The 144,179-nt window shown below is 43.1% G+C and overlaps 4 protein-coding genes and 1 long non-coding RNA gene across 10 annotated transcripts; 2 read left to right on the plus strand and 3 right to left on the minus strand.

The window, feature by feature from the left end:
• Positions 1-5,895: 5,895 nt before the first annotated feature.
• On the plus strand, positions 5,896-31,772 carry LOC101141562 (mannose-binding protein A). Of its 2 annotated transcripts, XM_004049661.5 has the most exons (4): positions 11,310-19,710; positions 20,154-20,270; positions 21,124-21,198; positions 21,872-31,772. In XM_004049661.5, exons 1-4 carry the CDS (start codon positions 19,473-19,475, stop codon positions 22,243-22,245), a joined length of 804 nt encoding a protein of 267 aa, XP_004049709.4. In that variant the 5' UTR covers positions 11,310-19,472; the 3' UTR covers positions 22,246-31,772. The 2 variants fall into 2 exon arrangements, with proteins under 2 accessions (XP_055208416.1, XP_004049709.4); XM_055352441.2 differs by lacking the exons at positions 11,310-19,710; positions 20,154-20,270 and adding exons at positions 5,896-6,017; positions 6,903-7,091 and having other exon boundaries at positions 21,124-21,940.
• A 921-nt stretch (positions 31,773-32,693) lies between these two features.
• On the minus strand, positions 32,694-111,083 carry SFTPD (surfactant protein D). Of its 4 annotated transcripts, XM_055352437.2 has the most exons (9): positions 110,962-111,082; positions 110,058-110,212; positions 45,588-45,789; positions 41,876-41,992; positions 41,501-41,617; positions 41,067-41,183; positions 40,507-40,623; positions 39,814-39,897; positions 32,694-37,317 (listed from the first exon to the last, which is right to left on the minus strand). In XM_055352437.2, exons 1-9 carry the CDS (start codon positions 110,984-110,986, stop codon positions 36,941-36,943), a joined length of 1,311 nt encoding a protein of 436 aa, XP_055208412.1. In that variant the 5' UTR covers positions 110,987-111,082; the 3' UTR covers positions 32,694-36,940. The 4 variants fall into 4 exon arrangements, with proteins under 4 accessions (XP_055208412.1, XP_055208413.1, XP_055208415.1 ...); XM_055352438.2 differs by lacking the exon at positions 41,501-41,617 and having other exon boundaries at positions 110,962-111,083; XM_055352440.2 differs by lacking the exons at positions 110,058-110,212; positions 110,962-111,082 and adding an exon at positions 78,152-78,230.
• On the plus strand, positions 78,100-78,569 carry LOC101144016 (E3 ubiquitin-protein ligase ZNRF2). Its single transcript, XM_019034421.3, is given in 2 exon segments — positions 78,100-78,436; positions 78,439-78,569. Coding segments are annotated over 2 exon segments (468 nt in total).
• Positions 111,084-117,088: 6,005 nt separating the features above from the next.
• Positions 117,089-117,511, minus strand: LOC101144382 (nuclear nucleic acid-binding protein C1D-like). The gene has a single exon (XM_055352442.1). The coding sequence runs from the start codon at positions 117,509-117,511 to the stop codon at positions 117,089-117,091; it is 423 nt and encodes a 140-aa protein (XP_055208417.1).
• A 5,109-nt stretch (positions 117,512-122,620) lies between these two features.
• On the minus strand, positions 122,621-137,424 carry LOC109028645 (uncharacterized). Of its 2 annotated transcripts, none has more exons than XR_008668923.2 (3): positions 137,193-137,424; positions 129,763-129,953; positions 122,621-125,554 (listed from the first exon to the last, which is right to left on the minus strand). It is a non-coding gene; the product is annotated as an uncharacterized lncRNA (long non-coding RNA). The 2 variants fall into 2 exon arrangements; XR_010135253.1 differs by lacking the exon at positions 137,193-137,424 and adding an exon at positions 132,296-133,269.
• Positions 137,425-144,179: the final 6,755 nt, after the last annotated feature.

Consider the following 144,179-nt stretch of genomic DNA (forward strand, 5'->3'; position numbering starts at 1 on the left):
AAATTTCCTCTGAGTTCCAATCCCATGTAATTTATAAAATTTTGGAAGAACACAGGTAGGTACTCAGAGTAATCAACTTAGCTTTGGAAGAAGAATTTAATTTTTTATTATCTGCCACAACCATAGCCTGGTGAATTGATTTAAATCATTGAGCTATAATTGCTTTTTGAAGATTTTTTATTTTTCCCCTTCTTGTGAAGTAGTAATTAACAAAATGTAAAAATCTAAATTCAATATATAATTTCATGTTGTAAAATAAAGGTTACACATGAAATATAGTTAATGGTCAAATAAATTCTTTGTTAAGATTGAGGACCTTTGCAATTTGTGAGAAACATTCACAGACACACAAAGTCTGTAAACAAAGATAAAATGTTTTTGCTGAATAATGTAATTGTCATTTCCTTCTCCCTTATTGAAAGAGAGGTGTCTGTTTACCTTGATTGTTGCTTAAATCTGCCACCAATTTGTTACTCAAAACCTTATTTATTATATTATAGCAAATAGGGTAATAATTACTGTCAGAGAAGGGGACATACTTTTTGTAACTCTTTACATTTTTCTTAAAATACAAATTCTGTTATATAAATTTTGATTTTGAATCTTTTAATTATCTTTTCACTACCTCCCACACATCCTGTAAGTTTTCTTTGTCTTTTTCAACTTCAGTATACAGATTTCAGCAATACTGTAATTTTTTACTGAGTACTTAACATATATAAGAAAAAGATACTTTACAATTTCCACATGCTGTAATGAAATATGTTGAGCTTAGTTTATGTTAACTGCATCTAGTTCTTGTTTGATTTCTTCTTTTTTCCTCTAAAGTTATATTTTATCTTGCAAGTTGTGTATGTGTATTAGTTATGTATTTGTTTAACAAATTATCCAAAATCTTAGTGGATAAAGCAGCAAACATTTATAATCTCACAGTTTCCATGAGTCAGAAATTCAGAGAATGCTTAGCTGCATTGTCTGTGTCTGAATATCTCACAAGGCTAAAATCAAGGTGTCAGTTGGGCTATCGTTATCCCAAGGTTCAACCAGTGATGAGTTCACTTTTATAGTGACTCAAGTAGCTGTTGGTGGGACTCAGTTCCTCTATGGCTATTCTTAATTGGTGGTTGGCAAGAGGCCTACTTCACTGTTTTACCACATGGATGTTACCCATAAAGCATCTCACAACATGGAAGCAGCTTCGACAGGGCTAATAAATAAAAAGGCAAAAAAGAATGTGCAAGAAAAAAGTCAAAGGCTTTTGTCATCTAGACTTGGAAGTGATTAAGCTCAAGTGTGATTAATCTCAAGCCAACTATCAAGCTGAAAGGACAGGATATGAATGTTAAGAAAAGGGGATCACTGAAAGCCATTTAGGAAACTGCCTACAAATTATGTGGATATGGATGTCTTATGAAAATAAAATTCCTTGTCTTAGAGTGGTGTCTTTTTACTTTCTTTTTCTTTTTTTCTACATCTAATATTTTAGAACCCAAAACATGGGGATAAAGACAAATTTTAGCATCTTATCCTTAATATTTAGGAGCACAGCATATGTCATGTTGAGGATGCTACTATGCCTTTACATTATGTTGGAACGTGTATATTCATCTCTGGCTCTCTTTTTTTCTCTCAAGTGATGGTGATTTATAATGTCTAGAATAAAGTATACTTAGAAACCAAATTAAAACTGTATTTTATCGTATTCGTGTAAGCTTACTAAAGTATTACTAAATACTCCTGTATGCATCTTCATCATCTCCAAACTTTTTTCTCCTACTATGGCATCTTTTCATATCTGCATGAACCAAATGTGGCTTTTGAAATAGGAAATTTTGGATGGAATGATAATCCACTATGAAGGAGTAATATAGTTACTGTAAGGAGAAGGGCTGACTTACAAGACCTAAATATATTTTGAAACTCTTCAACACTACTACACCTTCTCCTTAATGTACCCAGAACATATGTCTCAGATTTCAATAGTCCTTGGAGACACATTTTCCTCAAATACCTGAATAAAAAGACAAACCTACAATCTTACTTTATTATATATAAGAACTTAATAATTTACCAGGTATTCAAAGATACCCAGGAACATTTATCTTCTTCAAAATATTTCCTGATTTTCACTTGCCATTCCATTTCTCATCTGGATCCAGATCAGAACCTTTACCTACTTTTCTGCAGGTTACTCACTCCTGGCTTTCTTCGTGCTTGTGTGGCTCTCTTTTAAACACTTCACACTGAGTTGTGAACACCTATCCCTTCTTTTTTCAAAAGGTCTTTTTTCCCTTCTTTTTTCAGGAGGCAAGGAAGGGGGAGGCAGTAGGAAGGATTGAACAGAGAGGAAGACGTGCAAATTACTCATTTGGAACAATGGGAGATTGAATAGACCGGACAAAGAAGGATTAAAGTGAGGACTGCTGGCATGGCCCTGTTTTCCTCCAGCCATGTTTAGTTGCATCGTTGTGGCATGGAATAGATGGAGAGCTGGGTTTATCCAGGGCTCCCGTCTTACTAAGCAGATAGGAGGTGACAGGGAGGTGGGTGAGTTGAGGAGGTGTGCAAGGGACCAATGAGAATGGTTGGCCATGGAGTTTAAGCTGGCTCACTAGAGAGGGAAAAGTCATAAAGGAAGGAAGAAACAGTGAACAGGTAGTAAGATCTTGATTGGAGGTGCTGGTAAGGTTGCAGGAGTTTTGTTTCAGGGCAGTATAGGGAGTAACCTGGATAGCTAGGAGGTGGTGGTCAGAGTGGGCTACTGTGGGGTTTGCAGTCCTTGGACCTGGCAAGGTCTAAGGTCTGATCATGGAGGAAGGGGGAAGCTGAGGTAGGACAGAGGACAGGAGTGGGCTTCATGAGATCAAAAGGATGTTAGAAGGATTATCTACCCAGATACTGACATCTCCATGAAGTAAGAGGCCTAGTGTGAAGAAGTTACAACATCCTAAGCTCTTCACGGATAAGGGAATCATGTGCCACGTGGGTAGCCTCCCCAGTCTAGCACCCAGTATATAGCCTATGCAGAATGAATACCTGAGGGCTGCTGGGGGCGAAAACAAGGTCCCTGTGACAGGACCTGAAGCCTGGGGGTCTCGGTGACAGGAGAGGGCCTAGTTTTTAGGTGTAGAATTGAGCCTTGCGTGCACTGGTGGGATCTTATTGAAAGGAACCCCTCCAAGACTAGAGGAAGATGCATCCTGACAATGTAGGCTCTGTAGGCATCCCAAGTACCTGGGCTGGGGGTTAGATGGACTCCAAGGCATTTCCTTAGGTGGCAATGGGAGGATCCCTGGGAAGGCAAAGCTGTGCAGGAAGAAAATGGCAAGATGCTGCATTCCCTCAGGGAAAGCCCCTTTCCCGGGAGCAGGGAAGGCGAGGTAGTTTAGGCTGGGTCAGTTTGTCCCTGCCCTCAGAGTCTGTTGGTCCTGGAAAAAGAAGGCCTTATTTTATTTATTTATTTTTCTTTGAGACAGTGTCTTGCTCTGTCGCCCAGGCTGGAGTGCAGTGGCTCGATCTCAGCTCACTGCAACCTCCGCCTCCAAGGCTCAAGCGATCGTTCTGCCTTAGCCTCCAGAGTAGCTGGGACCACAGGGACCACAGGCGCCCGCCAGGACGCGGGCTTGCTTTTATTTATTTATTTATTTATTGAGAGAGAGCCGTAGCCTCCCTATGTTGCCCAGGCTGGTCTTGAACTCCTGGGCTCAAGCGATCCTCCCGCCTCGGCCTCCCAAAGGGATGGGATTACAGGCATGAGCCACCGCTTCCGGCCAAAAGAGGGCTTTAGGGCACCCCCAGAACGCGAGATCTCCCTCATCTGTCATCTTTAAAGAGGAGGAAGTGGACTCCCAGTCCAGCCATAGTCCATTCGTCCCAGGCACGGTCACTCCGGGGTGGCCAGGACCAAATGTGCCTCCTTCTGGCTTTTGCACCGCACCAACTAATCCGCGCCAGGCCGCACAGCTGCCCCGGCCTTTGGAGAGGACTCCTGGAGCGCGGTGTACACTGCTCCGGAGTCCCACCGCAGGAGTTGAGGCAGCGAGTTCCGAGGGCGGGGTGGGGCGGAATCCGGAGGCACGCGGACCCGGTGGAACGCACTGCGCAGACGGCTCCGGCGCCTGCACTCAGCTGTTGACGAGTCTTTCTTCCAGCTCTACCCTGAAAGTCCTCCAGGCACCCGTCTTTTTTTTCTGCCTTTTGTTTCCCTCCCGGCGAGTCGGCGCGGCAGTGAATTTCCGTTTCCCGCGGTGTCCAAGCGGACCTGAGCAGTTGCAGTTGTGAGCAGGTTCGGTGGTGCCGCGGGCTGGGGTAGGCGGCGGTGGGGTCCCTGGCTCTGGGGCACTGGGAAGATCGCGAGTCGTGCGCGTGGGAAGTTCCTCCGGCTCATCTTTGCTCCCCAGGAGCAGCATATTTCGCATCTGCCAGAGGTGTGCCCGGGGGTCGTTGGGAGAGGGACGGGGTGAATCTCTGCAGAGAGCCCGGACGGGGAGGGAAGGTGTCGGGGAGACGTGGTTTCTTGGCGACGTGGTCCCGGCAGGCGACTTAGACCTGAGCCGAATGTGTTGACCCCAAATTGTGCTTTTCCCACCAAGAAGAAAAGGGAGAGAAACATTAGTACAAGTTCGGAACTAAAATATAGTAGAGAAGCAACATAATCTCTGAAATCACAGAGCTATTCGGTTTCAAAGAGTTCCTAGTGCCCAGCTCTCCTAACTCCCGGCTGGTGTTCCTTGACATTATGGTGATATATAAAGACTTTCTGTTTCCGCTCGTGTGTGTGTCTGTGGGAAGCCTCTGACTCACCTCTGTGCCCCAGTAGCACCCTGTGCAGCCTTGCAATGTAGCCCTGATTGCATGGCACGAAAGATACTAGTTTGGATTCTCTGCAAGTCAGATCATAGGTATATCCATTTACTGGCACAGTGGCTAGCACATCATAGACAGACACAAACATTTATTAAAGGGAATTAATACAGGACCTTAATTGAATGAAGTGGCACCCTGCCCCGCTTTTTTTCAATCAAGCTGTCAGATTTTATGCAGCCCGATATTCTAAAAAAAAAACTCACTAATTCAGTGATTACCAATTTATTGGCCACAGATTCCCAGGTACCTCAGAAATCACTTGAAGGGTCTCTAAGTCCATGGGGTCTCCAGGCATCATTTAGAACCAGTCATATCTCACACATGCAGATATTGCTATTTTTCAAATGTATGTAGATGAGTTGTAATTTAGGAGTTTTACAGAGTCAACAGGTACTAAAAGTAATGCTGCGATCCTATTGGAAGTTCATAAAAACATTTTAAAGTTTTTATTAAAATTTAAGTTTTGGTTTAAGTTAGGAAACCACTTCATTAGTCCAGTCAATATCTAGGTCTGAGCTGTCTAGTATGGTAGCCACATGTGACTATTTAGAGTTGGAATGAAATTAATTAAAAATTCATTTTTTTCAGTTTCTCTAAGTACATTTTCAGTAATCACATGTGGCTAATGGCTAAATGGCGGAAAAGTACAGATACAGAATATTTCTATCCTTGCAGAAATAGATACTGATGATGTTGACACTTAAGACGAATAAAAAGTAACTTAATCATAAAGTGTAATCTTAGCAGAAGTAACTCATCTAATTTATAGCATAACAGAGATAAATGAAATTGGGGAGGGTTAAGCAGTTTCTACCCTTGTTCAGTGAACAAATACATCATGTCTTCATAAAGAAATAAATGAAATTTAATGTTTTTCCCTGGGTATTGCCTGGATTGTAAAATGCTTCTCCCACCTCCTTACCCCAACCTTCTTCCTTGTAGGTTAGAGTTACTTGTTATTGGTAAATAGCCACTATGGAGACTAAGAACCAGAAGAAACAAAGAAAGAAAAACAGTGGACCCAAAGATGAAAAGAAAAAGAAGCGGCATCTGCAGGATCTCCAGCTAGGAGACGAAGAAGATGCCCCGAAGAGAAATCCCAAAGCTTTTGCAGTTCAGTCTGCTGTGTGGATGGCTCGATCCTTTCACAGGTATGTTTAGCTACAGTCTGATGCTTCTTTCATCGATTCTTTTTAAATAGTAGGAGCCTCTCACAGGTGACATTTGGATTCACAAGTCTAGTCCAGCTCCAAAGGACGTGGAGATGCATGCTGTGTGGCTTTTACTAAAATGTGAGAAGACTTCCCATAGAAGCTGCCTTGCCTCCAGCATCTGCACACTGGTTGGTGTTTCTTGCCCAAGATACAAGAATTTATAGAATTTGATTCTTCCTAAACTTTAAACTGTTTCTGTGGTGATAAGTGTGCTTTTTCCCACTGAATATGTTTTACAAAGTTGTAATATAAAATACAAAAATTACAATATTTAATACTAACATAGCTTTATTGAGTGAGTCCTTATGATATTCTTAGCAGTGTACTTTAAACATTATTCAACTAAATCCTTCCAGCAGCCTTACCAGAGTAGGAATCATTCTTGCCCTCTTTTTATGGACAAGAAAACTGAGGTCAAGAAAACAAGTTACCTCCAATCGTATAACCAGTAAGTAGGAGAGCCAAATTTAACTCCAGAGCCTCTGCTCTTATCTGTTATGATGCACTGCCTCAGTACTTACCTTTTGGTTTTTAAAAAATTATTAAAATCACTCATAAAACAGTCAGATTTAAGGAGTGTTTAATTTTCAACTCTATACTATTGAGGTTATCTTGTTACATCTTTATTGAACAGCAGTTATTTGGATGGGGCTCAAAAGTTAACAAGTTAATTGACAAGTTAATTATATTTATATATTGTCTGTTATACTCTATAAAATATACGAAAGTACTCATATCTATAAGTATATTTTAAAAGTCTACTTTTACTCTATTTTGAAAGTGAGTTTACTTTTTTGTTTGGTTTTTTTTTTTAATGAATAGGACTCAGGATTTGAAGACAAAAAAGCATCGTATTCCAGTGGTTGATCGAACTCCACTAGAGCCCCCACCAATAGTGGTAGTGGTGACGGGGCCTCCAAAGTTGGAAAGAGCACTTTGATATAATGCCTCATTCAGAACTTCATTGGCAGAAGTTGACTGACATCAGAGGCCCTGTGATGATCGTGTCAGGTAGGGGATGCCACCACAGACATAGAGTTGGCATGGCTGTTGTCATCTGAGGGACATGCGTGTGTTTGTTGTTTTCTTGAGTGGAACATGTTAAATTTTGTCATATCATGTTACTTCTCTTATACTTTTACTAAGTTAGCTATAACTTCAGAAAAGGGTAAGTTCCCAGAGATAAGGATGTGATACATATCTTATCCTGACTGCTGTATGGCTTTGCCAAGCATGTTCCTTGGAAGGGCGTAGCAGGCCTAGTCACTGTGAACATATCATTTAACAAATAGCACGTACCTCCTATGTGCCAGGTGCACATGCTTGCCCTTACGAAGCCACATGCTGGTGGAAGTGCGCGTTTTCTCTTTTTCCTGTGAGAATTTGCCTGCTTTGGGAGATGGCGACCTTTCCAAGTGTGAGGGAAGATGAAACAAACTTCCAGTGGTAGAATGGCAATGTACACTCTGAAATCTCTTGTTATTGCAATAATATAGTTGGATTGAGGCTTTTCTTTATCTTTGGAGCATCCATATTTTCTTTTCCTTTTTTTTTTGAGGCAGAGGCTTACTTTTTATGAAAAAAAGTTCATAAATATGTATTGATTTTTGTACACATGGCATCTCTCTTCTTTTTTTTTTTTTGAGATGGAGTCTCACTCTGTCACCCAGGCTGGAGCGCAGTGGCATGATCTCGGCTCACTGCAAGCTCTGCCTTCCAGGTTGACACCATTCTCCTGCCTCAGCCTCCCAAGTAGCTGGGACTAGAGGCGCCTGCCACCACGCCTGGCTAATTTTTTATATTTTTAGTAAAGACGGGCTTTCACCATGTTAGCCAGGATGGTCTTGATCTCCTGACCTCGTGATCCACCAGCCTCAGCCTCCCAAAGTGCTGGGATTACAGGCGTGGGCCACCGCACCCGGCTGGATGTTGGTTTTTATCAAAAGCCTTTTCTGCATCTATTGAGATAATAATGTGGTTTTTGTCTTTAGTTCTCTTTATGTGACAAATCACATTTATTGATTTCTGTATGTTGAACCAACCTTGCATCCCAGGGATAAAGCCTACTTAACTGTGATGGATAAGCTTTTTGATGTGCTGCTGGATTCAGTTGCTGAGTTTTGTTGAGAATTTTTTCATCAATGTTCATCAAGGATATTTGCCTGAAGTTTCCTTTTTTTATTGTGTCTCTGCCAGGTTTTGGTATCAGAATGATTCTGGCCTCACATAATGAGGTATGAAGGAGAAGGAGTCCCTCCTCCTCAATTTTTTGGAATAGTTTCAGCAGGAATGGTACTAGCTCTTCTTTGTTCATCTGGTAGAATTCAGCTGTGAATCTGTCTGGTCTTGGGCTTTTATTTTTTTTAATTTTTTTTATTTTTTGGTAGGCTATTTGTTACTGATTCAGTTTCAGAGCTCATTCACTATTGGCCTCTTCAGGGATTCAAAATTTCTTCCTGTCTCAGTCTTGGGAGGGTGTATGTGTCCAGGAATTTATCCATTTCTTCTAGATTTTCTTGTGTGTGCATAGAGGTATTCATAATATTCTCTGATGGTTATTTGTATTTCTTTGGAGTCAGTGGTAATATCTCCTCCATTGTTTCTGATTGTGTTATATATGGATTTTCTCTCTTATTAGTCTAGCTGGCAGTGTTTCTATTTTATTGATTTTTTTGCAAAAAGCCAACTCCTGGATTCACTGATCTTTTGAATACTTTTGTGTTTCAATCTCCTTCAGTTCAGCTCTGATTTTGGTTATTTACTGTCTTCTGCTGGCTTTGGGGCTGGTTTTTTGTTGGTTCTTTTGTTATTTTAGTTGTGATGTTAGGTTGTTAAATTGAAATATTTCTAACTTTTTGTTGTGGGTATTTAGTGCTGTAAATTTCCATCTTAACACCGCCTTGATTGTGTCCCAGAGATTCTGGTATGTTGTATCTTTTTTCTCATTCGTTTCAAAGAACTTCTTAATTTTGGCCTTAAGTTCATTATTTACCTAAAAGTCATTTAGCAGCAGGTTATTCTATTTTGAATTGAACGTTTATGAAATGCTTAAACATTTTAACTAGCCTTTTTTAAAGTGCAATGAGAACTATTAACAAAGAGATAATAGATACATGAAATGATGCTTATCAATTTACCTAACTTTGCATTTTTCTGTCACTACTATTTTGTGGGAGTCTAAGTCTCTTTGAAGGTCTCTAAGAACTTGCTTTATGAATCTGGGTTCTCCTGTTTTGGATGCATAAATATTTATATTTAGAATAGTGAAGTTTTCTTGTTCAATTCAACACTTTATCATTATGTAATGCCCTTCTTTGTGGGCCAGTCCTAGAGAAAGCCTGTTATATTTCACTCAATTTTCTTGGAAACCTCTCTTGTTTAAAGTGTATTGGGACCCAGGTGCTATGAGGTATATTCTTATTCCCCACCTCCAAAATATGTAAATTATTGATACTGTTAAAAGAAAAACTTTAGACAAATTTAAGAGAGTTTACTTGAGAAAAGAAAAAAATGATTTGCAAATCAGCCCTTAGAATCAAAGAAATTTCAGAGAGACTTTGGCACTGTCACATGGTCAAATATCTACGGGAAAAAAATGTAATGTGCAGAAACCGAAACTGAGGTACAGAAATAGCTGGATTGGTTACAGCTCAGCATTTGCCTTATTTAAACAAGGTTTAACCAGTTGGCCGCCTATGAGTGGTTAAAGTGTAGCTACTGGGATTGGCTGAGACTAAGCTGTTGTTACGGGGACACATACTACTAAACTTAGACTTTTAGTTTGTTTACCTGCTAAGTATGTGAGTATGGAGATTTTTCAGGCTAGATTTTAGTTTTATTTAGTAATACATTATGGGATCTGAAGGACACTTTTGTAAAGGTTGAAACAAACATATTTTATGCACATTTCCATTTCTGACAAAAGAAAAATGCTCCTTTAGCTCTGCTAAGTGTGACAGTTTCTAAATTAAAAGAACATTATTTACATCTGAATTAATTCTAATATTAATTTCAAGTATTAATAATATAATCATTTTTCACTAAGCCTTCCCTTTTATGCCCGTTTACACTTTCAAATCTAATTATATTCCATTTTCATTTTAAAGGTCAAGCCCCAACTGTTTCATGGTGTGCCTTCTTTCTAATTAAGTATTTGAGACCAATGGGAGTCAGGCTGGAACTGTATCATGTCAATTTTCACAAGCTGACATTCACAGTAAAAGTAGTTCTTGATTATTTCCCTAACACCTTTGATGTTAAGGGAAAAAAAAGCAACAACAACACTGAGCTGTGTATATTCCCTCCTCATGCTCCTGGGTGAGAAATCATAGTTAGTAGCTGCTGATCTTGGAAATCAGAGTTTTGGCTACATTGCTAGCAATAAACTAAATCAATACAGAATAACAACACAAGCCAGTGTGTGGTAAGTCATGAAAAATAGATCGGTAGTGATATCAATTGAAAATGATACAGAAAAGCCATATTATCTAGAAAGAAAAATACAATTTTATAACACTTTTGGTCCTGAATAGTTTTAACTATGGTACACAAAGCAAGCAAGCAGCAAATTACAGATAAAGATGACTGTTACTTTCTTTCTACTGTTAACACCCTCCGGTAATAGATTGTAACAGAATGACTATTTGGAGGGTTAAGCATTGGGAGATGTCCCTAATTACATAGCATGTTTGGTAACATTATCACATTTTAATTTGCATAGTTTTGCTGTTTTTGAAACTGCATTTATGAGATTTTGGGGAACAGGGTTAAATGGTGACAGAATAGTGTCCTTTGTGAGTATGTGAAATGGAATAATTGGGATAAATAAATAGGGTTTATGTTTCATCTTCACTTCATCTCCAAGAAGTGAAGCATTATTTGTACCATTCCTTACATTTTATATATTTTAGGAATTTATAAGGTTCTTGTTTAAAGTAGGGTAGTAATTGGAACATGTTTAATATGAGCAATTTTGACCAACTCTCTTATTTTTACATATATTTTATATATATATATATAAAACGTGAGAATTATGTAGACATTTAAGACTTCTTTTTTCAGGCTTTGATACTGATTTCTGAAATAAATATGCTCCATAAAAATTCTTGCAATTTTTAATAGTTATGGACTTTCAAATCAGTTCCCAAATACTTAGTATTCTCACTATACTTTGTTAGAAAGTATGTATATATATATATATATATATATATATATATATATATATATATAAAGAGAAAATCATTACAACTGTGAAGTATTTAATTTCCCTCTGTTGAGATTTTGAGAGCTATTGTAGCCTTTCAGAGCTTAGATGAGCTACCTGAGGAATTATTTGCAAAGGGATTGCAATCCTAATTTCAGACAAAACAAACTTTACAAACCAACAAAGATCAAAAAACAAATAAGAAACCGTATACTCAAGTGATGGAAATGGAATATCTCAATTTATCAAATCTTGTAGAACTTTTCATAAGAAAAATATATTTTCTTTAGAAATACGTACTTGGGACCAAATTGTATCACTTAATATTATTTAATATTTTAACTATGAGATTTTTCTAGGACTTGACTTTAATCCTTAGTGTATCATTGATTACTAATTCTTGCTACAGTATGATGAGGGCAATAACATGTTTGAAAATTTAACCTTAAATTTTTGCTAATTCTAGTGGTAGCAAAATATTTATATACCCCTAAATAAATTTTGAGGAATCAAAGGATTGATACATAAGTGAATACATATAAAATGTTGATTGCAAACAAAAGAAAGATGATTGTCTGAGAGAATATAATTTGTCAGGGCATTTTATTTGCAGGACATAATAAAACTGGACAATAATATCTATCTCATACGGTCCTTGTGAGTATTAGATATATTAATCTTATAAAGCACATGAAAGAATGCTTAGCACATAGTATTTGCTATATGAGTGTTATTTATTATCAATAGTATTCTTAAGTATCTAGATTTAGAGCTACTCTGAGGCTCTACTGAATACAGTATGTAAGAAATTTCTCATTGTAACTTTCTCTTTTCTGTTTTGCACACATTTCTTGTGGGATTACTTGAAGAAATATTCTCAGTATTGTTCCACATCAAGATGGCCACTAGTAGCACTGAGCTTATATCTTACTAGCTAAGCTACTTTTTCAGAAAATGAACATTGTTTTCCTCAATAATTTCAACAAAATTTCTAGTTAAGTTTCTCAATACACTAGGTTGGATCATGAGCATATTACAAAATAAACCATATGGTTAATCTTTATTTTGGACAGGTTGAGACATATTATGACCACTGCCCATGATGATTAGGTCCATTGCTCTCACATGGTGTGAACTAGAAGTGAAAGAGAGGTAGAAATTCAAAAAAGATTGAAATGCTGCTACAGAAGAAAAAGAAAATACTGAGGTCTCTGTAATCACAGATATTTATGTTCTAAGAAATCAATACAGATTAAAAATTAGGTAAGAAAATTGATTTACTAATAATCTTGATCTTTAGCCACATTTCTCTGAAATAAATTTGCTCTAATGCTGTGATGGGGATCAGCAAGCTACGTTTTCCAAGTTCCTTCAAGTGGGATCCTGCTAGGTTCTGCTATTGGGAGGTACTAGAGAAACATAGGCAAGAGAATGGAAGAATAGGTCTCCTTTTCCTGTTTGTTTGCTGTCCTTGCCGATATTCTCCCAAGAACATCCCCTTGCCCTAGGAGCAGTAATTGTTTCAGTTTACCAATTTTTTCAGAGCCCCAGAAAGTGCCTCTTCAGAGGTAACAGCAGCAGTTGGAACATATCTCTCCCTCAGAGGTCTAGCCTCAGCTCAGGAAGGCTTTTACTCTGAGTTAACAAATTTTAATAACTCCAGTCTCTTCCCTTTATTCATCTAAGCTTCTGAGGAGGTCCATATGTGGCCAGGAGATGGTGGTGATAGCTGCATCTTGCAGTCATTTTCTTTGCTTTCCACAGTGTTGTTACTTTTTTCTCCGATTTCTTATGTGGTCAATTTTTTAATATTAACTCATAGTCATAGTATAGTATTCATACTTTATGTGAAATGAAATGTTTTTTATAATGTAGCCATGGCCTACCAATAGCATATTTTCTTTTAGATTTGGTGATATATATTTTGCTTCAGTGACTTTATATCCTTATTTGTTGCCCAAATTAGTTTTTTGTATACAAAACATCCAGTATTACCCTGGTCCCATCATTTCTTCCGTTATCCATTGTCCTGTGATTTCTCCTGGAAAGTGAATTGTTTATCCGTCCATTTCACTCTGTGAAGTCATACAGGTCTATCTATATAGAACTCCTGTGCTCCAATTTATTCCCTGTGTGAAACTGGGCAATGTATTAATCTGGGAATATGTTTCTTCATATGCAAATCAGAGATAACACTTACCTCACAACATTGTTTAGAGCATTAAAAGAAATATAATATGATATCATTCACACAGAATTTCCCTGGGTGTGAATTGAACAATGTCAATTTTTCTCCCATTTAATGTGAAAACTAACTATATAAATAAACAAAAAAAACAAAAAAGTATAAAAGAAGAAAAAATCAATAAAAATTATTATCAAATGTATACATATTAAAATATTATCGAGTCTTATACAAATTGAGTTTTTCAAAAATAATCATGATTGTAACTTTTATGTTGCAGTTAATGCAAGAATCATTATGAAGGAGAATCACATGTCTAGAGCAAAGTGATGTTAATAGTGTTTATGTTTGAGCCAGATGGAACTCCTCATAGGAGCACACAGTGCTCACCTCCTCCCAACTTTGCATTCAAAGAAATCATATTCGTAAGCCAAAATTGGTCATAGAGGAAATATTCAACACCACTAAATTAAGCAAACTAAAAATACAGCAGTTTTTCTCAGTGAACTGGTTGTTAAATACATACTAAATCACCACTAGGTGGTATAGGCCCTCATAAATCGCAAAATAAAAATGGGACTGCTTAGTTTCTATTTTGTTACTTTCTTTATTTCTGAAGAGAATGAGCTCAAATTTTAACAGCAGAGAAAAAAATATAGTTATGAGAGAATCAGACTTTCAAGTATGTGGGGCTATTTTAAGGAAGGACATAGATGTTCTAAATTTATCCTAGCCAAGAAAAAAAATGTGCTTGGTTGGCTACAAGTGAAAATCAATAAAATCCTCCCATAGGATTATTGATCAGTCTAAACCAAGTGTCAATTTTTTTTTGTAAAGGGACATATTGTAAAAATGTTGGTCTTTATTGGCCTGTTTCTGTCTCAACTAACAAACTCTGCTGCATTAGTGTAAAAGTAACCATAGGCAAAGAATGTAAATGTAAATGAATAAATATAATTGTGTTCTAATAAAATTTTATTTGTATATCAAAATTTAAATTTTAGCATGTCATGATAAGTTATTCTTTGGGTTTTTTTCAATGAGTAAAAAATGTATAATCTACATTTAGTTTGCTTGCTCTACTAAGTGAGGTGGGGGCCAGATTCAGCTTGAGGAGGGTGGCTAGCTAACTCTTAGTGTAAACAATATATATTATTTAGTATTCCTTTGAAGTGATCAACTTGGTTATAATCATGGTAAGCTGGCAAGTGAGTTGTAAGATAAGGACTATGTTACTTAAGTTCCCCAGAGAAACAGAACCATAAATGAGATAGATAACTAAGATAGATGTAGACATAGAGGTAGAGATGGAGATAGAGGTAGATGAGATAAAGATACAGATGATAGAGATAGATATAGATGACACAGAGATACATATACTGATACAGATGAGATAGATAGAGATAGAGACAGAGATAGCTAGAAGAAGATAATTCTTGGGAGGAATTGGCTCACAAGGATGTCGAGGCTGAGAAGTTCCACAATCTCCTGCCTGCACGATGGAGGCCCAGGAAAGTTAGTGATATAGTTCAACCTAAGCCCAAAAGTCTGAGAACCAGGTGTTCCAATATCGGAGGACAATAGAAGATGGATGTCCCAGCTCAAGAAGAGAGATTAAATTTCACCCTTCCTCTGCCTTTTTGGTTTATTTGGGCTCTGAATAGATCGAAGGATGCCCATAGATATTAGTGAGGATGATCTTCTTCACCCAGTCTACCTATTCAAATACTAATTTCTCTGGAAACACAGACACACTCAGAAATAATGTTTCATCAGCCATGTGGGCAACCCTTAGCCCAGTAAAACTGACACATGAAATTACTCATCACAGGGAGGTCTGGGACAATTCACGTCTTTGTTAATTTAAATAGACACATGAAGAAATTATTTTTCCTCTATCTTTTTTCCTTCTTCTTTCTCTTTCTTTCTTTCTCTCTTTCTCTTTCTTTTTGTTTTTAACTAAAGGACATTTTGTAAGCACATGAAACCAGGGAATTGCAGTAGCCATATGGCTACTATGAGGTGAGAAAAAGGAAAGTTTTTGCATCCTGCAGATCTGCCCCATCTATGGTCTTTGTGTTAACTGAGATGACAAATACGTTACTATCTAAGCTTCCTTTAGTAACGTCTTCCACTACCTTTACGTTAAAACATTTTAAAAGATAAAATTAAAAATATAAAATGTTGTCCTTTTAGAGTGGAATAAAGTTGGCTTCCGTAAGCTCCGATGTGAATTTTACACTGATTCTGGCCAAATTTTTCAGATAATTTTAGAAAATGGCCTAAAAATACTCTGTAAATCTAGTGTTAATTATTAGACATTATTTTTTTCAAATGTTATTAATATTATAGTGTTAGATGAAGAAAGTATAATCACTAGGGATGAGTTTAATTTCCTTAAGAAAGACAGATATCAGGATCCTCTAATAATACATTAAAGGCCCACTAAAGTCAGAGGTATGTATTTGGTAATGTACCTCACTATATTCTTGTGGACAAGAAGGAGCAATATGGATTAGGTAATGGAATAATTTGGTAAATTATTTAATGGTTAATAGTTACATATTACTAACAAATAAAATGGTTTTAACCTGAAAAATTCATTTTTGTTTATATTCTGGTAACATTTTCATCAGTGTTTTAGACATGTTCATCTGTCAAACATAAAAAGCGAAACAACTCTGAGGATTAGCTAATAGGTTGAATGATAAAATAAAAACCTATATGGATGTCTGTGTATTATAATTATGAAACAGCTTTTAGTCAATAAAACTAAATAGGAAAGACCCTTAAATATTACATATTTAACAATAAACCACACACACATAATGACAATGCTAGGATGAGAGACATATGTTTTAAAAAGCAAGATTTTACTACAACAAGCAGTGTTTAGCTAGCTAGGCTGTAAACCAAGGGTTGGCAAAGTATGGCCTGCAAGCCATATCCAGCCAATAGACTGGTTTTGTAAATAAAGTTTTATTGCAGCATGGACACACTCATTCATTTGTGTATTGTCTATAAATGCTTTCTCACTGCAACAGCAGAGTTGAATAGTTGTATAGAGATTATATGGCCCACAAAACCTAAAATCTTAGCCTCTTTCCCTTTACAGTAAAGGTTTATTAATCCTGCCTAAAAACAATTTAGCAGAGTAATTTGGCTACAAGGAAAATAATGATTTTCTCTTATACGTTTAATGTCTGGACAAGGTTAATGAGAGCTATATTTTTCTCCAGGTAGAGTATCCTGGACATGCAGTTTAAAAAAAAAAATGCATCACATTTTGAGAGTCTGTCATTTGAAGGCATGGTCTAGTCTAATCATGGTTTATCTCAAATGTAAGTTCAGAAATTGTGGATGTTACAGCAAGACATAATTTGACTCTAAATCAGCAAGTACTTTCAAATATTCAGAACTATCTGGAAGTGAAAACAGCTTCCTCTGTAGACAGACAGCAAGTTTCTTATCCCAGAGCCTTGTAGATAGACCATCTGTGCAGGTTATAATCAGGAGATTCACAAATGTGATAATGATGACGTAGTCACATTGACAATGAGGCTTTTAGTCATACAGATTAAATATATACTCTATTGTGCAAACCTCCTAGTAATTGAGAATAAACTTAATCTTGGGCTACAAGTAGATACAAAGTATTCCCAGTTAGATTTTACATGTATACATTTTGAAACTGTTAATTTTTTAAAAATAAAGCAACGACTTTAAAAAAATTTTTATTTATTTATTATTTATTTATTTATTTTTATGGAGTCTCACTCTGTCACCCAAGTTGGAGTGCAGTGGTGTGATCTTGGCTCACTGCAACCTCTGCCTCCCAGGTTCAAGTGATTCTCCTGCCTCAGCCTCCTGGGTAGCTGGGACCACAGGCATGTGCCACCATGCCCGGCTAATTTTTGTATTTTTAGTAGAGACAGGGTTTCACCATGTTGGCCAGGCAGGTCTTGAACTCCTGACCTCAGGTGATCTGCATGCCTCAGCCTCCCAAAGAGCTGGGATTACAGGCGTGAGCCACTGCACCCAGCCAATTTTCCCATTTTTGACACACTAATTCTAAAGTAAACTTTCCCCTTCATTACTTGAAGATTTATTTCAGGTGTTTTTCAGTTCCTCCTAATTTCAGCTCCTCAGTTCAAATTTGGCTCACATTAATGATGGTTATCTGTTCTTGACACATAGAAAATACAAATATAGGACTTTTACTGAATTCTATTTTTTAAAAAGTTCTAAGGAAAAAGCTATTACATCCACATATATGTGTAAAATGTAACATGGACCTAAGAACTACTGTGAATAAATAGCTTGACTTTTAATACAAGAGAGTATATTGAATTTAAAGCTAAGAATCTGGGAATTCTGGAGTACTGTCTGCTAGAAACATTATTATGTCAAAAATAACAAAAAGGGTTATTTGACATGATTTGCTGATCACTAAGCCCACTGAGGGAAGCCCTCCAAGGTTTATGTGAGAAGTAGTCAGTTTTTTACTGGTGCAGAAGAAATGCTTTTTATTGCTCCAAGGATGGCACTGAGCCCCACAAAGCAACCACTGGGGAATATCAGGTTAATAGCATGAATCTGTGGTTATAAAACAAGCACACTGTTTTAAAAACATATTTAAAGTAATTCATGAGTTGGATGTTTCCTGATAGGTATACTTTTCAGTTTAGGCATTTAAAAAAAAAAGTCTGCAGTGTACCTTTATTTTCACTTTTACTTTGGTGTTTTGATGTCTATAGAAATGAGCAGTTTCTCTACTTCTTTCCCAGAAATTAATCTCCAATGCTGACGTGAGCACAAAGACCTTGTGTACTGCGCTGGGAAATATGTTGTGTTTTAAGAATAAAAATTTTCATTAGAGTTAGTCCATGCATCACAGATATTATCCTTCCTGACAAGAGGAACACTGAAGCACAGACACTGTGTTGGGCTGTAGTTCTCAATGGAAAAATTAAGCTTTTCAAAATGTTAGTCACTGCCATGCTAGATGTTTCTTTAAGTCATTTTTACTACCTGTTTTGATAGATTCTAAGAATCAGTCTTACATTGTATTTTTCTATGGCTTACTGTTAAAATCTTATTCATAAAAATAACTATCACGCATGGAAATAGTATATACCAAAATCATAAACCAGAAAGTAATTTATATTTAACCCTCATAACAGTACTTCAAAGTAGAAATTATCTCATATTGTAGAGGAAACACAGGCTCAGATAGGATATAAATTGCCCATATCACAAAATTAGTAAGTGATGGAGCTAGAATACAAACAAGATCTGCCTATTTACACAAATCAATAATTTTTCCTCTATAACATGTTGTCATTACATGCCTTTGGTTTTCAAGTGAAATGCACTCAACTTCACATTTTAAAATATGCCACAAATGTACCCATAAAGTAAGTGAACATGACTATTGAGTGGGACCACAATTAAAAAGTTTGCCTTGGGACCTTTGAAACAAAGACAGTATACTGACCCTCGGGGAACTGAGTTACATGCCCAAGTCCAGCCAAGAGATGGAACTTGTGGGACCTCAGGTCTCCTGCTCCAGTTTAAGTCCAGCTCTTTCCTTCCATAGGAAAGGAAGAAGAAGGAAACCATGGCTCCTCTGGCACTTTAGAAAGAAATCCGAGCAATCCAGGGGCCAAAGCTCACACAGGCAATGAGTTCTCTTCACCATTGTCTGGACCACTGTACCCAGGGCTCATGGATAATCCTCAAGCCCTGTGGGCTGTCAAGTAGGACGTGCCTAACTGCTAAGACTTGTGCTAACAGGAGCTGTGGGACCTCAGGGAGAATGGGCTCACGTTCATCTTGCACCTGCCTTTGTTTTAGCACTGATCTAACTCTCACATTTTTTACCCACCCGTCTCGCTAGTAGCCTGAAAGTCATTCAGAGCCAGGGGTTGTGATGGTCCCCTCTGTGTCCACTGTCCCCAGCACAGGGTCCAGCACACCACAGTGGGTAGCAAATGCTATTTAAATGAGATGGGATGAAATTCCCTTCCTTCACTTTCTTCACCTCAAGGTAAGGACCATGTTCCTGTGTCCGTCATTCCCTGTCCTTCTCCTGTCTGTGGTTACAGCTTCCTGCTCCAAAACAAAAGCCTGTGCGGATACCCAGAAGACCTGCTCCATGATTACCTGTGGCATCCCCATCACCAATGGCCCCCCAGGCAGAGATGGGCGAGATAGACCCAAGGGGGAAAAGGGAGAGCCAGGTCTGGGACAGGTTTCTGTGGCTTCCTAAATCTCCACCTCCAGCAGGTATTCAAGCAAATCTGTGCTTGAGCCTGCCACACGAGGGTTAAAGCACAGACTTGGGGAGGCTCCCCTTTCATCAGGACCCACGCCACACTCAGAACAACCCCTGTAAAATGCCATTGCCTCCAAAACAAAGCTGTTTGCGGACTCTCTGGGATCCCATATTTCCACACAGGAACTGGGGGTGTGTGGTTGTCCCTTCAGAGGGGTGTCCTGCCTGGTTGGGGAGCTGGCCTTGGTGCAGGCCCTCCACTAGGTTGCAGGAGAGTCTTTCTTCTTTGGGTCAGATCACTGGCTCATTGGCTGTTCCGGGGGTGAACATGAATGGAGCATTGAGCTTTTGGGGGAAAAAAAAAAAGAGTGACAGCCACTGGGTCATCTTCCCTTTGTCTTGCAACAGGTCAAGGGCTCAGAGGTTTGCAGGGCCCTCCTGGGAAGATGGGGCCCCCAGGAAACACAGGGGCTTCTGGAATTCCAGGACCTAGGGGCCAAAAAGGAGATCATGGGGACAGTTTAGGTAAGGGGCACATGTCAGCATGTGTGGCCTGGGGGTCCCGGGCCTGGGGAGCTGAAGGGCCAGCTGGGAGGTCCCCTTTTCCTTCTTCTCCTGCTGCCTCATGGGAAGATGCCCAACTCTGCATCCAGGCCCAGTGCCCCCGGCCCTCTCAGCTTTACTTGGGGCCTGAGGAGACTCCCATAGGTGCCCAGGTGCAGATGTTCAAGCCATGTAGGGCCATTCCCTCATCAGACCCCTTAGCAGATGGGCGCTGGCTTTTCTTCAGTGGAAACAGTTCAGTGTGCACCTCCGGGGTGCCAGGGAAGAAATAAGGCCCTTTAGGGGGTTAGGTTTACGTCCATTGTCACAAGAGTGGCATGAAAATGTTCTGCCTCTTAGGACCCCTGGCTGATGGGGAACATCACAGCAACTTAGTTCAGAGTAAAATAGAGCAAAATTCAGTAAGAACAAAACAATAATGACAATCCACTTATTCATATTTGTCTACCAGCCTGTCAAAACAATAAAGGTATTTAAAAGTGTATCGGGAATGAGAAATGAGAAAGAATTACAAAGAAAAATTTTCAAAAAGGAGGGTAATGAGTTGAGTATTTTCTTATGAATTCTTAAAATATGACAATATGCAAGCCGTATGTGGAGACGGGGGTCCAGGACTGAAGTTCCAGGTTGTGAAGGGATGCGGAGGTATAGCTGGGAAGGAGGAATGTAGTCATTTTCCCCTTTTTATTTCTTCTGCATTCTTATTTTCCTGGAATAAGCATTCTTTTTAGTAAGCCACTTTGTTTTTTTCAAAATGCTCCGCTCTCCAACTTAAGGTCTTCTCCATAAATACCTTCTCCCTATTGCTTTGCAGTTGCTGAGGCTAAGCTGGCCAACTTAGAGAGAGAGCTACAGAGCCTGAGATCAGAACTGGACCACACGAAGAAGCGTGAGCTTTCTCTCTGCCCACAATGTGTTCTTGGCTCTCACTCTTTTCTTCAGCGCACTCTAGGTTTGGAGGAGGTGGGAGGGGAACTAATTCATGAGCACTCGTCCTACACCAGGGCCTGTGCTGGGTGGCATTTTCCCATAAGATGGTTTCATTCAATCCTCTCAGCAACCTCAGTTGTGGTTGTTGAACTTGCTTTATTGACAGGTGAGGAAACCGAGGTGCAGGAAGTGTTAGTGACTCATTTCAGGTCACACAGCCGGGAAGTGGCAGGGGAAGGGTTGGATGGAGATCTGTTGTCTCCAAAGTCTGTGCTCCTTCCTTGTCATCTACTGTGCTCTGATGTCTGTCCCTGCCTCTTCCTTATCCTGGTGCCCAAGCCTGCAGTGAGGCCCAAGACCGTCTCCCTATATGCACCTGTGCTGGGGCAGGTTTTAGCAGATGCTTTTTCAAGGTGGGATACCCAGGGGAGTCTGGGCTGTCTGCAGGAGTCTGGATGCCCCTTCCCAGGCTCTGCAGCTGAGGCTTACTTCCTGACCAGGCTCTGGCCTGAACTGCTGGGCATAGGGTGATTTTTCAGAGGTCTGGCTTCCCAGGGAACTCAGACTGCTTGCCTACTGTCCTGCGCTGGGCTCCAAACCCAGCCAGCCTCACTCACCATTTGTGGTTTCAGTGCAAGCCTTCTCCTTGGGGAAAATGTCTGGGAAGAAGCTTTTCGTGACCAATGGTGAGCGGATGCCTTTCTCCAAAGTGAAGGCTCTGTGTGCTGGGCTCCAGGCCACAGTGGCTGCCCCCAAGAATGCCGAGGAGAATAAGGCCATCCAGGATGTGGCCAAAGACACTGCCTTCCTGGGCATCACAGATGAGGCAACTGAAGGCCAGTTCATGTACTTGATGGGCGGGAGGCTGACCTACAGCAACTGGAAGAAGGATGAGCCAAATGACCACGGCTCAGGGGAGGACTGCGTTATTCTCCTGAACAACGGGCTCTGGAATGACATCTCCTGCGCCTCCTCCTTCATTGCCGTCTGTGAGTTTCCTGCCTGAAGAGGCACGTTCCTCAGCCCCCTCCTTGGCTCCCTGCTGAACTCTCTGCTGCTTTGGAAGAGAATTCAATGTTGGTTTTCTTCTGCCCTGTGTTGAGTCCTTCCTTCATGTGGATGGGAGGAAAATGAAGGGGATATATTTGATTGTGGGGTGAGAACAGAAGAAGAGGCTGGCTGTCAGGCACAAGGGTTCTGGTTCAGCACATGGCAAAGGACACCACCATCCCACTAGGAGCACAGCGCTGGGTCGGAGTCTACACTGGAAAGGGCCACGTCTGACCCTCTCATTTCATGGTGAAGACACTGAAGCCCACCAGAAGGAACCAGTGGGGCCACACCTGGGTCAGAGTAGGCTGTAGATCCCAGCCACTGAGAGATCTTATTCCTTTTCTCCATGAGTTGCAACTACTGAATGCCTAAACTCCTTCCATGGTGAGCCCAGACCTCTCTAGGACACAGGTATTGTTTCTAGTTGTTCATGAGCTGTGCCAGACAACCTCTCACTACCTGACTGTAACACTTGGCAATATCCTACGTGGGCAACAGTTGTTAGTCCTAGGAATCCTCTCATCCTGCCCATGTAGCTGTGGCCACCCTTTAGTCACTAGGGTGACCTTAAGGCCAAAGAACAGCTTTTCCTCCTGCATCATTTTAGGATGCTGACTCGATATTGAGGTGTGTCAGCTGCGTGTGAGGAGGCAAATTGTCATGCAGGGTGTACCCTTCTCTGCAGGCCTCGTGAGTCTCGTGAGTCTCAGCCCCAACCCCTACTCCAGTCCCCCACCTGCCCAGCAGCCCCTCCTTTCCCTGTAACACCCTCTTCCCATTATAGTTCAGTGGGCCCATTATCAGTACAGACAAGCGGAAAATTACCCCAAAGGTGAGCTTCATACCCTACGGGTTAAATTATGCGGGCCCAGCTGGCCAGGAAATGCCATCCACTTTCGGAGCAGGCTTCTGATGCCATTGGGACCCACAGTTCTGCTCATGACCATGGCTGTTTTTCAGCTGTCTCAGGGTGGATGGCTCTGAGATGACATAGAGCCCGTGCAGCAAACTAAGGGAAGGGAATGGATTCCAGCACCTGCCGTATGCCATTCACACAATGAGATGGGAAAATATTTCATAAAAAGGCTAAGGGCCACTTTAACTCTGTGAAAAGCTTTAGTTAATCTTGGTTTTCTATTTTACTTCTCTTTGTATCTGAACTACCAGGAAAATCACCATATGGTTGGTAAGTGCTTGATGAATATTTGTCAAATGGATGCATCAAAAAATTACTCAGGGACGCATGGGTGGGATCCCAGGGAGTGAATACCAAGCATGCTTTCTCTCAGTTGTCCTTCTTCTGTAGGACTATCCGGGCAGGGCTGGGACGTGCCAAGGGCATTGGGACCATCAGGGTGAGGGTGGCAGGACCTGTGTCCTTGGCCTCTGGCCTACATAAACAGCCATATCACTGAATTTTCAATTCCAAAAACCCCTTCTAAAGGTGCCAAAATTGGGGTCAATGAGAGGAGTATTTTCGTGATGCACAGCAAAATAATTAACTGCTTCCAATACAATCCACACTGCTTACCGAGGGAACAGGACACTGGTTAAGCTTTAGAAGCACATATGAAGCCATAGTGTATGGCAAATAGAGAAAGGAAGGACCAGAAACTTTTTAGAGGGAGAAAAGACACACATATACGGTGACCCAGAACAAAAGAATGACCAGAACCAAGCATGAATGTTACACCTGAATGTTCTCACAGCCTAGATGAAAATGAGAAAACTGGCCAGTGATGGTTACATCGTCCTTCCTATGTTATGCTAAGGAGGGTTGTCGTGGTCAGTGCTGAGATGAATGCCTCCTTTTCCACACTGTGCATAAAGGACAATATCTTCAGCCATGAAACTGTAGAACATGCAGTTACGTACTTCACATAGGGGTGAAGTACATAACTGGTTGTTATGGTTTTCCAGCATGCAATGATTGCCCCTCAGTCAGGGAAATGCAAAAAATCTTGCAGGGCAAGCTCCAATTCTTCCATCCCCCTTTCAGACTGCTTCTCTTAGTTCCTTCTACGGGACTCTTTTCCTCCTATCTCTCTCAATGACTACAGCCTCATGTTCCTGCTCTAAGAGCTTTTTATGCCACCAATGCCCTGTACTCCTTCTCCCCAGTTCATAAGCCTCCTTCCCTGCCCCCTGGCACTTTGAGGTTCCTTGCTAATTCTCTCTTCTCTCGGCTCACCTGGCAGGGCATGAAGACTCCTATTTCTATTTGATGGTAAGGAAGATTGCCATGGTCAGTGCTTCTGGATGGGTCAGGCTTTGTTCTCTCCCTGATCCAGCACCTAACCATCTCTTTTGAGCTCCTCTCTCTAAATGTATCTGCTGCCACACTGTTCTTCCTTTAGTCTGGAATTGAGACAGATTGCCTCTCTGTATTCATTTCTCAGTTCTTATCTGCAAGCAATGAGAGCCTGGTGTGTGTTAGCTGGGGAGAAGGTGGAGTTAATCTGAAGATATAGGATTCTCTTTCTGCAAGAAAGATGCCAAGAAAAACAGCTTTTAAAAAAGATACAGGATTCTCATGAAAGTCCAAAGATTGAAACTTCAGTTCATCTAGGCCTTCCAGGACCTGGGACAAGAGGAAAATTTTGGATTTAAGATGACCCTCCAAACAGTCTCCCTCCCTCCTACCCATCCTTCCTTCCTCCTTCCCTTTCTTCCTTCCTCCCTCCCTCCTTCCCTTCCTTCCTTTCTTCCTTTCTCCCTCCCTTCCTCCCTTCCTTTCTTACTCCCTTCCTCCCTTCCCGACTTCTCTCCTTCCCTTCTCTCTCCCTTTCTCTGTCTGAACGGCTGAGGACAGGCAGCTTCCTTTATTAAGGAACAGACAATGATTGACATCTCTTGCACAGGGAACCCAGTGAAGCCACACACTCCACGGACAGGCCTGAGGGGCCCCAGGCAGCTCATTCCCCTGAGACTGCAGGAGTGGGGATGACTGTGAGCAACCTCTTGAGCCCTGCCGTTTGTTCAAATGGCTGAGATGTCTCTGCCATTCATTTATCACGTTGGCTTTTGGACCACAGAGCTGAAAGACATCTCCTAGCTGCAGTCTTCCTTTGCTGCCTCTTGCATGGAGTAAGAACCTGAAGGCCATGCTCAGAGCATTCCTGGAAGGGAAGCTAGTGTTCAGAAGTCTGTGCAGCCTGGGCTCTGGCTCTGGGCCCTGCCCAGGGGAGAAGAAGGCCTCGGTCTCTGTGCACTATGTTAGGGCTGAAGGAGAGATGGCTTGGTGGGTGGGAAGTTCAGATTTTGGGAGCAGGAGACAGGGGTTTCAGGTTAGCTCCCTGAGTAATGTACTCAGTGGCATGTCGGTTTCCTGGGCCTCCATTTCCCTATCTATAAATAGGTCACTAAAGACATCTTTCTTCTAAAACTTAATGAATCAATTGTCACACACAAGTCCAGAGTGTAGGAGCCAATTCAGGAGCAAAGTGGCAGGATCTGAGTTTTTGTGTGTGTGTTATTTTGTAGAGATAAGGTTTCACCATGTTGTCCAGGCTGGTCTCGAACTCCTGAGCCCAGGAGATCCCCCCACCTAGGCCTCCCAAAGTGGTGAGATTACAGGTATGAGCTACTGTGCCTAGCCCTGTTTTCAGTTTTTGTTTCCTGGCAATTCTGTCCAAAGTAATTGTGGGCTAAATATTTATCAGCTGCTTCTGAATTCTACAGAAGACAGTCTGGGTAAATTAGAATGACAAATATACCTTGGCCTCAAGGTGGGAACTTCGGATTCAAATTATGTCTGCAGAAGTAGAGACACAGCAAGTATAATCACAATTTGCCTCCTGTGTCTGAATGAAAACAGCTACCAAAGCCTGTGACACTCGAGGCTCAGGCTCCTGCCTGGGTCTGAATCCTGGAATTGTAGGGCCTTGTGCCTGCAGGACACTGTTTCCTCGGAGTCCTACAGCTCTGCTGCTTCACTTTATCCATGTCCAAGCCAGAAGATGGGGAATGGGGTACCAGCTGAGGGCCCAGTGTTCATATCTTTCAAATCTTCTTCCTGCTGGTGCCAGCCAGCCTCCCTTCTCTGTGGCTGTCAGAGGGGGACCAGTGCCAGGGGTCACAGTCAGTCCCTGGACTTGCCCTCTGTGTCACAGCAGAGCCTCTGACCTGGAAGGCTGTTTGCTTGTCATTATGTAACTGGTCTGTGCTTTTGAGCCTGCCAAAGCTCAGGGTTTTTCCATTCTGAAAAGGGATTGGATGCTATCAGAGGGCCTGGGCTGGAGATGCCGGGAAGTAGATTTTATAAAACGATGTTGTCCTGGTAACCCTGAGTGGCTGATGGGCTGCTGGGAAGAGGGGGGGAGATCAGGGCAGTGGGCCATCTGGGAAAGGGTGCTCACAACCCTGGTGGCCACTGTGTGAGGAGTAGACAGTGTCCCCAACTATGAACCTGTGGTTTGTCCAGCAAACACAGGTGTATGTTTCAAAAAAGCTGGGGGCAAGCAGCCATTCATTAACCAAGCAAATGCCTTGGGTGAGGCTAGCCATTGCCAACCCACAGCCCAGCCTGCCCTGCCCTGGCTTATGCTTGTGCCACCTTGTACCTCTCTTCTGAGTAGTGACCAGCAGAATTGACTGGAATGCTTGACAAAATCATAGGCTCTTGGCCTCATTCTGGACCCAGTGAGTGAAAACCTCAGAAATCTGTCATCTTCACAGGTTCCTCAGGTGAACCGGATGTTTGGCCAGTTTTGAAACCACTGCCCCAAGAAATGCAGACAACACAGTGGCTTTCTGCCTGCCTCTCACCGTACAGGGCAGCCCTGGAGCCTGGAAGCCAGCATTTTCCCATTCCTTACAGGCCCCTCATGAGGTGAAGGGAGTGCTGCTTAACTGTATAGTGTCAGACCCCAAATAATCTCCCTCAATGGACCAGCGCCCCGCTAGTGAAAACCAACTGCAGACCTAAACCTTCCCTATTTCCAGGGTTTCACTGCTTCCTGTGACTTTAGGGAGGAGGTCTGCGGTTGAGACAGCTCTGAGGAGCTTCAGAGCACGTGAGGCACTGGATGCGTGAGACCTTGAGGGGGGAATTGTGTGCACATGGGCTTGGGGCTGTTTGTGTGTGTTGTTGTACATGTGTGAGTGTGTGTTGAGTGCTTGTATGGAAACCAGCAATCCAGTATGGAAACCAGAACCCAGTGCTTGATGTTCTCAGCATCCTGCCACTGGGGAGCTCAGCCCCTACCTCCCCAGCCTGTCTCCAGGTTTACCTCTGCATACTCCCCACTGAAGAACATTGGCTCGGGCTGACTCCGGAGACTGGGTGAGGAGTTGAGGTGCTTGGTCATGGACAAAAGGTCCTCCGTAAGGGGTCCTAAGCTGTGTTCTAGGACACCAGGGGGTCCACAGAGATTGAGCACTAATATGATCCTCTTCCCCTGCCAGGTCTTGGATTGTATGTCACCATTCCCCCCACCACCCGAGTCCCTACCTGACCACTGAAGCTAAGGTTGCTCCAACCCCAGTCACCATTACAACACTCCATTTTATTTTCTTCTAAGAATTATGGTTATCTGATATCATCTTGGCTATCTGCTTAAGTTATGTCAGTGTTGCAAAGTCATTAAGAATAAGGAATCTAGCCGGGGTCGGTGGCTCACGCCTGTAACCCCAGCACTTTGGGAGGCCGAAGCGGGCAGATCATCTGAGCTCAGGAGTTCGAGACCAGCCTGGGCAACACAGCCAAACCCCACCTCTAAAAATACAAAAAATTAGGCGGGCATGGTGGCGCATGACTGTAATCCCACCTACTCAGGAGGCTGAGGCAGGAGGATTATTTGAGCCCAGGAAGCGGAGGTTGCAGTGAGCAGAGATCGTGCCACTGTGCCCCAGTCAGGGCAATGGAGTGAGACTCTGTCTCAAAAAAAAAATAAAATAAAATAAAAATAAAAATAAAAAGAGTAAGGATTCTGGAGTCAGACTGCCTGGATTCAAATCCTGGTTCTACCAGTTTGCACCTGTGTGACCTGCGCAAGTCACATAATACACTCTCTGTGTGTTAGTTCCCTTCTTGGTAAAATTGGGATCATGACAGTGTCCACCTCAGAGGGTTGTTGAAGGAATAGATGAACTGATATAAGCAAGGCAATTAGGACAGCACTGGCCTGCAATAAATGCCATGCAAACATTAGTCCCTGCTGTTGTTATTAGTACAAGACCATATCACTCACTTCTGCAGTCCCACTGCCTTGAAAAGGGCTGGGAACCACATACACACTCAATCAATAACTGTTGAATGAATAAGTGAATGAATAATAAATGAATGAATCTGAGTCCTCCACCAAGATGTGTGACCCAATTCCCTTCTCTGGAGCTTAACTCAGCTCTAAGCTGGATCCAAGAGAGAAACAGCAAAACTCATTTTGGAATATGGTTACGGACACAGCCTCCTTTCTCTGATAATTGAGTATCCCAGGCCCCGGCAGCAGTGGCCATGTGCAGCTGGTGCTGTGGCCTCGTGCTGCCCCCTGCTGGTTGCCTCCAAGACAAGGCCAGCAAACCCACAGAGACTCAAGCCCAGCCAGGTGAGTGGTGGGATCACATGAGCACCTTGTCTGCAACTTCGGATGCTCCCGCTTTCCTCCTCTCGACGATTGTCCTGGTTGCTTTGCTCACTGGGGTTGTGCCCCCACCCTGCAGGGGCCAGGGCCAGACGCACGCTCCTACTGCGTGTCCGCAGGTCTTCAGCATGCTGGATTCCGACAGCCCTCAGTGCACAGCAAGCCCCGGGGACTGGCGGGATACTCTGCTCCTTGTCTATACATCTGTCTCCTTTCCAAGCCTAGAATGTGATCTCTTTAGGGCAGGACCCCCAGGCCACCCCCACACTCTCCTTGCCTGCCCCTCCACAGGTCTCTGTGTCCGAGGCAATTTCAGAATCCCCTCAAGACAGGACTTTGCTGCTGCTCTTACCCGAGCCCTGTCGGGGCTGGATTTGTGGGCTCCTCTCTGGGTTCCCTTTGCGGACTTTTTGGGTATCTCTCTCAAATGCAGTCACTTTTTTCTTTCCTCAGCATCAGCAGGGAAAGAATCTGGACTTTTCTCTGAATCAGGTTCTTTTGGAGAACACTACTAAGTATATGCTTGTGATTTTCGTGTGATGACCTCGCGTCATTTCAAAAGGACAAAGGGGTTCAGGCTGGGAACCTGTAACTCAGGACAGTTTAGGGACTCTGCCTGGGACCCATCAGGCCACCAGCAGAGGGTCCGGTGCACAGATGGATGGTGGGGATCTCCTAGGGGATCTCAAATGGAAATGACATTGTTGTTCCGCCAGCTTCAACACTGTCCTTGTTTCTTGTTCTTGGGCTTCCTGGGAAGCCAGCTGGTGGAAGCACAGGATTCTTGCAGAAGTCCCAGAAGGTGCCTTCACTGGGTGCATGATGAAGCTGGGGCAACCCCCTTGTTGGGTACCCTATGGACCTGCAGGGCAGTGCCCTCTTAAGCCAAGGATGACAAACATTAGCACACGTACTTACCCTCTCCTCCCCCATATCTGTGCCAGATGCAGCTAATCAACGATCTCCTACACAGCCTGGAAAAGATCCTGAAAGCCATTTAACCCCACAGTCATTACCAAGGGATGTGAGATGGTGTGGGGAAAAAGACTCATTGTCCAGCCCTCCAGCCCTGCCCAGAGCTCCTGATGTGTCCAGCTTCCTATCCCCATGAGAATCTATGACCTTGACAATTACAGAAATACCACCAGAAGCCATATGCCGAGTTGCATGTGAGACCCTTTTCCCCAGTGAGAGCATCCTCTGGAGACCTCACCTTGTCCAGCAGTGCTGACCCTTTCCTGTGCTGTCTGCAAGCAGTTCCTGGGTGGTCATCTCTCCTACACTGATGGGATCTGGTTCCCAAGCACCCCAAGGGCAGGAATCAGAAAAGGTCATGAACATTTTGGATTCACTATGTGAAAAGGGTCTGGGGAGTCCAGAGGTAGAAGCTCCCAACCATGGCTGAGATGGAGGGGAAGGTGATGAGACATGGTTTAACATCATACTCACTGTTATATGGTCGTGCTTGCCTAATGCACCAAGATTATGAGCTAAATTCCACATCAGATAAAAAGCAGTGCCGCTTTCCTCCTCAGCCAGGGAGCTATAAACCACCTGGAGCTTCAGGGCAAGGAGTGTAGAATCTGACCCCAGGCCACAAAGCAAAAGCAAGGGAAGGATGGGGAGGGATGCCAAATTCCCTGAGTTCTTGCTGCTTTCAATTCTGATCAATGCCTAAAAGGAAGTGAATATGTTATCTCAAAATTCTTTTTATCTTTTTCGTATCTCTGCTCCTTTCTTATCGCTACTACATATGTTGGCTTTTTTTTTTCTTATACAGATTTATCAACATGTATTTGTCTAATTCAACTCTTAAAAAGTCTAGTTTCTGAGATAATTTTTCATATCTATTATTGCTTTTTGTCGTTGTCAACACAGGGTCTTGCTCTGTCTTCCATGCTGAAGTGCGGTGTCACAATCATGGCTCACTGCAGCCTCGACTTCCTGGGCTCAAGTGATCCTCCTGCCTCAGCCTCACAAGTATCTGGGACTTCAGGTGCACGCCACCACACCTGGCTAATATTTATTTATTTATTATAGAGACAGGATCTCCGTATGTTGTCCAGGCTGGTCTTTAACTCCTGACCTCAAGTGATCCTCCCCAATCAGCCTCCCAAAGTGCTGGGATAACAGGTATGAGCCACCATGCCCAACTTATTTCTATTATTGTTATTTGTTTTATATTTCATTAATTTCACTTTTATATTTATTTGTTTTGTTCTTTTTTTGTTGTTTTAAAAATTTGTTTTAAAAAGATGAACACTTAGTTCAACTATTTTCAGCCCATTTTTTTTATTTTTAAATTTTTAATAATGAAAGCAAAGTTACTTATTTCCTCTGAGTATAGCTGTAACTCTATCTCATAGATTTTGGGATACATATTACTGTTTCATTAAGGTTTAAAAATTACTACTAAGATTATGCATTTTTCACGTATCAGTACTATTGGCCATTAGTATTTCTTCCGTTATGAATTTCCTCTTCTCATTCTTATGCCATTTTCCTATTTAGATACTCATTATTTTCTTATTGATTTATCTGTTGTGTACATTGCAAATACATAACCACTTTTCTTTTACATTGTGTTTTACTTTTCAGTAGAAAAGTTTTACGTATTTCTTATGTAGTCAGATATATCAATATTATCACTTTGGGTTCCCCTGTCTGATAACATTCTTAGATAGCTCTTTTTCCTTCCAAGACTACATAAATTGTTACTTATATTTTCTTCTAATTTTAATTTGTATAGGTAATAAAATAATCTGATTTTACACTTCCTCTAAATGTTTATTTAACCCAGAATGATTCATTGGTAAGTCATTGTTTTCCTATGATTTTGGCATTCTCTCTTTATCATGCATATAGAACACATACGTGTATATATACATACTTGAGCCCATTTTTAGCCTTTCTGTTCTTTTTCATTGTTCTGTCTATTTCTGTGTCATTAATATACAACTTCAATTATGCTAGTTTTATAAAACCCTCTAACATAGATGGGTCAAGTTCATTCTAATTATCCTATTTTAAGCAATTTTCCTAACCCTTGAGAGTCATTCTTTCATAAGAGCTTTAGAATCACTTCATGAAGTCCTCACACCTTCCTCCACTCCCTCTTTTCTTTCCTGTGAACATGGTATAGGGGTACAGTAAGTGTCTAGGTTCTCTGCGGGATCCCCATCCCTCTCATCCTCTCTCTGTTCTCTCAGGCCGTCTCTCTAGCTGGGGGCCAAGCATCCCCTTCCTGCCCTGATCCTTCCCTCTGGTCACAGAATGCGTTTGCTTGGCCTGAAGTTGCCATCAGAACTTTCAGCCCTGGCCTGGCCCCAGGCACTTATGCTTCAAATGAAGTATTAAGGGAATTAAAAAATAAATATGTACAAGGGCTGGCAATGAGGCCACTCTGCAATTTCCTCAGATCAAAGGGCCTAGAGACATCTTAAAAATACTTTATTCAACCCTACAAACAGGACTTACATAAGGACCATTCTGCTCAGGCAGGGTGCTGCTAAGTCCCTCTCTGTGGCTCAAAGGTGTTTCAGCCAGGTAGTCTGAGATTGCCTACAGATTCTTAAGTAAATAGAGGGCAAACGTGTTAATATTCAAATGTATCCAGGAAGGATGGGTGCTGCAGTAACAACCCCCAAATATCACTCAGAGTACAAGTCCATTGCCTAGATCCAGGCAGTTGCTTTCCATGCATTTGCTCAAGGGCAGTTGCTTTCCATGCATCTGCTCAGGTTCCAGAATGTTTGATTGTACAACAACTTTATTATTATTATTATTATTATTATTATCATTATTATTATTATTATTATTATTGAGACAGGGTCTCACTCTGTTGCCTAGGCTGGAGTGCAGTGGCGCAATCTCTGCCCACTGCAACCTCCACCTCACGGGTTCAAGTGATTCTCCCTTCTCAGCTTCCCAAGTAGCTGGGATTACAGGCACGTGCCAGCACTCCCAACTAATTTTTGTATTTTTAGGAGAGACAGGGTTTTGCCCATGTTGGTCAGGCTGGTCTTGAACTCCTGACCTCAAAGTCATCCACCCGCCTCGGCCTCCCAAAGTGCTGGGATTATAGACGTGAGCCACCGCACCTGGCCTTGTACAAGAACTTTATATCTACCAATCTGTCTATAATCACAGAAGACATGGCAGCAGACGAGAGGGCATTTTAGAAATGTATACCCACTCTTTTCTGCTTCTCCCCAGGAGTGACCCACATCACAGGTTCATGCCTGCCTTCAAAAGTCCTCTCAGTGAAAGATTGGCGAGAAACAGTAAAACCTACCATAAGATGCCAGGCCTGCTGTTAGCCATAGAGAGGCCTAATAGTCACAGGCAATTAGAGTGGACAGTAATGGAGACTGCTTTGATCTATGAGTGGCTTGGTAATTGCACAAAGAGAGGTCTCTTCTCTATTCTCTTAGTTAAAACTCTTATCATCCATCCATTCATTCTAAATCCACTTGTTGAGCACCGCTATTGTCCATTGCCAGAACAATCCTGCAGCTTACTCATCTTGTTATGTTAGGGAAGTGCAGGATCACGAGGGCATGACTAGCCATGTCAATCTTTGTATCCAATGCCTGGATAAATATTTGACATACAAATTAAGACTGCATTTCTCTAATAGATAACTAGTTTCTTTGCTCTAGGTAGGTAACTTGAAAAGGTCAAGCACATCATTAAACTTGAATTTTAAGGTGAACATCTGGAAAGGAAGAGTGGTTGAGAATGCCCTGAACTTACGCCACTCAAGTTTCAGTGATGTGTATCAAGGGGATTCAGAACATAGACAGGATCCTAGAAAAGCAAACGTCAGAGGGCTCCACATCAGCTGCTCATTATGGAATGTGGACTGGGTTGGTGACAGAAGGTTGAAAACCAGGATGAGACTTGAGAGTATACTTTTTAACTCAACAGGGGTTTCTCTATGAAACTGCTGTGAAAGTCCCCGCTTCAGACATGGATGGGTCCCAGCCTGCTCTCATGGTGTCCATGGTGAGAGTCACAACATCACCTGAGAATGCAAATCACTTGACACACAGGCTACTAAACAAGGGACCCTGACTGCTACAGTTAAGGTGGGGCAGACACTGAGATCTGTGTTGACCTTGGCCCATGTGTGTTAGTGCAGGGGAGACCTCTGTGCTCAGGAACTGGTTAGGACCTGAATTTCTGAAATAACTGCTTCAGTCCCCTACTCCAATCAGCCTGTGCCTACAGATCTCAAATGGCCCTCCCTGCTTGTTCTCTGTGCTGGAGAGCAAACCAGAACCCTGTGGCCCATGGCACTGATGGATCTGAAGCCTCTTCTTGGGGTTTGAAGTATCCACATTCCAGGCCTTCAACATCATAGGAGATTTTTTTCTCTCCACACACTTCAACTACGCTGACTTTTCCCTTAGCAAGAAGTAGGTTTGGCTTAAGTATTGGGGTAGGTAGTGGTCACTTTCAGGGGGTCTTCCCAGACCATCATGATCTTGCATCTATCCCAGTGGCCATATTGTACCACGCGGACCCACTCCCCAAGTTTAGTTGATTGGACCAGAGGCGGGCATCTGAGACAGAAAGACTCATTTCCACAGGAGTTTCCGATTGATCCCATTGGAGAGTTTCTGATTTCTGTGCAGCCGTCTTTAGGACACATGATTCTTAATGCTTGGGTAGTCAAGAGACCAGGAAGCAGAGGAAGCTGGTGTGCAAAAGAGGGAAAGATGCAAAGATGCATAGGGAGAAGCAGAAGCCAGGGAGAGAGCATGCCGTTACCTGAGTCCCCCTAGTCCTTTTTAAGCCCATTTGGAACCCTTTATTCAGAGAAAAAAACACTTCTCTTGGTTTATGCTACATCCAAGTGTTTTCTCTTACTTGTAATAAAAAAGCCATTCTGAGCTCCCTTGATGAATGTGTTTCGGTGTGGTCTCTGAGTAGTTTGCTCATTATTGTGTAACTGACTTATATTTCAGAAGCTGCCACAAATTTGGGGATTTTTTTTTTTTTCAGTAACTGGAGAACGATCTTAGCAGAGAACCTGGGCTGCATGCTGTCTTGAAGTGTGGCTTTTGTTTTATAGACATGATGTCCTATATATGAAATGTAGGAGTGTCGGGAAGAGGGATGGGACTGGGGGGTCCCATCCAGAAAGAGAAGTCCCCCTGGTTTGTGTAAACTAAGGAGAGAGTGGCTGATTTTCTATCAGGAAAGAGGTTGTTTGCCCCCCCCCTTTTTTTTTTTGAGATGGAGTCTCGTTCTTTTGCCCAGGCCAGAGTGCAGTGGCGCAGTCTCAGCTCACTGCAAGCTCCGCCTCCCAGGTTCACACCATTCTCCTGCCTCAGCCTCCCGAGTAGCTGGGATTACAGGCGCCCACCACCGCGCCCAGCTAATTTTTTGTATTTTTAGTAGAGACGGGGTTTCACCGTGTTAACCAGGATGGTCTCTATCTCCTGACCGCATGATCCGCCCACCTCAGCCTCCCAAAGTTCTGGGATTACAGGCATGAGCCACCACGCCCGGCCTTGTTTGCCCCTTTTATGGGGCCATGGTTCATCCAGGTGTCACTGACATCTTTTGAACACAGGTGTCATTTAAATCATTATGTGCAATAATATGTCAAATCAACTAAATATGCATGATCTTTGGCCTATATATTTACAGCCTAAATGTATAGGCTTTAGGGTCAAAATGACCTTGCTAATGACCCAGCTGTAACACTGACACCCCCTTTTGTCCCTGCACAGTTTCATCCCTCTCTGTGCCTTGGTTTTCATATTTGGAAAATGAGGAGGAGGATTTAACTAGATTATCTCTAAGGTTGAATGGGGAAAGAACATTCCTGGAATCACCAGGCAAGAAGAGGATTGGAGGTAAATCGGAGCTTGCCCAGAGACCCTTTGTTCCAAAGTTCCCTAAGATTTCAGACAGCTTTAGGATTGTGCAGCTGGTACTCCTCCCATGAGTCAAGAGGCAGTCATGTTGGCAGTGATGGAGAGAGATCCTGGGCGGTGCAGGGGTGAGGAAGGGCCTACTGAGTGCAGGGCCATGTGGCCTGGCTGGGGAGGCAGACATTCTCTGCCAGGTCACCCTGCCATGCTGTGCAGCTTCCTGGGCTCAGACCTTGAAATAAGAGGCAGCCATGGAGGCTGGGAGCCTCCTTTTATCCGTGGGCTCCAGCCTGAACTGGCTAGAGGAATCCGGGGTTCAGGAAGAGGTGCTGAATAGGGATACATCTGCAGGGGAGCCACCAGCCTCCAGAAGGAATTTGAATGAGGGGACGCGATGAGCTCATCTCTGGAGTGAGTGTAAGAAGAGAAGACAGCTGAGAGCTGAGACTTTGGCACTGCACCATTAAATGGTCAAGGAGAGAAAGAGGGACGAGCTAAAAAGACTAATAAGGGGCCAGGGGCGGTGGTCTACACCTGTAATCCCAGCACTTTGGGAGGCCAAGGCAGGCAGATCACTTGAGCCCAGGAGTTCGAGACCAGCCTGAGCAACATGGCAAAACATCATCTCTACCAAAAATACAAAAAATTAGCCGGACGTGGTGTCTCATGCCTGTGGTCTCAGCTACTTGGGAGGCAGAGGTTGCGGTGAGCCCAGATCGCACCACTGCACTCCAATATTGGTGACAGAGTGAGACCCAGTCTCAAAAAAAAAAAAAAAGAGACCAGGCAAGAGTGGTATCTGTGAAGCTGGGAGGAGGAAGTGCTTGAAAGAGGAGGGAGAGATCTGCAGGGTCAAATGCAGCTGATGGTTTGAGAAAAGGGGCTGAAAAGGAGTCTTTGGGTTTAGGGACAGGAAGGTCATTGGAGACCCACTTTTATCCCTTATAGGGAAAGTAGGCTGGCCCCTTCTTCCCCTGAAAGGATTTTTAGTGTGAAGGAAGCCTCACATTTCACTCTGTGGTGTCCTGCAGCAGCTGTAACTTTTGGCCACATTCTGTAGAGAAGTCCTTCCCAGCACAGATGGTCACCTTTTTATTAGGATATTGGCAGCATGAGGGTCTAAGCCTTGACTTCTGGCCAAACTCCTGGGCCAAGCGCTGCCCCACCCACCCCAGTTGGCTCAGAACTCACAGACCACAAGACGCTTTTCTCCACAAGCCTTGTCATTCCACTTGCCATTGGTGAAGATCTCCACACAGTCCTCTGACCCGCCATCATCGTTGGGCTCCCCTGGGGCCCAGTTGGAATAGACCAGGGACTCTCCTGTGGGGTAGGTGAACTTGCCCTCTGTCTTGGAGTCAGTCATGCTCAGGAAAGCAGCCTCGTTCTTAGCTACAACCAGCTGTTGCAAGGCGGCATTCTCAGCGGCAGAGCGTGGAGAGGCCAACTGCCCACCAGCCTGTGTGCACACCAGCTGTGCCTCCGTAAATGGTTTGACAAAGCCTGCTGTCTTGAAAATCTTCTCCCCGACACTTTGGCCATTTGGGAAGAGCTCAACTAGGAGAAGAAGAGAGTCAGGTTGGGGTTGTGGGATCACCTGGCCAAAGCTCAGGGGCTCTGAGACCTCTGTGCCCCAACCTGAGCCTCTCAGACCTCCCAAACAGGCACCACATCAGGATGCCAGAGAGAATGCAAGAGAGATTGTTCCAGAACAGCCCCCGTCCCATGACCTACCCTGTGAGGTGACACCATGATTCCCCACTTACAGATGAGAGCACTGGAGTTTAGAGAAGCTAAGAGGCTCAAAGTCACACAAGCAGCAAACATGCAGTTAGGAATTCAACCTCACTCAGTCTGACACCAAAGCTCAGACATGCTCTTTCTATTTTGGCACATGCTATATACTAGAATTGATTTCTCAGTTACTAGGTAGAAATGAACAATTTTTCCCAAGTTGATCACAGTGTAGACCAGGCCAGTTTCTGAGAGTACAGAAAACACCTGCAGTTAGCCCACTGTCACCCTGTACAACAGTAGGGGATGTGGGGTTGTCGGAGAGGGTCTGTGCTGTGTGATGGGTTGATGAAAGGGGAGAGACAGGAAGAGGAGAGGACATCTGAAAGCTGTCAGATGCTAATCTCTGCTCTGGGTCTGGCCTCATGTCGGCCTCTTAGTGTGCACATGGGTGATGTCCTAGCCAGTCAGCCTGCCTGGGAGGTGCTGAGGGAGTGGAGGAGAGCATCTGAAGGGCATGTGTGAGTGAGGCGCAGGGGAGTGGTGTTAGTGCTGGAGACAGCCCTGGGTGGGAACTGGAAGACCAGGCATTCAGATCCACGTTGCGTGGGCAAGGGAAAGTCACTTCCCTTTTCAGGGTTTCCATTTCCTCATCTCTAAAATGAGGGCTCACTTCACAAAAGCTGTTGCGTGGGCAAGGGAAAGTCACTTCCCTTTTCAGGGTTTCCATTTCCTCATCTCTAAAATGAGGGCTCACTTCACAAAAGCATTGCCTGTGTGACATGTCAAGTATCTCTTTTTAGTCTGTCTTTGTGGCTCTTGGGCCCATGCATGGAAATCTTCTGCAAAGGACACTGGAAGCTTCAGAGAAGGCTGTGCCCCTGGCTTTGTTGGGCTGCTCAGAATGCAGGCTGCACCCTGACTCATCGTCCTTAAGATTCTCCATGGGCTCAGGGTGGCACCCAGAGCAGCCCTGAACAAAGTCAGCATAAGAGTTCATGTACCATTACTAAGTTTATGTGCCATGCACATATGTGGGCATGCCTTTGAATATATGTGCATCTACCCAAAGGTACGTGGGAGTATGTAAGGTTCATCTGGATGTGTGTGCATATTTGTGTGTGCTATATAGACAACATATGAGCTCATGTATGTAGATGGAGGTGGAGTGAGTGATGGTGTTTAAGTGCACACACATGCGGTGGGTGCATATGGACATGTTCCCCTGTGTGTTTCTGTCACTGTGCCTCTGCGTGAATTAGAGCATAGGCAGAAAGAGATATATACCAAATGCTTGAAACTCTCATTTCAGAGCTTGGGTACTTAGAAGCCAAACCTGTGTTGCACCCAGTCAGCCCTTTTATGCTCTACTACTTCAGAAAACTTTAATCTTTTATTTTTTGGCTCAATGAGATGCGCCTGAACTCAAAGCTGATATCAGGAAAGGCGGAGGAGAGTAGGGGCAGTTGGGCACTGATGTGGAGATTCAAAAAGGCACCAGGCCCTCAGCTGTGTGTCCCTGGAGGCCTCTGACTCTTCAGGATTCCAGGGTTAGGGCAAAGTCTCTGCTTTAAAATACCTCCAGAGCTGCAGGTAGAGCCCAGCAGTGGCTGGAGCCCAGAAGCAGCCTGCCCCCTATTTGAACCAAGAGCACGTCTAAGGTGAGATATCTGATGGCCACATACCAAGGTCAGGCCCCCACCTGCCTTGTACCCCCAGAGCAGAACCCCAGTCCTAGTTCCCAGAACAGTATCTGGTTTCTGGGCTGCCTTGGGATGTGCAGCAGCATCACTGGGGACTCCCATACCTGGCCCCTCTGAGGTAAGAAATGCAGCCCGTGTTGGGTAGCCCCTTATCTATCAGAGGGACCAGCACAAAGTAGGCAGGAGAGAGGCTCTACTGAATTGCACTGGACTCAGGACAACAATTTGTCTCAGGGCACAGGTGGCATTGAGGTTGGTGGGTAGTTCAGGAGCCTGATGGCCTTAACTATGCTACTGCCAGCCTGGTGAGCTGGTGATAGGGGCCACATCTTCCTCCTTTGCCCCCTTGGATCTACTTTGAGCTCCAGGAGCAGGTGGCTGCCCTCTTCTAGCCCCATCCCAGCCTGAGCCCTACCCCCTGCCACAGTCCCAGGTCCAGCCCTACACAGGTCCCAGCTCATTCCCATCCTAGACCCAGGGCAGGCTCTGCCTCAGGCCCAGCCAAAGGTCTAGCCCCAGCCAAAGGTCTAGCCCCAGCCAAAGGCCAAACCAAGGTCGAGATCTAGTGTGGGGCCCAATGCCAGTGCTGGGTCCAGGTTCAGATCCAGGAACTCACCTTTCTTATACTGAGAGAAAGCAGCCTGGAGGTGCTGTACTTGTCCCTGTAAGGCCTCAACCTGCTGCCTCAGAGAAGCAACATCTGGAGGGGAGAAAATGGCCAAGTAAAGACTTGTCCAGAGAGCGAAGGAAGAGCTCAGAGTCTGGGCCCCAAAGGAAGGGTGTCTAGTTTCGGGCACATATTGTGGGGCTGACCCACAGCAAGCCCACATCTACTGACACAGCTGGCCTCTGCTGTGTAAGGATGTCTTATGGTTCTGCTATGAACAGATTGCTGCCTGTACTTCACTGACACTGAACCAGATGACATTGTGACTTTAAAGTCTTGGAATATAATGGCATCTCCATTGGGTGGGTGGGGGGCTTGCTGGGCAGGAATACACACTCATGTGTTTCCTATCCACTCGGTTTTTAATGCCCAAAACTGTCCTATGAATTGGGAAGGCAGTTGTAGTTTTCCCGATAGTCAGATGGAGAAGCTGCCCAGGTTGCTTTCCCATGAGTACTAAGTGGCTAAGACCAGAGCCCCGTGCTCCTGCCTTCCAGCCTGTCTGCCTTTCCTGAGTTCCACCCACCAGCTGCCATTAATGGGGCACACATCCCAGAGCCCCTCCTCTGGGATGAGGAGGGCTTCCTCTCTGCCAACCCATGCCCCAGCGGGGCTTCCCTGGGCCAGGAGCTGCTACCTTACCTGGAAGCCCACTTTCTCCCTTTGCTCCTTTGTCTCCAGGAATGCCTTTGTCCCCCTTCAGTCCCGGGGGTCCCCTGGCACCTGGACTTCCCTGGGGACCCATGGCTCCAGCAGACCCTGGGGTAAAAGAAGAACTGGGTGAGCTATGTACTCATTTTATTTTTTTTTTGTTTTTAGCATTTTTTACCTTCCCATACATGGACTAACTATCCTTATTGCCCAGAAATGGACAGATGGTCCCCAGTACCCAGCCATGCAGCTCCCTGTACACTGACTGTCCCTGTCACCCAGCAATCAACCCCTCTGTGGAAAACTGCCCCGCCACCCAACAACTAACCTTCCCTGTATACAGACTTCTCCATTGCTTGGCACCCCACTCTCCCTAGATAGGAACAGTCCCCAGAGCCCCCTCATGCACCCTTCTTGGATACAGATTCTCTCCATGTTCCAGCGATACCACCTATGCCTTTGTGGGTGGTGGAGGGGGTGTAGGCATTGACAGCTCCAAGCAGGCACAGGAGAACTGGACCCAGCCCAGCCCAGCTCTTTCCACTGCTCACCTGCTGCCCCTGCGTTTCCAGGGACTCCACGCTCACCAGGGACACCTCGCTCTCCCTTAGGGCCTGCAAGGCCTCTTGCCCCTGCCGAGCCCTGCATGCCTGGGGCACCTACTTCTCCTGAAGAAGGAACACACAGGAACAAACACAGCTAAGAGTGCGTTCAGCAGGTGTGGTTTTGTTAGCAATGGAGCTTTTTGCCCACAACTTTAGGGTCAGAGAGAGAAGTGGGGAGACTCTCCTTGCTTTCTGGGGCTCCTCTGTGGAGGGTGAGAGGAAAATATTGCAGTTGTGGGGATTGGGAGGGTGCATGGCAAGCTTTTGCAGCATCAAGGCTCTGGGCTCTCCCTGGCACTCTGAGCACGCCTCAGGTCATATCATGGACACTTGTCCTTCCTCCTTTCCCTTCTCAGACTGGCCACAGACCAGCCACCTACCTTTGGGCCCAGCTTCTCCTTTTGGGCCTGGCTTGCCCTGAGGTCCTATGTTCCCCTGCTTCCCCAGGGGACCTTCTCTTCCAGCTGGACCAGGCACACCGGGAGGTCCTGGAGGTCCTGAGCAAAAGCACCAGCCCGGTCAGTAACAATGAATCCTCTTGGCAGGAGGAATGTGTAGTAAGGTGAGGGTAATAACAGAGGTAAGGGAGGCAGCATTGTTGTCCTCCCAACAGCAGGTCCTATCTGTCCTGAAATGACCCAGTGCCACCTTCAGACAACCTTCTTCCTGGGATGGGCTCTGTGCGTGCCCACTGGCATATCCTTGCAGCTGCACCACCACCTGGAAACACCTGAAGTCGACACCCAGTTGCTCACCACTTGGCCCAGTGTCTCCCTTTGGTCCAGGTTCTCCAACAGAGCCATTGTCCCCTTTGGGCCCAACTGGGCCAGCTTGTCCAGGCATCCCTGCTTGCCCTGCAGCTCCTGGCAAACCTGTAGCAGCAGAAGAAATGGACAAAGACCTGGCCCTAGACCCAGAAAGGGCCAGCCTCCTGCAGGATCAGCCCCTAGCATTCCTTCAGGATTCTGCAGAGCATGAGACTTCCACCGTCACACACCCGGGCCCAGTGGTGATCCAGGAAATGGGTATCAACATCCCCATTTTATAGATGAGGAAGAAGCCTTCCAGAGCTGGAGGTGGATTAAAGCCAAGACCTGCCTGACCTTCTATGCGGTGCTCCTTCCCCTACCCCAAGGCCACTGTATTGATGGCAGGCAATTTGTCAGCTCTTACCTGTGATCATGGACTTCTTGCATTCCATATATATATATATATCAGGGAAGCCAACCAGAAATGGCACCAGACAGGTGGTACTAACTTGTTCATTCAGTTATTGGTCGATTTGCTCATTTATTTGTTCACTAAGAGCCATCTATGCAGCATCTACTTTATACCTAGCACTAGGCAAGATGCAAATCTGAGCTTAGCCTCAGGTCCTGCTCAGCAGGGGGTTCATAATACACTGTGAGACAAGGGAGAGGAAGGACAATGCATGAAGTGTCCCTCATCTCATCCGAGCGTCCCCACCCCAGCACTCACACACTCAGAGCTTTCTTCTTCAAAGAGAAAGTGGGATTTTAAGAGCAAGGAGAATCGAGGGAGATTTGCAGAGAGGAGGTGACATTTCAGGCTTGGAAGCCATGCTCCCATGGCAGAGGAGGCCAGGCCTCTGTGGGGGGCGAGCATGTGGTTGTGGGTAAATTTGCTGGATGGGTGGAAGAATCTGTGCTGGCGTATCCCAGCAGCACCACCACCTGGAAACATCTGAATTCCATGCCCAGTGGAATTCCGTGCCCTGGGTCCGGCCACTGGTTACCGTCCTTATTAGGGATGAAATGGAAGCACAGAGGGTTATAGGATAGGCCCCACCTCTGACACCCAACAGCACATTTTCCTCAAGGCAGGATGTCCTGACCCCAGGTGGAGCCTTGCTTGGGCTTCACCCAGGCCAAGTCAGCAGCAGGAAGATGGACCAAGAGAAAAATGTCACTCTCCAGAAGGGAGTGTTACAGCCCACTTGTTCTTGGTACACAAACTATGGAGGCCATGAGAGCACCAGGGTGGAGGAGGGGCACCTCCCCAAATGCTGCACCCATGCCTTTCAAAACACTCACTGTGTATCGTAGTGTACCCAGAGACCTAGACCTGCACCCGAGTGCCACCTGAAGTGGAGCTTTATGGCCCAGCCTTTTGCCTGTTTTGACTCCGAAAATTCCTCCACCCCTTCCATCTTCCATTCACTCATTCCATAAATATCCCTGGAGCCTCTAATACATGCCAGGCACTGTCCTAAATACTGGGGATAAACAGCCCTTCTCTGGGGAGCTTCAACTCTATCTCATAGAAACAGATAATAAAACATTAAAAATGTACAACATATGGTATGTTAGATATAATGCCACAGGGAAAAGTAAAGCATGGGGTGTGTTGGGGGTAGGGTCTGTTTTTGGTAGGGTGGTCGGGGAGTGCCTCACTGAGAAGGTGATCCAGGAGTAAAGTCCTGAAGGAGGTGAAGTGTGAGCTGCAGGGACAGCTATGAGAAGAGCAAATGGCAAGCCCCTAAAGAGGGAGGAGGCTGAGCGTGACCGGGGGCCAGAAAGAAGCTATGTGGTTGGAGCTGAGTAGGGGTGGCAGCACCAAATTCAGAGGAGCAGCAGGGGTACAGGGGTACAGGGTGGTCCTGCCAGGACTCATGGGCTGCTGTAAGGTGTGTGATTTGTCCAAGGGAGACGAGCATCCCTGGAGGGACTCCCCCACGGAATATTGCTGAGCAGGAATGCTGAAGGTGCTGAGGAATAAGGAATTGTTCCCCCCAAAGGCAGGATCTGGGTCATATTTACCCTCCATGATACGTCGGGGGTGTCACCAGAGTGACTCAAGCTTCACCCTCCACCCCTGCTCAAAGATCTCTTCTTTCAAGCCCCAATTTTCCTCGTAGCAGATTCTGGGAACCACATGCTTCCAACTCTGCAGGGGTGGTTGTCACGAGCACAGACTTTGGCCCACAGAGACCTATTCTGGGTAGATTCTGAGGATGCTGAGGATTCTGAGGGAACCCAGCCCTCAGACCTGTAACAGTGGAGTGACTGGAGAGACTGCGATTGAGAAGCCAGAGTGGAGCCTCATCCTGCAGCCCCACTGTGTTCTGTCCTCTGTCCAAGTACTGACCCAAAGCCAGGCCTGGAATGTGCATGGGTTGAGGCACATATGTGGGGAAGGGAGGCCTTGACCATGCTTCAGGCAGCAAGCTCCCAGGGCCATTGTGGGAAAGATCCCTGAGATTCAAATCCGGGGCCCCACTGGAGGCCAGACTGAGTTGGGAATCTCTGAGAAAGAGCTGCCAAGATGAACCCCACCCCCATTCTGGGATCCCCCCTGGACAGCCTTCCCCAAGCCCCATCCCATTCACGTTGGGAGCCACTTTCTGTCTGTAAGGGATAGGCAGATGCTTACTTGCCCCTTACCCCACAAAGCCTGGGGATGTTGCTTCGTCTTTCCGGAAAGTTAAAGACTGTATCTGATCCCTTTGAAGCCCTGCCCAATGTCATAGAGGTCCCTCAGTTCATGCTGCTGGCTGATGGAATTCTCCTTTCTTGCCAGTAAGACCTAGATCTTTCCCTACAAGCGGGGAGCAGTATTTCCAGGGACAATTCCCTTACTCATCAGTACCTCTGCTAAGCTCAAGATAATTCACCTATTAGGTACAGCAGAAAATGCAACTTTATCCCAAAGACTCAAGAAAAAATAAAGCCTTTGGCTCAATTATTCATCACTGGGTGGTAGATATCATTCCCATTACCAGATAAAAAAACAGACTCAGTGACACTGAGGGGCTCTCCCAGTGTGGAGATGGAGCCAGCAGTAAAGCCCAGGCCAGTCTGATGCAGAGCCTTCGTCCTTTCCACCTCCAGAATGGTTGTTACTTAGCCTCTCTGCATCATCATTTTCTTACCTGTCGAAGGAGATTAATATGTCCCCTGTAAGACTCTTGGGAGGATTAAATGACCTACTCAAGTGAATGCCCAAGCACAAGGGTGGACAAAGAAATGTGAGTGCCTTTTCTCTCCGTGTAATGTATTAGAGCAAATCCTCTTGATTAGGCTTGAGAATGGAGCCATGGAGCCCCATTTTTTCCCACCCTTCATGCAGTAGTGTTTCATTAAATATTTAAAATATTTAATGCCCTGCACAGGCATCATTTAATTGGAATGAACAACTGCTAACTGCTGGCACAGGGCTCTAGAAGGCCCCAGATATCAGTAATTTACCACTGTTTGCTTGCTCTTGGGATAGGAAGGATCCGGGGATCCTAGAGGAGGAGCTAGGGCAGTTGGGTGCTGGAGGAGGCACATGGGGGCTCAGCACAGCCACTTGTTTGCCAGCTGGTGGAGCGGTGTGGAACTCGCCTCCTTGGGAGGAAGAAACACGTCTCCAGACTTCCATAACAAAGTACCCAGAGTTGCTGGGCTAGTTACAGTTCCAATGACCATTCCTCCGCAGCAGGATAAGCCCAGGGCCCCACCCTACCTGGGTCCCCCTTCTCGCCCCGAGGGCCCTCTCTCCCATCCCGTCCATCACGACCAGGCAGGCCACTCTCCACTGAGCTACACATGACCAGGGTGCAAGCACTGGGCGTTGTTCTGTGGGAGTAGGTCTTCATTTCTGCTTCCAGGTAGCCCAGGGGCTGTGTGAGCAGGACCAGTGCAGAGAGGAGGAAGAGCAGCATGGCCTGGAGAGGTGAACAGAAAGACAAAAGACATGCTTATGCTTCATGGACATGGTTTAGGGCTTGGCTCAGCTTCTAGAGGTGACAAGAAGCCCCCATTCCCTCCTTCTGTCCTCTGCTATGGGGTCTAGAGCAGCAGGAATCCAAAAGCAGTTTAAGGACAAGGTGGGCACAAGGTCTGGATGGACAGCATGAGTTACCCAGCTGGAACTCTGACATAGGTTGACAGCAGCATCCCCCATTCCCAGGTGCTCATGTCTTCCCTTCTTGTGCCTTCCCTTGGGCACTAAGTTTGGCACAGTGGCTAGGATGTAGCATTCCTCACTGGGGCACATCAAGAAGGGTTCATTGAGTGCCTCTGGGCAGGACACCCCCCCCCCCCCCACTCCCTAGACCATCTCTCTGTCTGTACCACTGAGGCAACTGGCTTAGCTCAGACAAGGCAAGCCTGTTTCTTCTCGCTTGCTGCCTTGCATGGACTAGCACTGGTGCTGATAGTGCTGGTCTGAAAATGCAGCCAGAGTCCTGAGTGCTTAGTGATGTCCTTCCCAAGTGCAGGCTGGGAGTGTGGTTTACATTTGCCTGGCGATTTGCCATTCCTCAAGCAGGTGCTGCCTCTAGAGAAAAGTCCCAGAGGGAACCCAGGTGAAAGTTTTCAGAGACACAAAACTAGCAGTAGGAGAAATCCTGAGACACCTAGAGTTCTTCTAAGACCTGAGAGGGTTTGGAAAAGAAGTGTGTGGAGTCCGGGCACAGTCGCTCATGCCTGTAATCCCAGCAATTTGGGAGGCCGAGGTGGGCAGATCACTTGAAGTCAGGAGTTCGAGACCAGCCTGGCCAACATGGCAAAACCCCATCTCTACTAAAAGTATAAAAAATTAGCCGGATGTGGTGGTGTGTGCTGTAATCCCAGCTACTCGGGAGGCTGAGGCAGGAGAATCTCTTGAACCCGGGAGGTAGAGGGTGCAGTGAGCCGAGATCGTGCCACTGCACTCCAGCCTGGGCAAGAGAGTGAGACCCCATCTCAGAAAAAAAAAGAAGTCTTATATGGAAAGAGGACATGCCAGGTAGGCTCAGTCAGGCAGAAAGCTAGTGTTGTGGGTAAGCAAGAGCAACTACCCAACAGGGCACCCATTTACTATCTAAGATGGTCAGGAACTGAGATCAGGATAAGAGCAGGACCTGGGACATTCCCTGTTTTGGGTATCTTTTCTCTCAATAAGAAACCGTAAAGTTATGAGAGTGAAAAGAGCTGATCAGATTCGCAGAGGCTAGGAACCAAGCCAGAGGGACTTGTGCAAAGAAAGGGGTCACCAGGCCAACTGGGGTGGTGGCAAGTGGGGGGCTTCCTGCCCAGAGGAGTGCCTTCTTCTTTGACTGCTGGTGATTCTGGGCTGTGGATGACCCCTATTTCTCACTAGCCTCTTTCAATTTTGAAATCACCACTTCCTTAGGTATCCTGGTAGTCTCTAGAAACACCTGGGTGAGCTCACGGCCAGCAGCAGCTACCTTGTTACACCTGTTCTGGCAGAGGCTCAATCATGAGCAGCAAGGGCCAGACCCAGGCCAGAGCAAGGGCATTGTTCTGTGCCCTGCAGCTCCCTCACCCCTCAGGCCCTGTGTCTGATTCTGGGGAAGAATGAAAGGCAATAGGCATTCTGTCTACAGGCTCAAGATGGCACAGAAGGCACCAGCAGCCACTGTGGCTTGAAGGACCCTTGGAGAGGGCAGACCCGGGTTTTCAGGCCCAGGATTCAGATGAGGCATCTTAACTGGGGCAGCAGATGGAGTGGGCAGAGTTGTGGTCCCCCTCAACCCCTGCAGTGCCCAGTTGATGCTAAGCTTTCAGAGTACAATTTCATTGAAAAGGCCATCTCCTCTGAACATGGATTGGAAAATCAGAGACCTACTCCAGTAAGTATATTTTTTAAAGTAAAGACCTGAAGCTATGAGAAAAACAGGCTTGCCCTGCTTTTCCACAGGCTGTTGGCACCAGGATGGGTTTAGAACCCCAGCCTGTGAGTGCCTGGGTTTGTCTCTCTTCCACTGTCCTTTCTGAAGAAATCAGTGCAGAAAAGAGCCTAGAGATAAATTAGCATTGCGTTTTTCCACCTGAGGCTTCCACACTGTGGCATCCCAGGTCTAGATAGTGTCACACCCACTCTTCCACCCTGTGCACCCCCAGCTCAGAAAGCAAATCCTCCCCTGGGCTGAGGCCACTGAATAAGGGGCAGAAGAGCACCATAAGACCTCCTGTGCTCCCCACCTCCTGCGCGCATGCCTCCTAGACCAGAACAGCTACACAGACCCTCCACACCAATAGGTTGAATTGCCCAGGTCGGCAGAGGGATATTTACAGGATGTGGAGAAAATAAAAAGAAGGCAAGAACAGAGACACTTACAGGTTTCTTCTTGTTAGGCCCCAGGAGCTCCAAGCAAACTAGCCTTCGCTTGGCAGGCACTCACTATTTATGCCTGCCCTGTACCCTGAGCTGCCCAGCCCCAAAAACTCCCTTCAAGAAGTGGGGCAATTTTCTTCTTTATTGACTCACTCACTCTTATCCCCACCTGCGTTCTGGAAACCTGCCACTGATATTCACAATACTATGCACATCCATCACTGTAGTTTGCAGAACACTATCAGGCCTTGAACTCATCTGCACCTTTCTCACTACAGCTCTGTGAATTAAGTGGCATCATCAGTGTCTGTATTTTATAGATGTCTAGAAATCAGGAGTCCAGAGACCAGCAGGTTGCACAATGACCTACAGCGATTGCAAAAGGAACTCACAACTGCAGATCTTAAGAGCCAAGACCTGCTGTGTCCACTTCTCCTCTTCCTTTCTCTCTACAGCACTGCCCAGATATTGGGAAAGAGCTGAGAGCTGCTTGGAATACCTGGGCAGGGGTGGGGCAGGTAGAGTGGCTGCAGAGGCAGCAGCATGTGGGGGCAGCAGCTAGGGAGCTGCCACCTGGAAAGAGTTGCTCTTTTGCATGCTGCTTTAGGCCTCAGAGAGCCCCTGCCTCGCTTGTCTTTTGTGGGATGGATTTCCCTTAGCAGACCTCTGCCTTGCCTTGTTCAGGCTTGTTCTCCCTGCCATCTTAGCTGGTGTTTGTCTTGTGCACTGTTCTCGTAACTAGTTAGGACCCCTGAGCTGATGCTACTTTTATCCAATCCTTTAGTCTGTATGTATTTTTTTTTTTTTTGAGGCAGTCTCACTCTGTCACCCAGGCTAGAGTGCCATAATGCATTTATAGCTCACTGCAGCCTCAAACTCCTGGGCTCAAGTGATTGTCCTGCCTCAGCCTCTTTACAGGTGAGCATGATCACACCTGGCTAATTTTTCTTTTTAATTTTTTACAGAGATGGGGTCTCACTCTGTTGCCCATGCTGGTCTCAAACTCCTGGTCTCAAGCAATTCTCCTGCCTCAGCCTACCGAAGTTCTGAGATTACAAGTGTAAGCCATCATACCCAGCACCAATCTGTATCTTTTAAGTGGAACATTTACTCCATTTATTATCAAGGTTAATATTGATATGTGATGTTTTGTTCCTGTCATGATAATTGTTACCCAGTTGCTTTTTAGTCTCAATTATGTAATTGCTTTATATAATCTGTGAGTTTTTCACTTTAATGTGCTTTTATGATGAGGAGTATTGTCCATTCATTTCCATGTTTAGAACTTTAAGCATTTCTTGTAGTGCTGGTCTAGTGGTGACAAATTCCCTTTGCATTTGTTGTATGGGAAAAACTTTATTTCTCCTTCATTTATGCAGCTTAGTTTAGCAGGATACAAAATTCTTGGCTGGCAGGATTTTTGTTTAAGAAGATTAAACATAAGACCCCAATCTCTTCTGGCTTCTAAGGTTTCTGCTAAGAAGTCCATTGTTAGTCTGTTGGGTTTTCCTTTATAGATTAGACATTTCTCTCTTGCTGCTTTTAGGATGTTTTCCTTCACATTGACTTTGGATAGTCTGACGACGATATGCCTTTATGAGGTTTCTCTTGTAAAGCATCTTCCGGGTGTTCTCTGAGCATCTCCTATCTGGATGTCTAATTCTCTAGCAAGACCAGGGAAGTTTTCCTGAATTATTCCCTCAAATAGGTTTTCCAAGCTTTTAATTTTTTTTCTTCTCCCTCAGGAATGTCTATATATTGCATATTTGGTAACTTTATATAACTCTATATTTTTCAAAGTCTTTGTTCATTTTTAAAAATTTATTTTTTCTGTATTTCTGTCTGACTAGGTTAATTCAAATGACTGGCCTTCAGGCTCTGAAATTATTTCTTCTGCTTGGTCTAGTCTTTTGCGAAAAGTTTCAACTATATTTTATAGTTCCTTCAACAAATTTTTATTTCTAGAAGTTCTATTTGGTTTTTGTTTTTTAATCTCTATCTCTTTTGTAAATTTCTCATTAATATCCTGAATTATTTTTCTGATTTCCTTATGTTAGTTTTCAACTTTCTCTTGTATCTCATTGAGCTTCCTTACAACTCATATCTTAAATTCTTTATTTGTTATTTCAAAATTTTTATATTGGTTAGAATCCATTGCTAGGGAGCTGGTGTGATCCTTTGGGCATGTCAAAATACTGGTTTTTCATACTTCCAGAGTGCTTATGCTGATTTCTTCTCATCTAGAGAAGTCGTTACTTCTTACTTTTGAACTTACTCTCATTTGAATGGGATTTTTCCCCCCTTTGAAGGTGTGACTGTATGTTGTGTGTGATCATTTGGCTTCAATTTTGGGTGCCTTCCGTGGGTCACAGCTCTGTATGAGTTCCTTGGTCATAGATAGCTTTTGTGTGGTGGCTTTATTATGCTGTATAGATAGCTTTTGTGTGGTGGCTTTATTATGCTGATTGTAGTAGCAATGTATTGGGCATATGAGCAGGAATACTACCTTCTGAGGGGCTGGGAATGTGGAAGTCTCTGAAAGTTTATCTCATTCCCCAGCACTATACCCTCTGTCAGCTTGTTTTTTATTTGGTTGTGCAATTCAATCTGCATCCCAATAAAAGCTGGTTGTGGCAGAAGCTGATGGGTACTTGGTCTTTGTTTTCTGGGAGGGGATCTCTGTTGTCACAGGCAGTTGGCTGGTCTGTGGATGGCCAGATTCCCTGAAGGGAACACAAAGCTTTGGAGGGGGACACAAAACTGAGGGGCACTAAACGACCAAGCTCACCCTGGGAAACCCCAATTATGAGCAGAAGCAACTGCCTTGATGGGAGTGGAAATGGGAGCTCATGGTGAAATGCACTGATGTCTCCACCAGAGTGGGAAGGAGTATACCAGCTCCACATCCTGGGAAGGCAGGAAGGCAATCCACTTTCCTAAAACACCCTTGTCCCGGAGCTTGTGACCTTCAGTTCAGATAGACATTGTCCTTCATCTCCAGGCTGCAGTGTGATGGAGGTCTGCAGAAAACACCCGTCCTGTGGCTACCACCAAAATGGCCTTGGGATAGAACCTCTTCCCTCAGCAGCTCTGATACTCATCTGCATTCTGCTATGGGAACGCTGCTGCTCCATATGGGGAGGAGGATAAACTCTGCCCTTCGTGCAAGGCTTGGCCAGCAGGCACCCCATCAATGGGAGTGCAGCTGCCCCCAGGAACCCTCAAAAGCCATCCCCAGGTGCACTTGTGCCAGCTCCCAGTAGGGACAGCCAAGGGTCTATCTGGAGTATTGAGTGAGGGGGTAGGAGAAGACTCCCTTTCCATGTTTATTCCCAGGCACCAGTGTCACCTGCCTACTGGTGCAGAACCACACTCCTCCCCTTCAGACCCCAGAACCATGCCTGTGTCTCTGCTGGGAGGGGCACAGCCAGCCTCTTCTCACACGTGGGGAGCTCTCAGGCAGAGGAGAGCAAATGAACTGGTTTCTTTTATCCAAAGGAGTACGTTGGCACAGACACTCTCCCTTCTCCTAAGGGCTTGACTTGTAGGAATTCCATAGCTCCCCAGGGTCCCACCCATCCCCTGCGGTTGCTGCAGTCTAAGTGGGTTCTGGGGAATGTTTATGGAGGATCTAGTGATGCAGAAACACAAGGGCTGGGATTCCCTGGGAAGAATAGAGACCCACAATGGGTGCATAACCAGTATGACACCTGCCACTTCAACTCAGGTTTTGGGGGAGAGCGAGTGTGCCTGCATGAGCTGGCCACCCAATGCTCTGCCCTAAAGAAGTTCCCAAATTGCCACTGACAGCAGTGCCTGGGCTCACAGGTGCAGAGGGTTTCTCCAACAAGTTCAGCAGTCCATAGTCTGCCACAGGAGTGAGGGGAGCAACTTCCCCTCCTACCCTCTCCATGGGACTCTATGTTCCTTGGAGGTCAATCTCTGCAAAACTCTTGCTGTCTTCTTTTTCAGCACCACAGCTTTTTCCTGTGGGTTCCCCAATAGGTCGTGTCACTCATTCCTCAGTATTCCACTCAGACCATGATTATTCAACTGCAATTTTGGTTCTTTGTTCTGAGGAGAACTGGTGTCCAATGTCTCTAGACAGCCATCTTGGGGAAAGGAAAACTCTACTTGTCTTTATAATTACTTTTACCAGTGAAACTTACACTTTTGTGTGCATTTGTGCTTCTGTTTAACCTCTTTTTATTTCAACCTCGAGAACTTCCTTTAGCACTTCTTGCAAGGTGGACCTAGTGGTGACAAACTCCCTCAGTATATGTTTGTCTGGGATAGTTTTTATCTCTCCTTCACTAATAAAAGACACATTGCTGGGTACAGAATTCCTGATTGACGGGTGGGTTTTTCTTTTTTTCTTTCAGTACTTTGAATATATCATTTCATTCTCTCCTGGTCTGCAGGGTTTCCACTGAGAAATCTCGTGATAGTCTTTTGGAGGTTCTCTTTTATGTGACAGGTCAGTTTTCTCCTGCTGCTTTCAATTTTTTTTCTTTGTATTTGACTTTGGACAAACTAATTATAATGTGTTCAGTATAGACCCCTTTGGGTTTGTCCTATTTGGGAAATTTTGGGCTTCATGAATCTAGATATCTATTTCCTTCCCTAAATTTGGGAAGTTTAAAGTTACTATTTCTTTAAATTTTTTAAATTACTTTAAATTCTACCCCCTTTTCTCTCTCTTCTACTTCTGGGACACCCATAATACACAGAAAGGTTTGCTTCATCGTGTCCCATAAGTCCCATAGGCTTTCTTTACTCTTTTTTATTCTTTTTTTCTTTTTGTTCCTCTGATTGGATAATTTCAAATGACCTGTGTATGAATTTGCTAATTCTTTCTTCCACTTGATTGAATCTCCTGTTGAAGTGCTCTATTCAATTTTCAATTCAGTCCTTGAGGTCTTCAGTTCCAGGATTTTTGTGGTTTTTTTTTTTTTATAGTTTTTATTTCTTTGTTAAACTTCTAATTTTGTTTATGTATTGTTTTCCTGATATTTTTTCATTGCCTTTCTGTGTTCTCCTGTATCTTGTTGAGCTTCTTTAAGATGATTATCTGAAATTATCTGTTGAGCAGTTTGTGGATCTTCATTTCTTTTGGTTTGGTTACTGGAGCTTTATTAGATTTATTTCATGGTGTCATGTTTGCCTGATTCTTTATGATCCTTGTATGCTTGCATTGGTGAGTCTGCATTTGTACAAGCAGCCAGATCAGAGATTCTGGGTGGGTTGGCTGATAGGGTCAGCAGACAACCTGCTGTTGGTGACCACAGGTGGGCCTATTGCTGAAATCTGTGGGTAGGTTTGCTGCATGTGTGTGCTTGCTGCAGGTGTCCGCACATGGGAGGACCTGCTGCTGGGGTACACATTTGAGCAGGCCTATTGCCATTGTCTGCAGGTGGGGTCTGCCTGCTGTCAGTATCTGCAGGTATATTTGGCTAATTGTTGTAGTGGTGGGTGGGTGGTGGGTGCTGCAGTAGGGGTCTGCAGGTGGGCAGGTTGCCTTGGAGTTTGTGGGTGGAGAGGATCACCAACAGGTCTGCAGGTGGGCAGGTTGCCTTGGAGTTTGTGGGTGGAGAGGATCACCAACAGGTCTGCTAGTGTGCATGGTCACTGCTAGTTTGCAGGAGGTGGAGCTGCTTTGACTTCTGTTGACTAGCCTTCTATTGGGGCCCTGGATGGACAAGTCTGTTAATAAGGGAATAGGATTTCCTTCTCAATGAGGCTTTTTGCAGTCTTAAGTCCCCCAAGTGTTAGGAGAAAAGCTGAGTGTTGGGAGAGAAGCCAAGGCAGGGCTTGGAACAAGTCCACAGTCCAGAGTCTAAAACCCCTGGTGGCCTTGGGAATGTATCTAGACTTGCTGGCTGCTTGCTTCCAGCACTCGCATTATCTCAAGTAGCCATATGCTTCAAAGAAAATGCTAAACCATCACAGCTATAGCTCATTCACGTGATACACCGCTTCCTTTCAACCCCCACATCCTCACCACCTGTTTCTTTGTTTGATCACCAATAAATAGCTTGGGCCTCCAGAGCTTGGGGCCTTCGCAGCCTCCATACTAGCAGTGGTCCCCTGGTGCCAATTTCTCAACTTGTCTTTTCTCATTCCTTTGACTCCACCAGACTTTGTAGCCCCCACAGCCTGGTGTTGGGTCTGATCACCCCAACACCAAGGAGCTGGAACCTTTTACTTGGATCCCAAAGGTTTTATAAAGGCATTTTGTCCATGAATGGTTGTTAAATTGGTATTTCTGAGCAGGAAGGAAGGCTGGGGATCTTCTGTGCTGCTATCTTCTTGGTGTCATGAGACTATAATTATAATGTTTTGAAGAGTAAGGTTTTATCTTAAAATATTTACCACCTTGCTTTGCAACTAAGTTGCAAAGAAAGACAAATATAGGGATCCTGAAGTAAAACAAAACAAAACAAACAAACAAACAAAGAAAACCCTGCCATACCTCATGTTCTGCAAAATCTTGAAGCTTGAAAGTCTAAACCTGTAATCCTCCACCCCCTCTCTCCACCACAACCTCACAGAAAAGGTAAGATTGCTTATGCTCAGGTGCTATCTGTTGTTGCAATCTAATCTGTTCACTAGATTCTGCAACAATTGTCAATGGGCTGAATCCAATTCACATGCATATGCAGGTTCTATGAATGTCTAACCTAATAAAAATGACAAAGTGAGAGTGCTTGAAACTACCTTTTTGCATGAGAATTCTAGGCACTTTACCCTTTGTTTCTTTAAATATTAACACAATAAAGGAAAAACACTTCACTGTGTAGCTCTATTATTCACTAGAGAAAGGAGTGGTTAAAGAGAAACATCTCTACTGCATCCTGACTGGTATTACTTCTGTCTCCTGCATCATTTGAAACTACTGAGAAAGAGCATGTCTTTTAATCTTACTATTGATAACTGAGTCAAAGACAAAGAGGCAGAAAAAAATATGAAGCAAATGTTGGCAGGAAGTAAAGAGATACAACCATACTAATTTCAAAAAAACAGAATTTTCATCTAAAAGCATGACTTAAAAAATCGTTATAGAATCCATCTGATTTTATATGAAAATGATTTATATATTTATTGTGAAAATTTAACATTGTGAGAAAAAAGTTTAAAATCACCAAAACGGGGATGGAGCCAAGATGGCTGAATAGGAACAGCTCCAGTCTACAGCTCCCAGTGTGAGCGACACAGAAGACGGGTGATTTCTGCATTTCCATCTGAGGTACTGGGTTCATCTCACTAGGGAGTGCCAGAGAGTGGTTGCAGGACAGTGGGTGCAGCGCACCATGCACGAGCCAAAGCAGGGCGAGGCATTGCCTCACTCAAGAGCACAAGGGGTCAGGAAGTTCCCTTTCCTAGTCAAAGAAAGGGGTGACAGATGGCACCTGGAAAATCGGGTCACTCCCACCCTAATACTGTGCTTTTCCAACAGGCTTAAAAAATGGCACACCAGGAGATTATATCCCGCACCTCGCTTGGAGGGGCCTATACCCACGGAGTCTCGCTGATTGCTAGCACAGCAGTCTGAGATCAAATTGCAAGGTGGCAGCGAGGCTGGGGGAGGGGCATCTGCCATTGCCCAGGCTTGATTAGGTAAACAAAGCAGCCAGGAAGTTCGAACTGGGTGGAGCCCACCACAGCTCAAGGAGGCCTGCCTGCCTCTGTAGGCTCCACCTCTGGGGGCAGGGCATAGACAAACAAAAAGATAGCAGTAACCTCTGCAGACTTAAATGTCCCTGTCTGACAGCTTTGAAGAGAGTAGTGGTTCTCCCAGCATGCAGCTGGAGATCTGAGAACGGGCAGACTGCCTCCTCAAGTGGGTCCTTGACCCCAGAGCAGCCTAACTGGGAGGCACCCCCCAGTAGGGACAGACTGATACCTCACACGGCCGGATACTCCTCTGAGACAAAACTTCCAGATGAACAATCACGCAGCAGCATTTGCGGTTCACCAAGATCCGCTGTTCTACAGCCACCGCTGTTCTGCAGTCACTGCTGCTGATACCCAGGCAAACAGGGTCTGGAGTGGACCTCTAGCAAACTCCAACAGACCTGCAGCTGAGGGCCCTATCTGTTAGAAGGAAAACTAACAGAAAGGACATCCACACCAAAAACCCTTCTGTATGTCACCATCGTCAAAGACCAAAAGTAGATAAAACCACAAAGATGGGGAAAAAACAGAGCAGAAAAACTGGAAACTCTAAAAAGCAGAGTGCCTCTCCTCCTCCAAAGTAATGCAGCTCCTCACTAACAATGGAACAAAGCTGGACGGAGAATGACTTTGATGAGCTGAGAGAAGAAGGCTTCAGAAGATCAAACTACTCCAAGCCACAGGAGGAAATTCAAACCAATGGCAAAGAAGTTTAAAACTGTGAAAAAAATTAGATGAATGGATAACTAGAATAACCAATGCAGAGAAGTCCTTAAAGGAGCTGATGGAGCTGAAAGCCAAGGCTCAAGAACTACGTGAAGAATGCAGAAGCCTCAGGAGCTGATGTGATCAACTGGAAGAAAGGATATCAGTGGTGGAAGATGAAATGAATGAAGTGAAGCGAGAAGGGAAGTTTAGAGAAAAAAAGAATAAAAAGAAATGAACAAAGCCTCCAAGAAATATGGGACTATGTGAAAAGACCAAATCTATGTCTGATTGGTGTACCTGAAAGTGACATGGAGAATGGAACCAAGCTGGAAAACACTCCACAGGATATTATCCAGGAGAACTTCCCCAATGTAGCAAGGCAGGCCAACATTCAAATTCAGGAAACACAGAGAACACCACAAAGATACTCCTCGAGAAGAGCAACTCCAAGACACATAATTGTCAGATTCACCAAAGTTGAAATGAAGGAAAAAATGTTAAGGGCAGCCAGAGAGAAAGGTCAGGTTACTCACAAAGGGAAGCCCATCAGACCAACAGCGGATCTCTCAGCAGAAACTACAAGCCAGAAGAGAGTGGGGGCCAATATTCAACATTCTTAAAGAAAAGAATTTTCAACCCAGAATTTCATATCCAGTCAAACTCAGCTTCATAAGTGAAGGAGAAATAAAATACTTTACAGACAAGCAAATGCTGAGAGATTTTGTCACCACCAGGCCTGCCCTAAAAGAGCTCCTGAAGGAAGCACTAAACATGGAAAGGAACAACTGGTACCAGCCACTGCAAAAACATGCCAAAATGTAAAGACCGTCAAGGCTAGGAAGAAACTGCATCAACTAACGAGCAAAATAACCAGCTAACATCATAATGACAGGACCAAATACACACATAACAATATTAACTTTAAACATAAATGGGCTAAATGCTCCAATTAAAAGACACAGACTGGCAAATTGGATAAAGAGTCAAGACCCATCAGTGTGCTGTATTCAGGAAACCCATCTCACATGCAAAGACACACATAGGCTCCTTCGTAGAGGAAGATCTGCCAAGCAAATGGAAAACAAAAAAAGGCAGGGGTTGCAATCCTAGTCTCTGATAAAACAGACTTTAAACCAACAAAGATCAAAAGAGACAAAGAAGGCCATTACATAATGGTAAAGGGATCAATTCAACACGAAGAGCTAACTATCCTAAATATACACGCACCCAATACAGGAGCACCCAGATTCATAAAGCAAGTCCTTAGAGACCTACAAAGAGACTTAGACTCCCACACAATAATAATGGGAGACTTTAACACCCCACTGTCAACATTAGACAGATCAACAAGACAGAAAGTTAACAAGGATATCCAGGAATTGAACTCAGCTCTGCACCAAGCAGACCTAATAGACATCTACAGAACTCTCCACCCCAAATCAACAGAATATACATTTTTTTCAGCACCACACCACACCTATTCCAAAATTGACCACATACTTGGAAGTAAAGCACTCCTCAGCAAATGTAAAAGAACAGAAATTATAACAAACTGTCTCTCAGACCACAGTGCAATCAAACTAGAACTCAGGACTAAGAAACTCACTCAAAACTGCTCAACTACATGGAAATTGAAAAACCTGCTCCTGAATGACTACTGGGTACATAATGAAATGAACGCAGAAATAAAGATGTTCTTTGAAACCAACGAGAACAAAGACACAACATACCAGAATCTCTGGGACACATTCAAAGCAGTGTGTAGAGGGAAATTTATAGCACTAAATGCCCACAAGAGAAAGCAGGAAAGATCCAAAATTGACACCCTAACATCACAATTAAAAGAACTAGAAAAGCAAGAGCAAACACATTCAAAAGCTAGCAGAAGGCAAGAAATAACTAAAATCAGAGCAGAACTGAAGGGAATAGAGACACAAAAAACCCTTCAAAAAATTAATGAATCCAGGAGCTGGTTTTTTGAAAAGATCAACAAAATCGATAGACCGCTAGCAAGACTAATAAAGAAGAAAAGGGAGAAGAATCAAATAGACGCAATAAAAAATGATAAAGGGGATATCACCACCGATCCCACAGAAATACAAACTACCATCAGAGAATACTATAAACACCTCTACGCAAATAAACTAGAAAATCTGGAAGAAATGGATAAATTCCTCAACACATACACCCTCCCAAGACTAAACAAGGAAGAAGTTGAATCTCTGAATAGACCAATAACAGGCTCTGAAATTGTGGCAATAATCAATAGCTTACCAACCAAAAAAAGTCCAGGACCAGATGGATTCACAGCCGAATTCTACCAGAGGTACAAGGAAGAGCTGGTACCATTCCTTCTGAAACTATTCCAATCAATAGAAAAAGAGGGAATCCTCCCTAACTCATTTTATGAGGCCAGCATCATCCTGATACTAAAGCCTGGCAGAGACACAACCAAAAAAGAGAATTTTAGACCAATATCCTTGATGAACATTGATGCAAAAATCCTCAATAAAATACTGGCAAACCGAATCCAGCAGCACGTCAAAAAGCTTATCCACCATGATCAAGTGGGCTTCATCCCTGGGATTCAAGGCTGGTTCAGCATACACAAATCAATAAATGTAATCCAGCATATAAACAGAACCAAAGACAAAAACCACATGATGATTATCTCAATAGATGCAGAAAAGGCCTTTGACAAAATTCAACAACCTTCATGCTAAAAACTCTCAATAAATTAGGTATTGATGGGACATATCTCAAAATAATAAGAGCTATCTATGACAAACCCACGGCCAATATCATACTGAATGGGCAAAAACTGGAAGCATTCCCTTTGCAAACTGGCACAAGACAGGGATGCCCTCTCTCACCACTCCTATTCAACATAGTGTTGGAAGTTCTGGCCAGGGCAATTAGGCAGGAGAAGGAAATAAAGGGTATTCAATTAGGAAAAGAGGAAGTCAAATTGTCCCTGTTTGCAGATGGCATGATTGTATATCTAGAAAACCCCATCGTCTCAGCCCAAAATCTCCTTAAGCTGATAAGCCACTTCAGCAAAGTCTCAGGATACAAAATCAATGTACAAAAATCACAAGCATTCCTATACACCAATAACAGACAAAACAGAGAGCCAAATCATGAGTGAACTCCCATTCACAATTGCTTCAAAGAGAATAAAATACCTAGGAATCCAACTTACAAGGGATGTGAAGGACCTCTTCAAGGAGAACTACAAACCACTGCTCAATGAAATAAAAGAGGATACAAACAAATGGAAAAACATTCCATGCTCATGGGTAGGAAGAATCAATATCGTGAAAATGGCCATACTGCCCATGGTAATTTATAGATTCAAGGCCATCCCCATCAAGCTACCAATGACTTTCTTAACAGAATTGGAAAAAACTACTTTAAAGTTCATATGGAACCAAAAAAGAGGCTGCATTGCCAAGTCAACCCTAAGCCAAAAGAACAAAGCTGGAGGCATCATGCTACCTGACTTCAAACTATACTACAAGGCTACAGTAACCAAAACAGCATGGTACTGGCACCAAAACAGAGATATAGATCAATGGAACAGAACAGAGCCCTCAGAAATAATGCCACATATCTACAACCATCTGATCTTTGACAAACCTGACAAAAACAAGCAATGGGGAAAGGATTCCCTATTTAATAAATGGTGCTGGGAAAACTGGCTAGCCATATGTAGAAAGCTGAAACTGGATCCCTTCCTTACACCTTATACAAAAATTAATTCAAGATGGATTAAAGACTTGCATATTAGACCTAAAACCATAAAAACCCTAGAAGAAAACCTAGGCAATACCATTCAGGACATAGGCTTGGGCAAGGACTTCATGTCTAAAACACCAAAAGCAATGGCAACAAAAGCCAAAATTGACAAATGGGATCTAATTAAACTAAAGAGCTTCTGCACGGCAAAAGAAACTACCATCAGAGTGAACAGGTAACCTATAAAATGGGAGAAAATTTTTGCAACCTACTCATCTGACAAAGGGCTAATATGCAGAATCTACAATGAACTCAAACAAATTTACAAGAAAAAAAAAAACTCCATCAAAAAGTGGGTGAAGGATATGAACAGACACTTCTCAAAAGAAGACATTTATGCAGTCAACAAACACATGAAAAAATGTTCCTCATCACTGGCCATCAGAGAAATGCAAATCAAAACCACAGTGAGATACCATCTCACACCAGTTAGAATGGCGATCATTAAAAAGTCAGGAAACAACAGGTGCTGGAGAGGATGTGGAGAAATAGGAACACTTTTACACTGTTGGTGGGACTGTAAACTAGTTCAACCATTGTGGAAGTCAGTGTGGTGATTCCTCAGGGATCTAGAACTAGAAATACCATTTGACCCAGCCATCCCATTACTGGGTATATACCCAAAGGATTATAAATCATGCTGCTATAAAGACACATGCACATGTATGTTTATTGTGGCACTATTCACAATAGCAAAGACTTGGAACCAACCCAAATGTCCAACAATGATAGACTGGATTAAGAAAATGTGGCACATATACACCATGGAATACTATGCAGCCATAAAAAATGATGAGTTCATGTCCTTTGTAGGGACATGGATGAAACTGGAAACCATCATTCTCAGCAAACTATCGCAAGGACAAAAAACCAAACACCGCATGTTCTCACTCATAGGTGGGAATTGAACAATAAGAACACATGGACACAGGAAGGGGAACATCACACTGTGGGGACTGTTGTGGGGTGGGGGGAGGGGGGAGGGATAGCATTAGGAGATATACCTAATGCTAAATGATGAGTTAATGGGTGCAGCACACCAGCATGACACATGTATACATATGTAACAAACCTGCACATTGTGCACATGTACCCTAAAATTTAAAATTTAAAGTATAATAATAATTTTAAAAAATCACCAAAACTCCACCTTTCTTAGACAATCAATTTTAACATTTTGGTGATCATGTCTTTATTATTTTCTCTATGTATATGTGAATCTGTGCTCTGTGTATGTAAATATACACACAAGTGAATATTTTTATATATACTTACATACAAAAATATACATTATATGATGAAAATCATGTAATGCATCCTATTTTTTCCTTATTAATAGCTTTATAATTTTCTAAAGCTATTTTTTAGTTCTTCTCCTGTCTTCCTCTCCTCCATTCACCTGTCTTATGTTTTTTAACTCCACTGTCCTCCACAACCAAGTAACATTTTCCATGTGGACCTCTTTACATTCACTTGTCTATGCTTCTATAGTCATTTATCAGCATATATGCATATATTTATGCTTGTAAGTGTGTTGGGAGAGTTTCCATTTTTTAAGGATCATATTAAACTTGCTTCTATTTGTTAAATTTTTCTTTTTAACAATACGTTGTAAAAATGTATTCAACTCCGTGCATATAAATTTAACCCACTCTTTTTTAGAGCAGTATAATTTTGCCTGGTGTAAATTTATCAAAACCTTTTCAATGATATTTCTATTAAAGTTGACTCTTTCAGGTTTTATAACCATGAAAAGTATTACAATAAACTTCTTTGTCTCTATTCTATCTGTGTATATATCTATCTATCATTTATCTATCAGTCTACCCTCTGTCTACCTACCTTTCCTTATTCGTGGTGTCTTTGTTTCTATTAAAAAGATTTCCAGCTGGGCACAGTGGTTCACATCTGTAATCATAGCATTTTGGGAGGCTGAAGTGAGAAGATTGTTTGAGGCCAGGAGTTTGACACAAGCCTTGGCAACATAGAGAGACCTTGTCTCTGTAAAAAATTAAAAAGTTAGCTGGGCATGGTGGTACATTCCTGCAGTCCTAGCTACTTGGCAGGCTGAATCTGGGAGGCTGGAGGATCAGTTGAACCCAGGAGTTCAAGGCTGCAGTGAGCTATGACCACCACTGCATTCTAGCCTGAGTGAGAGTGAGACCGTGTCTCTTTAAAAAAAAAAAAAAAACACTAGGAGTGAGACTCCTGGATTGGAAGGTATATGCATTTTCATTTTAATAAATATTGCCAGAGGCTTTCAATAACCTAGTATGTTATCTATTTCAACCAAGAATGTCAGAGTACTTATCCTAGCATCAGTGCTAATTCTAAAGTAAAATGCTTTCTCATTTTTGTGAATATGATGAATGAGGATTAAAATCTGATTGCTATTTTAGTTTGCATTTCTATGATTATTAGTGAGGTTGAATATCCTGTCATGTATTTATGACCATTTGGATTTTCACTTCTCTAAAACAACATTTACATAATCTCCTTTGTCCCTGTTTCTATTTGATTATTTGCACATTTTAGAAGCTTATTATATAGAGTGAGCTTGTGTTTAACTCCCACTTATAAATGAGAACATGTGGTATTTATTTTTCCATTCCCATGTTAATTCACTCTAGGATAATGGCCTCCAGTTGCACCCATGTTGCTGCAAAGGACATGATTTCATTCTTTTTTATTGCTGTGTAGTATTCCATAGTGCATATGTATCCCATTTTCTTTTTTATCTGTATCTCTCTAATCCACCTGGCATTCACTCGATTTCCCCATATTTCCTTCTTTCCTGTTCCTCATCCTGATCATACTTGGTTTATTGATGGCAGTTCCACCAGGCCTAATCACCATTCACCAGCAAAGGCAGGCTATGCTATAGTATGTTCCACACCTATCATTGAAGCTACCAATCTGCCCCCCTCCACTACCTCTGAGCAAGTTGAACTCATTGCCTTAACTCGAGCCCTCACTCTTGCAAAAGGACTACTCATCAATATTTATACTGACTCTAAATATGCCTTCCATGTCCTGCACCACCATACTGTTATATAGGCAGAAAGAGGTTTCCTCACTACACAAGGGTCCTCTATCATTAATGCCTCTTTAATAAAAACTCTTCTAAAGGTTGCTTTACTTCCAAAGGAAACTGGAGTCATTCACTGCAAGGGCCATCAAAAGGCATCAGATCCCATTGCTCAGGGCAGCACTTATACTGATAAGGTAGCTAAAAAAGCAGCTAGCATTCCAACTTCTATCCCTCATGGCAGTTTTTCTCCTTCTCATCAGACACTCCCACCTACTCCCCCACCGAGTCTTCCCACACAAGGCAAATGGTTCTTGGACCAAGGAAAATATCTCCTTCCAGCCTCACAGGCCCATTCTATTCTGTTGTCATTTCATAACCTCTTCCTTGTAGGTTACAAGCCGCTAGCCCGCCTCTTAGAACCTCTTATTTCCTTTCCATCATGGAAATCTATCCTCAAAATATCACTTCTCAATGTTCCATCTGCTATTCTACTACTCCTCAGGAATTTGTCAGGCCCCCCTCCCTTCCCTACACATTAGGCTTGAGAATTTGCCCCTGCCCAGGACTGGCAAATTGACTTTACTCACATGCCTTGAGTCAGGAAACTAAAATACCTCTTGGTCTAGGGAGACAGTTTCACTGGATGGGTAGAGGCCTTTCCCACAGGGTCTGAGAAGGCCACCACAGTCATTTCTCCCCTTCTGATGGACATAATTCCTTGGTTTGGCCTTCCCACCTCTATACAGTCCAATAATGGACTGGCCTTTATTAGTCAAATCACCCAAACAGTTTCTCAGGCTTTTGGTATTCAGTGGAATCTTCATACGCTTTACTGTCCTCAATCTTCAGGAAAGGTATCATGGACTAATGGTCTTTTAAAAACACACCTCACCAACCTCAGCCTCCAACTTAAAAAGGAGGACTCTGTCAAGTATAGAGCCCAAAAACTCACCAACCAAGCTGAACCCCCTTGGGCACTCTCTAATTGGATGTCCTGGGTCCTCCCAATTCTTAGTCCTTTAATACCTGTTTTTCTCCTTCTCTTATTCGGACCTTGTGTCTTCCATTTAGTTTCTCAATTCATCCAAAACCATATCCAGGCCATCACCAATCATTCTATATGACAAATGTTTCTTCTAACAACCCCACAATATCACCCCTTACCACAAAATCTTCCTTCAGCTTAATCTCTCCCACTATAGGTTCCCACATCGCCCCTAATCCCGCTCGAAGCAGCCCTGAGAAACATCGCCATTATCTCTCCATACCACCCTCCAAAATTTTCACCACCCCAACACTTTACCACTATTTCATTTTATTTTTCTTATTAATATAAGAAGACAGGAATGTCAGGCCTGTGAGCCCAGGCCTGCACGTATACATCCAGATGGCCCGAAGTAACTGAAGAATCACAAAAGAAGTGAAAATGGCCTGTTCCTGCCTTAACTGATGATATTACATTGTGAAATTCCTTCTCCTGGCTCAGAAGCTCCCCCAATGAGCACCTTGTGACCCCCACCCCCACCTGCCAGAGAACAACCCCCTTTGACTGTAATTTTCCACTACCTACCCAAATCCTATAAAACAGCCCCACCCCTATCTCCCTTCGCTGACTCTCTTTTCGGACTCAGCCCGCCTGCACCCAGGTGAAATAAACAGCCTTATTGCTCAAAAAAAAAAAAAAAAGTTATTGATACATAATAGTTGTACATATTTATGGAGTATATGTGATATCTTGACTCATGCATACAATATATAATGGTCAAGTCAGGATAATCGGGATATCCATAACCTCAAATAGTTATGATTTCCCTTTGTTGGGAATTTTTTAAAATAATTTCAACTTTTATTTTAGATTTAGGGTGTACCTGTGCAGGTTTGTTACATGGGTATATTGTATGATGCTGAGGTTTACGGTACTATTATACCCACTGCCCAGGTAGTGAGCATGGTACCCAATAGTTTTTCTACATTTTCCCCCTCCCCAGTGTCTATTGCTGCCATCTTTATGTCCATGAGTATCCAATGTTTACTCCTATTTACCAGTGAGAACATGCAGTATTTGGTTTTCTTTTGCTACGTTAATTCTCTTAGGATAATGGCCTCCAGTTCTATCCATGTTGCTGCAAAGGACATGATTTTATTCTTTTTTATAGCTGTGTGGTATTCCATGATGTATATATACCACAGTTTCATTATCCAATCCACTGTTGATGGGCATCTAGGCTGATTTCATGTCTTTGCTATTGTGAATAGTGTTGCAATGAATATATGAATGCATGTGTCTTTTCAGTGAAATTATTTATTTTCTTTTTGATATATACCCAGTAATGAGACTGTGTCAAAAGTAGTTCTGGGTCAAAAAGTAGTTCTAAGTTCTTTGAAAAACATCCAGACTGCTTTTCACAATGGCTGAACTAATTTACATTCCCACCAACAGTGTGTAAGCATTCCCTTTTCTCTGCAGCCTTCCCGACATCATATTTTTTTTTCTTTTTCATGATAGTCATTCTGACTGGTGTAAGATGGTATCTCATGGTTCTTATTTGCATTTACCTGATGATTAGTGGTATTGAGCATTTTTTCATATTTTTTTTGGCCACACTTATTTTGAAAAGTGTTTGCTCATGTCCTTTGCCCACTTTTTAATGGGGTTGTTTTTTGCCTGTTAATTTAAGTTCCTTATAAATTCTGGATATTAGGCCGGGCGTGGTGGCTCATGCCTATAATTCCAGCACTTTGGGAGGCTGGGGCGGGCGGATCACCTGAGGTCAGGAGTTCGAGACCAGCCTGACCAACATAGAGGAATGCAGTCTCTAATAAAAAATAAAAAATAAGGGCCAGGCATGCTGGCTCAAGCCTGTAATCCCAGCACTTTGGGAGGCTGAGGCCTGTGGATCACAAGGTCAGGTGTTAGAGACCAGCCTGACCAACATGGTGAAACCCCGTCTCTACTAAATATACAAAAATTAGCCTGGCATGGTGGCAGGCGCCTGTAATCCCAGCTACTTGAGAGACTGAGGCAGGGGAATCACTTGAAACTGAAAGGGGGAGGTTGCAGTGAGCTGAGATTGCATCACTGCACCACAGCCTAGGGGAAAGAGCAAAACTCTGTCTCAAAAAAAAAAAAAAAAATCTGGATATTAGACCTTTATCAGATGCATAGTTCGTGAATATTTTCATTTTCTCCACATCCTCAACAACACTTATTATCCTTTGTCTTTTTTTATAGTAGCCATTTTAAAAGGAGTGAAGTTGTATCTGATAGTAGTTTTAATTTGCATTTTCTCAATGATTACTGATATAGAATTTTTTTTATATACCTCTTGGCCTCTGTATGTCTTCTTTTGAGAAATGTCTGTTCAGATCATTTGCACATTTTAAATCAGCCTATTGTTTTCTGGTTATGGAGTATTTGAGTTCCTTATATACTAACCCTTTATCAGATGTAGAGTTTGCAAATATTTTCTCCCATTCTGTAGGTTCTTTTAACTCTGATGTTTGTTCTTTGTTATACAGAAGGCTTTTAATTTGAAGTAATCATATTTGTCTATTTTTGCTTTGATTGCCCTTGCTTTTGGGGTCACATCCAAAAAATAATTGCCCAGACCAATGTCATGGAGTGTTCCCCGTGTTTTCTTCTAGTAGTTTTTTCAGGTCCTATATTTACTCTTTAACTCATTTTCAGTTGATTTTAGTGTATGGTATGAAATAAGTTTCTAATTTCAATCTTCTGCATGTGGAACTCCAGTTTTCCCAACATCATTTGTTGAAGAGACTGTTGTCTCCCCATTGAGTGTTCTTGGCATCTTTTTCAAAAATCAGTTGGCTGAGAATGCATGAATTTATTTTTGGGTTCACTGTTCTGTTCTGTCTATGTCTCTGGTTTTATGCCAGTACCATGCTGTTTTGGTTACTACAGCTTTGTAGTATGTTTTGAAGTCAGGTAGTATCATGCTTCCAGCTGCATTGTTTTAGCTCCAGATTTCATTGGTTATTTGAAGTCTCCTGTAGTTCCATATGAATTTTAGGATTATTTTTTCTACTTCTGTGAAGAATAGCTTATATTTTTATAAGAACTTTATTGAATCTGTAGATTTTTGGTAGTATGGTCATTTTAATGGTATTAATTTTTTCAAACTGTGAACATGGGATATCTTTTCATTTTTGTGATCTCTTCAATTTCTTTCATTAATGTTTTACAGTTTGCCTTGTAGAGATCTTTTATCTCCTTGTTTAAATTTATTACTATGTATTTTATTTATTTTGTAGCTATTGAAATAGGATTGCTTTTTTATTTCTCTTTCAAGTAGTTCATTGTTGGCATATGGAAATGCTGCTGATTTTTGTCTGCTAATTTTGCATCCTACAACTTTACTGAATTTATCAGTTCTAAGAGTTTTCTTGTAAATTCTTTAGGTTTTTCTATTTATAAGATCATGTCATCTGCAAACACATAAAATTTGACTTCCTTCTTTCCAATTTGGATGTCTTTTAATTATTTCTCTTACCTAATTCTTCTGCCTAGAACATCATCCAATACTGGGTTGAATTAAAGTGGTGAGAGTGGGCATCCTTGTCTTGTTCCAGTTTCTAGAGGAAAATACTTCAGCTTTTCCCTATTCAGCATAATGCTACCTGTGGGTTTGTTATATGTAGTCTTTATTGCATTCATGTATGCTTCTTTCATATCTAGTTTGTTGAAGATTTTTATCATGAAAGGATATTAAATTTTATCAAATGCTTTTTCTGTGTCTATTGAGACTGTCATTTTCTTTCTGTCCATCATTTTGTAAGTGTTATGTATCAGTTGATTGGTTTGCATATGTCAAACCATCCCTGCAATAAATCCCAATTGATTATGGTGAATGATATTTTTAATGTATTGTTGAATTCTGTTTGCTAGTATTTATTTTGAGGAATTTTGCATCTCTGTTCATCAGAAATATTGGCGCATGGTTTTCTTTTTTTGTTGTGCCCTTTTCATGTTTTGGTATGAGGGTAATGTCATCATAGAATGAGTATAAAAGAATTTCTTCCACTTCAATTTTCTGGAAAAGTTTGAGAAGAATTGGTATTAGTTCTTTCTTAAATATCTGGCATAATTCAGCAATAAAGCCATCAGGTCCTTGGCTTTTCTTTGATGGGACACTTTTTATTACTGATTCAATCTTGTAGCTCATAATTGGTCTGTCCAGATTTTCTACTACTTCTTGGTTCAATCTTGGTGGTTGTATGTGTCCAGAAATTTTTCCATTTCCGTTAGGCTTTCCAATTTATTGGCATATAGTTGCTCATAATAGTCTTTAATGACCTCTTCTATTTCTATGGTATCAATTGTAATGTCCCTGTTCATTTGTGGGAATGCTCTTATATGTGACTTTATGCTTTTCTCTTGCTGTTTTTAGATTCCCTCTTTGTCTTTGAATTTGATAGTTTGAATATAATGTGCCTTGGAATTGACCGTTTTGGGTTGAATCTATTTGGAAATCTTTGACCTTCATGTACCTGGATGTCTATATCTCTTGCAAGACTTAAGAAGTTTTTAGCTATTATTTTGTTTAATAGGTTTTCTATGCCTTTGTTCATCTTTTTTCCTTCTGGAATCCATAGGAAGATGACCCTCCACCTCCCAAACTCCCTCTCAGTGAGGATTAATTTCAGACCCTGTTTGACATGCTGCAAAGCTCACCAGGGCATCATCTTTAGGAGAAAGGTATCAGTCTTATTACACCAATTCAGGCCTCCTCTCTTGGATGCAAAGTTAGTATAATGCAAAGGATGGGGGAACAAGAAACACAATAAATTGGAGAGCAAAACTAAGGCAAGAAGAAGCCTCAGGCACTTTAAAACACAAAGAGGGCTGGGCACTGTGGCTCACACCTGTAATCCCAGACCTTTGGGAGGCCAAGGCAGGTGGGTCACAAGGTCAGGAGTTCAAGACCAGCCTGACCAACACAGTGAAACCCCGTCTCTACTAAAAATACAAAAAATTAGCCAGGCATGGTAGTGGGCACCTGTAATCCCAGCTACTCAGGAGGCTGAGGCAGGAGAATCACTTGAACCCAGGAGGCGGAGGTTGCAGTGAGCGGAGATCACACCACTGCACTCCAGCCTGGGCGACAGTGTGAGACTCTGTCTCAAAACACACACACAGACAGACAGACAGACAGACACACACACACACACACACACACACACACACACGGAGCATTTTGACTCAGTCCTGTGGATAGCACTTAACTTCCTCACTTCATGACCTAGATAATTGTTTCCAAGCTCCATATTGCCCCTAGAGAAAGCATGGGAACCAGGCTGTGAATGATTTCCCTGAATCCTGAATAACAAAAACATTTCCATGGCAAATATGATCTCCTCTCCATGACCATCACTTCCTTGGAAGTCTGTACCACGTACAAACTGGGACCAAACCAAGGTAATGAGAAAAGGTGAAAAGGGGACTTGTCCAGACTTTTCTCCCTTTTGGCAAGTTCAAAAGTCAAACCTGAAGGCAGGCAAATGGGCAGAACATGGGAGGATGCTAGATTTTCTCATCCTGTGAGTTCATGACAAGGAGTTTTTATCCTAGCTCTGAGAGTTCCAAATGGGAACTGGAAGTTACTTCACTCTCCATCTCTCAAGGATTGACTCAATGAGCTTATATCCATCCATAATACTGAGCTGTTTTCATGTGTGATTTTCCCTTTAAACATTGAAACGGAAAGAAAATGACAGTAAAAGTTACAATAGCCCCTCCATGAAATCATTAAACAAAGTCTATGAACATTAATATTCCCATTTTGTTAGCATTTTTGTTAGTATTAACATGCATATCATGAAGCTTCCCTTTTTATTATAAATAAATTGTACATCAAGTTCAAGCCTCTTGGTTGTCTTTCTTCATTTGTGTTTTCTCTTTTCTATTTTTGTACCTTCCAAGGATACATCATGGATCTTCAAGCTGTAGGGGAGTTTCCACTGGTACATTAAAAATATCTTTGAAGGCCAGGCACAGTGGCTTACATCTGTAATCCCAGCACTTTGGGAGGCCGAGGCAGGTGAATCACAATGTCAGGAGTTCAAGACCAGCCTGGCCAACATGGTGAAACCCCATCTCTACTAAAAATACAAAAATTAGCCAGGTGCAGTGATGGGTGCCTATAATCCCAGCTACTCAGGAGGCTTAGGCAGGAGAACTGCTTGAACCTGGGAGGGAGAATTTGCAGTGAGCCAGGATCCCGCCACTGCACTCCAGCCTAGGCGACAGAGCAAGACTCTGTCTCAAAAAAAAAAAAAAAAAAAAAGTCTTAGAAAACGAAATGTTAATTTCCTTGTGTTATTTTATCAATATACCCTCTGTCCCATCTTTTTTACAATTCCATTAGTCCTTTGCATTGTCTCCTTTCATATATACATGTGAGAGCAAGGACAGGGTACCCAGCTCTAGTTCATAGCTTGCATCTACAAAGGTGCCGGTCTGGAATAACACCACAGTGTCATGCAGTGAACTTCTTGGGATGACTCTGGATGCATTATGCCAAAGGGTTTCTTTGGTTTGTGTATGCGGAGCACAAGTGCCAGAAAATTCTAAACTCATTTTTTACTGGTGGATTACTCCAAGTAGAGGATACTTTTCCACATAATGCTGATTATGTTAACTGTGAAATTAGGATCTCTGTGTGTTTCACAGACAGACAGACACACACCCACACACACAAATAGTAGCATCACAGATTCCCCTTAAATAAACTGAAAAATTTATTTGACAGCATTAGGACTATGCCGTTAGTTGTTTTATTCTCAATTGTAGCCCCAGATATTTTTTATTTTTATTTATTTATTTTTTTCTGAGACAGAGTCTTGCGCTGTTGCCCAGGCTGCAGTGCAGTGGCACGATCTCGGCTCACTGCAAGCTCTGCCTCCTGAGTTGATGCCATTCTCCTGCCTCTGCCTCCCGAGTAGCTGGGACTACAGGCACCTGCCACCAAGCCCAGCTAATTTTTTTTGTATTTTTAGTAGAGACGGGGTTTCTCGATCTCCTGACCTCATGATCTGCCCGCCTCAGCCTCCCAAAGTTTTGGGATTACAGGTATGAGCCACCATGCCCAGCCACCCCCCAGATATTTTTTATATGCCATCAGAGATGAGACAGTCTAGTATTTCTAGTCATGCCTATATTTTCAAGAGTGATGTGATCATAGTTCTCTGGTTCATTAAAAAAATCTGATATTGGCCAATTTTAAGATACATACAAAATATATCTCTCTGTATATATACCTCTCCATCTATCTCTAAATGCATATAAAGTGTATCTCTCTGTGTCTATATCTACTTCAGCAATCCCTTCACCTCTCCTCATCGCACCCTTCTATTCCTGTTTGTATATATACAGATGTGCCTACAGCTAATGTTGAAAGAGGAGGAGTCTTTTCTTTGGCAGAAATGCCGAGACCAGCTCGGTCAGGGAGACTCTAACCCAGCAGTGCTGGAGGAATTAAACATACACACACAGAAATATAGAGGTGTAAAGTGGGAAATCAGGGGTCTCACAGCCTTCAGAGCATTAATTAGCATTGTTTCTATAGATATTCGATTAACTAAAAGTATCCCTTATGGGAAACAAAGGGATGGGCCGAAATAAAGGGGTGGATCTGGCTACTCTGAGTAATTTAAAAGGAAAAGGCTCAAATGTAGCTGTAATATTTCCCTGTTGATCTGGGGGGGTGTATTCCAACAGGGAACCACCAAGCCTCTAAATCACTCTCTCATCTAGCTTGCTGAATTCCCGCCTGAATAGAACTAAGAGCAGTCGCTCTAGGTGCTGCTCGAACAGTCACTGGGGCAACTACTTTTTGCCCAGTGTCCTCCGGAAAAGAAAGATCTGGAGGGTCATTTTCTTCAAAATAATAAGGAGGGGGTGCAGAAGGGTAGGGATGAACCTCTCCCTCCTTTGCCACTTTAGCTTCAGCTGGTAAATAAACCTGCTCTGTAACCTCTTCTGTTACTTTGTTATACTCTCCTTCCTCCTCCTCATCAGTGTGAAAAAGTTCCTAGGTGGAATGAACCAGACCCTACACTTGTCCCATTGTTACCCTGATGCTTCCAAGTCCCCTTCTTACTCACCACGGGGATTGCTTTAAGAGTACTCAGGTGTCCTCCAGCTTAGTTCCACATTCTCCAACTGTTGCTCCGGGGACCCTTCGACCTGGATTTGAGTCCCCATGATGAACACCACTTGCTGAGACCAGCTCAGTCGGGGAGACCCTAACCCAGCGGCACTAGAGGAATTAAACCCACACACACAGAAACAGAATTGTAAAGTGGGAAATCAGGGGTCTCACAGCCTTCAGAGCTGAGAGCCCTGAACAGAGATTTAACCACGTATTTATTAACAGCAAGCCAGTCATTAGCATTGTTTGTATAGATATTCGATTAACTAAAAGTATCCCTTATGGGAAAGGAAGGCATGGGCCCAAATAAAGGGATGGGTCTGGCTAGTCATCTGCAGCAGGAACATGCCCTTAAAGCACAGATTGCTCATGCTATTGTTTGTGGCTTAAGAATGCCTTTAAGCGGTTTTCCACCCTGGGTGGGCCAGGTGTTCCTTGCCCTCATTCCAGTAAACCCACAACCTTCCAGCGTGGGTGTTATGGTTATCATGAACATGTTACAGTGCTGCAGAGATTTTGTTTATGGCCAGTTTTGGGGCCAGTTTATGGCCAGATTCTGGGGGGCCTGTTCCCAACACAGAAGTGGTGGGTTATACCTTGTGAAATACCCTCCCAACCACAGGACTCACTGTATTGGTGCTCTGCTCACAAACAAGCCCCAGCTGAAACCTGAGGCCAGAGAGCAACCTACTAGCTGTGAAGAATCCTAGAGTTCCACAGGACATTACTTCTATTAATACTCATAATGTTTCATTTAGTTCAAGCAAGCAGCTTTTCTGGTACTCAATCATAAACAAACAACAACAACAACACACACATACACACAGTGCTCACACATGCACAGAGCAACATTGTAATCTATTTGATATATCTAGTTTCACAGGTAATCAGTCTCATTTACAAATCAATCTGGCTAGTTTTTCTTGTCCTCATGGTAATATAAGGAACTTGTGTTTTTCAGGTATCTGTGGTGAAAGAGCCCTCTTGCCAGCTGGAATTATTTAAATGTAGCAATTTTCATCCAGTCATTGCTTTACAACACAGATGTGACATCCACAGCCTACTAAGGAGTTGTTACAGATTTTTTTCCATTTATACATGAAGTAGGTCTTCAGATTTACTTCTCTTTTTTTCCTTTCTTTTCCACCTTTCTTTCTTCCTCTCTTTCTTTCATTATCTTCAATTTTGAGGAAAGTTTTATTTTTCAGTAAAGAGATCTTGCATGATACCTCACATCTTTCATTTAACCTGTTCTCCAGCACCACCCTTCTCCCAGCTTATTAAGCAGTGCAATCTTTGTCTGAGTTCAAGAATTTCTTGACTTACCCTGACAGTAGCACTCAAGAACAGGTGAGCCTAACCACTTGCAGTCTGTTTACCTTTTCTTTAAAGTGAAAAGGAGGATGTCCCATTTTTTGCCTTTTGGTTTTTATCAGATGATATAGCTTTGCCATAATTTGTAGTTACAGTAGATTAGTTACCATCTGTCCAAGATGCAATGCTGTTTGGTATAATCTATGGGACCTAACATAGGGGTGCAAGGATGGTTCAACACATGCAAATCAACAAATGTAATACATCACAACAACAGTGTGAAGGAAATATCCATGTGATCATCTCAATAGATGCAGAAAAAGTATTTGATAAAATTAAACATTCTTTCATCATAAGAGATGAATTTATTATATTCATCACAACAAATTGGGCATATGCTGGGTGCAGTGGCTCATGCCTGTAATCCTAGCACTTTGGGAGGCCAACGTGGGTGGATCACTTGAGTTCAGGAGTTCAAGACCAGCATGGGCAACATGATGAAACCCCATCTCTACAAAAACTACAAAAATTAGCCAGGTGTGGTGGCACATGCCTGTAGTCTCAGCTACTTGGGAGGCTGAGGTGGGAGGATCACTTGTGCCTGGGAGGTTGAGGCTGCAGTGAGTCAAGATTGTGCCACTGCACTCTAGCCTGGGCAGCAGAGTGACACCCTGTCTCAAAAAAAAAAAAAAAAAAAAAAAAAAAGGTATAGAATGAATGTACCTCAACAAAATAAAGGCCTTATATGACAAATCTACAGGTAACATCATTCTCAATGGTGAAATTCTAAAATGTTTTCCTTGAAGATTAGAAACAAGACAAGGATGTACACTCTTGTTACTTCTATTCATCAAAATACTGGAAGTCCTAGCCAGCTCAATTAAGCAATAAAAAGAAAGAAAAGGCACCCAAATGAAAGAAAGAAAGAAAGAAAGAAGTAAAATTGTCTGTCTGCAGATTACATTCTCTTATATTTAAACCCTAAAGACTCCACCAAAAAACTGTTAGAATAAATAAATTCGGTAAAGTTTCAGGATACAAAACCAACGTGCAAAAATCGGTTGCAATTTAAATACTATCAACAAACTATCAGAAACAAAAATTAAGAAAACAATCTTAAATAGCATCAAAATGTTAAACTATCTAAAAATATCATGAGAAAACATAAACCAGAAAATAAAAAATAAATAAAATATCTAGGAATAAATTTAACCAAGCAGGTGAATGATCTGTACACTGAAAAACAATAAAACATTGATAAAAAATTGAATCAGGAAGCAGAGCAAGATGGCCAAACAGAGCCCTCCAATGATCATTCCCCATGCCCTGCAGGAACACCAACCTGGACAACTATCCGCACAAAAAAACACCTTCATAAGAACCAAAAATCAGGTGAGCAATCACAGTACATGGTTTTAACATCATATCAAGGACAGAGGCAGTGAAGAGGGAAGGAAAGAGTCTTGAATTGCCTACACTACCCCCATTCACTGGCAGCGTCAAGTGGTATGAGAGAGATCTGTGTACTTGGGAGAGAGAGAGCAAAGTGATTATGGAACTTTGCATTGGAATGCTGTCACAGCAGAAAGCAACACAGGACACAGTTCAGCCAGCACTCACAGAGGAAGCATTTAGACCAGCCCTAGCCAAAGAGGAATTGTCCATTCCAGGGGTCAGAATCTGGATAGACCCACCACCATGGGATAAAGTACTCTGGGATCCTAAATAAACTTGAAAGGCAGTCTAGACACAAGGACTGAAATTCCTGGGCAAGTCCCTATGCTAGCTGGGCTCAGAGCCAGTAGACTTGCTTGAGGTGTAGGTGACCCAGTGAGATATCACCTGGAGTGGCCAAGAAAGTGCTTGCCTCACTCCTCCCCACCAACTCCAGGCAGTGCAGCTCACAAATGTGGGAGAAAAAAGAGTAAAGAGGGCTTTGTCTTGCAATTTGAATACCAGCTCAGCCACAGTAAAAATAAAGCACCAAGCAGAGTCCTGAAGCCCCAATTCTAAGCCATAGCTCCCAGATGAAATTTCTAGACTCATCTTGGGCCTGAAGAAAACCCACTGCCCTCAAGGAAAGAAGCCAGTCCTTGCAGAATTCACCCTCTGCTAACTAAAGAGCCCTTGGGCCCTGAATAAACATCAGTGGTAACCAGGCAGTAAGTACCATGGGTTTTGGATGAGACTCAGTACATTGCTGGCTTCATGTGCAACCCAGCACATTCCCAGCTCTGGTGGCCACAGGGAGGGACTCCTGCTTGAGGAAAGGAAAGGGAAAAGTAAAAAGGACTTTGTCTTGTAACTTGGGTACCAGCTCAGTCTCGGTAAAATAAAGCATCAAGCAGATTCCTAAAATCCGCAATCCCAGGCCCTAGCTCCGAGATGGCATTTATAGACTCACCCTGAGACAGAAGGGAAATTGCTGCACTGAAGAGAAAAATTCAGTCCTGGCCAGGATTCATCACCTGCTGACTACAGAGCCCTTGAACATTGAATAAACATCAGTGGTAGCCAGGAAATTGTCACCAGAGGCCTTAGGTGGGACCCAGTACTGTGCTGGCTTCAGGTGTGACCCAGCACAATCCCAGCAGTGATGGCTATGGGAGTGCTTGTGTCACCCCTTCCTCAACTCCAGGCACCTCAGCATGGAGAGAAAGATTTTGTCTGTTTGGGAGAAGGTATGGGAAGAGAACAAGAGACTGTCTGGTAATCCAGGGACTTCTCTCAGATTTCACTCAAGACCACTAAGGTGATACCTTTATGGGTCTGCAAGAGTAACAGCATTACTGAGTTTGGTGTTCCCCCTATTGTGTATTTGGCTGCAGTGACCAAATAATTCGATTACGACGCTCAATTCCCTTTGAATACTTGAAAAGCCTTCTCAAGAAGGACAAGTACAAAGCAGCCCACACTGAAAAGATTAAATACCTAACTCTTTAATGCCCAGACACTGGAAAATATCCACAAGCATCAAGACCACCAAGGAGAACATGACCTCACCAAACTAAATAAGGCATCAGTGATCAACTCCAGAGTTAGAGAGATATGTGACCTTTTATACAGAGAATTCAAAATAGCTGTTTTAAGAAATCTCAATGAAATCCAAGATAATACAGAGAGGGAATTCAGAATCCTGTTAAATATATTTAACAAAAAGATTGAAGTAATTTAAAAGAATCGAGCAGAGATTCTGCAGCTGAAAAATTCAATTGACACACTGAAGAATGCATTAGAGTCTCTCAACAGCAGAATTAACCAAGCAGAAGAAAGAATTAGTCAGCTTGAAGACAGGCTATTTGAAAATACACAGGGGAGTCAAAAGAAAAAAGAATAAAAATAATGAAATTTATAAAATAGCTTCAAAAAGGCAAATATAAGTTATTGGTCTTAAAGTGGAGGTAGAGAGGGAAATCAGAGTAGAAAGTTTATTCAAGCAGATAATAACAGATAACTTCCCAAACCTAGAGAAAAATATCAATATTCAAGTGTAAGAAACCTATATAGGCCGGGCGGCGTGAGGGCTGGGGAACCTTCTCCCCGCCTGGCACCCCCACCTTCGCGGCCCAGATCCTCCCGCCAGCCCAGCCCCTCCTTCGCAGGGGGAGCGAGGCGACGGCTGCCGGGAAGCGCGCAGCACCCCTCCCTCCCATTCTTCGTCCTCCCCTGGCGCGCCGCCCGTTTTTCCTCTTTCTCCATTAAAAATAACTGGGTGGCTGTGGGAAGAGGGAAGGTGGCGCCGGCGGAGTCTGGGCAGGCGCTTCCCACTCAGCCGCCAGCAGCCCTGGGAGCCGGAGGATGGCTGCGGTAGCAGCCACAGCCCCAGAGGAGGCGGTGCCCGACGCCCGGGGCGCCCGGGGCGCCCAGCGCGCCCAGACCGGCAGTGGCCTTCATGGCGCACCAGAACCTAAACCAGAGGCAGCCACACGGACACCTGAGCCGCCTCCTCCTGCTAGAGCCAGCGAGGTGTGCCCGCAGCCGAGACCCCTTCCTCTCCACGTCTCCTCGTCTCCTCGTCTCCCGTGCCCGCGTCAGGCCGCCAGCCTCGCCCACCTCCCCAAGAAGAGCGCGCCGGGCGCCGACTGCCCCTGGGGCGGCGGCCCTGGACGTGCTGGGGGCCTCTCTTGGCCGGCTGCTGCGCTTTGGCCCTGCCCTCTAGCTCCCGTGCTCGCTCCCGCCCTCCTGGCTCTCCGGGCGCGCCTGGCGGGGCAGGGCGGACATGGGCACCAAGCAGAGGAGCCGCACGCGCACGTACTGGGGCTCGGATCTACCTTCCAGTAGCAACGGAGGAGCCAATGGGACCGCGGGCGGCGGCGGGGGCGCTCGGACCACCGCGGGGCGGTTCCCGGCTCAGGTGCCCAGTGGGCACCAGCCCAGCGCCTCGGGCGGCGCTGCTGCGAAGGCCCTGGCAGCCCCGCGCAGCCGCTCCCGCGGCGGGGCCGTGGGGAGCGTGGCGTTGGGGGCCCGCGCAGCGCAGTCCTCCTTCAGCATGCCGAACAGTAGCAGCGGCCCATAGGGCTTACAGGACTCGGTGCACAGCAGCCCTGAGGAAGGTGGCGCGGCCGGTCCAGGCCGGTGGGCGGGAGCCCCGCCAGGCAATACCTGGTGATCAGCACCTTACCAGCTCACCTCTTGCCGCCCATGTTTGGAGGTGCTGAGAAACATGTCTGTTCTTCAAGAGCCAGCTAATCATTTTTACCAAGTATGATAATTAGCTGCCCTGATTCAGATACCATTTCCTTATTGTGACATAGGGGTGACTACTGTCAGAAAACCCTGAAAATGTTTTAAAACAAGAACTAATGGGGCTTGGCGACTCTTGCCACGCTTTTCCAGAGCTCGGACCTTGCTATTATTTGCTACTGGGCACCCACAAACCCTTGCTTGTTAAACTGATCTCCTTCAAGACTCAAGAAAAGCGCCATGCGGCTCCCTCCTAGGGCTCTCCTGCCCTCTCCTCACCAATGCCCAGAGTGGTCTTCCTGGAGAACTGAGGCGCCTGCAGTTTGTGCACCTTTTTCTGGAGCTGCGCCAGGAAATTATGTATCAACTGGAAGCAGCCCAGAAGGGTCTTGGCAATCACGTCCAGCTGCAAGCCATTTGGAGGTCTCAGATTGCGCACCTCCTCCCGCCCCCTGGCAGGTTCCCTCTGCCTAGGGTCCAAAGCTACAGAGGCAGCCCGGACTCTTCCACCTCCTCCTCCATCTCTGGCTCGCTGGCTTGGGAGGCCCCTCAGCTTCAACTGGCTGGGGCGGGAAGATTGAAATGGCTGTGGAGCCGCTGCTTTTGAGCTTACTCCTCGTTTGCCCAACTATTTTCTCGTAGTTCCTGTTCTGGTGGAGCTGGGTCAATTTCCCACGCAGCCCAGCCCAGTAGGGCGAGGTCTGGAAAGGCCTCACTGGCCTCGCAGCCTCAACTACTTGTACCGGCCACCGCAGCGGCTGCGGACCTCCCGGTCATCATGGCGACTGTGAAATGTGGGGTGGAGGGCGTGCAGTCAAACCATTTCGCCCGGGCAGTCCCTGCATGTCCCCCAACGTGCTCCCCAGCGGCGCGCAGCACCCCAGCCTCCACGCGTCCCCAAGCGTGCAGCCTTCCGTGAGGGCAGCCCCATGCACAGCCCCCCAAACCCTCCCCCGCGCCTGCAGCCCCCCGGTGTGCGCAGTCCCCAAGCCCGCAAGTGCAGTTCCCACATTGCGCGCAGCTCCACCTACAGCCCCCCACACGCTCCCAGCCCCACTGGCGCAGAACCCATCACCGCTAGCCCTTCATGCGCTTCACTGGGCATGCAGCCCCGGGAGCACGCAGCTCCACGCAGCCTCTCCACATGCTCCCCAGCGCCTGCGGCCTCCTCTTAACAACTTTTGCCAGGCCCACACATACCTGCCCGTGGGCTGAGTGGATTGGCAATGACAATGGTGACAGCTGACATTTACTGAGCACATGCTGTGTTCCAGATGCTACATCTCCATTTCTTAGATGAAGAATCTAAGTCTCAGGGCCTCATCCAAAACCATACAGCTAATAAGCAGTACAGTTAGGATCTAAGCCCAGGGAATTTTACTCTAGAACTGACAGTATTAATCACAGTGCTCTCTTGGCTTATATTTCTAAGGCATATGCTGTAACCACTTTATATATATATAGATATGATATATATATAGATATATAGATATATAGATGGGATATATAGTCATGAGGCTGAGTCAGGAGAATCACTTGAACCCAGGAGGCAAAGGTTGCAGTGAGCTGAGATCGTGCCACTGCATTCCAGCTTGGGTGACAGAACAAGACTCCATCTCAAAAAAAAAGAAAAGAAAAAGAATCTGAAGATACAAAACTCACTGGTAACAATAAGTACATAGATAAATATAGAATATTATAACACTGTAATTGTAGTGTGTAAAATACTAATGCCTTGAGTAGGAATACTAAAAAATGAACCTATCAAAAATAATAAGTATAACAACTTTTTAAGACACAGCAAGTATAATAAGATATAAATAGAAACTAAAAAGTTAAAAAGTGGGAGAATGAAGTTAAAGGGTAGAGTTTTATTTGTTTTTGCTTGTTTGTTTCTTGTTTTTGCAATAAGAGGTAAGTTGTCAACAGTTTAAAACATGGGTTATAAAATGTTATTTGCAAGCCTCGTGGTAACCTCAAATCACAGATACACAAAAAAATATAAAACAAGAAATTAAAACATATCACGAGAAAAAATCACTTTCCCAAAAAGGCAGATAGGAAGGAAGAATGAGAAGACCACACAATGACCAGAAAACAAATAGCAAAATGGCAGCAGTAAATCCTACTTATTAATAATAAAATTAAATGTAAATGGACTAAACTCTCCAATCAAAAGACATAGAGTAGCTGAATGGATTAAAAAGACAAGATCCACACTTTGGGAGGCCGAGGCAGGTGGATCTCAAGGTCAGGGGTTCGAGACCAGCCTGACCAACATGGTGAAACCCCATCTCTACTAAAAATACAAAAATTAGCTGGGTGTGGTGGCAGGTGCCTGTAATCCCAGCTACTCAGAAGGCTGAGGCAGGAGAATTGCTTGAACCTGGGAGGCAGAGGTTGCAGTGAGCTGAGATCACGCCATTGCACTCCAGCCTGGGCGACAGAGCGAGACTCCATCTCAGAAAAAAAAAAAAAAAAAAAAAAAGACAAGATCCAATGACCTGTTGCCTACAAGAAACACATTTCACCTATAAAGATACACATAGATAAAATAAAGGGATGGAAAAATATACTCCATGCAAATGGAATTCCATGCAAATTGAGAAGGGCAGGAGTAGCTACACTTACAGAGATAAAAATAAAGTTCAAGATAAAAACTATAAAAAGAGACAAAGAAGGTCATTATATAATGATTAAGGGATTGATTCAGCCAGAGGATGTACCAATTGTAAATATACCTACACCCATCCCTGGAGTACCCAAGTATATATAAAGCAAATACTATTTGAGCTAAATAGAGAGAGAGACTCCAATGCAATAATAGTTGGAGACTTTAACATTCCACTTTCAGCATTGGACAGATCATCCAGACAGAAAATCAGTAAAGAAACATAAGACTTAATCTGAACTACAGACCAAATGGACTTAACAGATATTTACAGAATAACTCATCAAATGGCTACAGAATACACATTCTTTTCCTCAACACATGGATTATTCTCAAGGATACACCATATGTTAGGCCACAAAACAAGTCATAAAATATTTTAAAAAATTGAAATTATATTAAGTATCTTATCTGACAAAAAAAGAAATAAAACTAAAAATCAATAACAAGAGGAACTTTGAAAACCGTTAAACAATAAACAATATGGCCTGTATGACCAATGAGTCATTGAAGAAATTAAGAAGGAACTTTAAAAATTTCTTGAAATGGCCAGACACAGTGGCTCATGCCCGTAATCCCAGCAATTTGGGATGCCAGGATGGGCAGATCACCTGAGGTTGGGAGTTCAAGACCAGCCTGACCAACATGGAGAAACCCCATCTCTACTAAAAATACAAAATTAGTCAGGCATGGTGGCACATGCCTGTAATCCCAGCTACCCAGGAGGCTGAGGCAGGAGAATCACTTGAACCCAGGAGGCAGAGGTTGCAGTGAGCTGAGATTGCACCCTTGCACTCCAGCCTGGGTAACAAGAGCAAAACTCTGTCTCAAAAAAAAAAATTACTGAAACATGAAAATGGAAACACAACACACTGAAACATATGGATGGGATATGGCAAAAACAGTAATAAGAGAAAAGTTTATAGCAGTAAGCACCTACATCACAAAAGGAGAAAAACTTCAAATAGACAACCTAATGATGGATCTTAAAGAACTAGAAAAGCAAGAGCAACCAAACCTAAAATTAGTAGAAAAAGAAATAATAAGGAACAGAGCAGAAATAAATAAAATTGAAATAAAAAAGAAAGATAAATAAAATGAAATGTTGGTTTTCTAAAAAAACAAAACAAAAGCAGCAAACTTTTAGCCAGACTAATGAAGAAAAAAGAGAGGAGGCCCAAATAAATAAAATCAGAGATGAAAAAGGAGACATTACAACCAATATTCAGAAATAGAGATACAACAGAAATTCAAAGGCTCATTAGAGACTATGGGTAACCGTACACCAATAAATTGGAAAACCTAGAAGAATGGATAAATTCATAGACACATACAAGCTACCAAATTCAACCTTGAAGAAATTCAAAACCTGAATAGACGAACACCAAATAAAAAGATTGAAGCCATGATAAAAAGTCTCACAGCAAAGAAAAACCTAGGACCCAGTGGCTTCACTGCTGAATTCTACGAAACATTTAAAGAAGTAATAGCAATCCTACTCAGACTATTCTGAAAAAAATAGAGGAAGAGGGAATTTTTTCAAATGTATGCTACAAGGCCATTATTGCCTTGATACCAAAACCAGACAAAGACTCTATACTTAAAAAAAAAAAGAAAAGAAAACTACAGGACAATATCTCTGATGAACAGTGATGCAAAAATCCTCAACACAATCCTAGCAACCCAAATTCAACAACACACTAAAAAAAATTCATTATGACCAAGTGGGATTCATCCCAGGAATGCAAGGATGGTTCAACAGGTGGAAATCAATTAATGTGATACATTATATTAACAGAATGAAAGACAAAAACCATAGGATGTCAGATGATGCTGAAAATTATTTGATAAAATGTAATATCCCTTTATGATAAAAAGGATATGATAGAAGGAACATACCTTAACATAATAAAAGGTGTATAAGACAGACCCACAGCTAGTATCATACTGTACAGTAAAAAACTAAAAGCCCTTCCTTTAAGATCTGGAAAGTGACATGGATGCCCACTTTCACAACCGTTAATCAACATAGTACTGGAAGTCTCTATTTGGAACTTTCAGTTTTGGAAGATAAGAGAAAGAAAGAAAAGGCATCCAAATTGGAGAAGAAGAAGTCAAATTATGCTTATTTGCAGATGATATGATCTCATATTTGGAAAAATCTAAAGACTCCACAAAAAAACAATTAGAACTGATAAATTCAGTAAAGTTGCAGGACACAAAACTAACATACAAAAGTCAGTAGCATTTCTATGTGCCAGTAGTGAACAATCTGAAAAAGAAATCAAGAAAGTAATCCCATTTACGATAGTTTCAAATATAATAAAATACCTAGGAATAAACTTAACCAAAGAAGTGAAAGATCTCTAAAATGAAAACTATAAAATATTAATGCAAGAAATTGAAGAGGAAACACACAAAAAATGGAATGACATTCTGTGTTCATAGATTAGGATAAACAATATTGTTAAAATGTCTATACAACCCACAGCAATCTACAGATTCAATGCAATCCCCATCAAGATACCAATGACAATCTTCATAGAAATAGAAAAAATTATTCTGAAATTATATGTAACCACAGAAGACCCAGAATAGCAAAAGCCACCCTGAACAAAAAGAATAAAACTGGAAGAATCACATAGCCTGACTTCAAATTATACTACTGAGCTGTAGTAACCAAAACAGAAAGAGACTGGCACAAAAATACACATATAAACCAATGGAACAAAATAGAGAATGCAAAAATAAATCCATGCATCCATAGTGAACTCATTTTCAACAAAAGTGCCGTGAACATACATTGAGGAAAGAGCAGTTCAGTTCAGCTCTGATTTTGGTTATTTCTTGTTTTCTGCTAGCTATGGGGTTTGTTTGTTCTTGTTTTTCTAGTTTCTCTAGGTGTAATATTAGGCAGTTAATTTGAGATCTTTTTAATTTTTTGATGTGGGCATTTAGCACTATAAACTTTCCTCTTATTACTGCTTTAAGGCTGAGTATGGTGGTTGATGTTTGTAACCCCAGCACTTTCGGAGGCTGAAGTGGGAGGATCACTTGAGTTCAGGAGTTCAAAACTAGCCTGGACAACACAGTGAGAACTTGTCTCTACAAAAGAAAAAAAATATATTAGCCAGGCATGGTGGCACGTGCCTGTAGTCCCAGCTACTCAGGAGGATTACTTGAGCTGAGGAGGTTGAGGCTGCAGTGAGCTATGATCACACCACTGTACTCCTGAGTGACAGAGGGAGACCCTGCCTTAAAAAATAAAAATACTGCTTTAAGTGTGTCCCAGAGATTCTAGTATGTTGTATCTTTGTTCTCATTACTTTCAAATAATTTCTTGATTTCTGCCCTACTTTCATTGTTTACCCAGAAGTCATTCAGGAGCAAGTTGTTTAATTTCCATGTAATTGTATGGTTTTGAGCAATCTTCTTAGTATTGCTTTCTATTTTTATTTCACTGTGGTCTGAGAGTATGGTTGGAACGATTTCCATTTTTTAAATTTAATTTTCTGAGAATGGATTTATGCTGTATTGTGTGGAGTATGGACTATGTGCTGATGAGAAGAATGTGCATTCTGTTGTTTTGGGTTGGAGAGTTCTGTGGATGTCTGTTAGGTCCATTTGGTCGAGTGTTGAGTTCAGGTCTCAAATATCGTTGTTAATTTTCTATCTCAATGATCTGTCTAATATTGTCTGTGGGGTGTTAAAGTCTCTCACTATTATGTGGTTATCTAAGTCTCTTCATAGGTCTCTAAGAATTTGTATTATGAATCTGGGTGCTCCTGTGTTGGGTGCACATATAGTTAGGATAGTTAAGTCTTCTTGTTGAGTTGAACACTTTATGTAATGCCCTTCTTTGTCTTTTTTGAGTACTGTTGGTTTAAAGTCTGTTGTCTGAAATTAGAATAGCAACCCATGTTGTTTTTTTGTTTTTCATTTGCTTGGTCAATTTTTCTCCATTCCTTTACTTTGAGCCTATGGGGGTCACTGCATGTGAGATGGGCCTCTTGAAGACAGAATACGGTTGGGTCTTGCTTTCTTATCCAACTTGCAACTCTGTACCTTTTAATTGGAGCATTTAGCCAATTTATATTCAATGTTAATATTGATATATGTAGATTTGATCCTGTCATTGTGTTGTTAGCTGGTTATTATGCCAACTTGATTCTGTAGTTGCTTTACAATGTCAATGGTCTATGTACTTCAGTGTGTTTTTGTGGCTGCCCATAATGGTCTTTATTTCCATATTTAGCACTCCCTTAAGAACCTCTTGTAGGGCAGGTCTATTGATCACAAATTTCCTTAGTATTTGCTTTTCTGAAAATGATCTTATTTCTCCTTCACTTATAAAGCATAGTTTGGGCAGATATGAAATTCTTGGTTTTAGTTTCTTTTCTTTAAGAATGCTGAATATAGACCTCCAATCTCTTTGGCTTGTAGGATTTCTGCTGAAAAGCCTGCTGTTGTCCTGATGAGGTTCCCTTTGTAGGTGACCTGCCTCTTCTCTCTAGCTGCCTTTAATATTTTTTTCTTTCACATCAACCTTGCAGAATCTCATGACTACGTGTCTTGGGGATGGTTGTCTTGGGGATGGTTGTCTTGGGGATGGTTGTCTTGGATAGTACCTTGCAGGGGTTCTCTGCATTTTCTGAATTTGAATGTTTGGCCTCTCTAGCAAACTTGGGGAAATTTTCATGGACAATACCCTCAAATATGTTTTCCAAGTTGCTTGCTTTCTGTCCCTCTATTTCAGAAATGCCAATGAGTCATAAATTTGGTCTCTTTAAATAATCCTATATTTCAGCTGGGTGCAGTGGCTCACGCCTGTAATCCCAGCACTTTGGGAGGCAAGTATTAATAGCAGAAAAGACCAAGTAGGGAAAGAATCTCAGAGCTTAAAGACTCCAAATTATCTCAATCAGACAAAACAAGAAAAAAGAATAAAAAAGAATGAACAACTAGGCACGGTGGCTCACGCCTGTAATCCAGCACTTTGGGAGGCCAAGACGGGCAAATCACGAGGTCAGGAGTTTGAGACCAGCCTGACCAACATGGTGAAACCCAGTCTCTACTAAAAATGCAAAAATTAGCCAGGCGTGGTGGTGCACGCCTGTAATCCCAGCTACTCGGGAGGCTAAGGCAGGAGAATTGCTTGAGCCTGGGAGGTGGAGGTTGCAGTGAGCTGAGATAACACCACTGCACTCCAGTCTGGGTGACAGTGAGACCTTGTCTTTAAAATATATATAAAGTAAAAAGTAAATAATCCTAAATTTCTCTAAGGTTTTGTTCTTTTTTTTTTTCTTTTTTTTTTTTTTTTTTTGTGAGATGGAGTCTCGTTCTGTCGCCTAGGCTGGAGTGCAGTGGTGTGATCTCGGCTCACTGCAACCTCTGTCTCCCAGGTTCAAGCAATTCTCCTGCCTCAGCCTCCTGAGTAGCTGGGATTACAGGCATGTGCCACCACACCTGGCTAATTTTATATTTTTAGGTAGAGATGGCGTTTCTCCATGTTGGTCAGGCTGGTCTCGAACTCCCAACCTCGTGATTTGCCAGTCTCAGCTTCCCAAAGTGCTGGATTACAGGCGTGAGCCACCGCACCCAGCTGTTCATCTTTTTTTATTCTTTTTTTCTTGTTTTGTCTGATTGAGATAATTTGGAGTACCAATCTTTAAGCTCTGAGATTCTTTCCCCATTTGGTCTTTTCTGCTGTTAATACGTGCAATTGTATTATGAAATTCTTGTAGTAAGCTTTCCAGTTCTATCATATCAGTTTGATTCTTTCTTTAAAATGACTATTTTGTCTTTTGGCTCCTCTATCATTTTGTTGTGTTCCTTAGATTCCTTGGATTAGGTTTTAACTTTCTCCTGGATCTCAAGTATCTTCATTCCTATCTATATTCTGGAATCTATGTTTGACATTCCAGTCATTTCAGACTGTTTAAGGACCATTGTTAGGGCACTAGTGTGATCATTTGGAAGTTAAAAGACACTCTGGCTTTTTGAGTTGCCAGAGTGCAATGGTGCCATCTCAGCTCACCACAACCTCCACCTCCTGGGTTCAAGCGATTCTCCTGCCTCAGCCTCCTGAGTAGCTGGGATTACAGGCATGTGCCACCATGCCCGTATAATTTTATATTTTTAGTAGAGATGGAGTTTCTCCATGTTGGGCAGGCTGGTCTCAAACTCCCAACCTCAGGTGATCCACCCGCTTCAGCCTCCCAGAGTGTTGGGATTACAGGCGTGAGCCACCGTGCCCGGCTGTGCTGGTTCTTTTTAATCTGTGTGGGCTCAAGTCCCTTTAATCTTTAATGTTGCTGTCCTTTCCTTTATCTTCTTTGAGGCCTTTAGGGGTTTGATTGTGGTATAAGATGGGTTCAGTCAACTGGATTCAATTCTAGAAGATTTCAGAGGACCAAGACTCAGCTCAGCACTCCTGGGCTGTGCACTCTAGCTCTGGGGGACTGGTACCAGGTCCCTGACTTTGTCTCTGGCCCATTGAGATTAGTAACCTCTGGCACTGGATGGGCCAAGGTGTTTCCAGTCTGCTGGCCACAATACTCCATTGGGGGTTGCTGGCCAAAGCGTTCCACTGGGGCAATGTCAGCAGGGTCCATGCTCACTTGTGTGCACCAGCAGCTGCAGCAGCACAGCTGGGCTCACATGCATCAGCTGTAGCAGGGTGCTGGCCCTAGCCTTTGCCTTATTTTTCACGGATGCTATAACTGGCAAAATATTTTGGTGTTGCATTTTGGGCCACAATCCGGTAGGTAAAACTTAAGAGTGTTAGCCAGCAGATAGGCTGTTGCTCTGTTGCACAGCTCTTTTGTGTTTTGGCACATTTAACAGTATTGCTCTATGGTGATAGGGGAGAGAGATGACTCCCTCACCTAGTCTGCTACTGGGCCTTGGACGTGCCCCTCTGATACTGACCTCGTGCCAGTGTTTCTTTTGTTGGGTGTCTGGTCCATGAGGCTCCCTCAAGTAGGAGCCACAGTTGGAGAAATCTAGGAGAGGAGTAGATTTGTGTCAGAGGGATTGAAGTCGCATTGTAGACACACAGAGTTTTATTTGCTGGGTAAAATTCAAGTGGAGGCCATATCTTTGCCAAAGTCAGCCCTGCAGAAGGAGGCACAGCCCACTCCATCAGCCTGAGAACCCAGGCATCTCACCTCTCTCAGTGATCCAAAAGTGAAGGCTTTTGGATCACTGAGAGAATTCCAGAAGCAGAACTGCTGGGCTGGAAGCTCTAGCAGGTGTGACCTGCCTGGAGATAAGAGGGCAGGGGTGGGTGGAGTCCTGCCATCAGTATATTTCCTGAGACAACAGGAGGCTGCACTCACTGGCAAAATTCAGGCAGAAGCAGGTATGGCTATCTGGCTACAAGCAGTGGGGGTGGGTAGAGTTGTCCACCTTGCTGTCCAGATGTTTCCCAGGACAACAGGAGACTGTACCTGTCAGCTGAGCTCAGAAGTGGGACCACTGGGCTGGAAACTCTAACAGGCATTGCCTGCCTGGTTATCAGCAACAGGGGTGGGTGGAGTTGTGCACCCTGCCATCAGGGTTTCTCCTGGGGCAATGGGAGGCTGCAGCTGCTGGCTGAGTTCAGTCAGAAGCAAGACTGCTGAAGCTGGTGCCAAGCCTTGTCTGGCAAGGCAGGGTGGAGTCATGTTACTGCTCCCAGGCTCCACATCTGCAGCCTCTATTGGGGCTGTGACATTGGTGCTGGTTTATTCTGGGGTCCAAAGTTTATAGAGGTTCCCATGAACTTGAGAGTTGCCTTTACAAAAACTCCAGGTGGCTAGCTGTCTGCCACAGTTTAGAATCAAGGTTAGGGAGCATATGCAGGGGGGAAGTACCAGAGGGATTCTCCCATTCCCAGGCTTGCACGGGGCCCTCTGGAGGGTGTGAATTCCCTGGGGTGCTCTTACTCACTCTTTCCAGTGCTGGGGAGCTTCTCCTCGTTCTACATTGATCCCAGATGGCAGCTGCTCAGCTTCAGTCCTCTCTGCCCTCTTCATCCCCTTGCTGCCTTGGTGGATCCCAATGTGGTTTGTTCAATGTTCAGCTTGTAGGGTCAGTATTCACTAGCACTTTTGTTTCCTCTCCATGAGAGAGGCACATATGAGCTGCTTCTGGTCTGCCATCTTGACCCCTCCTTTCCTTCTACTTTTTAAGAAATCATTGATCATTTGGATTTTCCCAGAAATAGTTCTATTCATTTTATAACTTAGTAACAGAGTTACTTATATTTGTCTACATATTTTTCCTCCCAAACTTGATCTTAAATCCCCTTTCTAGATTACATTAATGATTAAATTCTTCCAGTTTTCAACCAACCAACAACTACAATGATCTTTGAGGAATTACAGAGCAGAAAGAGCAGGGGAAATATTTGCAATACTGTTTATAAATAGCATAAATCTAACACAATGAGTTTTTGTTTTTTAACTGATTCTGTGGTATCAGAAAAAGTTCCCAAAATGTTGGTTTGTGCAGCAAATCATTAGAAAGGAACTACCATGCCACCAGGGGCTGTGCCTGGTAATGGGGACACCACCAACAAACTGACAACTACCACATTTGGAACTGTCACTCCTCACCCTTGATTTTCAAACTTGCATACTCAAATATCCGCTTAATATCTCCACTTGGATTTTACCCAGCAAATAAAACTCTGTGTGTCTACAGTGCAACTTCAATCCCTCTGACACAAATCTACTCCACTCCTAGATTTCTCCTCTACTAAAAGGCAATTCCCGTTTTCCATTTACTCAAAACTTTGAAGCTTTGAGTCCCCTCTGGAGTCATCTTTGACTTTACCTTTTCTTTCACTGCATAACCAATACAGCATAAACACCATCCACTCTGTCTCCAAAATGTACTCAGTCTTACTAGTTCTCTCCATCTGCACAGCCAGCACCCTCTCTATCCCAAGACACCATCACCCTACAAATTAGCCTCACGCTACTCATGTTTTCCCAACACACATTGGTATCACATATAGATAAACAAGAAATGTGGCAAAATATCAATACCATTTTACCAGGTGATTAATGCTATTACACTGCTTCATAATTCTTTTCATTTTTTATATTATCTGTAAAAATGCAAATATTATGATACTTTTATTATGTGAGAAATTTCATACTTTTTATTTTGGTTGACTACCACTCTTTTCTCTTTGATATCATTCAATTATTTGCCTCTCTATTAAAAAAACTAGTACCTACATCCATCTATATTTTTTCTTTTTTCTTTTCTTTTCTTTTCTTTTTTTTTTTTTTTTTTTTTTGAGATGGAGTCTCGCTCTGTCACCCAGTCTGGAGTTCAGTGGTGTGATCTTGGCTCACTGCAACATCTGCCTCCCGGGTTCCAGCGATTATCCTGCCTCAGCCTCCTGAGTACCTGGGATTACAGGCATATGCCACCATGCCCAGTTAAATTTTATATTTTTAGTACAGACAAGGTTTCATCGTGCTGGCAAGGATGGTTTCAAGCTCCTGACCTCAGGTTATCCACCCATCTTGGCCTCCCAAAGTGCTGGGATTACATGTGTGAGCCACTGCGCCCAGCCTCATCTCTATTTTCCAGGAAATTTACAAAGCTCTAAATTTGCCAGGCGTGGTGACTCACACCTGTAATCCCAGCACTTTGGGAGGCTGAGGCAGGTAGATTGCCTGAGCTGAGGAGTTCGAGACCAGCCTAGGCAACACGGTGAAACCCTATCTCTACTAAAACACAAAAAATTAGCTGGGCGTGGTGGCATGCGTCTGTAGTCCCAGCTACTTGGGAGGCTGAGGCAGGAGAATTGCTTGAATCTGGGAGGCAGAGGTTGCAGTAAGCCGAGATCGCCCCACTGCATTCCAGCCTGTGCAACACAGGGAGACTCCATCTCAAAAAAAAAAAAAAAAAAACCTCTAAACTTACATGACTTACACACACATGACAATGCAGTTGTTTGACCAGTTCTCTGGTCGTAAAATTAGGGTAAGGGTGCTGTGCATATTTCTCATTAAGTCTGCACAGTTCTTCCTCAGGAAATTTATCTTTGTGTTTTGTTTTTCCTCTTATTTTCTGTTCCCCTTACTTTATATCGCCATCCTCTTCAGCAATGGAACCTAACAGAAAGATGGAGATAGATAAGCATTGAAGACTGTGGCTCACACCTGTAATCCTAGTACCTGTAATCCCAGCTGAGGCAGGAAAATCACCTGAGGCCAGGATTTCGAGACCAGTCTGGGCAATATAGTGAGACTTCATTTCTATTTAAAAAAAAGAAAAGAAAAAAAGAGTACTGGTAGTATTCAGAGAGAAAATGATTAATCACAACAATGTTGGTACAACTGACTACCCGTTTATAGTGTAAAATCAGGGCCTCACAGCCATTCACAATAATAATGTTACAAATGGAAGCAGGGATTGGCAAACTATTACAAATGGGCCCTATCCGGCCAGTTTCAGTTTTTATAAATAATTTTCTTGGGACACTAGCCACACCCATTTATTTACCTATTGTCTATGGCTGCTTTTAAGCCGAAATGACAGAGCTGAGTACTTGAAACTCCACTTTGCCCAATGCCCCAAATGTTTACTTTTTGTTGTTTGTAGGGAAAGTTTGCCAAGCCCTGGATTACAGAATTTATCTTTAAAATTAGGAGTAAATAAATGAGAATACTGTATAATTCCATTAATATTTTATATAAAACAGACAAAACTAATCTTTGCTGTGGTTAATTTATTTTATTTTATTTTGAGATGGAGTCTTACTCTGTCACCCAGGCTGGAGTGCAGTGGCACAATCTCGGCTCACTGCAACCTCCGCCTCCCGAGTTTAAGCGATTCTCCTGCCTCAGCTTCCCCAGTAGCTGGGATTACAGGCATGTGCTGCCATGCACAGCTAAATTTTTTGTGTGTTTTAGTAGAGACTGGGTTTTACCATGTTGGCCAGGCTGGTCTTGAACTCCTGACCTCAAGTGATCCACCTGCCTCGGCCTCCCAAAGTGCTGGGATTACAGGCATGAGCCACCATGCCCAGCTATGCTGTGGTTAAAAGTAAGGATATGAGCTACTGGGGGAAGGGTATCAGTGCCTTAAAGGGAACCAAAAGTAGGCTCCTGAAGTCAGGTAATATTATCTTTCTTTATCTGAATGTTTGTTCCATGAGTTTGGTTGTTTTATGACAATTTATTAAACTGACTATGTATGATACATGGTCTTTTGGGTATGTGCACTATATTTCAATAAAGTTTATTTTCAATAGCCTACATGTCTTATCTAACCTGTACTCCTCCTGCCTTTCCTCTCTGACATCATTTTCTACTGTCCACCCCTCCGCCTCACATAGGCACCATCTAGTGATATTGGCCTCCTTGCTTTTTCTTAAACATCTCAGGCTCCCTCCCACCTCAAGGCATTCCAACCTCTGCCTGCAAAGCTTCCTGACCTCTCATGATCCCCATATCCCTTGAATCACTCCTTCATCCCCCTCTCAGCCTTTGCCAGGTGGCCTTTTCAGATAGGCTTACTTTCATCTACCTATTTAAAGCTGCAATTCTCCAAAAATTCCTAATCCCCCTTATCTTATTTTATTTCCTTTTTTTACAATGCTATATTTTCTCAGTAATAATCTCTATTTCACTTATGATTACTTTCTGACCCTCTCACCCCTTCCCAAACACACTAAATTGAAAGCTCCAGAGATTGTTGGATTTTGTCTATCTTGTTTACTGATATTGTCTCAGAGCCTAAAATAGTGCCTTACAAAAGTAAGCACACAATAAATATTTGTTGACTGGATTAATTAGAATGAATAGGTATGGATCAGGCCCAAAGTGTCAAGCACTGACGTAAAAACCCTGAGCAAGATAGGCATGCCCCAGAAATAGAAATAGCAAGGCAGAGTATGAGTGGAGTAGAGCGAGTGCATGCAGGGAAGGAGGAAGCGAGGTTACAGAGTAGATGGAGGTCAAATCATGAAGGGCCATGGGGCCAAGCACGGTGGCTCATGCCTGAAATCCCAGCACCTTGGGAGGCCAAGGTGGTGGATCACCTGAGGTCAGGAGTTCAACACCAGCCTGACTGACATGGCAAAAAGCCATCTCTACTAAAAATACAAAAATTAGCTTGGCCTACTGGCACGTGCCTGTAATCCCAGCTACTGGGGAGGCTGAGGCAGGAGAATCACTCGAACCCGGGAACAGAGTTGCAGTGAGCTGAGATAGCATCACTGCACTCCAGCCTGGGCAACAGAGCAAGACTTCATCTCAAAAATAATAATAAAAATAAAGGGCCATGAAGCCATTGTAGGGCTGACTTTTGTATGAAATGGAATCAGAGGGAAGGTCCAGAACTAGGTAAGGCAAGTGAATACTCACCTGGGATGCAGAAAGAGACCCAGTAATGAAGATAAAAAGTATTTTAATGTAACAGTTTATAAAGAATGAAATTGACAAACTATAGCCAACACAATGGATATTTGTTGTTTATAAATAAAGTTTTATGAAAAACAGTGCCAAGATATGATTTATCAGTGAAGTGGCTTCACTTGTGCAAGTTAGAGTTAGATCCTGATATTATTTAAAATTTCGATATCTTGTTCATCGTGAATTTTTGCAAAAATTTTTAGTTTTTTAAATGTTGCCTTAATATATTTATTGGATTTCCAGTTTCTGATCTGGCATGTAAGATGCTTGGAGGTCATCACTCCCATCCACAAAACATAAAAAAAAAAAAACCAGTTAAACTGAAAATCAATAACTCTTCCTAGATTTATGAGAGAAGTGAGGTCACAGGCAAACTGCTGCCCTTTAAATTGAAGACAGACAGGAAGATGCAGAGAATCAAAACAAGGAGCAGAAACTGACTAGCAGAAACCATTGGTAGAATAGGAAAACCTGCACTGCAATCAAGAGTTGCTGGAAGCACAGTATGGCCAGGCTTGAGAGTTAAAAATGCCAGGATAGTCCAGCCTTTGTTGGCTTTAGTCCCAAGAGTCCTACCAGGTTCTCAAAGTAAAGATCAGAGAAAATTCTCCTTGTGCTTTATGTAGGATGAGAGGAAAAGTAGACATTATGAAATATGCTCAGAGCATTCTCTTCTTCTTAAGGGATGCCCTCGAAAGAACCTATTTCACCAGATCCTTCCCAACAGGGATTTTACCAGAACCTAGCTGATTTAAGAGAAGCAAAATTGCTAACTGCAATTGGGCAAGAATATGAAAGTAAAGGTGTTATATTGGAAAGGAAAAAGTGAAAATTTTCAGATGACATGACCTCTCATAGAGAAAATCCAAAGGAATCTAAAGACTATTATAGCAAGTAAATGAGGTCGTAGAATTCAAGATCAAAAATTTTAAAAATCAGGCCAGGCGTGGCAGCTCACTCCTGTAATCCCAGCATTTTGGGAGGCCCGGGTGGGCAGATTGCTTGAGTCCAGGACTTTGAGACCAGCCTGGGCAACATGGTGAAACCCTGTCTCTACTTTAAAAAAAGAAATAAACAATCAGTTTTATTTCTGTATACTGGCAATGAACAATTCAAAAATGAAAATAAAATAAACCTATACACAATATCATCAAAAAGAATAAAATACTTAGAAATATATTTAACAAAAAGATTCAACATATGCACACTGAAAACTTCAAAATGTTATTAAAAGAAAATATAAAAGATCTAAATAAATGGAGAAATATCCCATGTTTATAGATTGGAAGACTTAAACTCCCAAAAAGAGATCAACAAATACTCCCCAAAGAGATCAACAGATTCAATTCACTTCCTATCAGAATTTCAACAGCCTTTTTGCAGAAATTTACAAGCTGACCCTAAGATTCATTTAGAAATGCAATGGACCCAGAATAGCCAAATTAATCTCAAAAAAGAAGTACAATATTGGAGGACTTACGCTTCCCAAATTCAAAACTTACTACAAAGATATAACAGTCAAGAAAGTGTGGGCTGGGCGCATGGCTCATGCTTGTAATCCCAGCACTTTGGGAGGCCAAGGCTGGCAGATCACGAGGTCAGGAGATCGAGACCATCCTCGCTAACACAGTGAAACCCCGTCTCTACTAAAAAAAAATACAAAAAATTAGCCAGGTGTGGTGGCAGGGGCCTGTAGTCCCAGGTATGCAGGAGGCTGAGGCAGGAGAATGGCGTGAACCCGGGAGGTGGAGGTTGCAGTGAGCCAAGATTGTGCCACTGCACTCCAGCTTGGGTGACACAGCGAGACTCTGTCTCAAAAAAAAAAAAAAAAAAAGAAAGAAAGTGTGGTACTGACATAAGACAAAACTTATAAATCAGCTGAATAGAATTTAGAGTCCAGAAATAAACCCATACATCTATGATCCATTGAGTTCAACACCAATGCCAAGACAAATTCAATGGGAAAAGTATAGTCTTTACAAGAAAAGGTATTAGAACAACTGGCTATCCACAAGGAAAAGAATGAAGTTGAATATCTATCTCAAGTTACATACAAAAATTAATTCAAAAGGGAAGGAAGCCCTAAGCATACAAGTCAAAACTATGAAACCATCAGAAGTAAGCTTACCTGACCTTAGATTAGGCAACAGTTTCTTAGACATGATACCTAAAGCACAAGTAACCAAACAAAAACTAGATAAATTGGCTTCATCAGAATTAAAAACTATTGTGCATCAAAGAACACTGTCAAGAAAGTTAAAAGTCATCACATGGTATGGGAGAAAATATTGATAAATCATTTATCTGTTATGGATTTAATATGCAGAATATACAAAGAATGGTTAAAACTCAACAATGAAAACACAAACAGCCCAATTTAAAAATGGGCAAAATGACAGGCCAGACACAGTGGCTCATGCGTGTAATCCCAGCATTTTGGGAGGCTGAGGTGGGTGGATCACTTGAGGTCAGGAGTTTGAGACCAGCCTGGCCAACATGGTGAAACCCTGTCTCTACTAAAAAAATACAAAAATTAGCTGGGCATGGTGGCACATGCCTGTAATCCCAGCTATTTGGGAGGCCAAGACATGAGAATCATTTGAACCAGGAGGTGGAGGTTGCAGTGAGCCGAGTTTGTGTCACTGCACTCCAGCCTGGGCAACAGAGCAAGACTCTGTCTCTAAATTAATTAATTAATTAATTTAATTAAAATGGTCAAAATGACCATTTTTTCTGGAAGTAAGAAACACAAAGGCCAATAAGCACATTAAAAGATAGTCAACATCATTAAACACTAAGAAAATGCACACCAAAACCACAAAATGAGGCCTGGCACAGTGGCTCACACTTGTATTCCTAGCCGAGGCAGGAGGATTGCTTGAGGTCAGGAGTTCAAGACTAACCTGGCTAACATAGCAAGACCCCATCTCAAAAAAAAAAACCCACATATGATACCATGGCACCACTCACTAGAGTGACTATAAGTTTTTTTTAAAACAATGTGTTGGCAAGGATACAAAGAAACTGAAATGCTTATACATCTCTGGTGAGAATATAGAATGGTGAAGCTGAAGGTGGAAAACAATTTTGAGTTCCTCAAAAAGGTTAAATATAAAGTTACCGTATAACCCAGCACTTCCCCTAGTAGATACATACCTAAGAAAACTAAACAAGCTGGGCATGGTGGCTCACGCCTGTAATCCCAGCACTTTGGGAGGCTGAGGCGGGCAGATCACCTGAGGTCAGGAGTTCGAGACCAGCCTGGCCAACATGGTGAAATCCTATTTCTACTAAAAATACAAAATTAGCCAGGTGTTGTGCTGGGCGCCTGTAATCCCAGCTACTCAGGAGGCTGAGGCAGGAGAATCGCTTGAACCCGGAAGGCAGAGGCTGCAATGAGCCGAGATCACATCACTGCACTCCAGCCTGGGCAAGATAGAGCAAGACTCCGTCTCAAAAAAAAAAAAAAAAAAAGAGCAAACTGTAAACCTATGATGACACAAAAGCTTGTACACTAGTCTTCATAGTAGCATTATTCATGATAGCCAAAAGGTGAAAATAACCCAAATATTCATCAACTGATGAATGGATGAACAAAAAGAACATTAAAAGGAATAAAGTACATTGGGGGAGGTTGACATGGGGAGGAATAGCATCAGGAGAAATACCTAATGTAGATGACGGGTTGATGGGTGCAGCAAACAACCATGGCACATGTATACCTATGTAACAAACCTGCAGGTTCTGCACATGTGTCCCAGAACTTAAAGTATAATTAAAAATTTTTAAAAAGGAATAAAGTACAATACAATATGGATGACCTTTGAAAATAGCAAGCTAAGTGAATGAAGCCAAAAACAAAAGGCCCCATATTGTGTCATTCCATTTATATGAAATGTCCAAGGCCGGGTACAGTAGCCCATGCCTGTAATCCCCACACTTTGGGAGGTCAAGGCAGAGGGATATCTTGAGCCCAGGAGTTCGAGACCAGTCTGGGCAACATAGCGAGACCTCGTCTCTACAGAACATGAAAGCAAGCCAGGGAGGATGGCTTGAGTGCTGTTGCCAGGGAAGGAGAGGAATGTGGATGTGGAGTGGCTGCTAATAGGTACAGGATTTACTTTTGGAGTAAAGAATATGTTCTGAGTTTAGATAGTGGTAATAATTGTACAACCTTTAGAATATACTTAAAGATGTTGAGTTGTACAGTAATTTAAATATATAGCGTTTAAAATGGCAAATATTATAGTATACAAATTATATCCCAATTTTTAAAAAAATTACTATGCCACTACTTACTGAATCCACAATTTCCCCTCCAGAGGCTAAACAGTGATTTCAGTTCCAGAGGCAAAGTCCCCACGTGGTCACCATGTGCTTCTTCAAAACTGACAAAAACTGGACCAGGACTGGTCTGCAAGAAGGGCAAACTTCTCCTTGAGTCTTCCTTTCATGTTTCTCAGACCCGAGTTCAGAGAAAGATGGGGCAGGCTCGGGGGCCTGGGGGTCTTCCGAGAGGGTACAGAGGTCTTTCTGGAAGGGATGCAGAATGCTGGAGATCCCAAGCCTCAGAAAGAACTTTGACCTCTACCGTGTGCTCACTGTGGGACACCTTTCTGCTCCTGCTACAAAACCACTCAGTGCAGGATGAATCCTGGAGCCGCAGAATGACTTACTGATCTGCCAGGGCCTCCCAGGAGAGTACAAATGCCTTGAACCTCCAGGTCTGGGTACAGAGCCTCTTCAAGTCTCTTCAGCCTTGAACAAAAACCCAACAGGACCCAGGACCTCACCCACCTTCTCACTCACATTCTACCATCCACATAACAAGACTTAAAGGTGTTCAATGCTGGCCGGGCATGGTGGCTCATGCCTGTAATCCCAGCACTTTGAGAGGCTGAGGTAGGCAGATCACCTGAGGTTGGGAGTTCGTGACCAGCCTGGCCAATGTAGTGAAACCCCGTCTCTACTAAAAATACAAAAATTAGCCAGGCGTGGTGGTACACGCCTGTAATCCCAGCTACTTGGGAGGCTGAGGCAGGAGAATCGCTTGAACCTGAGAGGCGGAGGTTGCAGTGAGCCTAGATAGCACCACTACACTCCAGCCTGGGCAACAAGAGCAAAACTCCATCTCAAAAAAAAAAAAAAAAAAAAAAAGCCAGGTGCGGTGGCTCACGCCTGTAATCCCAACACTTTGGTAGGCTGAGGTAGGTGGATCATGAGATCAGGAGATCGAGACCATCCTGGCTAACACGGTGAAACCCCATCTCTACTAAAAATACAAAAAATTAGCCAGGCGTAGTGGCATGCACCTGTAGTCCCAGCTACTCGGGAGGATGAGGCAGGAAAATTGCTTGAACTCAGGAGGCAGAGGTTGCAGTGAGCTGAGATCATGCCAGTGCACTCCAGCCTGGTAGACAGAGCAAGATTCTGTCATAAATAAATAAATAAATAAATAAATAAATAAATAAATAAATAAATAAATAAATAAATGAAGGTACCCAATGCTGTACATGCAACAATTTCCTAAAACTACCTCAAGAACAGGACATCTGGTTGACTCAATTTGTAAAAGGGACATCTAATTTACATGAGATGCCAGATATATCTGAATTGTTCTGTCCCCTGGCTGGACACTAATCCTCACCTGTAATCGCTAGTAACTTAGTCCCTACCTCTTGTTTCAAAAGCTAAAATTCACCTTTTTTGTCCAGAAAATGCAAACCTGGATACCTCCCTTCAGAGGATAGAAGTAGATTTGTAGAGAAGGTTAGGGATAGAGAGGAGGTAGGCAGGGGAGATGTAGATATAACATAGATATAGATACAGGTATAATTTACATAGAACTATACATAAAAAGAGTATATATTTATACAGAGAGAGGTACATATAGACACATGTTGAACATCCCAAATCTGAAATGCTCCAAAATTTCAAACTTTTTGGACACTGACATGATGCCCAAAGAAAATGCTCATTGGAGCATTTCAGATTTTGGATTTTCAGATTTGGAATGCTCAACCAATACAATGCAAATACTCCAAAATCTGAAAAAAAAAATTCAAAATCTGAAACACTTTTGGCCCCAACCATTTTAAATAAGTGATTCTCAACCTATACAAATATAAATGAATATATATGTCAACTGACAAGCATCGGATTTGTTTTCATAACTTGGAGAACTCTTTCCACATTTGTGTTGCAAGTATCAGAATGTGACTAGTGATACTTGGAGTTCTCATCTCTGGATAAACTTGAGAATCACTTGCAGGAACACAATAATCTCAGGAAACAACTTAAAACTAAAAAAGAATTACATCAGACTCTCTTCAGATAGTTCTGTGTCATAAATATGTGGGCATGCGTGCACACACACGTATGTTAATCCCCTAGGTGGTTAATGAATGTACTGCTCATGTTAGGAGCAATAGCTTCTGATGAGTGTACTTCGGTAATGAAGAGAGTTTGGAATATGCTGGCACTTGTGCTTCCGTGTATAAACTCTTACACATATGTACCCAGATACAACATTAAAAATGTCTACTACATGGCCGGGTGCAGTGGCTCACACCTGTAATCCCAGCACTTTGGGAGGCCAAGGTGAGTGGATCACCTGAGATCAGGAGTTTAAGACCAGCCTGGCTAACATGGTGAAACTCCATCTCTACTAAAAATACAAAAATTAGCCAGGCGTGGTGGCGGGCACCTGTAATCCCAGCTACTTGGGAGGCTGAGGCATGAGAATTGCTTGAACCCGGGAGGTGGAGGTTGCAGTAAGCTGAGATGGCACTACTGAACTCCAGCCTGAGCGACAAGAGTGAAACTCCGTCTCCAAAAAAAATAAAAAATAAAAAATAAATGTCTACTACATACCTGTAAGAAGTACAAAACTGGTATGTTTGTAGACATAAGCTATGAACTAGATCTATGTTGTGCACCTAATGTCATTCCAACACCTTCAAGTGCAAATGAAGAAGATGGAAAATTACTGAAAACTTGTATAATAGGGACATAATGCAATTTGATAAAGTAACACAAGGAAGGGATAATAATTTTTTCAAATATATTTTTATTGTACAAAACTAAAGCCACATACACTTTGTTACGTTATGACGTATTTTCACGTTATTACATCAAAAGAAGGTAGAAGACTGAGAAGAGGGATTATTATTGAAGAGATTTTAAGGTTATATATAATTCATTTGTAATAAAATAGGCTATTTTATGGGTATGTATGGAAATAACTATCTCAGCATAAGATTGTATACAAAAAATCCACAGCTAGGCCAGGCGCAGTGGCTCATATCTCTAATCCCGAAACTTCGGGAGACTGAGGCGGGTGGATCACGAGGTCAGGAGTTTGAGACCAGCCTGGCCAACATAGTGAAACCCTGTCTCTACTGAAAATACAAAAAAATTAGATGGGCATGGTGGTGTGTGCCTGTAGTCCCAACTACTAAGGAGGCTGAGGCAGGAGAATCACTTGAACCTGGGAGGCAGAGGTTAGGTGAGCCCAGATCGCACCACTGCACTCCATCCTGGGCAACAGAGCAAGACTCTGTCTCAAAAAAAAAAAAAAAAAAAAAAAATACACAGCTAACATCATATTCAACAGTGAAAAACTAAAAGCTTTTCCTCTCAGGTAAGGAAAAGCGAGGATGTCCACTCTTGCCACTTCTATTCAAGATAGACTGGAAGCCCGAGCCAGAGCAATTAGACAAGAAAAAGAAAAAAGGCATCCAAATTGGAAAGGAAGAAGTAAAATTATCTGTTTATGGATGATGTGGTCTCATAAATAGGAAAACCTAAACAAAGCTATTAGAAATAATGAATAAATTCATCAAAGTTACAGGATTTAAAAAAAAATCAGCATACAAAGATCAAATGTGTTTCTATACATTAACAATTAACAATCTGAGTAGCCAGGTGCAGTGGCTCATGTCTGTAATTCCAGCACTTTGGGAGGCTGAGGCGGCGGATCATGAGGTCAGGAGTTTGAGACCAGCCTGACCAACATGGTGAAACCCCATCTCTACTAAAAATACAAAAATTAGCCACACATGGTGGTGCATGCCTGTAATGCCAGCTACTCAGGAGGCTGAGGCAGGAAAATTGCTTAAACCTGGGAGGCAGAGGTTGTGGTGAGCCAAGATGGTGCCATTGTACTTCAGCCTGGGCAAGACAGAGTGAGACTCTGTCTCAAAAAAAAAAAAAAAAAAAAAAAGCCAGGCACAGTGGCTCACGCCTGTAATCCCAGCACTTTGGGAGGCTGAGGCAGGTGGATCATGAGGTCAGGAGATCAAGACCATCCTGGCTAACAGGGTGAAACCCTGTCTCTACTAAAAATACGAAAAATTAGCTGGGCGTGGTGGTGTGTGCCTGTAGTCCCAGCTGCTCGGGACGCTAAGGCAGGAGAATGGCGTGAACCCAGGAGGCAGAGCTTGCAGTGAGCCGAGATCATGCCACTGCACTCCAGCATGGGCGACAAAGCGAGACTCTGTCTCAAAAAAAAAAAAAAAAAAAAATCTGAAAAAGAAGAAAACAATCCCATTATGAAAGCATCACACAGCTGGGCTTACCTATATATCGAAAAAAAAAGCATTAAAAGAAATAAAATATTTAAGAATAAACTTAACCAAGGAGGCAAAAGGCTTGTATACTCAAAATTTCATAACGTTGAGCCAAATTTAACAAAACACAAATAAATGAAAGCAATCTTGTGTTCATGATTTTCAAGATTTAATATTGCTAAGATTCTCATACTATTTAAAACCTATAGATTAAATGCAATCCCTATCAAAATTTCAATAGCATTTTATAGAAATAGGAAAAACTACCTTAAAATTCCTATGGAATCTGGGCCCAGTGCAGTGGCTCACACCTGTAATCCCAGCACTTTGGGAGGCCAAGGCAGGTGGATCACTTGAGGTCAGGAGTTCGAGACCAGCCTGGCCAACATGGTGAAACCCCACCTCTACTAAAAATACAAAAATTAGCTGGGTGTGGTGGCGCATGCCTGTAATCCCAGCTACTTGGGAGGCTAAGGCAGGGGAATCACTTGAACCTGGGAGGCTGAGGTTGCAGTGAACCAAGATGGTGCCAGTGCACTCCAGCCTGGGCAATTGTGAGTTGAGTGAGACTATCTCAATAAAACAAAAACAAAATTCCTATGGAATCTCAGAGAAAAGCAAAATAGCCAAAACAATCTTGAAACAGAAGAACAAATTTGGAGATCTCACAATTTCTGATTTCAAAACTAATTATAAATTGATAGTAACCAACAGAGTATGGTACTGGCATAAAGGCAAACATATAGACCAATAAAACAGAATACAGAGATCAGAAATAAACTCAGGAAAATGTAGTCGAATGGTCTTCAACAAGAGGACCAAGATCATACAATGTAGAAAGGACAGTGTCTTCAAGATATAGAGTTGGGAAAATTGAATACTTACATGCGAAATAATGAAGTTGGATCCTTACCTTACACCATATATGAAAATTTACATTTAAATATTCCATTCATTTTGAGCTAATTTTCATCTTATAAATTTCATATTATACTTTTTTTTTGATGGAGTGTTCCTCTTGTTGTCCAGGCTAGAGTGCAATGGCGCAATCTCATCTCACCACAACCTCCACTTCCCAGGTTCACGTGAATCTCCTGCCTCAGCCTCCCAAGTAGCTGAGATTAAAGACATGTGACACTACACCCAGCTAATTTTGGTCTCAAACTGGCTAGTCTCGAACCCCTGACCTCAAGTGACCCTCCCGCTTCAGCCTCCCAAAGTGATGGGATTACAGGCATGAGCCACCACGCCCGGCCTCATATTATACTTTGAAGCCTTGCATTTAAATCTTCCATTCATTATGAGTTAGACCTAAAAGTATAAAACTCCTATAAGAAATCATAAGGGAGGGTGGCTTATCCTCATTTGAAAAGGGGGAAAAAGAAATCATAAGGGAGGCCAGGCATGGTGGTTCACACCAATAATCCCAACATTTTGGGAGGCCAAGGCAGGAGGATGGCTTGAGTCCAGGAGTTCAAGACCAGCCTGGGCAACATAGGGAGACCTCACCTCTATAAATAAAAATAAATAAATAAATAAAATAAAAAGAAATCATAAGGGAAAAGCTTCATGAGGTTAAATAGTCCATGATTTTTTGGATTGACACTAAAAGCTCAGGCAACAAAAGCAAAAATAGACAAATAGGACCATATCCAATGTTAAACCCCATGCGGATCAAAGAACACAAAGTGAAAGGCAAGTTATGGGATGGGAGAAAATGTTTGCAAATTATATCTGATAAGGGGTTAATATCAAGAATATATAAAGAATTCCAACTGGGCACCATGGCTCACACCTATAGTCCCAGCACTTTGAGAGGCCGAAGTGGGGAGATCACTTGAGCCCAGGAGTTCTAGATCAGCCTGGCCAACATGACAAAACCCTGTCTCTGTGAAAAATACAAAAAATAGCCAGGCATGGTGACACACACCTGTAGTCCCTGCTACTTGGGAAGCTGAGGTGGGAGGGTCACCTGAGCTCAAAGAGGTTGAGGCTGCAGTGAACCAAGATTGCACCACATCACTCCAGCCTGGGCATGGAGTAAGACCCTGTCTCAAAAAATAATATAAGTCACATAATATATAAGAATTCCTATAACTCAACAAAAAACTCGATTGAACAATGAACAAATAACTTAAATAGACATTTATCCAAAAAAGGCATACATGTCAAACAATGCTTAACATCCCTAATCATTAGAGAATTGCAAATCAAAAGCACAGTGAGATATCACCTGACACCCATGAGGATGGCCACTATCAAAGCAACAAAAAGTGACACATGTTGATGAGGATGTAGATAAGTGAGAATTCTTGTACACTGCTGGTGGGAATGTAAAATGGTACAGCTGCTATGAGAAACATTAGAAAGCTTCCTCAAACAACGAAAAATGGAATTACCATGTCCAGCAATCCCACTTCTGGGTATATGCCAATAGAATTAAAAGTAGGATCTCAAAGACATATTTGTACACCCATGTTCATTGCAGCATTATTCATGATAGCCAAGAGAAGCAACCCAAATGTCCATTGATACATGAATGGATAAACAAAATGTGGCATATACGTTAAATGGAATATTATTCAGCCTTTAACAAAGGAAATCCCATCACAGGCCACGTAGAACCTTGAGGATATTATACCAAGTGAAATAAGCCAGTTACCTAAAGTAAATGCTGTATGATTCTACTTATGTGAGGTATGTAAAGCAATCAAACTCATCAGAACAGAAAGTAGAATGGTGATTGGCAGGGGATAGGAAAAGGGGAAATCAGGAGTTGTAAATAAGAGCGTTACAGACCAAATTGTGTCCCTCCCAAATTCACGTGTTGAAGTCCCAACCTCAACAGGATTGTATTTGCAGATAAGACCTTTAAAGAAGTAACTATGATTAAATGAGGCTTTAACTGGCTGGGTGTGGTGGCTCACACCTGTAATCCCAGCACTTTGGGAGGCCGAGGTGGGCAGATCACCTGAGGTCAGGAGTTCGAGACCAGCCTGGACGACATGACAAAACCCTGTCTCTACTAAAAATACAAAAAATTAGCCAGGCGTGGTGGCACACGCCTGTTGTCCCAGCTACTTCGGAGGCTGAAGCAGGAGAATCGCTTGAACCCGGGAGGCAGAGATTGCAACAAGCTGAGATCACACCACTGCACTCCAGCCAGGGTGACAGAGCGAGACTGTCTCAAACAAAAATAAAAAATAAAAAAACTTACAGCTATCTATTGCACAACAATGTGAATATAATTAACATTACCAAACTGTACACTTAGTAATTGTCAAGATTGTAAATTAAATATTTTATTTTTACAATTAAAAATTAAAAAATAAGCACTCCCCCTTGGGCTTCAAAATGGTAGGCACTTCTTTCACCAGTACCATGATGTGCTTGTTGTTCATTTTAGTTTATATCACACTAATTTTGCATCCAAGGAAAGGAGGCCTGGATCGAGGTCATAATAAAAAAAAAAAATCCTCCTCCTAAATCTAAAGCCTTGGCGAGCTTCCCAGCATGTGAAGCAGAATCTGAAAATCTTCACTAAGAGGTTATTCATGTCATGGACTGTCATCTGCTTAGAAAGATGATATCTTTTCCTGAGAATCGGTGGCAGACAGAAGTTAACCTAAAAAGCTTGAAGTTTATCCATAGTGCTGGTATGGTCAGTCAAGTAGTGTGATGGCTTTAAAAGGGGTGGGGCCTGTGCTGCCACCCGTGTCTCAGTTTGTCCAGGATATGCAGGTCCTTTTACAAGGTTCCCATCAGCAATAAGAGACTGGAGACACTCATTCCAGCATTGCATAGAGAGAGCCGTGTCTTGCTGACCCAGACCGTGCCATTGCTGCTTAGGGTCACCAGGCTGAGGCTGAGCCAGATTCTTAAAGGGCAGCACTACCAGGCCAGTGTGCTTGTTCCCCTTGTCACCTTGGCATCTTCCTTGGTATGGGGGTCAGAAAGGAGTCTGCATATGTGACAGCCCCACTCATAGAATTGGTACTATTGACACAGGACTTCTAAGTGTCAAAGGAGAGTGAGAGCTCTCTCCCTGCACACCCTGGGTAGGCTGAAGCATCATGACCCCTGGTCCCTGGCTCATGCAGCTCCCAGGGGGATCCCAAGGAACAAAGGACATGTAGAATGGGAGAAAAGCCAGTACAAAGGACTGTTTGCTGCTGAAAAACTTGGAAGGAGGAATGGGAGCAGATCTGCCCACCTCTGCCTCCCAAAGTGCTGGGATTACAGGCATGAGCCACCGCGCCCAGCCAAGTCTGACACCTTTAAAAGTCTGAAAAGAAACATTTACCGCTGGGTGCCATGGCTCATTCCTATAATGCTAGCACTTTGGGAGGCCAAGGCAAGCTGATCACTTGAGCTCAGGAGTTTGAGACCAGCCTGGGCAATATGGCAAAACCTCATCTCTACAAAGAAAAAAAAAAAAAAAAACTGGCCAGGTGTGCTGGCATGCACCTGTAGTCCCAGCTACTCAGGAAGCTGAGGTGGGCAGATTGATTGAACCTGGGAGGTCAAGGCTGCAGTAAGCAAGGATCACACCACTGCACTCCAGCCTGGGTGACAGATGGCAGTCTTGTCTCAAAACAAAACAAAAAACAACGGCTTACCATCTATTCTCTTTGAGGGAGGTATCATCCATATAACAAGGCCAACTTTGCTAGTCCACCTTCTTCCTTTCTCTCTCTTAACCTGTCTTGCCACTAAACCTGATTTACTTGTTTCGGACCATGCTCCAAGTCTATATTTTTTAGTGGCCTCAAGATGGTATATAAGTTTCTGTAACTCTTTGGGAAGTTGGGTCTTCATTCTGAAGACTCCTGTGTACACGTTAAATAAATCTGTATGTCGTTTCTCCTGTTGTCTGAGATGTTTGAACCAGAGTGACTCCATCTGGAATAGGGGCTGGTTAAAATGAGGCTGAGACCTACTGGGCTGCATTCCCAGGTAGTCAGTCATTCTCAGTCACAGGATGAGAGATGGAAGTCAGCACAAGATACAGGTCACGAAGACCTTGCTGATAGAATAGCCTGCAGTAAAGAAGCCAACCAAAACCAAGATGGTCTCGAAAGTGATCTCCGATCATCCTCACTGCTCATTACATGCTAATTAAAATGCATTATTTTATTTTTTATCTTTTGTTTATGTATTTATATATTTATTTATTGTCGTTTTTTTTTTTTGGATGAAGTCTTGCTCTCTCGTCGAGGCTGGAGTGCAATGGTGCCATCTAGGCTCACTGCAACCTCCGCCTCCTGGGTTCAAGCAATTCTCGTGCCTCAGCCTCCCGAGTAGCTGGGATTACAGGTGGGCACCACAACACCTGGCTAATTTTTTGTATTTTTAGTAGAGATGGGCCTGGTGGCGGGCACCTGCAATCCCAGCTACTCGGGAGGTTGAGGCAGGAGAATTGCTTGAATCTAGGAGGTGGAGGTTGCAGTGAGCCAAGATCGTGCCACTGCACTCCAGCCTGAGCAACAGAGCAAAAACTCCATCTCAAAAAATGAAAAATACAAAACAAAAAAATACAAAATATTTTACAGTTTAACTCTTTTCATCGGCACTATTGATCTGCTTTTAATTCCCAAGCATTGTGCTCAAAGCCTATATCTGTTATCTAAATTAATTAATCAAAATATTTTTAGATAAAAAGTCTTACACACAGCTGGAATCTAAACTAATGAACGCCTTTATGAACACCATATGAGAGCTAACAGCACCTTGCATTGTTTCCTGGCCTTTCCTTCTCACCATAGGTTCCAACGAGCTCAGTACCTCTCAGGCAGCCAATCACCAGGTCTTCTCACATGCAGCAATTTTATTACCAGAATTTGAGTAAACCCTATCTCCCATACCCAGAACAGATCATCTAAACATGAAACTGCCTTTGCAAAAGTTATAACAGTGAGAAAATTATGACAGTGGAAGAGATCTGAACTAACCAGCCCCCACCTTGCCTTTGTTAATTAATTTATCTACTTTTGAGACAGGGTCTTGCTTTGCGGCCCAGGCTAGTGTGTAGTGGTGCAATATTGGCTCACTGCAACCTCCACCTCCCGGGCTCAGGCTACTCTCCTGCCTCAACCTCCCAAGTATCTGAGACTACAGGTGCATGCCACTACACCCAGCCCAGTTTACCTTTAACCTCCAAACTATCCCTAGGCATTCCTGGGCTTGGGCGAAGCTAACTTTGGGAGACATTTAGTTTATAGTTTAAATGATAATAGCCCTTCTCCAAAACTGCCTTTGTAAAGCTAATGAAAGACCACCAGGATAGGAGGATATAGGAGCCTGAATTCTGCTGATGTGGAGGCCTAAAGGATTACCAGCCATTATTCCACAGGTCACAATTTGCCCCATTACTCCTCCAGATAACATCACTATTGTAGAACCTAAGATTGGCCTTTTGAGATGTCTTACGGGTTTTTGCACTTCTGACAACTGATAGCTCCACCCAGACTGCCAGCCACCCTGTGGGCCCACCCAGATGCAGACTCAGCACAGGAGGACCATATTCCACACCCGTATGATTACATCCCCACCTAATCAGGTACATCCGTTCCCTTACCTGCCAAACTATCCTTGAAAAATCCTAGCCTCTGAATTTTCAGGGAGGTTGATTTAAGTAACAACTACTTCTCCACATGGTGAGGCCAACCTCATGTCAATTAAATTCTCTATTGCAATGCCTTGGTCTCAGTTGATTGGTTTCATCTGCACAGTAGGCAGGACGAACCCATCAGGCAATTAAAAACATAAGAAAATTTTATCCTCTTGAGCATTTTCAAAAATTGAAGTCATTATAACCAATTAATCAGAGACTGTATATTAGATGCTAACACCTGAACTCAATTTTTACCCCTAAAAAGACATATCCACTTATCTTCATTGGTTTAAATACCATCTCACTTGGGACAATTATATGCCTTATCTCTTTAATAAGTTAAAAAATTATCTTAGTTTAATTATTGCATCAATAATTTTATTCAAAATAATTCAATATAGAATTTCTTGTGTATGAATCAAATTAGGGATATTAGCTTTAAAAAAATTAGGGCCAGATGTGGTGGCTCACACCTATAACCTCAGCACTTTGGGAAACTGAGGTGGGAAGATTGCTTGAGCCCAGGAGTTTCAGACTAGCCTGGGCAAGATGACAAGACCATATCTATACAAAAACTTTTTAAAATTAGCTGGGACCGGGTGCAGTGGCTCACACCTGTAATCCCAACACTTTGGGAGGCCGAGGCAGGTGGATCACCTGAGGTCAGGAGTTCCAGACCAGCCTGGCCAACATGGCGAAGCCCTATCTACTAAAAATATGAAAATTAGCCAGGCGTGGTGGTGCATGCCTGTAGTCCCAACTACTCAGGAGGCTGAGGCAGCAGAATCGTTTGAACCCCAGAGGTGGAGGCTGCAGTGAGCTGAGATTGTGCCACTGCATTCCAGCCTGGACAACAGAGTAAGACTCAGTCTCAAAAAAAAAAAAAAATTAGTCGGTCATGGTGGCTCGTGCCTGTAGTCCCAGCTACGCAGAAGGCTGAAATGGGAGGACTGATTGAGCCCAGGAAGTCGAGGCTGCAGTGAGCTGTGATTGAGCCATTACACTCCAGTCTGAGCAACAGAGTGACATCCTGTCTCAGAAAGAAAAAAAAAAAAGAGATATACACAGAGTTATTGCTCTTGTTTTATTTTTTTCACTACATAACAGGAATAAACTTCATGGCAAAATAGAGACCTAAGAGAATTGCTTGAAAGTGCTTAGCCTAGCTTTTCTCTTTACTTAACTTTGAAAGAAAATAAATAGAAACCAAATGTCTACCTGAATTCTAGGCTCTGGAATGCCAATTTCTTTGGCCAGTTGATCCCTGGCAGCTATACCAGGATAGGGATTCTTTTCAAACCATGCCTGGAGGGTATCTTTTTGACTCTGGTTCAAAACAATCCTCTTTCGCCGGGCCTCTCTTTCTAGTGAGCCTAGCAAAGACACAAAGGAATAAAAGAGTATGAAGAATGTGCTTATAGATTAAAATTGCTGGCATTATTTCAGACGGAAGGCCAATATATCCATTGATGACTCTATGTTTTTACTTTAGCAACATATCTTAAGTCATGCTAGTAAGGATACATATAAGTGTAAATTCATCTTTTAGGAAATATGATAGGCAATCATCTAAGTATACAGAGCAAAAGCTTACAGAAATTCCACAATAGTACATGCAAGAAAATAGGAAGCAACAGAATTAGAAAAATGCGTAAAATTAATAAAACAGGTAAATATCATGTAAAAAACTAAAAGGTTAAAACACATCCTTCTAATCATGGTTTCATGATTTCAACTTTTTTTTTTTTTTTTTTGAGACAGAGTCTTTCTCTGTCACCCAGGCTGGACTGAAATGTGTGATCTCGGCTCACTGCAACCTCCACCTCCTGGGTTCAAGCAATTATCCTGCCTCAGCCTCCAAAGTAACTGGGATTACAGGTGCCCATCACCACGCCCAGCTGATTTTTGTATTTTTAGTAGAGATGAGGTTTCACCATGTTGGCCAAGCTGGTCTCGAACTCCTGACCTCAGGTGATCCTCCCACCTCGGCCTCCAAAAGTGATGGGATTACAGGCATGAGCCACTGCTCCCAGCCGTGATTTAAACTTTCATAAACTCTAGAAAACAAACAAGCCCTTTGGCATCAACACAGAGAACAGCCAGCAGGCTGATAGGAACTTACCATTTGAACTTTTGGCCAAATCCATACTGGGAAGAGTGGCCTGGATTCCAGAATCCAGTGGCTTCACAGAACAACTGCCAGAGACAAAAGATACAAGAAAACTCAGGGTGGCCCACCCATCTCTCCAAATCCTGACCTCAGGTGATCCACCCACCTGGCCACCCAAAGTGCTGGGATTACAGGCATGAGCCACTGAGCCTGGCCACACCCATTTCTTAAATACCTTTCTACTGAATCCCTTCATTAAATATTTAACACCACTTAAAAGGATTTTGAAGTAATTAGATTAAGGGTAAGATGAATTTTAAGTAGAAGTACAGATTCTACTACGTAATTTTGAATCTATCATGATACTTTTCCAAATATGACTTTGGTTCTCTGCTCTCTAGTTTCCACATATTTAAGCATTTTCTTCTCTGTGTTCAGGTTCTTTTATTTCTTAATTATTTTGACTTGTCCATGTTATTTAACGAATGGAGAGTCTCGCTTTACTTTGTACTTTTCACATTCTCCTCAGCTTTTCCTGCAACTTATTTTATTCCATCATCAATATGGTGGTCTGGCCATATGTCAAGTTAGCTAGTCTAAGGTTTGCAGTTTTTCCATCAAACATGAATGCAGGTGTTGCTATAAATGCATTTTGCATGTGTGATTAATATATAAAATCAATTGGCTTTACCCAAAACAGATTATTCACTGTAATGCGGGTGGGACTGGAGAGCAACTTTAGCTCCTGCCTGAGAGTGTCAGCTTACCTTTCCCTACAAATTTCCTTCCTGCCTAGTCAGTCCCCACAATTGTGTAAGTCAGTTTCCTTCAAAACTGATTCTGTTACTCTGGTTGAATTTTGACTGACACAGATATTGGTACAGTCAGTGGCTGTATAACAAAGAATGTTATAGATGAGTTTTCTGAATTGATTCTGGGTTTCTGAAATTGGTTCTCTAATCAAATAAACTTTAGGGGCACTGGCCAGGCACGGTGGCTCAGGACTGTAATCCCAACACTTTGGGAGGCCAAGGTGAGTGAATCACGAGTTCAGGAGTTCAAGAGCAGCCTGACCAACACGGTGAAACCCCCGTCTCTACTAAAAACACAAAAATTAGCCAGGCGTGGTGTGGGCACCTGTAATCCCAGCTACTCAGGAGGCTGAGGCAGAAGAATCGCTTGAGCCGGGAGGCAGAGGTTGCAGTGAGCCAAGATCACTCCACTGCACTCCAGCGTGGGTGACAGCAAGACTCCATCTCAAAAAAAAAAAAAAACTTTAAAAGCACTAATGACCAGTTCCAGTAATAGAGAGGGCACTGGGTTCATCACTAAATGTGGCAATTTATCACCATTGGACACTCCTAATCAAACCTACAGAAAACATCAGAGGCTAACACTGAGTCCCCAGTGTGGCACCATCACCCAGGGTGATAAGCTATATCTAGAGGAAAAATAATTACATTAGACCACTACCATTGTAGAAGGAATGAAGTTTGTTCTTACTGGAATAGACACGCTGCATATGCTTTTGCCTTCCCTGCACCCAATCCTTCAGCCAAAAGAATTATCTGTAAACTGACAGAATGCCTTATCTGCTGTCATGGTACTCCATACAACATTGCTTCCAACCACGGAGCTCACTTCCTAGCAAGTGAGGTATAGCAATGGGCCCATGCTCATGGATTCACTGGTTTTGTCATGTTCCTCAGCATCCTACCTAAAGCAGATGACTTTTTTTTTTTTTTTTTTTTTGGACAGTCTCACTCTGTTGCCCACGCTGGAGCACAGTGGCATGATCTCGGCTCCCTGCAACCTCCACCTCCTTTGTAGCTGGAATTACAGGCACGTGCCAACATGCCTGGCTAATTTTTGTATTTAGTAGAGACGGGGTTTTGCCATGTTGGCCAGGCTGCTCTCAAACTCCTGACCTCAGGAGATCTGCCCGCTTCAGCCTCCCAAAGTGCTGGGATTACAGGTATGAGCCACCACGCCTGGCCCAGTTGACTTTAAATAAGTGGTCTTGATTATTGAATTAATCAGTTGGAAAAAAGGCCTTCAAAGCAGAACTGAGTCTTCCATTAAAAAAATTCTGCCTATGAACAACAGGATCAGCTCTTGCCCAACCTTTCCTATGGACTTTGGACTTTCTCAAGTGATCCTCCACAATCACATAAGCCAGTTCCTTGCAACAAATCTCTAAATATATACTAGTTCCCTTTCTTGGTTGATACTCTGATGGATACAATCATCCCACTGTTTATTTTGGTAAAATGACATAATAGGAAAACTTATATGGGTAGATTTGTCTCTGGAGATAGGCCATGGGTGATACAAAACTTTTTCGAATCCTAGAAAGATGGCAGACGGGCTGGGCACAGTGGCTTATGCCTGTAATTCCAACAGTTTGGGAGGCCGAGGTGGGCAGATTACGAGGTCAGGAGCTTGAGACCAGCCTAGCCAACATGATGAAATCCCATCTCTACTAAAAATACAAAAATTAGCCTAGCATGGTGGCACATGCCTGCAGTTCCAACTACTCAGGAGGCTGAGGCGGAGAACTGCTTGAACCTGGGAGGTGGAGGTTGCAGTGAGCCAAGGTAGCACCACTGCACTCCAGGCTGGACAACAGAGACTCCGTCTCAAAAAAAAAAAAAAAGAAAGAAAGAAAGAAAGAAAAAAGAAAGCTGGCAGCCCATCTTATGCCACGGTAAATTTTTGGTAAATCTATGTCAGTTGTGAATACCTGGAAGGCAGAAGTGAGGAAAATAATGAAAGCAGAATATCACGATAATGACTCACCTGCTCTTAGCTGGTACTGTACATAAGGTATATATTGTACATATGGTACATATTATACATAGGGTATATATTATACATAGGGCATATGAAGAAAGAAATGAGTTCAGAAAGAAATATTTTGCTTAAGAGTGCGAAGGAAATGGAACAGAAAGAATACATCACTGGCCCGGCGCGGTGGCTCACGCCTGTAATCTCAGCACTTTTGGAGGCCGAGGCGGGCGGATCACGAGGTCAGGAGATAGAGACCATCCTGGCAAATGCGGTGAAATCCAGTCTCAACTAAAAATACAAAAAAATTAGCCAGGTCTGGTGGCGGGCGCCTGTAGTACCAGCTACTAGGGAGGCTGAGGTAGGAGAATGGCATGAACCCGGGAGGGAGAGCTTACAGTAAGCTGAGATCACGCCACTGCACTCCAGCCTGGGCGACAGAGCAAGACTCCATCTCAAAAAAAAAAAAAAAGAAAGAAAGAATACGTCACTGTAAGGTAAAACCTACAGATATACAGATATCTTTTCTCATTTTAAATAAGGAAATAAAAGCATGGAGGCCCACATCCTAACAACAACTATATATATACTCAAACCTGGGTTATGGCCATCACACCATTGCTTTAAAGCAAAAAGGTGCAATGTGGACAACTACAAGCCACTGGAGGGTACTTCGTCCATGACGAGGAACCAAAGTATTGAGTAAGCCTTCACAATTCAAACAGCTCTTCAGAAAACACTGAGGGTCAATGGAGAGGCACACATACACCATGGTTTTAGAGGGAGGAAGCTCACAGCCTACTTGGAGTTGCCGGGTGCCAGGACCAGTCCCCGGACCTGGACCAGATCTAAGGAGGTGGTGATGAAGGAACTTCAGACATCACATTCCCTCCATGGACCCCTGTGATCCTAGCTACAGGAGTTCCCACGATCCCCATAGACATTTTGACTTCCAGGGAGAGCCGCCTGGAGAACAAGCAGAGGCACAGCTTGAACCTGAGCAAAGCACAGAAGGCTTCACTGAGCTGTGCCGTGGTAGCAAAACACAACCATAAACGCTGATTTCCGAAGACGCTTCGTCTTGCACTGAGCATGGGACCGAGGTGCACCTGGACCACACTCCCCCTACCACCTCACTCCCACTACCTCCCAGCCCCTCCCAAGACTGCCCACCTGGCCAGTCTCACAGAAGGATACCCACAGCACACCTCCACTGCACTGCACAGAGAAGAGTGCTGTGCGGGTCCATGTGCCAGCATGGGAGCTGGGTGCCCCTCCCTTTGCAAGACTGGACTGGGAAGGGCATGGCCTGATAGCCAAGGCTTCTCTCCCATGGGGTGTCATGGCTGAGAATGCCTGGAATAGCTCACCAACCTGGATGCAGACAGCTGAGAACAAGCCTAGCCAGTTGGGCCTGCTGTCAGTGTGGATGCCAGAGGGAGACTCACCAGGTCAGGAGAGCATGAGCTGGGCAGGCCTCATAGTCACTTGCAGGGCTGAAAACCCCAGGTCACAGGTACCATAACAGTTGTACACCACTGGTGCCACTGCATTGCCTAACTGCCCACAGACATACCCCACAACCCACTTGACTCCAGCAAGCACAGGGGACCAGAGAGAGGTCACAGAGGAGTTGCGGATCCCTTGGTGTCATAACCCTCTGTGCAGTCCACTCAAGGTTGGGGGAGTGCAGCCCACCAAAGCCCCCTTTGGAACAAAAGAAACATGGCCACAGCACTAGTCACTGAAGGGGTCACCATAAGAGCCTGGGAATGGACATGGAGAGGGTGTCATCTCTTGCCTCTCATCTCCCCTCCCCAATGCACTGTTGCAGATGAGGCAGGGGCACTTCCACTTGGGACCCAGGAAGCATGTGATGAAAGAGGCTGCTCTGGCCAGGCGTGGTGGCTCATCCCTGCAATCCCAGCACTTTGGGAGGTAGAGGTGGGCAGATCACCTGAAGTCAGGAGTTTGAGACCAGCCTGACCAACATGGAGAAACTGTGTCTCTACTAAAAATACAAAGTTATCTGGGCATTATGGTGCATGCCAGTAATCCCAGCTACTCGGGAGGCTGAGGCAGGAGAATTGCTTGAACCCGGGAGGCTGAGGTTGCAGTGAGGCAAGATCGCACCATTGCACTCCAGCATGGACGACAAGAATGAAACTCGGTTGTAAGCAAACAAACAAACAAGAAAACTAAAAATAGAATCACCATTCAACCCAGAAATCCCACTACTAGATATGCGCCTAAAGGAAAATAAATCATTCCACCAAAAAGACACCTGCATTTGTATGCTTATCACAGCACTATTCACAAAAGTAAAGACATGAAACCAACCTAGGTGCCCATCAGTGGTGTACTGGTTAAAGAAAATGTGGTACATACACACCATGGAATACTACACAGCCATAAAGAGAATTAAATCACAGACTTTGCAGCAACATGGATGCAGCTAGAAACCATTATTCTAAGAAAATTAATGCAGAAACAGAAAACCTAGTATTGCATGTTTTCCCTTGTAACTCGGAGTTAAACCCTGGGTACACACAGACATAAAGATGAGAACAAAAGACACTGGGTACTCCAAAAGAGGAGGAGGAAGGGAGGGGGGAAGAGTTGAAAAACTATCTATAGAATACTAGGTTCACTTTTTGAGTGACAGGATCAATAAAAGCCCAAACCTCAGGACAATTGATTTGCAGTATGTGCAAATATATCCATGTAACTAACCTGCACATGAAACTTCAAATCTAAAATAAAATAAAATAAAGCAGTCACTGGATTAAAACTTCTACCAAGAGATCATTTCAGTTGTCTACACTACTACAGAGGAAAAATAATGTGTACTTTTGCTACAACTGATGAGCTCAAAATAATTAAGAGAAAGAAGAAATAGACAGTGAATTGGGGAACTGACTAATTGTATCTGGAGCTACATCTAATCAGCTACATTAAATGGCCTTTACTGAGTATTTTATATGTGTCTGTGGATAGTATAAGTGTGTGATTTCATTGAAAATAGTACAAATATTTACAAACAATATTTCACTTAAATTTCACAGTTGCTTAGAAAATGGTACTTGCAAGACTGACCTATATAAAGAAATAAGAGTCTCTTCACTAGAGATGGTAAATTGTAAATATAAAATATATCACAATGTTAAAATCCTCATAGTGCAAATCAATAAAGATAACAACCTTTGGAGAGGAAAGTATTGAGCTTTACAAATTTACTGTAAATTTACATATTAATTCAACAAGGAATACTTTTAAACCTTGCACTGCCACAGAATTATTTTGTCGGAAAAAAGATGTACTTTTTGAATATGTGTACATCAAAATCAAAAAGTTAACTTTTACTTTTTCGTTTATGGGCAACTTTGGATGCATTTTTCGGTTTTGGTTCCCAGAGGGCATTTCTTACAAATCTTGAAGCTGCACCTCTGTCCAGCTTGCCAGCCGTTTTCTTGTCTGTTAATTCCTTGACTCTGTTCATATATACTCTGATTCTTTCCAATTCCTGCTTTACTGGATGTTCCTTAGGATTCACTCCTTGGGTTGCCAAATAAACCCAAAACATTGAATTTAATGTGTATGCAGAAACCAAATCCACTTTTGCTTGTTCAAGTGGGTCCAACTTCTGCAACAACTCATTTCTAGAAACAGACATCATGTTCTTCAGCATCTCATCCGCAGCATCAATGGAATTCGCAAATGCTGACAAATAATCGTGAATTTCTACTGGATAGTCATTAATTTCTTCAGCTGCCATTATGGCTGACTCACGGCCTTCGACTCCAGTCTCCTAGAAAGCGGTCAGGCAACGAAGACTTCAATGACGTGCCGGATCTAGAACTGAGTCTTTTAAAAGTATTTCTCTACATTCCCAGAAATGCATTTGTTATAATTGCATCTTATGGCCTTTTTTTCAACAGAAGTAAAATTTCTGGAACATTAGAAGAGCACAAAATTTATTTACTAAATGAAATATTCAAGGACGCTTGTCATTCTCTCAGGCTCAAAGCCTAAAGAGGTACACCAATAAGACAAGATTCATTATCACATCGAAGATCATGGGGAGATGTTTGCTCAGGTGGTCACGTGATGTGCAGAAACAGAGGGAAACACAATTGAACTAAATAAAGACGCAGGCTAGGTGCAGTAGCTCAGCCTGTGATTGCAAGATTTTAGGAGGCCAAGGCAGCAGATTGCTTTAACCTAGGGGTTCTACATATATATGTAAAATATATAATATAAATATGTTATATATGTAATCCCATCCACTCGGGAGGCTGAGGCAAGAGAATCGCTTGAACCCCGGAGGTGGAGTTTGCAGTCAGCCGAAATCTTGCCACTGCACTCCAGCCTGGGAGACAGAGCGAGACCCCATCTCAGGAAAAAATAAATAAATATATATATGTATATATATATAAAGAAATAAAGTCCCAATGTTTTCTACATGTGGAAGAAAAGGTAGAGTGACCCAAATATTTCTTCATCCTTGAGTAGTGGTAGATTATTTGTACTTTTAGAGAAAAGCACGAAAGGTAAAAGAAAAGCCTCTTTGGATTTACTTTTCCATGTCCTAAAGTACTTTTCAATTAAAAGTGAAGATCAATCAATCGTCTCAGGGCCATTGTAAGGCACGGCACTTTGTTTCAATGAGTAAGAGGGACATCACAGATTTGTCCCTCGCCAGTGAGGCGTGAGATATTCCAACCCTGCAAGCAGATGGAGATGTTGAAACTATCTTCAAGAAAACAGAGCCACAGAACCAGGACTGGGCGCGGTGGCCCATGCCTGTAATGCCAGCACTTTGGGAGGCTGAGGCAGGTAAATCATCTGAGGTCAGGAGTTCCATACCAGCCTGGCCAGCATGGTGAAACCCCATCTCTAATAAAAATACAAAAATTAGCTGGGCGTGGTGGCGGGTGCCTATAATCCCAGCTACTCCAGAGGCTGAGACAGGAGAATCGCTTGAACCCGGGAGCTGGAGGTTGCAGTGAGCTGAAATCCTGCCACTCCAGCCTTGGAGACAGAGCGAGACTCCATCTCAGAAAAAAAAAGAGAAGAGAAAACAGAACCAGATTTCCCACTGGCACTGACAGGGCTGGTATTCTTAAAGCAGTAACTGTGAATTTCTATCTGCACACATTTCTATTATTAAAAGAAATAAAGAAAAGAAAAAATAAATAAAACAACAACAAGAACAAAACATAAAACCAAGAAAAAGAGATATCTCAAGGTTACTTTACATCACTAGGCCTACACCCAAGGGTAGAGACCAAAGCACCAGCTGTTCTTCAGAGAAGAAACACGATGATCCAGATGAAAGAAAGATGTTTCCCAATGGGTTCAGATGTCCTTTTAGAATCAAGGGAATGTCCCTATTATATGCCAAATGACTACTTAAAGTTTATCTGGTGGGGCATGGTGCCTCATACCTATAATCCCAGCACTTTGGAAGGTCGAGGCAGGAGGATCACTTGAGCCCAGGAGTTTGAGACCAGCCCTGGCAATACAGCAAGACCCTGTCTCTACAAAAAATATAACAACTAGCTGGTGTGGTGGTGCGCACCTATAGTCCCAGCTACTCAGGAGGCTGGAGTGAGAAGATCACTTGAGGCTGAGAGTCAGGGCTGCAGTGATTTACAGGCATGAGCTACTGGGCCTGGTCTTTTTTTTTTTTCATCATGTAATACATCCATGTAATGAAATTTATTTCTTACAGTGCTGGAGTCTGGGAAGTCCACAGTCCCTGGGCCGCAGCTGGTTGGCTTCTGGCAAGGGCCTCATCCTGCATCATAACATGGTGGACAGCATCACATGGAGGGAAGTCGCAGGAGACAGAGCCGAACAGGCTTTTATAACAGACCCTCTCTGATGATAATTCACACACCATTATTCCTACTGAACCGTTAACCCACTCACTCAGGAATGGATTAACCCATTCAAGAAAGCAGAGACTTCATGATCCAATTATCTCTTAAAGGACCCAAGTTTTAATCCTGTTACTTCGAAGATTACATTTCAGCAGGAATTTCAGAGAGGACAAACAAATCATAGGACCATTTTTTTCAATTACACTTCCATAAAAATTTCTCAATTTTACTTAATATTTTCAGTGAATAAAGTATTTGATTTTGCAATTAGATTTTGATTATGGGATAGAAAGCACAAAGAAATAAACTTTTGTGGAAACCATGATTGTTTATTTTTCTTCCACCTATCAGTCTAGGTATTTATAAAACTCAACTTGACTTTTTAAAAAATTATAGAATGGGCGTGCAAATAGGCAGATACTCCTCCATCAGAATCAGCTTCTCCTATTCTTTTTTTTTTTTTTTTTTTTTTTTTTGAGACAGAGTCTTGCTCTGTTGCCCAGGCTGAAGTGCAGTGGCATGACCTCGGCTCACTGCAACCTCCACTTCCCAGGTTCAAGAGATTCTCCTGCCTCAGCCTCCCAAGTTCCTGGGATTACAGGCACAGGCCACCATGCCTGGCTAATTTTTTGATATTTTTATTAGAGACAGGGTTTCACCATGTTGGTCAGGCTGGTCTCATAATCCTGACCTCAAATGATCTGCCCACCTCAGCCTCCCAAAGTGGCTTCTCCTATTCTTGAGGATATCAACACATCTACAGCTGACATTTCAACTATTATGATGGGCTACCAAGGGCATGAAGTGACAGAAGATCTAAGATCCAGATGGAGCACTGCAAGTTGATAGAAACACCAGTGAAATTTCCTATAGGAATTTCTTTTGGCCACATCATATCTGAGCTAAGAACTATAACCCACTTTTCAAGAGAGTGAATACTTTATTTACCTGAAAGCTCTCCATACCTGGACTTCACCTGGACAGGGGAGGCTGCAGAGGGACAGGCTAGTTCCTTTAAGGAGACACCATGAGATGACCAGGGACTATCCAAACTATCCAAATCCCCACAGCAGGCTCCCCACTGCACCTGGACTGCCACCTGCCACCCTTCTACTTCTCTCCAACCTTGGCTTCCAGCTGGAGCTGGTTGGAGAGTGGAGGGACTACACTGTGAGCCCTGGAGACTCTGTGTGGGGTATAAAGTCCTTTGTTTGCAACCAAACACAAATTATCAACTCCTGTTAGCAAGAGACCATGAGGTGTGTGAAAGAAAAAGAAAAAATCTTTTTTTTTTTTTTTTTGAGACCAGGTCTCACACTGTTACCCAGGCTGGAGTGCAGTGGCACGTTCTTGGTTCACTGCAACCTCTGCTTCCTGGGCACAAGCAATTCTCCAGCCTTGGCCTCCTGAGCAGCTGAGATTATAGGCTCAGACCACTGCACCACGCTAATTTTTGTATTTTTTGTACAGATGGGATTTCACTATGTTGTCCAGACTGCTCTCGAATTCCCGAGCTCAAGTGATCTGCCCACCTCAACCTTCCAAAGTGCTGGGATTACAGGCATGACCTACTGCGCCCGGCCTAAAGGCTTTATTGTCTATAACAATAAATAAATGCAAAATCTACGGATCGGGGAGACACAGGCTCCAGTGTAAGACAAAAATTGAGCTCCAAAGAACAAAAAGACGTCCTGGCTTAAATAGGGAAACGTCCTGCCCTAGACGTCAATATGGTCTGTACATGCAAATGAGGATTGAAACTGGTTCAGACCTCACGGGTTGAAAATAACTGTGTCTCAGTTGGGTAGTTTCTAAGCCCAAAGCCAGTGGTCTCTGTAGGGTGCCCCTTTCAGGCAGCTGGCAGATTTCCAGCCACGTGTCTCGGCTCTGGTTTCAGAAGCCATCTTAGCTCAGAGGTGCAAACAGGATGTTTGTCTAGAGCTGCCCTCTCCTGGGAAGAGGAATGCATGACTGCTCTTCTCTCACCCCACCATGGCCCCTTGGCTCCCATCATCTTCATCTGAGTGTCTCTTTCAGCCAGAAGACGTCCATCTCCTCTGGACATCTTTAGAGCTTCATTTCACACTCCCAGCTTGCTCAAAGTTCCAATTGCCCCTGCCGGGGAATGAGGCCCAACATTCCCACCAGAACCAGGCTCAGACCTTTCTCTCTAGAGCCTAAAATACAATCTCAAGTAATGACAAGCCAATCTCAATTCTGCCTCTAGGCACTAACTCCCCATTCTTGGCTCCAAAGACAGGGCCACCTTCTGAAACCACCTTTGCAAAATTATGACAGTAATTTGAGTCTGACAAAATTGACTCCATCTTGTTTCTAACCTCCAAGCTATGCTCGGTCATTCCTGGACATAGATCAAGCTGCTGACTTTGAGAGAAATGTAGTTTATTTATTTTATTGTTATTATTTTTTTTTTTTTTTTTTGAGATGGAGTTTTGCTCTGTCGCCCAGGCTGGAGTGCAGTGCACTCGGCTCACTGCAACCTCCGCCTCCCGGGTTCAAGCAATTCTCCTGCCTAGGCCTCCTGAGTAGCTGGGACTATAGGCGCGTGCCACCACACCCGGCTAATTTTTGTATTTTTAGTAGAGATGGGGTTTCAGCATATTGGCTAGGCTGGTCTCGAACTCCTGACTTCATGATCCACCCACCTCGGCCTCCCAAAGTGCTAGGATTACAGGCATGAGCCACCGCGCCCAGCTCTGGTTCTGTTTTCTTGAAGATAGTTTCAACATGTACATCTGCTTGCAGGGTTGGAATATCTCACCCCTCACTGGTGAGGGACAAATCTGTGATGTCTCTTTTATTCATTGAATCAAAGTGCTGTGCCTTTGATTTTACAAGGAATGTTTCACAACGTTAAAGAAAAAAACATTTTTTTTCCTTATCCAAATGTAACTTTAGTAATTTAGTGAATGTAAACCCCATTCATTTTTTTGTATCTTTTCCATGTGTGAATGAAGGTATATATCGAAGAATAATAATTACTTGCTGCTTTATCCTTTATTTTCATGATTATCATATTATCAAACTACTCAATAACTCGATTTTTTACAAACAGTATGTCCGAGAACACTCACACAATTACACAGATCTAGGCTTTTTTTTTCAAGCTGTCCTAGCTTCTCACATTATATGATGTGTCTTCTTTGGGCTCAGTGTTCTATAAGAATGTCCAAGAGTTTGTCTATGAGACACATCCAGTAACAGAATTGCTGCGCATCTATGACTTCAATAAATATTCCAATTGGCTGTCCAAAGTGATAGTGCAAATCACACTCATCACCTGCATTGGAGAATTGCTCTTTACCTATTCTCAATCTTATAGTAAGAGAAGGAAGATATTTACAAAATGAAGTATGTCTGCATGTCATATGACTTGGAAATATGTGCAAAACATGCTTTATTCTGCAAATTAGTATCACATGACACAATTGGTTAGAATGTAAACATGAAAAACATCATACAATGTAGAAGAAGGAAGGGGAAGGGGGAATGGGGAAAGGAAAGGTAAGGGAAGGGATTATCAAAGTCTTTACAATATAGATTATACGATATGAGTTTAGAGTTTTCAGGACTGTGAATTCAGAGTGCAAGAATAAAAGACCAAGCTTTTGTTTGGTTACTCTCTGTATTGCTTAAACTATCATAACATACATCATTTTGTAATTAATTAAATATTGTCAAGAAACAAAATGGAAATAACACAAATTCTATGCAGTGGATGTGTTTTACACAAAGCCCCCGAGGGAACCCTGCAGTTCAGGAAATGTTGCTCCTCTAGAAGGCAGGCACCACTATGTGAAAGGCGCCCCCTAGTGGGAGGGATGCAGCCTGAAGCGCTGCACAGGGCAGCATTGGCAGGACCCGCTCTGATGGACAGAACTCCAGAATACTTGAGAAGTGATTCCACATTCTGAAGCTCAAAATTATGAAAATTGTTTCAAAGTTTGGGGCTTTTTTCCAAACACTCAGGTCAACACAAGGCATTCAACTGCTCGTCTGGGCACTCTCAGATCTTGTGGGCCCACGTCCAGAGGTGACTCAGTCAAAACACTGGTTCCAGGCAGCAGCTCTCAGTGAAGGGGGCGAGGAGGGGTCTGCACACCTGCTCCAGCACAGAAGCCCCCTGGGGCTCTTTACAGTGCAAAGCTGGGGCTGCAACTCCATCGGGAGTCCCTATCTTCAACGGAGAAGGCTCAGGTGATTCTATGCCTTAAGTGTATGCAGGCTAGGCTGATGTTGGGATGTCCTTCAGTCAGAGCTTTGGTGGGCTGTCTGTGAAAGGACACATGGCTGCTGTCCCAGCAGGCCACACATCATGGCTGGAGATGCTGTCCCGGTCGATGGAGATGACAGCTTTGCTGTAGCCACCTTAGACACCCCTCCATACAAAGTCTGGGCAGTGGGATCCTTCATATTCTTGTACCGCTTGTTAGGTATTTTTTTTTTTTTTTTTTTGAGATCGAGTCTCACTCTGTTGCCCAGGCTGGAGTGCAGTGGCGCAATCTCAGCTCACTGCAAGCTCTGCCTCCCGGGTTCAGGCCATTCTCCAGCCTCAGCCTCCCAAATAGTTGGGACTACAGGTGCCCGCCGCCACAGCTAGCTAATTTTTTTTTGTATTTTTTAGTAGAGACATTGTTTCACCGTCTCTACTAAAGATCAAGGATGGTCTTGATCTCCTGATCTGGTGATCCACCCACCTCAGCCTCCCACAGTGCTGTTGTTAGGTATCTTCTAAGGAGGAGACAATGTCTGAGACAGGGACTGTGCAGAGCCTCTGTCTTCTGAAGCACAGATTGCTTTGGATTTGGCAACTGCTGTCATTTGGGGGTTGCCTTGCTTGCTGCCTTGGTGCTTGTTAGTTTTGTTCTCCACACTCTAGCTCCACCTTCTCAGGACACTGCTGCCCTACCAGAAGAGACCAGCAGCTCACAGAGCCTTCCTGAGTTCAGCGTCTTTATGTGCAAGCTCTGCAGAGCCCTTTTCCTCAGGCTTCTGTGTGGATGGTTGTGGGATGACCTGTGGATGATGCTCTCTGAAGCCTAGCACCATTTCCTAGAAACACAGTCCTGGTCCCAGCAGTAAACACTTGCAGACTTCTCATCCCAGAGCTGCTGGATTTGGGACCTGGGTTGCTCTGCAGCCAGCTATGTTGCTGCATATCTTACCCAAGAGGCGTTTGTGGAGATCTGATCACTATTTGCAAAGGTGTGTGCCACAACTGAGAGCACAGGGACTCTCCATTACTTGGGAACATCAACCATGCTGCTGGGACTGAAGGGAAAGTGCCCGCTTCCCTAAATCCTGTGACTCATATACATTAGAACCTGATCCTGGAAGACCAGCTTCTCCTAGTAATTCTGAGGCTGAGGCTGCTCATGATGACATTCCCAACCATTCTGCTGATGTCCTTGAAAGAGTCAGTAAAGAAAATAACCTTTCTGTTCCTCCTGCTGCTGCCTCTCTCCCTGCACACCATGAACACAGCACAAAGGGGAGGGCCTTGCATGCTGGCTTTCCCCCATCTCAGGCTTGTCCCTTTCAGAATACTGAGGAGGAGATGCAGAAGGATAAGGAAATAATGCTGATCTACATCGACAAGGGCCATTTTCTGTATCACCTGGATACTCCAAATCACAGCTTAGTTTCCTTTTAATCCATAAGGCTGCAGTTATTTGAGCCATCATGTTAATTGGGAGTCCCCTGTGTCTCCGCGGAAGAGTGGCCAGCTCCACCCAGTAGAACTTCCTGGGTACAAGAAGTTCTGCTCAGGGTCATCATTGGGAGATTCCACCTGGTTTTCCTGGATTCTTGTAAATGGGTGGCCTTTGGCAGAGGAATCATGCAGTTCCCTGGCAGTGAACATTCTGTGTCTCTCTCTAAGTGGTGGTCTGGCTTTTATTTTGAAACCAGTTCTAAAGAGAAAGAACAGTTTGTTAATTCAATCTGTTGGTTAAGACATATTGTACAATGCATTTCCACAATGTAGAATTTTACAGTTAAGTTTAGTCTCAGGATGATCACTGACTTGTTTCCTAACTTGAATAAGACACAAAGAATGAAGGCAATCCTTTGTGGGGCTGCACATTATGGAGGTTATAAATTGTACACAATCCCAAAATTTCAACTGCCTCATAGTTGCAGTGGCCCTTTTGTACATGCAAACCTGGACCTTTCAAAATCTCCTACCAACCTGTTTGCAATCCTCTGCATTTGGAAAGAACAGACTTCCAGCCTTTCCCTAACTTATTTATTTTACTCACGCTGACCTACCAGGATAAACTTATGATTCAATATACTCTAAATTATACTCTTAAATTCACTGTATTCAAAGGCTATGCATAAAACAAGCAAGAGTTGGCCGGGCACAGTGGCTCATGCCTGTAATCCCAGCTCTTTGGGAGGCCGAGGCAGGTGGATCACAAGGTTGGGAGTTCAAGACCAGCCTGGCCAACTGGTGAAACCCTGTCTTTACCAAAAAAAATACAAAAATTAGCTGGGCATAGTGGTGTGTGCCTGCAATCCTAGCTACTTGGGTGGCTGAGGGAGGAGGAGAATTGCTTGAACCCAGGAGGGGGAGGTTGCAGTGAGATGAGATTGTGCCACTGCACTCTGGCATGGGTGACAGAGCAAGACTCTAAAAAAAAAAAAAAAAAAAAAAAAGAACAAGCAAGAGTTTGTAATAACCTGGCAAGGCATCTTACACGTGACTCTAAGCATTCCATTTGACACCTCTAGTCTTCATTTTTTTTCCCTCCTCCACAAAGAGAGGATAATTACACATGCCAACCATAATCCCTAGGGGTTTAGGGGAGGGAGAAATGATCAACACTGTTTTAGACTCTCCATCCTAATAAGCTCTGTTGTGGTACTGCACCTAGAGCCCTACCATGCAGGTAAGGATGTCTGGGGGCCTTTTAATATTTGATCCCTCCAGGAACCCCTGTCTGCAAGTTCAGAATTGCTTTAGGTTAATAGTGCTTAAAGCTAGAAAGATGTCTGATCCACACCTATAATGACTGCTTAAAACAAAGTTGTGGGCCAGGCGCGGTGGCTCACGCCTGTGATCCCAGCACTTTGGGAGGCTGAGGTGGGTGGATCACCTGACATCAGGAGTTCGAGACCAGCCTAGCCAGCATGGGGAAACCTCATCTCTACTAAAAATACAAAAATTAGCTGGGCATCATGGCGCATGCCTGTAATCTCAGCTATTCAGGAGGCTGAGGGAGGAGAATCCCTTGAACGCAGGAGGCAGAAGCTGCAGTGAGCTGAGATTGTGCCACTACACTCCAGCCTGGGCAACAGAGTGAGACTCCATCTCAAAATAAATAAATAATAAACAAATAAATAAAATTGTGACCATGCAAAATGAACCTGGCACCTCCAGATATACTCATTTTCTTCTCACAACACCATCACAACATAATTATACATATTTTACAAAAAGATAAGGTGCAAGAGTCAACTTGCACCTTATAAGTCAACTTGCACCTCTATAAGTCAGATGTTATAGAGCCATTAGGAGGTAGATCTCATGAGGACCCAACCAAAAGACAAGACCTCACTCTCTCATGACAGAGCCTCCTGTGGCCCTCCCCTCAAACATGCTTGCTTCCTGATCACATCATGGGCACTTTCTTTAAGCACATGCAGGCCAGTTCAATTCAGTGTAATTTGATTAGCCATTATCTATGAACTTCCTTTTAGGAATCTATCCCTCTGACAAGCAGAAAGGATAAAACATAATTAAAAAGCACTTTTGACCATGAGCAACCCAACTGTCACAAAGTTAGAAATGTAAATAAATGAACAGTATAAGAACGTTCATTTAAATGTTTGACCAAGCCCAGGCGCAATGGCTCATGCTGTAATCCCAGCACTTTGGGAGGCTGAGGCAGGAGGATTGCTTGAACCCAGGAGTTTGAGCCCAGGCTAGGCCATATGGCAAAACCCCATCTCTACATTAAAACAAAAAAAATTAACCAGGCATCATGGCCTGTGGTCCCAACCACTCAGGAGGCTGAGGTGGGATCACTTAAGCCGAGGGAGTCGATGCTGCAGTCAACCATGATTGCGCCACTGCAATCCAGCCTGGGCAACGGAGTGAGACCCTGTCACTTAAAAAAAAAAAAAGAAATCGATCAGTCCTTCCATTTCTATCCTGGTTATTTATTTTATTTGGATTTTCTACTTATTTGCAGGAAAGCATTTGTTTGTATTTCCCTTGAAACGTTCTCACTTCATGAAGCTTTTTTTTTTTTTTTTGTGATGGAGTCTCCCTCTGTCACCCAAGCTGGAGTGCGGTGGCATCATCTCAGCTCACTGCAACCTCTGTCTCCAAGGTTCAAGTGATTCTCCTGCCTCAGCCTCCTGAATAGCTGGGATTACAGGTGTCTGCCACCACTCCCAGCTAATTTTTGTATTTTTGTAGAGATGGGTTTTTGCCATGTTGGCCAGGCTGGTCTCGAACTCCTGACCTCAGGTGATCCACTCACCTCGGCCTCCCAAAGTGCTGGGATTACAGGCGTGAGCCACCATGCCTGGCCTACTTCACGAAACTTTTATAAAAATTTCATTACACAATATTTGCCTATACTTTTCCTTTATTCTCCAAAGTTGCTTATATTCTTTGTTTTCACTAACACAATTTTGTCCTTCTGTCAAGCAACCAATATATTCAATAGTCAAAGGATAATCACAGAAGAGAAATATGAAAGTCTCCTTAAATGTGTATATATAATCTGTCAGGGGATTAGAGAATAGATTGTATGTGTAAATAATATAAATTCAAATACAATAAGATGTTGTGCTTTAACAATTTACAATGATCATATCAGAAAATCACCAAACAAAATAATGCTTCATGCAATAAATGGTTATGAAGCAACTACTGATGCTGTGGGGTTCTGTGCCAAGTCCCGTGACACTATCAAGCCAAGTTCTTCCTCCTGCACTTCAGACTTGCATGCCTAACTTTTTACTTACTCCTTGGAGTAAGTAAACTCTTAGAGGCTTAATTGGCACACCAAACTTAACGTGTGCAAAGTAAAACTCCAAATGTCTGACACAAAACTGCTCTTCTCCCAAGCTCCCCTGTTAGTTAAAGGCATCTCCAGTCTTCCATGTCAAGCCAAAACTTTGGAGCTATCCTTACCTCTGGCATCCCCAATAACTCAGCAAACTATAAGCCGCTCCACCTTTAAAAATTAAAGGTCTTCCCAGTTCTCTAATTCCATAGCCAGCACCCTTGTCAAAACCATCACTGTCTCTATCCTGGAAAATTACAATAATAGCTTTTTCTTTTTTTTGAAACAGAGTATCGCTCTGTCGTCCAGGCTGGAGTGCAGTGGCGCGATGTTGGCTCACTGCAACCTCCACCTCCTGAGTTTAAGAAATTCTCCTACCTCAGCCTCCTGAGTAACTGTGATTACAGGCGCATGCCACCATGCCCGGCTAATTTTTATATTTTTGGTAGAGACAGGGTTTCACCATGTTGGCCAGGCTGGTCTTGAACTCCTGACCTCAGGTGATCCGCTCACCGCAGCCTCCCAAGGTGCTGGGATTATAGGCATGAGCCACCGCAGCCAGCCTACAGTAGCTTCTTAACACTGCTCCCAAATTTGCCTCACAATAGTCTATTTTCCATAAAATGCATACATAATATATTCACACCCACATTGAGATGAACAACAACCAAAAAAAAAATCAATTTTTTTTTTTTTTTTTTTGAGAATCTCACTGTTGCCCAGGCTGGAGTGTAGTGGTGCCATCTTGGCCCTGTGCAACCTCTGCCTCTGAGGTTCAGGCGATGCTCCTGCCTCAGCCTCCCAAGTAGCTGGGACTACAGGCACGTGCCAACCTGCCTGGCTAATTTTTGTATTTTTGGTAGAGATGGGGTGTTGCCATGTTGGCCAGGCTGGTCTCGAACTCCTGGCCTCAAGTGATCTGCCCGCCTCAGCCTCCCAAAGTGCTGGGATTACAGGCATGAGCCACTGCGCCCAGCCTAAAAAAATCACTTTGTGCTACGTGATAAAATGCTATTAAACTTTTTCATGCTTCTTTACATTTTCCACATTATCTATAAAAAGACATACCCATGCAAAGCTTTTAATATTTTACTTACATCAATTACAAACACAGGACAAGAGACTGTCCAGCCAGTTTTTCCCTGGTTGTAAAATTAGGATAAGGATTCTGTGCAAATGACTGCTGAAGTACACTCAGCTTATCCTTGGTAAATTTAAGCCACGGTTTTACACTTCCTCTTCCCCATCTTCTTGTTCTTACTTCATTATGACTGGTTAATGGGAGATCCTGAAAAATGTACAAACAGAAAGAGAAAAGCATTGGAGAATACTAGTAATATCCAGAGTGGGGGAAAAAAAGGTCAATCATTGGCTATTTCATAAAATTTTTTAAAAGTGGAGCCCAATCTCATACCTGTACATAATAATAAAGTTACTAATGAGATTAGCCAAGTGTAGTGACTCAGGCCTGTAATCCCATTGACTCAGGAGGCTAAGATGGGAGGACTGCTTGAGGCCAGGAGTTCAAGGATCAGCTTAGGCAACATAGCAAGACCCCATCTCTAAAAAAATAGAAGTTCAAGGCTGCAGTGAGTCGTGATTGTGCCACTGCACTCTAGCCTGGACATCTGAGCAAGGCCCTGGCAAAAAAAAAGAGGTAAAATAAAAATTTTTAAAAATTAGCTGGGCTTGGTGGCACATGCCTGTTAACCTAGCTGCTTGGGAGGCTGAGGTGGGAGGATCATTTGAGCAAGCCCAGGAGGTCAAGGCTACATTGAGCCATGATCACACCACTGCACTCCAGCCTGGCTGACAGAGTGAGACTCTGTCTCAAAAAAAATTTTTTTTAATTAAGATACAAAGCTATCCTGTGTTCCTGGATTAGAAGAACTAATATTGTTAAGATGGCTCTACTACCCAAAGTGATCTACATCTTTAATGCAATTCCTATTTTTAAAATCCCAGACATGTTTTGCAGAATAGGAAATTTCATCCTAAAATGTATGTGGAATCTCAAGGTATCCACAATAGACAAAACAATCTTTAAAAAGGAGAACAGAGTTGAAGGTCTCACACCTCCTGATTCCAAAACTTACTACAAACCTATGATGAAACAATGTGGTACTAGTGGATATACAAGTGTAAATATATTCTGTAGATATTTTCTTGAGGTTACCATTGCAATTATAGTTTGGTACTAGCACAAAGGCAGGCATATAGACTGGTGGGATAGACTAGAGAGCTCAGAAATAAATCCTCACAAACATGGTCAAATGATTCACAAGGGTGTCAAGACCATTCACTGGGGAAAGGACATTCTTTTCAACAAACAGGGCTGGGGGAAACTGGGTATCCACGTGCAAAATAATCAAGTTGGGGCCGGGTGCAGTGGCTGATGCCTGTAATCCCAGCACTTTGGGAGGCCAAGGGGGCGGATCATGAGGTCAGGAGATCGAGACCATCCTGGCTAACATGGTGAAACCCCGTCTCTACTAAAAAATACAAAAAATTAGCCGGACGTGGTGGCAGGTGCCTGTAGTCCCAGCTACTCAGGAGGTTGAGGCAGGAGAATGGCGTCAACCCAGGAGGGGGAGGTTGCAGTGAGATGAGATCTCACCACTGCACTCCAGCCTGGTCAGCAGAGTGAGACTCCGTCTTAAAAAAAAAAAAAAAAAGAAACTACAACCCAACAACAAAGAAAAAAAAAACCTGATTTTAAAATGGGCAAAGGACTTGAACAGATATCCCTCCCAAAAAGGTATATGAATGGCCATTAAGCACATTAAAAATGTTCACCGTCAATAATCATTAGGGAAATGAAAAAAAAAATCAAATCCACAATGACACATCATCTCACCCCCCATCTCACCCCATTAGGATAGGATGGCTACTGTCAAAAAAAAAACCCAGTAAGAGTTGTCAAGGATGTGAAGAAATTGGAGCCCCTGAACACTGGAAATGTAAAATGGTGTGGCCACATCAAAAACAATATGGTGGGCCAGGCGTGGTGGCTCATGCTTGTAATCCCAGCACTTTGGGAGGCCGAGGTGGATGGATCACCTAAGGTCAGGAGTTCGAGACCAGCCTGGCCAACATGGCAAAACCCCATCTCTACTAAAAATACAAAATTAGCCGGGCATGGTGGTGTGCACCAGTAATCCCAGCTACTCAGGAGGCCAAGGCAGGAGAATCACTTGAACCTGGGAGGCAGAGGTTGCAGTGAGCCAAGATCACACCACTGCACTCCAGCTTGGGTGACAGAGTGAGACTCTGTCTAAAAAAAAAAAAAGAAAAAGAAAAAACATTATGGTGGTTTCTCAAAAAATTAAATATTATTATATGATTCAGCAATTCCACTTTTGGGTAAATACCCACAATCATTGAAAGCATGGACTTGAACAGCAATTTGTACACTTATGTTCATAGCAGCATATTGTTCCCAATGCCATGACCCAATATAAAAACTTCCCAACATTTCTAAAAAGCAAATGTGCACACGTAACACTTGTAAAAAACATAAGTTTTTTACAATAAACACTCAGTTCCTATAGTAAAAACAGCAACCAAACCAACTTGCTTTGTATGGCCATAGACCCACAGTGAGGAGCAGGACCTCTGGAGCCTGCCTACCAGTGTTTAAATCCTGGCTCTGAGACTGACAGGCCACAGTGTAGCACTGACTGCCAGTGCCCTCCTGGGCTACTCTCCTTGTCTCTGGCTGCTCTCCAGGCCCTGGGATGGAGGCCATTCCTATGGCATCTTCTTGGAGGACTTCATGTTCTAAAGGCATCACAGCTGAGCCATGATTGCTTCCAGGGCTCTTTGATGCAGATTCTTGCCTCTGAAACATAGTGATGAGCCCAGTGGACTTCTGGGCCCACTGCATATTATCGAGGCACCTTTGACTTAGGTTATTACTCATTAAACACAACGTATTAAGATACAAGGCACCGCTGGAACTAACCGGAGACTTCTCTCAACCAGGGCTCATCTAGAAAAAGAAATCCAGAATCCCCATACTTTGCAAGCCCACCTTCCCAGAGAACAGGAGTGTCAATTTCTTCCATATCCCAGGTTTGAAAAGCTCCAAATTATTTCTGAATTTCATGAAATATCAAATCTGTGAACAAAAGGGAAAAAAATGCCTAGGGCCATTTCTACAATTCTTCCAGTATAGCTCTTTTGCTTTGAGGACGTTTTTGTTTTCAGTATTCACCCTGTTTACATTTAACCATACAGGAAAGTAGACGGAAGCATATAATTAGCCTGATGATCCTATCACTGAAATTTAATATATAGCAATACCTGGCCAATTTTATCTCCTTGACACCCCACCCTCATTATTTTGAAGTGAATCTCAGACATGTCATTCACCCAAAAATACATCCATATGTATCTCTAAAATATAAAGTCTCTCTTAATGCTATGATGGGTTAAGATTTAAATACCTGAGCCTCTAGTAAAATCCTATACCCAATTCTACCATACGGCAACCACACACAATTACTCTGATGAAATCAGCTGTTCCCAACCTATAAGCTTGAACTTTTAAAAGGTAAAAGTCAGGCCTAGCATGGTGGCTCATGCCTGTAATCCCAGCACTTTGTGAGGCTGAGGTGAGCAGATTGCTTTGAATTCAGGAGTTTGAGACCAGCCTGGGCAACATGGCAAAACCCCGTCTCTACAAAAAACCCAAAATTAGCCAGGTGTGGTGGTGCATGCCTGTGGTCCCAGCTACTTGGGAGGCTGAGGCTGGAGAATATAGCTTTGAGTCCAGGAGGCAGAGGTTGCAGTGAGCCAAGATTCCCCAACTCCAGCCGGGGCAACTGAGTAAGACCCTGTCTCAAAAGAAAAAAAAAAAGTGAAAGCCCAAACACCTATTAATACAAAACACTAATGCATTAGGTAAGGAGCCTCCTGCAAAAGAAACATGCTTTGGTGTCCACCACAGAAACTCACCGTTGGAAGTTAAGATGAATCTCTAGTCCAGGTTCTGAATGATAAAGTGATTAACTCTGAAGCAGCAATCATCAAACATAACCCTGAGACGCCCTCCCTCACACACCCTAGACACAGCCCCGCCCCAGACACAGCCCCACCCTAGGCACAGCCTTGCCCTAGGCACACCTCTTGATGGCTTTACCTAACTTTTCAAATCCCATTCACTCAATGAGCACCCAGTGAAAACTATTTGCTTATTTAATCCCTACAACACCCTTATAATGTGCATCCTATTTTAATCCTACTTAGACTTGAAGACAGGGAGGCAGAAAGGTTTAGAGCACAGAGTGAGCCTCTGACCCAGGCAGTCTGACCTTGAACCTCCTGCCTGTGGCCATCACTTTCACATTTATAGACTGCACGCTCTGTGAGGACGGAAGCCTTGTCAGGCTCACAGAAGATCCACATCACCTGATATATCATTGCTTACAGAATACTGAGATTGGAGGCAGGAGTGACCAGAGATTAACACTGAATAAGGATATTCTAAGATATAAAACTAATGTTTTATAAACATTAAACCATTTGCTAATTCATCTTATTCTAAAAACTACCCTATGAGATACCAAAACCTCCATATTACAGACAAGGAAACTGTGGGCTTTTCTGCTTTTTTCACAACTCTAGGACATTGTACTTTCCCAAATGTGTGGAATAAGGTAATAACACTTGGAGGGTTTTTTGTCCTCCAGGTTTGGAAAATGCAGCTCATCCTCGACAAGTGTTTTATATTAATCCATCTTAATTCAGAGTGATACATATATTCTTCGTTCTACTTAAACTAATTGCTACAATTTATGAGGACTCATTATATGGCCGGCCCAAAGAACAGAGTTTTCAGACATTATCTTACCTAAATCTTACAGTGCCTTACGGAGATATATATTATTATACAGATGACTACTGAAGCACAGAGAGATTAGCTAATTTACCTGAGGTCAAACTCTAAGAAGAGGAAAATAACTAGCAGGAATTAAAGCAGGTGAAAATAAAGTTTGAATTGGGCAAGGTAATGGCTGACTTGCAGGAAGGAAACAGCCCCAAATGATTTCGGTTTCTCACTTCATTCCAGGGTGGACCGCGCCTCTGCAACAACAACAACAAAAAAAAAAAAAAAACAGGAAAAAGCAGGAGGAACAACTTGTGGTTTTCTTCATTTCCGCGCAAGGATGGTTAACATAACCTCCTTTCATCCTGGGACTCCAGCAGGTCCTTTCAAGCAGTGCCAGATGCTTTGGGGTAGTTGAAGAAATATTTTGGGAGCTGGAAGTCTTGGAGAATATCAACGACTGAGAGAGTAGAGCAAACCAAAATTAGATTGGGCCTATGCTGAGTTCTTTGGCTTTTTTGTCTTCCCAGTAATTCGGGCCCGCTTTGTGGTTGTTGATTTATTGTTTATTTTTTGAGACCGAGTCTTGCTCTGTCACCCAGGCTGGAGTACAGTGGCAGGATCTCGGCACACTGCAAGCTCCGTCTCCCAGGTTCAAGCAATTCTCCTGCCTCAGTCTCGTGAGTAGCTCGGATTACAGGCACGCGCCACCACACCCAGCTAATTTTTGTATTTTTTGTAGAGACTAGGTTTACGCAACTTCGCCGAGGCTGGTCTCGAACTCCTGAGCTGAAGTGATCCACCCACATGGGCCTCCCAAGCGCTGGGATTACAGGCTTGAGCCACCACGCCCACTCGTGCTTTATTCTCAGTAACCTTGAAATCACACTAGGTGGCGACCTTCCCCGTCCGCCCCCATCAAGCTGCTTCCAAAAACATTTTTACCGGGCACCTTCACTTTCTTTATTTTCATTCTCTTCTCAACTCGTCTCTCTGTTCTCACTGCATTGTTTAGACATCATTGGTAAAAGTTAACAAATCAGGTCCTAAATTGCCCGATCATACGGTTAATCTTCTTTCCTAAGTCATCGAACATTGTTAGCCAATCTTTGTCTTCCTTGAAAGCTCCCCTACTTCAGATTTTTTTTCTTCTTGCTGTTGCCCAGGCTGGAGTGCAGTGGCGCGATCTCGGCTCACTGCAACCTCCGCCTCCCTGGTTCAATCGATTATCCCACCTCAGCCTCCTGAGTAGCTTGGATTACAGGCGCAAGCCACAACGCCCGGCTAATTGTATTTTTAGTAGAAACAGGGCTTCACCATGTTGGCCAGGCTGGTCTCCAACTCTTGACCTCAGGTGATCCGCCCACCTCAGCCTCCCAAAGTGCAGGGTTACTTACAGGTGTGAGATTCTTTCCTTTTTTTTTTTTTTTTTTTTTTGAGACGGAGTCTTGTTCTGTTGCCCAGGCTGGAGTGCAGTAGCATGATCTCGGCTCACTGCAACCTCCACCTCCCGGGTTCAAGCAATTCTCCTGCCTCAGCCTCCTGAGTAGCTGGGACTACAGGTGCCCGTCACCACGCCCGGCTAATTTTTTTTTTTTGCATTTTTAATAGAGACGGGGGTTTCACTGTTAGCCAGGATAGTCTCGAACTCCTGACCACGTGATCCAACCACCTCGGCCTCCCAAAGTGGTGGGATTACAGGCGTGAGCCACCACACCCGGCCCTGGCCCAGATTCTTTATCAAGCTCGGCTTTGGTGGATGTCCACTGAGTCCTTAATCCTTTTTCAAAATATCTCGAAACAGTAAGGGCCCAGCTGATACTGAGTGCTATGTATTGAGACCTGCAATGCAGCTGTGAATAGCACAAATGGAGTCTCTGAAAATCAACGTTCTGGTGAACTTTTAAAAATACATAACTCCCGGCCGGGCGAAGTGGCTCACGCCTGTAATCCCAGCACTTTGGGAGGCCGAGGCAGGTGGATCACGAGGTCAGGAGATCGAGACCATCCTGGCTAACACGGTGAAACCCCGTCTCTGCTAAAAATACAAAAAATTAGCCAGGCGTGGTGGCGGGCGCCTATAGTCCTAGCTACTTGGGAGGCTGAGGCAGGAGAATGGCGTGAACCCAGGAGGCGGAGCTTGCAGTGAGCTGAGATCCTGCCACTGCACTCCAGCCTGGGCGACAGAGCGAGGCTCTGTATCAAAAAACAAAACAAAACAAAACAAAACAAAAATATATACATAGCTCCCATTTATCACCTGCAAAGAAAAGTCAGAATGTATTAGAATGCCTGGCAGGGAGTTTCATGACCTAACTACTATTAAACTCCCATTCAGATGACCGGGAGTGGTGGCTCACATCTGTAATCCCAGAATTTTGGGAGGCCAAGACAGATGGATCACTTCAGGTCAAGAGTTCGAGACCAGCCTGACCAACATGGCAAAACCCTGTCTCTACTAAAAATACAAAAATTAGCCAGGTATGGTGGCACATGCCTGTAATCCCAGCTACTCAGGAGGCTGAGGCATGATAATCGCCTGAACCTGGGAGTTGGAGGTTGCAGTGAGTTGAGACAGTGCCACTGCACTCCAGCCTGGGTGACACAGCAAGACTCTATCCCCTCCAAAAAATATTTTTTAATAATTAAAATTAAAAAAAAATTATACTACCATTCAGCTTTGCCTTTGAGACTCACCACCTGCGAAATCTTTGTTCTAATAACCAGCCTTGTCCATTTCTAGGTGCTGAGATACTCTCGGCCCTCTTGGCTTCGTCCAGGCCCTCTTGGCTTCGTCCATCTGCTTCAGATGCCACAGAAGAGTTCCAAGTGACTCTGGGAAGAAAAAAAAACACTTTGACCAAAATAAAGTTATCAACATGGCAACTTGATTTTAATGGTTATCTGGTTAAAATGAAAAAGACATCATTAGCAACAGGTGTGTAAGATTCTAGTGTTCTGTAAAATGATCTTGTTTTCCTTAAGTGTTCTTTTTTTTTTTTTTTTTTTTTTTCAGGGTTGGGGGCAGGAAATTCCCAGCTTTTGGGGACATTTTTCTCCACTTTTTGGATACAATGAATTCATTGGATACAATGAATGTTAAAAGTTCCATTAACTTAATGTCCAAAAGCAAGTTTAGTCCTTTGGTTTCCCTACTTCAAAATGTAGCATTTGCCTTCTTCATGACCAAAAGTAAACGTGTTTTTAAAGCTATTTATCATTACTATTAAAGCATGACAAAACCAGTGAATTTGGCAAATCAGTGATTCAGCAAATTGGCTTTCAACACATTTTGTTGATGATTTTATGTCAATTGACTATTCAATAAATTTATATTTTCTCAAACTGAATTTCAGCTACTTGTCTGCTTCTTTCACATCACAAAACTTATTTCACTAAATTGTAACAATATAGAATAACTAACATTTATTATGTTTTTAATTTGTGCCATTTTTAAGCTAACTGCTGGCCGGGCCTGGTGGCTCATGCCTGTAATCCCAGCACTTTGGGAGGTCGAGGCAGGCAGATTACTTGAGGCACGAAGTTCAAGACCAGCCTGGCCAACATGGCGAAACCCCCATCTCTACTAAAAATACAAAAATTAGCCGGGTGTAGTGGCACACGCCTATAATCCCAGCTATTCAGAGGCTGAGGCACGACAATCCTTTGAGCCGGGGCATGGAGGTTGCAGTGAGCTAAAATCATGCCAATGTACTCCGGCCTGAGTGACAGAGGGAGACTCCCTCTTAAAAAAAAATAAGCTAATCACTTTCCAAACATAGATATATATGTTTGAAAAGTGATATATATACATATTTTATATATATATATATTTTAATGTCATATAGGTCAAATTTCTGCACAAAATCTAATTATCATCATTATCATTATTTGAAGACTTTTAGGAAGGGCAAACACACCCTGGTTTCCTCCCTTCTACCACAACACCCTCGTGAATTATCCCTGCCCCCTTATTCATTAATTCAATGCCCTGAGAACATTTCTGTTTGCAATCTTTCAATACAGAATCTCATAAGTGCTAAATAGAAACCTGTATTAAAACATTATTATGCTGCCTCTAGTAAATCCTTTTTGATTATTCCGTTGTCTGTCATATGAACTACAGTATGCTCAACCTGAGATAATTTGTCTTGTTCGCAGTTGACTCTACGAAAAGAGTCAAACTCTGTAAAACATTTGAAGAGATGTATTCCGAGCCAAATATGAGTGAACATGGCCTGTGACACAGCCCTCAGGATGTCCTGAGAACATGTGCCCAAGGTGGTCAGGGTGCAGCTTAGTTTTATACATTTTAGGGAGACATGATAATTCCATCAAGTATATTTAAGAAATATGGCCAGGTGCAGTGCCTCACGCCTGCAATCTCAGCACTTTGGGAGGCTGAGGTGGGCAGGTTGCTTGAGGCTAGGAGTTTAAGACCAGCCTGGCCAACATGGCAAAACCCTGTCTCTACTAAAAATATAAAAATTCGCCGGGCATGGTGGCATGCGCCTGTGATCCCAGGTACCAGGTAGGCTGAGGCACAGGAATCGATTGAACCCGGGAGGCAGAGGTTGCAATGAGCCGAGATTGTGCCACTGCACTCCAGCCTGGGCGACAGAGCAAGATTCTGCTCAAAAAAAAAAAAAACAGGAAAAGAAAGAAATACATTGGTTTGGTCCAGGAAGGTGAGACAACTCAAAGCTGTGGGTGTGTGTGTGGGGGGGGGGTGCTTCCAGCTTATAGGTAGATTTAAAATTTTCCTGGTTGACAATTGGTTGAGTTTATCTAAAAACCTGGGATCAACAGAAAGGAATGTCTAGGTTAAGACAAAGGATTGTGGAGACCCACATTCTTATTTACAGAGGAAGCCTTAGGTAGTAGGTTTCAGAGAGAATAGGTTGTAAAATGTTTTTTATCAGACTCAAAGTCTGTGCTGATGTTAATGTCAGAGACGTATAATGAGGCATATCTCACTGCCACTTCCCATCATGGTCTGAAACAGTCTCTCAGGTTAAATTTTAAAAGAGCCGTGACTGAGGAGAAAGTACATTCAGATGGTTGGAGGGCTTTAGAATTTTATTTTCGGTTTACATTCTCCCCCTTCTGGCCAATATTTACCAGAGGCAACATCAAAGGCCATCAAATCTTTATTTTGTCCCATAGCATTGCCAGGGTGGCATGGCTGCCTGCCCCCCATCCACCCTGTCCCTTGGTGGGACTTCCTATGGCTGAGGGCCTCAAGAGTCAAAAGACTGGCCAGGCGTGGTGGCTCACACCTGTAATCCCAGCACTTTCGGAGGATGAGGCAGGTGGATCACCTGAGGTCGAGAGTTCGAGATCAGCCTGACCAACATGGGGAAACCCCATCTCTACTAAAAATACAAAACTAGCCGTGCGTGGTGGTGCATGCCTATAATCCCAACTATTCAGGAGGCTGAGGCAGGAGAATCACTTGAACCCGGGAGGCGGAGGTTGCAGTGAGCCGAGATTGTGCCATTGCACTCCAGCCTGGGCAACAAGAGCAAAACGCCATTTCAAAAAAAAAAAAAAAGTCAAAAGATTTGTAGCCAATTAATTGTTCTAGGCCAGATAGGAATGGATGTGGACAGGCATTCATTACCTCTTAAATTATTATTTTAAGTAAAACGCCAACAAACAAAAACCTAAAGGCAAAGTTGCAACACTGACTTATTTCAACTTCTATGTGTTGAGCTACTGTAAGCTTGGTTTTATAGACTTACAGCAATTAGCTATATAAAACAATGGCGATGTTCTGAGAAAATATTTTAAATATGTATATGTATATATATGAGAGACAGAGAGATTTATGTTCTCAACTCATAACTGGGATAACTATACCCAGGAGGCTTTGTTGTAAGGTATCTTTATCCTGTTAGTAAATATTTTTCTTTAATTTTACAGGAAGCAAAAATTTATTGGCCGGGTATGGTGGTTCATGCCTGTAATCCCAGCACTTTGGGAGGCCAAGGTGGGTGGATCATCTGAGGTCAGGAGTTTGAGACCAGCCTGACCAACATGGTGAAACCCCATCTCTATTAAAAATACAAAATTAGCTGGCTGAGGTGGTGCATGTCTGTAATTCCAGCTACTCAGAAGGCTGAGCCGAGATCACGCCACTGCACTCTAGCCCGGACGACAGTGCCAGACTCCATCTCAAAAACAAAAATTATTTATGTTTGGGGTGGATGCAACAGTGACACATAATCGTTTAGGCATCTTTGTACCCCTCCTTGATTTGGAGGGTTTGACCTTGACCTAACTTGAGCCGTCAAAACTGGCTCTTACAATCTCATGTGCCCAACTCTTCCACAACCCTGGGTCTAGAGGGAGGGTGCTTGTATAGTTTTAGCAGCAGGGCATTTGCAGTGAAAAACACACTGGGGCCCAGTGGGATGCCAAATGAGGGAGATTCACATCTCTGGTCTTCAGAATACCATGATTTTGGTTTCCTTGGCAATAAAACAAGGAGAAAGAAATAACGTTTATAGTTTCACAATCAAAATAGTATTTGTGTGTCAGAACAGAAAAAGAAACTTATTCCATTAGGGCACCAGCTAAAAATATGAAGAAAAATTATCATCTGGTATCTCTAGAGGATTACTGTAGCCAAGAAATAATAATTCAATCTGAACTCAAAAAAGCAAAAGCTAGGTCTGAAATCTAGCATTACTGTTACACTTTTCCTTTGAAACAACTTCTCTAGCCTCTTTTTTTCTATTAAGGAGAATTTATACTCCTTAAACACAAACAAAATTTGTGTGCAAAGTAAGTTTTAGGCTTATTATACTAGCCTGATTATTTGCATAACATGCAGCAACAACTGATTGGCCATGTAGGCTCCTTTTAAGTTGGCTTTGCTGGAACTTTACCTAAAAATATGCTACTTTGGTTGGGCGTGGTGGTTCATGCCTGTAATCCCAGCACTTTGGGAGGCCAAGGCAGGTGGATCACAAGGTCAGTAGTTCGAGACCAGCCTGGCCAATATGGTAAAAACCCATCTCTACTAAAAATACAAAAATTATCCGGGCGTGGTGGCACGCTCCTGTAATCTCAGCTACTCAGGAGGCTGAGGCAGGAGAATCACTTGAACCCGGGAGGCAGAGGTTGTGGCTGCTGAGCTGAGATTGTGCCACTGCACTCCAGCCCGGCAACAGAGCAAGACTCCATCTCAAAAAAAAAAAGCTACTTTAGTTAAAGTCTTGGTAAGATAACCAGTGTCTTCAATTGTTCTGTTTCAAAAGACTTACTGAACTTATCCAAATAACTGTATTGTAATAAAACTACAATCCAAATTTTGAAGAACCTAGATGGAAAGGTAAATTTGCTTACAAAAACATACTTCTCCCGGCTGGGCGCAGTGGCTTACGCCTGTAATCCCAGCAGTTTGGGAGGCCAAGGCAGGAGGATCGCTTGAGTCCAGGCTGGGCAACGAGGCAAAACCCCATCTCCACAAAAAATATAAAAATTATGCCGGTGCAGTGGCTCATGCCTGAAATCCCAGAACTTGTGGGAGTCCCAGGCAGGTGGATCATCTGAGGTCAGGAAGTTGAGACCAGCCTGACCAACATGGTGAAACCCTGTCTCTATTAAAAATACAAAATTAGCTGGGTGAGGTGGTGCATGCCTATAATCCCAGCTACTCAGGAGGCTGAGGCAGGAGAATCGCTTGAACCCTGGAGGCAGAGGTTACAGTGAGCCAAGATCATGCCATTGCACTCCAGCCTGGGCAACAAAAGTGAAACTCCGTCTCAAAAAAAACAAACAGTTAGCTGGGCATGGTGGCACGCACCTATAGTCCTAGCTACCGGGAGGCTGAGGTGTGAGGATTGCTTGACCCCCTGGGATGGAGACTGCAATGAGCCGAGATGGTGTTACTGCACTAGAGCCTGGGTGACAGAGCAGGACTCTGTCTCAAAAACAAACAAACAAAAAAACATATTCACCCAAATAAGTCAAAAAGAAAAGGATTTTCTTGACCCTTCTTTAGGCAGAGAAGCAGCTTTCAAACAGGATGTTTGTTTACCTTGGAAATGCCATTCACAAATCAAGCAGCTCATGAGAGCTGTCTATCAGGCACTATAGAATCTAGCAGCTCCTCACAGAGTTAGAATTAGTCCTAAGAAAGGGGCTCCCTGCTTATCAGTATCTCCTCCTTATATCCCAAGGTAGCAAGATTCTATATAAACCATTTTTATTTTAGCATGGAACTCTTTTGGGGACCATTATTTCTATTAGCATAGGGTGTGGATCACATGAGACCAGGAATTCAAAACTCCGTATCTACTAAAAATACAAAAATTAGCCGGGCGTGGTGGCTAACATCTGTAATCCCAGCACTTTGGGAGGCAGAAGTGGGTGGATCACCTGAGGTCAGGAGTTTGAGATCAGCCTGGCCAACATGGTAAAACCCCATCTCTACTAAAAATCAAAAATTAGCCAGGCGTGATGGCAGGCACTTGTAATCCCAAACCCAGGAGGCAGAGGTTGCAGTGACTGGAGATCATGCCATTGCACTCCAGCTTGGGTGATAAGAGCGAAACTCAGTCTCAAAAAAAAAAAAAAATACAAATATTAGCTAGGCATGGTGGCACATGCCTATAATCCCAGCTACTCGGGAGGCTAAGGCACAAGAATCGCGTGAACCTGGGAGGTGGAGGCTGCAGTGAGCCAAGATGGTGCCACTGCACTCCAGCCTGGGCGACAGAGGGAGACTCTTTCAAAAACAAACAAACAAACAAACAAAACCCATTAGCATAGGGGTGGCTTCAATTAACATTCCCTAGTAAGGCAATAAATGCCTCCCAGGTGGATATTCTCTAGTTCAGTCATTGTCATTGGGAAGTACTCACCGTCTTTTGCCATCAGTCCCAATAAATGCTCCACAAAGGGCTATGAAGTAGAGAATTTGTCATGACTAGCACTCTAGCTTCTACTCTATGCTTTGTGGACTCAGGCAATCTTACTAGTTCCCACATGCAGAATAAAAAAAGGCAGGTCCAAAGATATTTATTTGCCTATTTTCAAAAAAAAAAAAAGATTATCTCCCTTACTTTAATTAATAAAAAGTTACAGGAGCCAAATAAAAGGCAAAGGAGAGATTAATCATCCAAGGCCTTTTCAAAAGAGAAAGAGCTGAACTTCTGAGATACCAATCTGAAGAGTGTCAAAGAGATAGATTATAGAATTTAAGAATTAAAAGCTTCTTGCATTAAGTCAATATTTTAAATAAAATATTGTTTTAACCAATTATTTAGTTTTGTATTAGTGTAGTTTTGTTAATGAGTACTAAGCTCTGACTTTTTTATTTATTTAAACATTTTTTATTTAAACATTTATTTATTTATATAAAACCCGGCCCAAGAAAGAATGATCTTTGCTTATATAATTTTTGATAAATAAGACAATAATTTTTGATAAATAATAATAAACTAAAAAATTTATTTTTATTATTTTATGCCCAAATTCCTATCTAAGGGGCCTGTGGAGTCATGCCCTCAGATAGGTTTTATTTAACCCTATATATCATGATTTATTTTCCAACTTGACTCTGGCATAACATTAAGAGACAAAGAAGAAAATCAAACTATTTTACCCTAAAACGTGTTTCTTTGCCATATTTTGAAATGGTCCTGCAAAGCTGTTCTTTGTGAGGGAAAATTT

This window comes from Gorilla gorilla, chromosome 8, assembly GCF_029281585.2.
Source record: "Gorilla gorilla gorilla isolate KB3781 chromosome 8, NHGRI_mGorGor1-v2.1_pri, whole genome shotgun sequence".
Taxonomy (NCBI): domain Eukaryota; kingdom Metazoa; phylum Chordata; class Mammalia; order Primates; family Hominidae; genus Gorilla; species Gorilla gorilla.

Coding starts and splice junctions, on each gene's coding strand:
- LOC101141562 (XM_004049661.5), top strand. CDS start 19,473: ATGAGATGGGATGAAATTCCCTTCCTTCACTTTCTTCACCTCAAGGTA. Junction 19,711..20,153: donor GGGGGAAAAGGGAGAGCCAG/GTCTGGGACAGG, acceptor GTCTTGCAACAG/GTCAAGGGCTCAGAGGTTTG. Junction 20,271..21,123: donor AGATCATGGGGACAGTTTAG/GTAAGGGGCACA, acceptor ATTGCTTTGCAG/TTGCTGAGGCTAAGCTGGCC.
- SFTPD (XM_055352437.2), bottom strand. CDS start 110,986: ATGGATTTGGCCAAAAGTTCAAATG. Junction 110,213..110,961: donor TTTGGCCAAAAGTTCAAATG/GTAAGTTCCTAT, acceptor TGTCTTTGCTAG/GCTCACTAGAAAGAGAGGCC. Junction 41,184..41,500: donor AGGAGAAGCTGGGCCCAAAG/GTAGGTGGCTGG, acceptor TTCCTTCTTCAG/GAGAAGTAGGTGCCCCAGGC.
- LOC101144382 (XM_055352442.1), bottom strand. CDS start 117,511: ATGGCAGCTGAAGAAATTAATGACTATCCAGTAGAAATTCACGATTAT.